General features: G+C 45.6%; 3 protein-coding genes across 4 annotated transcripts in view; 1 reads left to right on the top strand and 2 right to left on the bottom strand.

Annotated features, from left to right (window-relative positions):
• The window catches only part of DLEC1 (DLEC1 cilia and flagella associated protein), a 40,616-nt gene extending 19,771 nt beyond the window's left edge, over positions 1-20,845 (bottom strand). The window contains exons 1-21 of the mRNA XM_074574015.1: positions 20,732-20,845; positions 20,092-20,232; positions 18,380-18,536; positions 17,721-17,831; positions 16,268-16,461; positions 15,790-16,010; positions 15,468-15,549; positions 14,990-15,077; positions 13,985-14,158; positions 13,059-13,195; positions 11,556-11,648; positions 10,277-10,367; positions 9,185-9,347; positions 7,211-7,403; positions 5,826-5,884; positions 5,091-5,265; positions 3,184-3,277; positions 2,818-2,948; positions 2,344-2,502; positions 352-491; positions 1-93 (exon numbers count right to left, since the gene is read on the bottom strand). The exon at positions 1-93 is cut by the window's left edge and continues 61 nt beyond it. Coding sequence (XP_074430116.1) covers positions 1-93; positions 352-491; positions 2,344-2,502; positions 2,818-2,948; positions 3,184-3,277; positions 5,091-5,265; positions 5,826-5,884; positions 7,211-7,403; positions 9,185-9,347; positions 10,277-10,367; positions 11,556-11,648; positions 13,059-13,195; positions 13,985-14,158; positions 14,990-15,077; positions 15,468-15,549; positions 15,790-16,010; positions 16,268-16,461; positions 17,721-17,831; positions 18,380-18,536; positions 20,092-20,232; positions 20,732-20,764 — 2,729 coding nt within the window. The 5' untranslated portion in view covers positions 20,765-20,845. The remainder of the gene's footprint in view (positions 94-351; positions 492-2,343; positions 2,503-2,817; positions 2,949-3,183; positions 3,278-5,090; positions 5,266-5,825; positions 5,885-7,210; positions 7,404-9,184; positions 9,348-10,276; positions 10,368-11,555; positions 11,649-13,058; positions 13,196-13,984; positions 14,159-14,989; positions 15,078-15,467; positions 15,550-15,789; positions 16,011-16,267; positions 16,462-17,720; positions 17,832-18,379; positions 18,537-20,091; positions 20,233-20,731) is intronic.
• A 19,382-nt stretch (positions 20,846-40,227) lies between these two features.
• On the top strand, positions 40,228-98,292 carry PLCD1 (phospholipase C delta 1). Of its 2 annotated transcripts, none has more exons than XM_074574010.1 (15): positions 40,228-40,551; positions 54,075-54,239; positions 66,667-66,895; positions 71,785-71,914; positions 76,199-76,427; positions 77,535-77,736; positions 79,498-79,642; positions 80,705-80,854; positions 87,867-88,034; positions 89,885-90,041; positions 90,357-90,473; positions 92,359-92,537; positions 93,066-93,198; positions 96,220-96,369; positions 96,739-98,292. In XM_074574010.1, the coding sequence occupies exons 1-15, from the start codon at positions 40,518-40,520 to the stop codon at positions 96,828-96,830; spliced, it is 2,280 nt and encodes a 759-aa protein (XP_074430111.1). In that variant the 5' UTR covers positions 40,228-40,517; the 3' UTR covers positions 96,831-98,292. The 2 variants fall into 2 exon arrangements, with proteins under 2 accessions (XP_074430111.1, XP_074430110.1); XM_074574009.1 differs by lacking the exon at positions 40,228-40,551 and adding an exon at positions 49,387-49,636.
• Positions 98,293-100,040: 1,748 nt separating this feature from the next.
• On the bottom strand, positions 100,041-137,503 carry VILL (villin like). Its single transcript, XM_074574008.1, has 20 exons — positions 137,365-137,503; positions 124,519-124,600; positions 122,915-122,989; positions 120,618-120,814; positions 118,460-118,568; positions 118,016-118,126; positions 116,379-116,578; positions 116,213-116,291; positions 114,753-114,851; positions 112,319-112,472; positions 111,187-111,287; positions 110,351-110,488; positions 109,640-109,798; positions 108,385-108,564; positions 107,535-107,680; positions 106,792-106,936; positions 105,928-106,116; positions 103,576-103,644; positions 102,558-102,815; positions 100,041-101,308 (listed from the first exon to the last, which is right to left on the bottom strand). Exons 2-20 carry the CDS (start codon positions 124,585-124,587, stop codon positions 101,195-101,197), a joined length of 2,592 nt encoding a protein of 863 aa, XP_074430109.1. The 5' UTR covers positions 124,588-124,600; positions 137,365-137,503; the 3' UTR covers positions 100,041-101,194.
• Between the last annotated feature and the right edge of the window lie 5,026 nt (positions 137,504-142,529).

The following is a 142,529-nucleotide window of genomic DNA, read 5'->3' as shown; positions in this document are numbered from 1 at the left end:
GCAGGAACTCCAGTGTAAATTTCAGTGAATACTAGATGACTAGATATCAGGCACGCTTGGGGGGTCTGAACTTCAACAAAAACAGGAAGGTGACTGGAAATAAACACACAGATGGTCTATTGTTATGGTTAATGAAATGCGCTCGACATACAACAGCATGCTGGAAAGAATGATGATTATGTTTATTTAGCAATATTAGTGATCGGATAGTTCATTAATAGGTTACACAACCCCACTCTGAGTTCCTGATACATATTTTTGGTATAGGAGATAAAACTACCTAAAGTGAAAATCACATGTGAATCTCAGGAAAAAAAAAAACCAAAGCAGAATGCCACTTTTCCCCCTTACCTTCCTTCTCCATTTTCTACCTCTAGTTCTAATACTGTCTGGAGACGCTGGCACAGCAACGATGTGAACTGAACTGACACACTGCATATACCCAAAGGAGGTATTTCTCCAGCAGATGGTTGAATGGTAAAGGGAGATACCTAGAAGAGGAGAGAGGAAACAGAAATTTCTTGGACACCTACAAAGCAAGTGTAAAATGCTGCAGCCACACAATCTGATTAAGACTTGCATGTACCTAGTTCTTCCTCACACATGTCCTTTTTCTCTGCCCCTGGAGCCCCACCTGGATTGATTTCAGTAAGCGCAGTTTTCCTTCTATAGGGACAGCTAATAAAAAGGCAATGACTTAACGGAACAGTAGTCAGAGCCAAGGGCACAAGAGGGATGCCTGTGCTTGGAGTGAGGGGGAATGTGAAGGAGCACCAGTCAGCAGCAGTAGCAGTGTCTCCTCCCAAGTGGAGGGGCTGAGCAGCAGCAATGCAACGTGCCACACACTGGGGAGATTCTCGGACAGAAAGTCGAGAAAGGAGGGCTGGAGCAGTGGAATGAGAAAGAGCACCAGTGTGGGGTCGGGGCTGGAGAGGTTCAGGAAAGGAAAGGGGTAGCTCTTACGCAGGAGGAATGGAGCACTTGATCTAGGATCTTCACTGGGACATGAATGGGCTCCAGGATGACAAATTCAAGAGATTAAGTCTCAAATCTCTCTGGGGTTCTGGGAATTGTTGGGAATGGCAGGGGACAAAGGAATAACAGTGGGATGTAAGGGCTTGAGGACTCTGAAGACAGGGTCTCCTCCAGGGCACCCCTATCCCTAATCAGGCACTTAATTATAATTATTCTGAGGGAAAAGGTATAGACATACACACACAACTGTTTTGCAAGGCTGACATAACCACCACTCATAAATCTTTTCTTTTTGCCATCAACTTTCACCCAAAGTTGGTGAGATGTCTACATGATACACAGAAAAGAAAACAAAGCTCAAGAACTCACGAGGATACAGTACAACTTCTCTCAGGTTTCCATCTCCTGATGGTCAATGGAAAGCTCCTCCTTAACAACCCCTCTCTCCATTGCAAAACCGACAGTCTCTCCAGAAAAACAGAACATCTGAACAGCTTTTGGACCAATTTTGCCACGAAACAAGTGAACTCAATTCCTTGCATGGGCAATTATGTAAAGAGGCCTACAAGCAGAATTTGGCTTTTCATTACAACAAAAAAGCACTTACCCCAGAGTCTGGATTTCCTCACTTCCCTTTAATGCGTAACACCAAGGAGAAATCTAGGTACAAAGCCCATTGTGTGCCACAAATAATCGAAATAAGTATTTTGCCTTCTTTCTTTTTTTTTTTTTAATTTTAGGAATATGTGATGGTCCGCAGATAGCAGCTCCCACTCAATTCTTTGCCACCAGTATTACCTCCAAGCTGCTTTAGTTATTTCATATTAAACGCTGAAATGAGCTCTAAAGATATAAGATATAGATATATATCTTATCTGAAGATATAAGATATAAGACTAAACAACAGTTTCAGTATTCGTTGTGATAAGAAGTTATTTTGGGACACACCTCTGTGTTTCAAAGCTATTGTTTAAAGCAAAAGGGCCCAATTCAGTAGGTGCTGAGATTCTTGTCCGAGATGCTGGTGTGGGTGTGTGGGAGGAGTGTTTAGCAGCCTCAGTTCTGATAAAGTCTTTCCCTCTTATTTATATCAGCAGCAGCTGATATAAATTTCCCGTCATACAGGAAATACTCCGTGTCTCTTTGGATCAGGCTGGCAGGGGATTTGTAATAAATAGAAATGGAGAAAAGTTGCAAAGAAGCATTTAATCTCAAAAGAATTTAAGCACTTATGGAACTGTGCAGAACCAGTTTCATAACAAGTCAGAGAAACTGTAACTTTTGATATCTGGAATGAATATTACAACTCATAAGACTAAGGAAGAAATAGCTAAAGACGGAGCATAGCCAGCTATAGCAGTGACTTACCTCTTCATTCCTTTCAGCTAGACAAACCTGGCTTTCTTGCATTCTCCATTGTGCTGGCAGCTGACACAGATTTTTAATCTCAAAGGTTCTTAACACGCTCTCACCTTGCTTAGTCAAACCTAACTGGAGTGAAGGAACATCAATACAAAGAAGTGGACCCTAGGACACCAGGAAACAGACGTCAGAATGGACACTTCTGCCAAACCTGCCTAATTAAGAAGCATATATTATCTAAGATTAACATTCAATTTCACAGAGAATAGGAGAAAGCAAATGCATTGTGTGTAATGCAGAAAAATTCTTATTGTCATGGGAGTATCAACATTGCCTCAATAGTTACTACACAGCAAAACCACCTCCCTCCTATTTGTAATTGCTTTAGATTTGTCATGCCTTTGAGAGGCAAAAACCTTTATACGGACGATGGCCAGGCTGCACAGCTAGTCGTCCCCACAACACTGCACTGCTCTTTACCTTAAAAGCAGCCTCAACATGCAGCACAACAGGCTCTGGACAGTGTTCAATTTTACACCGCAGGTCACGGCTGATGCACCCAGGTTCGCTTCCAGTAATTGCCAGTTCAAATTCACAGCATTTATTCATATCTAGAAAAGAAAAAATCAGGGTCCTGTCTTAGCCGTTTGCAAAGAAACCACCTGCTGCAAGCCTGTGATTGAAGCTTCTGGAAGCAAACTAAGTCTCCTGCTGGCTGCAGTGGGCTGGGGATCAGGTCTTGTTTTGCAGCTTGCATTACAGTGCTCTGTGACTTTTCTCTTCCACTCATACCAATTTAAAATATTTCTGTCATTAATTGATGCTTGCAAGTCACAGAAAATTTACCTATGATGCCAGTATGAGGTTCAACTTCCATGATGTCACAGGGCATTATTTTCTCCCATGTGTACTGGATCAGTGATTTGCTGTTATTCCACATCTAAAACCATTAAAATCAATGAGACAATTAATGCACTTTAAGCTTTCATAGCAACAAGCCAATTTGCTGAGAGTACCGATGCACTGCAAACCAGGCATTGCAAGTCTTACAGCACATACTTTGCAATAGTGACTTTGCAACCATATCCTGATCACCACTAATGATTACAACCTACTAATATAGCTCGAATCTAGCTACAACATACTCTATGGTCACCTGAATCTTGAAATAAATAGAGCACGGTAAGAGTGGAAAGGCATAGAACTAACCTCTGACTTGAACAGTACTAACCCAATGCCATGCACTAACTACTGTTATTTTCATGATAATGCTGTGTCTTCCCTCTCCTTTCTCCTCTGTGATGCAAAACAAGGACAAGAAGAAGTAGGATTTACCTGACTGTATTTCAGGTATCTGCAAAACAGATAAGAGCTCTACATATGACCTCATCTCCTAGGAATTCTCCTTTCTGAATATACAGCCAGTTAGACAGTGCTGGGACCAATTTCTCTGACCTATTTTAGCCTGTGGGACGAGATGAATCCCCCTCTGGATGCTGCCAACCAGATCTCCAAGGACTCTAAGGGAAGTCTAGAGCAGGTAGCTCAGATGTGGAGATCTATGCTGAAAGCACTATATTTAGTCAGGTGAACTCAGTGGCTACCTTCACACTAGTGAAGGTGTTACGTGAAACCTAAAGAAAATCCATTAACCATTCTTTTCAAGAACTGTATCATATTTGAAGCATTTTATGCTTTTTCCCATATTTCAAAAAACATTACACAACTTCAAAGCTAAGCTTAAACTTCAAATCCTTTTTTGAAAGAAGCCTTTTTTTTTACCCAAGGATCTGTTTGTGAGGGAGATGGAAGCTCTTGAAATCTTTGGCCTGTTCTTCAGATCTATTCAAACATTATTTCTTAATTACAGCAAATAACTTTATTCTCTGAAGCACAGTTATCTCTAAGCACAGTTTAAACTCTTATCTTTTTAAGACTAATAAAAAGAATTGGAAACTGTGAGGAATGTCATTATATTATCAGTAAGTGACTTAATTACCTATACCACACATGTAGCCATACTGTGTTACTGGAAAGTAAGAAATGGCTGTCTTAAGCTGAAAAAGACCTTATAGGAAGAGAAAGCATAAAACTAAATGCTGATTTAGCAGTATGTTTAAGAAAAAAATGGAAAGACCATTAACTGGGAAATGTCTTCCTGCCTTGCTCTTGCTAACAGGCCTGTTTTTCCCAAGTAAGTCTAAGAACAAAAGGATCCTGATCCGTAGTGAAGAGGACGCTGCGTGAGCGGACAATTGCAGCAGCAGTCTGTCCCATAATGGTCAAACAGAAATTATCACAACTGCAGCAAAGAATAAGGTCTCGTAAGCTGCAGCATGACTTTTGTAGCTCTTCTGTGCTTGCTGTAGTTCTTTGCATGAACAGTGCCTCTGTTACGAAGTAATTTAATCATCCATTGGCTATTCCTCCCAACTGGAAAACTTTTACGCTACAGGAGTGACAAAGTGATAAGCAACAAGTTTCTGACTCTGACCCAGGAAAATATTTAGAAGGGTAAAACTCTCTGGTGTCAAACTTGAGAGATGAAAAAAGAACAAAAGCTGCTGCTTGGAGCGTAGGGCTAAAGAGGCTTGCTAGGGAAATTCAGTACAGACCCTCCTGGACTCATAGTCTCCTTTAAAAATATTTAAGAAAAACTAAAATACCATGGATTTTCTCATATCTTCTAGTAACACCTATGACATCTAGTGACACAAAGCACATGATAACAATGAAGCCAAAAGCAAACAAACCTTAAATGTTTTTCTGACGTTTACACCAATAAAGTTTTCTCCAGGAATGATAATGGCGTATGGTTCCAGGAGAAGGTGAAATGGTTCTGTTGATCCTTTAACTTCTATTTCTAGTGCTATTACATCCTCTGCTTTGTATGCTGGGATGTTTTGAAGCATCTCCTCTTTTACTAAACTTTGGGAGGAAATATGGTAGAATTATTAAGCATCTTAAAGTGGTGTTTAAACTGGATCCCATCTTCTAATTGCGAGATTAAAATTGAAAATCATCAAAAGTTTCTCAATTACAGACTGCCCATTTGCAGTTAGCCCAGGCTAGGGACAATTAAAAACTGGAAAAAATTATAGTTGTTCTTTAATGTATTCTAGTAGTCTCAGTCTGTTCATGAAGAAGTATGTAAGTCACAGACTGCTGTGACGAACTGTAATAACAGGAAAACCTGCTGGAAATCTCAGAAGAAAGCTGGGAAATAAATAGACAAAATGACAATATTATTTTTTCCAAGAGACACTCAGCCCTAGCTAGGGCTAAGGCATTAGGGGAGACATTAGGGTCCAGACATTAGGGGAGATCACAGCGATGCTCTTTGTACCACAATTAGTTGTGCAGATAAAGTCTTTTATATTTGTCAGTCCATCATGACCAGAAAGATGACGAATCGCAGTAACTTAATGTCATAGCATAGCTAAAATGTGGCTACACGTTCTACCAGGAAATACTGTTTCTCAGCTTACCAAGGTGATTCTGGGATGTCCCTCAGTACCATCTGAATCACACTGTGATAACTCTTCAGCTATACAGATGAAGGAGGAGAGAATTTTAATGTCAACTAATCAGTTATGTTGAGGCTTAAAAAGAGATGAAAAAGTAGTTCACATTTAAAGGATGAACAATCATCATCGGAGTTCTAAGCTCTGATAAACAATATTTAGTAACTCTAGAGTAACTAAAAGAAAACATGTTTGATTGCAAAATATTAAGCCAGATTCTGATCTCATGGTGCATGGTTCCAAGAAAAATACTCATTTTTGACATGTCTGTTATTATTTCCCTAGTATATTGCATACTGCACACAAGCATCTGCACAGGCTCCCCAAATTAAGATCAGTACTGCTGTAATAACTTAAAGTTTCCTATAACAGCTCCAGGGCATTCAGCTTAATTGACTATCAGTCTGATTTTGAGTAAGAAACACTACTTTTCTGTCACGGGAAAAGAGGATGCCTTCTATATTATAATGGGCAAAAAAAAGGAAACACAGACGCAGGCCTTAAATTTGAAGGGCTTTGCAAAAGATTCCTTTGTTTCTAGAGAGATATTAAGTGTATATGCTAATTCAATGTATTTTTCTATTAACTAATTGAAGTATTTTAAAAACACAGTTAGTTTCTCTTGCATACTTATTTGACGTGTTCCTATGTACGTCAATCACCACAGCACGGGATATTCCCACTCTTGGGCTTACTTTGGATTGAGTTTCTTTAAATACAGTGAGCTCATGCTCCTTATTTACACAGACAGCAAAGCAGAAACGAAGACAACAGTCACTGGTACAGCTGCGCTCAAACATCGTTGCACCCCTTTTTACCCACAGCTGCATCCTATAATTTCTCTGCCAAAGGCTACTACTACCCCCTTAATTTGCCACGCAGCTGTTCATAGGACCCATTTCAGCCCAAAAAAGCTACAGTTGGAAACAGTTTAAATAATCACTGTTTGCTAACCAAAATTATTTAGGCTGCAGCAGGTATGGGGCACACCCCCAGAGCAGCTGACTCAGCAGATGGGAAGGGTCAGGAGATTGTGGAGGAGCCGGTAATGGGAGAGTGGTAACTTTACCAGCCAGCACAGCTGCAGCTATGAGGATGCGTCTACAGTTTCAGTGTAAAATTAATTGTGTCCAATCAGTACCAAAAATGACATGAGATCAGAAACTGTCTCATATTTTGCAGTCAAAACATGTTTTCTTGTAGTAACTTTTTACATTTTGAACACTGTTTAACAGAGCATAGTACCAACTAATTAAATTTAATTCAGAAAGCTGCACAGCAAGAATTTTATGACTTGCATAAAAATACACAGCTGGAGTTTGCAGATAGGAAGGAATCACAAGCCATACCTCCTGTGGAGTGTAAGTGAGAATAAACTCATGATCAGCATGGGGAAGCAAAACTCCCTGCTCAAGATTTAGGGAGAAGGCTGACTCTGTATCTTGAGCGTATTTGAGCTTCATAAAGTCTGCAGTTTCTTCTGGTATTAATGGTTTCAGATTAGGCTTTATTATCTGCCAGTAGAAAGGAAGTTCTACGTGGCTGCAAAGAAATCAATAAACAACAAAAAGCTATAATTAAAAAAATTAGACATTTTTGAGTAAGATATTGGGAGAAGATTTGCAGTTCCTTTTTCCATGTAGGGAATTCCTCTCCTTAAAAATTACTAGGGTTAGAGTTACCAGTCTTTGTGAGCTACAAAGTTGATGAAGCAGCATAGAGTCAGAGTATATAAATTGTATAAAGAATATGCTAATATATGGAAGTAAATTATATAAATGAGCAAGATACGTTAACACTTTCTTGCCTTATTTAACGTCATGTAATGCAACTTCTAGGAAACTCTACGATTCTTTTTTCAAGAATCTGAGTTCAACAGGACAATTCCTGCTGATATCAGTCTGTTTGCATTGGATCACTGCTCATGATCTACATTAACATTCTGAATTTAATCCAAGTGCAAGCTGTGGTCTTTAGCGTATCAAGAAACACAGGGGCTCCAGCTAAGATCATAGCAATGGCTCTGCAACACTCTCTGTAATCCAGAAAAGGTTGCTTAACTGGGTTGCTTCAGCAGAATTGTATTCCATGGAATGCGTTCACGGGTTTTAAAACCTTGCTCCTACTGACCTCAAAAACTTTGCCTTACTAAGGGGAGGAAGGACACTGGAATTTGAAAGTGAGTGTCAACGACAGAAAACTGAACATGTACAATTTCTTGTTTCACTTTCTATAGCAGTAGAAAGTTTTCTCTTTCCTGCTTCTGTGGAGTTCAGTCCCAGGCTGTCCAACTTTGTTTCATACAAATGCTGATACCAGACGTGCAGGGACTGCTGTCATGATTATAACACAGAGAAAATGTAGAAATTGGCATAGTCACATCCTTCGTCAGTTTACAGTATCCAGTTCACTGAATCACTCTATACCCAAACAGCATTCTGTTCTGGCATTATGCATGTGTGGTTTCCAGGCCACAAAACAAACTTCCAGAAATTCAGTGTAGCAAGTAGCAATTTACATGAATGTATCTAAAACCATCACTGACCTCCTCTCTGCTTTGATGGTCTATAGCCTCTAACTACTGCAGTCATGCACATTAGTGTACTTCTATTATCATCCAGCTGCTTTTGATCAAAATCAGGATTCTACTATGTTCAGTACAATGTAATTGCACGTAGGGACATATTCCTTGTCTTCAAATAGAGTTTATATTTAGATCTATTAGGACTCAATAGTAGGAATCATTGGAAAATTTTAATACAAGCTAGTTACATTGGGCTCCCGCTTTAATCTATGGAGATGCAGGGGAGTCCAGGATGTGTTATGTCTTGTTCTGTGGGAGATGTCCACAGTCAGAACTGCATCCTTAAAAGCATCTATTTCCCTGCACTATGAAAGGAAAAGAGTATAGGGTTTTTAGTTCAGTTGCACAAGTATACATTGTAGACGTGTAAAGTTAGATAAATCCCATCTCAATTACCCTGTTAAATATTTCCTGCAACCATCCATATTTATGAATCTTTTGCAGTTGTAGATTTATCTATACCAAGGCAAATATATTGACCTTGGCAGTGTATGAACCAACTGGTATGGCTAATGGTTGCCATAATGTTTGATTTATATATAATGTTCCTGCTTTTACAAGCATATCCTTGAACCTTAATTATTAAACTATGTGGCAGAAAGAAGCAAGGCTTCTGCACAAAGTTTATCAACTAGTGCATGAAGGTTTCTCCAGCTTGAGAGAGGATGGTCTCACAGTTGAGGTCCCTACGAGTATGTTCAGACTGCAGAGCATTACTCTATTAATAGTAGTTACATACGTAGAGTTTCTTATAACCAGTTTCTTCTCCTGGGTGGTGTGTGAGTTTTGGGGGTCAAATCGTATGAGATGCTGTGCTGTTACATCAGTAACTTCACCAGGTTCAGGTTTGCTTTCTCCACCCGTGACGAACACAAGCTCCAGAGCTATCAGCTGTCCAACCCCTTGAAGAAATAAGTAGGTATTACTGTTTACCATCTGGCTATTAACATTGTTCGTATTACACATTAACAGCAAATGCCAGCAATGGCCATTACTGATTGTATCTGCTGTTTCCTCAAGTTTCAGAACTCCAATGTGTTAACTGTACAATATTTTCCTGATACTTATATATCAATTGAGATCTTTCTCTTCATGAACTTAACAGATTTGAATTTCAGGGCCACAATCTCAGCTCACTTACATCAGCACCGTTTCACTGAAATGAGCAGGATGTTTACAGTTGTTGATAATGTGGCTCCCAGATGTTTTGAGCAGTATCTTAAAATAAAAATAAGCAGAAAATGCACTATTCAAACATTTCCAAAGGAAATACCTATAATAAAGTGACAAAATAGACTACAAGTCAAGCCTAATGTTATAGCACTCACGATTACATCACAGGACAAGCACTAACATTTACGAGAATTTCAACTGGTTTCATTAGCTAATCCAAAGACTGCCTCTCTCTCCTGAATATCCTCAACCAAGACGTGCCCTAAATTTGCTTCACACCCAAATGTATTTCTGCCCTGTTAAAGCTGATGTTTTATACTTTGTCATGTCATCTTACTGATACAAAAGCCTAAGCAACGAATTGCACCCGACTACAGGTGTTCTTTTCTGCTACTTGGTGACATTTTACATTTGGATTTTTGGCTACAGTGGGTTAAGAGCTCATTGTTTTCTGAACGCCATGTATTTCATGCACTGAGATGGAACAGTAATAATAATAATAAAAAAGCTTACCATTTAACACCATTGGGGGACAAAGTATGTGCTTAATCCAGTGACATTAAATCTTATCATCGCTTCAAGCCATCAACCACCACTCACATTATTTGAATATCTACAGTGTTAGAAACACGATCTCTGAAAGGTGTTAGAAACAAACCTGTGACTGTAACATCATTGACTTGGCAACTGTCACAAACAATGGTGTATATTTGCTGTGAGACTTCTGGAAAAGAAGGGAAAAACACTACCTGAAAGAGAGAAGTGAAATAGCAATGCCTGTTACTTCTTTCCAGGAAGTAATAAACTTCGATTCGTAAATGTTCACTAAAGGACAGTTCTAATGATTCATAATTAAAGCTTACATTTGCAAGAAACAGAGTGTGTCATATTCCCTTAATAGAGACCAGAAAGAAATAGGTGTTTTCTGGGTCACTAAACTTACATGTGTGTATCTGGAAGGTCACCAGACTTTGTAGTCACTGGAGATGTGAGCACTCTGCTGGGTTGGTCAGTCACATGAATTAGACCCTCAGAATCTAATTTGCCCTCGGTCACTTATTGGAGCAATGCCCCCACTGCCTGTCAAGTTACAACAGTGTGAGCAGGGCAGCTGCTGTGTGCCTTCCCCGAGCTCCACTGCAACAAAAATTGTTCAGGGGCCAAAACCTTTGGCCGTGTAATGGTTATTCTACTTCTTGTCCGTTACGGCCTGCGAACCCAACCCATGCTAAATCCATCTCCTCTTTCTGTCCTACACATGCCTGGCCTTGCTGAAGCAATGCACCTGGGGAGGGAGAAAGGAGAAGAAACATTTCTCCTTTATCCACACCTGCCTGAACCATCCCTCTTACCAACAGCCAAGAGGCACTGGAGAAAGAAAGGGCTGGAGGACAGCCATGTTCTCCATATCGCTCTTCCTCTCCCCATAGTGATGCTGTAATAAAATGTGGCCCACATCAGAGAAAGCAGTGGTGACTACCAGTAATACACACCTACTGCAGGACCTTTTTCAGGAAAGAGCGCAGCGTAAGTGAAGGATTTGTACCTGCTGCTCTTCAATGAAAGGATTTCTTTTCTCCAGATGCCCTTTTTTTTCCCCAGGAAGCTCAGAAAGGAAAAGTTTCTTGGACTCGATGCCCCAGCTGGAGTGAAATAAGGACTCCTGTGTTCTCAGATTCCTGTTTTCTCTAACAAGATTCTTTGCATCGGGAAAATCTGGCTGGTCTCTGAGTGGCTAAGCAACACTTGGAAATTTCAGTGAAAGACGCTTCAATAAGACAATTGCAATTCTTCCAACATAATTGCACAGCAAGATTTGAGCATTTTGGCTCACACAAACACAAATTTGCAAGGTCCATCCAAGGTCTTCTAAAATAATCTTGATTGCTAACGTATTTGGTAAAGTACAAATACTTTCTGTAGCAGTCGGTACTAACCTCTACTGTCGTACTCTGCCCTGGAGCTAGCTCAAAAACAGCAGGATAGATCCCAAAAGGATCTTGTATCACAAAATCAACAGTGGCAACAGCCTAAAGTGTAAAAAAAAAGAAAAAAAAAAAGAAAGACTAATAAATTGAATTGATTAGGTGGTTGTTTTTAAAATACAGGTTTACCTAAAACAAGCAGTATACTACAACATCAATGTTCTACCTTTTACAGTAATTTTTTTCCACACATGTCAAAAGTATGTGGCTTATGTATGTAGCTCAATTAGAATAAATGCTCCATGCTTTTTAATGACCTTGGTGAAAGCAGGAGGGAAGACGTTGTCACCAAAGGCAAATGATCGTGTTAGGAGCCCTAATATTCATATTCACAGAAGAACAGCTATGCCTGAGCACAGGAGCTCTGGCTGTTTCGCCATGCTTATGACTCACTTTGAGTTAGAACTGTAAAGCATATCAGGGGGGACAATCTGGCACACCAGCTGTCCCATTAGCCTTTTCTCCAGCACATAAAATGCCAATCTACCAGTCACACCTTATCTTCTTTGTGCATTTCACTTAGACCCTGTTTTGTGATGGAAAGCTAAAGACAGAGCGGTACTGGAGTGGACTGCTAGGGTCTAGAGGTGCAGCAAGGTCAGTAAGCGATACCTTTGGTGGGAAGGGGGAGAAAATGAGCTCAAGCGATGCTAGAACTGATTGCATTTCTATTTGCTTTAAGGGTAAGATTAAAGTTCAAACCAGTTGTCCTTTCCCTGACCGATGCCTGAGTTTACCTCACCACTGAGCAAAACATCTTCTTCCAGAGGCAAGCTGGAGAACAAGCAGGAGGTACAGACATCCAGAGAGATTGGTCTCGAGGATAAATGGGAACCCCTCAGAGAATGGGACAATACAGATGTCCCCAGCAAGGTCTTATGACCTCTGTGCTAATATACATGACATGGACCAGCTGGAATGGGTCCAGAAGGCGGCCACAAAAATAATCAGAGGGCTGGAGCACTTCTCCTGTGAGGACAGGCTGGGAGAGTTGGGGTTGTTCAGCCCAGAGAAGAGAAGGCTCCGAGGAAACCTTCTTGTGGCCTTTTAATACTTAAAAGGGGCTTACAAGAAAGATGGGGACAGACTTTTTAGCAGGCCCTGCTGTGATAGGACAAGGGGGTAATGGTTTTAAACTAAAAGAGGGAAGATTTAGACTAGATTTAAGGAAGAAATTTTTTACAATGAGGGTGGTGACACATTGGCCCAGGTTGCCCAGAGAGGTGATAGATGCCCCATCCCTGGAAACATTCAAGGTCAGGTTGGACGGGGCTCTGAGCAACCTGGTCTAGTTGAAGGTGTCCCTGCTCATTGCAGGGCGGTTGGACTAGATGACTTTGAAAGTCCCTTCCAACCCAAACTATTCTATGATTCTATACCATGACTAGATCAAAGCCCTTCACGACAAGCCATTTATACCATACCTTGTCCAATATTTCCCTTCTAATAACTCACCTTGGAATTCGGAGGTGGCCAGGCTTTCTTTGGCATTATACAGAACTTCCCAGTGCTAAATCCCTCATTTCTGCATGAAATTATCGTTACTTTTGTTCCTCCAACAAGGCAGGAACCACAGTCTATAATGTGAGGCACTGCAATCAGTAACACAGAAAATCAGACTACATGGACATTGAAGGCTAGCAGCTGGCAACACCAGTTCTTGAATAACTCGTTAAAGACAACATTACTGCATATGAATATGCTGGGTGCTGCAATCCTAAAAAACCTTAAATTCTTTCAATTTGAAAGTTAAACAGTATGAGGTACATATTTCTACATTCATCTTACATTTTAATGGTGATTTTTACTTAAAGAGTGCATTGAATGATGACAAAGAGTAAGAGATGATTTTTAAAAAAGCTCAGTATAACAGAAAAAGTGAATTTACAAAGTATCAAAGCACGTTTCTGCAAAAGTAATCCTGGTTGTTACAGTTGAGGCTAGATATCTGAGAGGTGAATCCTGCAGATGTCATATCTGTATATAATTAATGTAAAATTTCATTAATATTAATATCATCAAACATTTATAACTAAATCGTAATTCCTTAATATTTAGGATTGGTAATTACAGTTAGTAGTTCAGGAATTGGCAAGACACAAACCTAGAAAAGTGGATCCTGCTCAATCCTCTAATACAGTGAAAAAAAATGAGCTTGATGTGGCAAGCAAAAATAATTGAGGAAAAATTTGACAGGATTATGTTTTAATAACTAATAAAGCTATTATGAGTGAAAATGGGATAGATATCAAAATGTAGAAACTGCACCGCCAAGTTTGTCAACATTTGGTTTGTGACATAAAATTGGAGACAGTCAAATAAAAAAAAGCCAAACAAGTCTGTTTAACTTTAGAGAAACCTAAGAATTGGACATTACTGACATGTTAACACTGGAGGTGGTCTTTTAGCTTGGATCGGGATCAGAAGAGGTTCTGATACTTGAGTCTCCACTAATATACGATCCTCATAATCTCCTAGATGTTCAGGAATAAACTGGACCGTATATTGGCATGTCATCCCAGGAGCAATCATTCCTCCCTTTCCTGGAAATTTTCCTTAGAAAAAAAAATATGCAGGGAATTAAAAAAATTAAAACCTCCCAAAGTTGGCATCTGTATTTATGATCACATCTCCCTCTGGAAAGGTGCCTGTAAACTCTCCCCATGTATTGCCTAAGTCAAACTGATAAAAATGAATGACCACAAAAGGCCTGCCAGCGTAATCTGTACATCCATATCTTCTACTGAACATAAAGAAGATTTTTTGTCTGAAAAATGCTTCTCATAACTGAGGAAACCGAGTGAGGAGAAACTTACAGTCGTTATCCAGTTTTCCTCTGCCACAAGACAACAAGGTTTACATGGGGGAACCTAACTTCTTCGCAATATTCCTCCAATGCTGTGACAGCGATACCACAACCTCCTTTGGCAATCTATGCCAGTTCCTGGCTACCCTACTGTAAGAAAGGTGTTTTTCTTACCTTTCCTCTCATCTAATCTTCCTTGTGCCAATTGAAGTATGCTATTTCTTGCCATCTCCTAGTACTGATTTCAATGGACACTATGTCTGTTCCTAGATAAATTTTGGATAAGGGTCAATCTAGGTACTCCATGGATATATTTCAATCTAACTTCAAACATGTTAATGTTAGTTAGTCTTCTTGAATTCCCAATTCGACCATTTGAATCTGCTTATGAGTTGCACGTGAATGGTCCTAGAAACATAAGACGGCCTTCAGTCTCTAAAGAACTGAGCAGAATATTGTCCTACACAGAGCACTAGGGACAGCAGAACCAAACATAATGTCTCTGAAAATTCTTTGTTCAAGCAGATAAATTAGATCTCTTATGTGTTAACATCTTAAAGGCAGAAAAAATAACCCTTACCTGGCCCAATGGCAAACGCTGAAGTAGAGGGGGGGATAAGTCTTACGTGATGACATGTTGAAGTGATGTTCTGCAGCTCTATAGTCATCTTCATTTAAAAAGAAAATAAAATACTCCTTTGTATTTATCAACACTCATTATAATGTTTGCAGTTCCATAGTACTCTGCTAGTAGTAGCTAATTTATCATCATAACTGGCCCCAAAATCTCAGTTTATTCAATAAAGGCTGAATCAGATACTACCAAACCCAAGCAAAGACTGGTAAGAGTCCCTTTCAGTTTTCACTGGTTAGTGTGTCAGTGGCATGTGTGAAAGAATATCTTGAGGAAGCTAAAGGGTCATTAATTGAATGTAAGAAGAAACTCAGACTTTTGTTGAACTGCAGAAAGCCAACATTGAGTGAAATGTGTAGATCATGGTAGGACATAATGCTTCTCAGTGGTCGAATGAACCCTCTCCAAAGCAGCAAGTTCTCACCTCATAAACCTGGCCAACTTCATAATCAGAAAACAAAACAGTAGGTGGATTGGCAAGAAACACAGGAACAAATGAGGTGTCTCTGAAAGACAAAAAAAAAGGAGACATTATCTTACTGCCTAGTTCTATAAATACTGATAAAATAAGAAATTGCAAAATGTACCCTTTGGCAAAAACAAAATGTCGCACAGACATACTTTGTTTCCTACGAGACCACACAGACATTTAGCTCAAAATATCTACATGTAAATCCACAGCAATTCTATAGTGGATCTCTCTGTGTCCTCCAGATCAGAATCAATAAATTGTATATACTGCATACCCTTTATTATCTTCTGCTTTTCTTCTGGCTATAGTTTGTTCCACCTTTTCTTGAGAAATGACAAGAGATTTGCCTCCATGAAGAGCATTTGGTGGGAAAAAGCGGGGGTTCTTCAAGTAATTCTGTCTTTTCTCAAGTTTGGCAAGGTAAGCACACTCTCTTTCTTCCTCTGCTTTGCACTTACTATCTTTCCAGGCTACCTTCTGTGAGGCATCAGTTTTCTTTGAAAAACAAAGACCATGGTGCAAAATTAAACACGACAATTTTGGGGAGAATGGCTGAGGTATCTTTACGTATCTAATTAAAGCTATACAGCATTGAAAATTCATATAGAAATATTGTATTTCTCTTTTCTTAACAGATCAAAAAAACCCAAGTACTGGAGTCAAATCTGCACTCATATTTACCCTTTGTTAGAGGAACAGCAATAGGCCCTACAGTTCTGACAGACTAAAACAAACAAATCTCTAAAATGTACCTTACGTGTCTTTTTAGTCTGGTAGCTAGACTCTGGAGTTGAAGGCCAAGTTAATGTGCATAAAGACACACTTGGCAGACTACCAGGTATTTTCTGTAGGTGTGCAATCCCTGCAGGCATCTGGTCCCGTGAGCCTGAAGAAACATGCTGTTTAAAACTAAACGTCTCTCTGATGTAGCCAGGTTCTGTTTTTCCTGCAATTCAAAGAAAAATTTAATTCTCTAAGAGAAAAACATGAATTATAAGCATCTATTCTAAGTGTAGGTATATGAATTTATTGTAGGTTTTTTTAATGGAAAAAATACATTTTAAATCATCTAGAATTTAATATATGTTTATAATTTATTTTGCACAAATGAAGCTTATTACTTTAATAAGAAAGTTTTCAGAAATATTAATTAAACAAGCTACACACAAAGAAAGTTATATTACTCTTAGAAAGCTCTGTTACTCTTCCAAGTGAGCAGAACTTAGAATGTTCTGTTCAGTTTACAAAAAGACCTGTAAGATGGACTTATGACAGTCAGAAAAGTGACATAAACAGGATGTACCATCTAGTCCCATCTTCCTATAGTTACACAACAAAATTGATACCTCAGAGAAAACCCTGAGATGTCAGATTTTTGGCTTTGTTTGGAATTACAATGGAAGAAAAACCCTGAATCTTGGAATTTGTGACTAAATTGACTGCTCTGAAACGTTTGTTTCCACTTGACTGAAAAATTTCATTTTAATGATACTGAAACCTTTCACCTTGGTTCGCACATGAGTAAAAGAAGTAAGAAGTCTTGACATTGCCCAAAAGATCTTAATTTGCAAATTAAACCAATATATCATAGAATCATAGAATTGTTAGGGTTGGAAGGGACCTTAAAGATCATTCTGTTCCAACCCCCCTGCCATGGGCAGGGACATCTCCCTCTAGATCAGGTCGCTCAGAGCCCCGTCCAGCCTGGCCTTAAAAACTTCCAGGGATGGGGCTTCCACCACCTCTCTGGGCAACCTGTTCCAGTGTCTCACCATTTCCAGAACTGGAAAATTTTAAACCCAAAATAAAGAATACAACTTTATTTCACTGAAAAGTTTTTACTTTACTGTAACCACTTCCCTTTTCTGTATACAAGATGTAGTTGCAGCTTTGTGCTAATGAAAATGAATACAGGCAGAGCAGTCACAATTAATATTGTTTTTGTGTCAGATGGAAAGAACTGTAAACAAATGTGCGACCACCATTAAATTTCATAATTAAGCACATTTAACGTCGATCATTTTTAAGTTATCAATTTTATTTTGACAATGTTCCTTTAGCGGAATTTTATGCTTGTAATACTAGAGTCCCTTCTGCTTTGGTACAAAACTATAAAAATATACTCAGATCTGCTACATCCTCCAATGCTTCAATTCTTAGAGAGTGTTCTAAAAAGTCTAAATTATTCTCTGCTTTAAAAGTTACCTTTTGGTGCTCTAGTAACAGGTAATTTATCAGTGATGTAATCATCAGGGCAGGTTAAATGATTTTTTCTGAGAAGTTCATTATCCACAATCCACCTAAAAGAGGATGCCACTGCAACAGTAAAACAAACAAACAAACAAAACAATAAAAAAAACCAATAAAAAAGCGCAAAAGCTTAGCCCCTTAACGATGCACTGTCTTGATCAATCCAAAGTAATGTTGTCCTTGTAACTCATCACTGTCAGGTAATATATTTGGATAGAGAAACAGTCTGGTATTTTAATCCCAGGACTTGGACATGCATCTCCACAATTCTAAATTCAGTTCAAACCCAGCTATGTAGCCACTGGAGAAACAACCTCTTTGTTGCTGCTATATATCAAGGTACGTATGCTTGTAATAAAAGTTAGGTGGTAAGTCATTAATTGCAAATTTACTTTGAAAATGACCTAGTTGTTTAGTTCCTTACAGTGTTACACAGATGTTACCTACCTGCATCTCTGCACAAAATCCTTCAAAGCTGCTCAACTGATGTAAAGCCAAACAAAAACCTCACTGAGTCTAGTGTCAGTCCTACCTTCCTACCAGAAGAAAGTTACATTCGTCTCCAGGTACCATAAACACGTACTGGGGAGAGACAGTATTTCCAGAATCCTCACCTGACGGCAATCCCATTTTGTGGAAATCTTCCCCCGCATCTGCCTTCATCACATTTAGGGCCCTTTCTTCTTCAGCTTTTGCTCGATCCTGGGCCTGTATGATGTTCTCTTCTACCATATCAGCTTCTGTCAATCGGCACTTATATTCAGCAAGAAGCTGTCATGGGCACAGGTGAACGTAGAGAAATTAGTCTGATTTGAGCTGTCACAAATTATTAAAGATCTCCTTGCAGATAAATGTTTTCTATTTGCCTTTGAAAGGTAAATGGATAGCTTGGTAAAAAACCATCATTACTCTACAAGCACAAACTGGCCTGCTAAAACACCGTCATTCCTATCATTTAACTTGTGCTGGGTAAGAAGCACTGCCCAAGAAAAATGTGTGAAAGACGAGAAAACTCTCTCAGGACAAGAGAAATGTCTGTCTTTTACCTTCTGTGGGACAGTAGCAACGGCACTGTATTTTGCCTAGAAATGTAGGATTAAATTTAAAGGGAATGTTCCCTCCTAGTTACTAGGAAGGTTTCTAAAACTCCAGAATATCCCAATAGTGATACTTCACTTCTCCTGACACATTTTGAATCACTCTGCCCACTGTGGTAAGTGCTTTACAAGCACAACTCAAAAAGAAAAATCCTGCCTGAAAGAGGTATCAATGTAAATTAAAGAGAGAAGATAGCAGAGGCGCAGAGACACACAAGACCAACCCCAAGAGAAACTGATAGACTGTTCTCAAGAACATCTGTAGCCTAATTGAGCTTTCTGTAGAACTTTTATGTAACAAGGTTTAATCTTTCGGCTCATTTAATAGAATTTAATAATTCATTTAATAGAATTAAATAATTCCATTTATTTTTTTTTTAAATACAAAGGGTAGGATGCATCTCAGCTAAAATGAGATGCTTCCTCCTGTCCTGCTCATTCTGGGATCCCTTCACTGTCACTGGAATCCAGGATACGATCCTGTTCCATGACAAAGTTGCTACCTAAAATAGATCAGATGGATCGTGCGTTAAAAGTGCCTGGTTTGATTTTTTTTTCCTTTTTCTGATGATATGGAGAGCCTTGGGTGACTAGTTCAGCTGTAACGTACATGTTACAGATATGTAGTGTTAATTGAAATGAACCTTATCCAAGCAGAAGTACTCCCATTTATTACTCAGAACATACTGTGTCCACTAATATATTCATAAATGACTCAAAAGAAATACAAAATCACGTCTGATAACCTTTGAAGTGGGTACGATGACACAAAATGGAAAAAATACCTGTTACATAACTCATCCAGCAATAGCCTACACTTTTATACACTGACAATAGCTATCAGAGCAATGATTAATACAAGCATTTTGCATTTCTACTGTTGATTTCATCCAAGATTCCCAAACAGCATCGCAAATGCTAATGGGTTATGTGTCATAGCGCACCACTACGGTTGTCAGCCAGTACAATAGGCATTTTAAAGGGCTACTGGTTTTACTCTGCATCTGAAAAGCGACCCAGAGCTGAAAGTATCATGAAGAAACATGTGGTGAATATTAATTTACATGAAAGGTTCTGTGGGAAACTGTGATCCTGCAAATTTCCATTAAAATGTCAGTTCTAGGATCCCACCCTGCCTTTTTATTTTATTTTACAGAAGATCTAGAAATTACAAAGTAGCAATGAAAGCTGAACAGGGCTCCAAACTCTGACTTGGTTTCCACTTGTACCTTCTGTAGCTCCTCTGTAAAACTCTCATGATAAGCATTGTCGCCTCCTCGGGACTTGATCCAGTTTCTCTCCATGTCCTCCCCGATAACATCTCCAGTGTACAGGTCCTCAAAGGTGCTCGCCAACAAGTGGGAGATGTCCTGAGGAAAGAAAAGAAGGATGTTAGCGCTTGGGGCCTAAGATCGGATTGGAAGACATGCGTGCAAATGGCTGGAATTAGCAAATGAAGGCAGAAAAGTGGGGAGAAAGGGCTGGGAACGGTAGTGGGAAGGACCCTGAAAAGGGAGACACATGAACACTGAGGTGTGTGGAGGTGTGTATGTAAGCGTGTGCGTGTGTACACAAGGCCGTGCATGCACACAGGTGAGGGTGGCAGACACGGTTCTCCATGCACACAGCATGTGCCATGGTTTATGCAGGGGGCGTGTGTGTTTGGGGCTATGAGGGGGGTGTGTGTGTGCGCGTGAGGGAGACACAAGCACTGCACAGGGTGTGTGTGGCAGTCTTTGTAGAGGGCGTGTGTCTGTGTGTCCCAGGGCGCATACAGGCGTCTGTCTGTGTGCCTCCATGGCTGCCCATCCTGTGAGGCTGTGTGCCGGGCTGCGTGTGGGCCCCTGCGGCCCAGCCCTGCTGCCTTACCTGCATGCCGGGCCAGAGGCTCCGCTCAGCCATGTCAAGCCCGGCGCTGGGGTGGCCGCGGCCGACCCGGTCCCCTCAGCCTCCCGCCGCCCCCTCAGCCTCCCGCCGCCGCTCGGCTGCGCCGCCGTTGCCGAGCGACCGTGAGGGCGGGAAGGGCCAGGCCGCCGGGCCGGGGGGAACCGGCCCAGGGAAGGGGCGGAGTGGAGCCACCCGGGGCCGAGCTCCGTCCGAGGCCATCGCGGAGCGGGATAACGGCGGCTGCCCCCGCTTCCTAATTCCCCTCCCTGGGCTTCCTCACACAGCTCCCCGCCTCCGTGCTCGCGCTGTTGTACCGGTAACGGGAGGGCTGAGGGCAGCAGCCTGTGAGCCCCATACCCGGTTTCTGCCCTACCTCTGTCAAAACAGGTACTTTTTGCACTCTTGTAAAGCAGCACAGCTGCAGGAATTAGTGAGAAACGCAATAAAATGTTGACTTGAAAGCCCTGAGGGGGTTTGGGCTTTGCAGGAGGCCTGGCTTGCTCCTCCGCTGCCGTCAGGCTGCGGTGCAGGCGGGGAGCTTGGCAGCTGAGGGAAGGAGACAAATCCTCTCCCTCTTCCCCAGCTGCCACACGCCGCCCGTGGAGGCAGGGCAGGAAAAGGGGGTAATTCATCATCGGCCCGAGGAACCATTCATCTTCCCCCTCTGCCTGCCTGGCTGTGTACGCCAGTTGCTAACAACAGCCGCCTGCTCCTGCTGAAGTTGGTGATATTTTCCTTAGAAACCATCCCGGCGTAGCATTTTTTGCTTTCCCTGCCTCCTATTTTTCCCTTTTTTTTTCACCTCCCCCTTGCATCTTGCTCAGTGAAAGAACCAGACTGTGGGCCTCAGGGCCTCTCCATCCCTACCAGGGTCATTGGGCTCCATCGGGGTTCCTGTGAAGCGGGTTTGCAGGGGTTGGAAGTGTATGTGGGCAATGGTACTGCCCTCCGATGGTAGTGCAAGGGAAATAGCCACTGCAAAAATAATTATAATATACCGAACCGTGTTGTTCCATGAGCAGACCAGCAAAAGGCCTGGGGTGTAAACCCCATGGCAGCCATGGTGGTGGTTGAGGAACTGGTGTTTGTAGGCACGTGGCATATGGGCTTGTGGCATATGGGCTTGTGGCTACAGGGCGTCACGAGCTTTAGTTCATCAGCTCATCAAAACCTGTGTTTGGAATAAGGCACCGAATTAGACTCGGAGGCACTGCTGTGTTTTTAGTTTCCCTGTGAAAAACGGAAACTTGCCCAAAGGAAAGCTTGGTAAATCTGCAATATCCTGTTCCAAAGGTTAAGGCAAGTCAGAGAGATCTGATATCTGACGAGGGTACGATCAGATACCTGTGTTTTCCCGTAGAAAATGTTCACAGCTTTGTTTCCATACAGGCATGTAAGTGGGTCCTTGCCTTTAAAAGTAGGTTAGAGCATCCACATTTTGACATGTTTCCATATCAGAATTCCAACTTCTCTCATCATGCACTATTACAATTGATTATAACATCTGTTTGCTAACTGGAATGTTAATAAAATCCAGCATTTTTTACAGAATTCTTTCCCAGCCTTTAAAAAAGCCTTAGAGTAGTGGCAGTAAAGCAGATGTTTTTGTTTAAAATAGTATATAGATGTACATGAAAACTGCCTGTGGAAAAAAATTTCTGTACTTTCATCTTTACTGTCTTTCAGTAACTTGCCAAGCAGATCATCTCAGTTTAGAAGCTGGATTTTTTTTCCAACTGCAGTCCAGAAACCCACCGTGAAATCTGGATTTGAAGGTGAGATCCATCTGTCTGGTAGTAAAAATGCAAGATCAGAAGGGAGGGCTTAAACACTGGTCCAGGACTATACACAATTTTTTCCCATATGACCCTGATATATATTTCATTAATCTCCATTTTTATGCCATCATCATTTACTTATATAAACTTAAAAAATAAATGCCACTGTTACAATTGTGAAGCTGTTTAATTTACATATGTATTCACATTTCCATATAAATACTATAAAAATTAAGAATAATTACATATATATCATCTTCTTTATCACCATTCTAAGATACTTAACTTCCAAAGGCTGAAGAGAGACTCATGCATGTGGGAAATGGTAAAGAAAAACCAAAACAAAACCAGAAACTTTAGCCTACATTAATAGGTATAAGTTGTCCAAATGTAGACACTTTCTCTAACTGCCATCTATGACTTCTACGAGACATTTTACCTTGTATTTCCTCTCGGTATCATGTAAGGTTGGATTTTATGCGGACATTTTGATTTGGATTGGGTGTGTGGACCTGAAGAGATTCCTGAGGGCCCCACTTTGTATGCTTGTGTGTGTAGTGTGGAGCACAATGGCATTTCTCTTGGAGGAAACTAATCTGAAGCTAAGGTCTCCAGGAGTTCATCTCATGTGCTCTGTCAGCTACTGGTCTCTCAGTCTACAGGACCAAACAAAAGCTAGTTTGAAATAAAACATCCCCAAATGCCTACAGAGTGAACATTGTCTCCTGAGCACTGACTTTTTTGCACTGCAGTTCTGCTCCTAGTGCACCAAGCTACTTGCTAAGGTAGATGTAACCTAAGTCACGGACCTAAGAGGAATCATAAATTCTGCTAAAATCCACATTATTCCACTCTTAAAAGTAGTCTCTGTGTCTTGTCAAGATTGTATTGCTTTTCTATATTTATTTTGTTCGTGCTCCCCAGGTGGTTCTCACACATCTCTTGTTATCCCATGTGAACTCTTAAAAGATCAACTCTTGTCCCAAACCATGTTTTCTTCTGGTCGTAACGTGTTCAGAAAAGGTCCTTCTCGTTGTAACCTAACAAAATCACCTTACAGTCATGGGGGTGGCTTGTTCAGGCATCCGAGTGCCAAATGACACTATGGATAAGGCAAGCCCAGCTCCTTCTTTCTGCTTGTTAGCTTTCTAAGACGGACAGTAACAGAACATATTTGTATATAAAACGGCCAGATGTGATTTGAATGCAATCAGGGAGCTCAAGGACTGAGTAAGAGACGATGTGTACATAGTTACATTGCAGAGTGGAACTGTGTCTTACGCTTTTTCCAAAAATAGCAGGCTCTATAGCGTTTTTATTTACCTTGTTCATATTTTATCAAAAGTATAGACGGGTGTTATGACCTGGGCCTGTAAGTCAGCCAATATATTTCTTTATATATTTTAAAGCAATGGGCAGCTGAGTTTGACTAACTATAATCCTAAATTATTGTCAGTATCTATTCCTTAAATGTGTAAATATTGAACTAACAATAGCATCCTTTCACTAAATCAAAACAGCTTGCAGAAAAGCTCAAAACATTTCTCTTCATGGTGAGCCCAAAATCTTCACTAATGTCAGTGGACTTCCTTACAGAGGGAGGACTCGCTAAAATGATTCCACTCACTTGATATTTGAAAGGTTTCTTTGAAATTTCTTAAAAATAAAAGTTAAAAATTCTGCTGAATGTGCTGCTCCCATTATATTAATGCAACAATATGGATTCATTTGGGAATATGTATCTATACATATCTCAAATGTACACATAATTCAAATTATATATATGTATATAAAAAGATATACAGAATAGTCTTGGGTTATATATTGATTTTTTAAAAACACAAATCCATAGGGTTTAGAATCTATGAAGACTCCAAACATTTTTTGGATGTTTTTAGTATTTTCTGAAAACAAGGCAAGTCATTCAGGCTTCAGGTGGCGTTCTTTAGTTGTGGGAAAGTAAGGGAAATGACATTGCAGTATCATCTTTTGCGCTAGAATAATTGCACTGTTCTTCCTATTTGCATCTGGGTAGCAGAAAATTATTTCTAATTTTTTCTAGATCTTTGCTAGTAGTCTTCGTGGATTTGGGTTTTCAGGAAACAATTCCCAAAACTATGCTGGTGGATGATTCACTTTGACATTGCTGCCCTCCAGTGGTCTTATTAAGGTTTCTATGTACTCAGGAAAGCCTTTAAAAACATACTAAATCTTTGTTCTGATCAGGCAACTGAGCAGGTAAAAATACTTCCATCTCAATCTAGCATATTTTCTTACCAGTGTATTAGGTAAAGGGTGTTTATTCACTACACTGGCAAAACTATATATTATCCTGTAATTATTGGAGATGCAGCCAAACAGGTATCGTCGGAATGCAGGTCTCCTTTGCATGTTACCATCTGTATCTTGAAGATGAACTAAAAACAGCCTCCACAGTCTGACTTTAAAACTCAAGTAAAATTTGCAGACACGGAAAGTGGAAAAGAAACATTTTCGTTTCAGGTGAAAAATGCCAAACAGCTTAGTTTCTGAAAGCTGTCTTCTCACATTGCACTGCTTCCTTGTCCTGCCAAAGTTGTTTTTTTTCTTCAGATGTCCTAATTCGTTTAAAGGCTATCCATTTCTTACAGATCTTGCCTTGCTGGCTGTACTTAGATCATCTCCAGTTCTCTTGGAGACAGTTTGAAACAACCTGCAACTGGCATTTCCACCTGAATATTCTTCATTATTTTCTCTCTTAACATCTTGTGTGGTGTTATTTTGTGGCTGTCTCCTGACGTGAGTCAACCCTTTCACTTGCTTCCAGTTTACACTTCATGACTTTAAGCTTTTCTTTGTTTCGCACACGTCTCTTCTGTATCTACAAGTCTGTCCCCTCACTAAAACACGTCAGTGAGTATTGCCGTACTTCTGCTGAAATACGCTGTAATTTCACTCAAGCTGCATGGGATCTTACAAACTAGACACACCCAATATGTAGGAGAAGCATGTGGAAAATGCATACACAAAGGACCCAGTCATTCGTTTCCAACAGTGTCTGGGCAGATACGTCACTCTCTAATTAATCTGGAAATGGGCTACACCTCCACAGAGAGATCCAGCCAGAGGGTGCAGTGCTGGTGTGACACTGGGACTCTCAAGCAGAGCAGAAAGAGGGGCTCATACTCCATGTTCACCATCATATTCACAGGTCCCTGGGTCAGAGAGGGTTATTGGACTTCGGAGTCTGACCTGCTTTTGTCAAAGGCTATTACATTTAGACCAGAACAGTTTACCCAGTAATGTGTTTTGTTAAAATTAGTGGTTTCCATTCTGTGTCCACTGATTATTTGTAAGTAAGTTGTCTATGATAGCTAATAAGGAAAGCAGCTTCTGGTTAGATTCACAACCCAATATTTGGCTTCTGCTTCTGGATATGCCTTTGTTCCCCATGTCAAAGAATAAGGGTAGCATTTTCACATTCCAGATTTATTTTTTCTGTGGTCATAAAGCGTCTTCTCGGTGCTATTTTTGGTAAATGAATTTGGTTTTTGGCACAGCACCTACACAGTGGTGGACCACAGCCTTCATTTCTCCAGATCTTAGAGACTTTGCAGTAACAAAGAGAATTAACTGATGCTTAATAGCGTTCTACCCTTCAGGGACATCACTGGGGAGATGTCTGTATCCCATACCTACCCTGCAGATTCCAGGTTTCCATAGATACATATACATGGACTAGCTTTGTGTGAACCTCTTCTGTCCTGGAAGTGATCTAGCATGGCATGGCAGAACTCCACAGTAGATAATTTGTGCTGCAGGGAATAAGCCACTGATTGACTCCTTTTAGTAGGAAATATGGTTCTCTCTTACCTTGATTCCCTTCTGGGCTTCAGTTTCTTTTGGAAGTTCTTCTCCTTACACAGCAGCCAGATTTTCTATAAATGCAAAGAAACCTTGGAAGAGCAGAAACTTGGGGCCTATTCTTTCTACTTTTCTCCCTACCCTTGGGAGCTGCTGTCGGAGATCACCCTACTACTTACTTTTTACCGCCTTGTGACTTCTCTGCCTGGGCTCATTCAGCCAAACCATGGCTGTCAGAAAACCATGGCTTGGGCCTGTCTCATGCTGTCCCAGCGCCTCAGTACTTTACCAGGCTTTCCCTCCTCATCTTGAAACCTTTTGCATACGAAATTAAACACCTTTTTTTCTTACCTTTATCTGGTAAGATTTTTCTCAGCCTCCTGTCAGCAAACTTTCAGACACAGTGTATTTGCAGATATCCCCCTGCTCTCCTGGTTTGTGCACTGGGTGAATTAAAGGGAAAAATGCAAATTATTCTTCCATGCCTGGCTGTGCTCTAGATGTTGGTAATGTGAAGATGTGCTGAGCAAGGCTGTCGCCTGGTAGAGGATGGGGCAAGGTCTGAATCTTTGGAGTAGAAGATGGAAAAGACCCACCATATGCCTCCTGTGTGGTGCAGTGCAATGAGGAACTGCCACCTAATTCTGAAGGAAAAGGAACACAAACACCCCTACATGTAGGATTTTTCACCTGGATTTCTCTCCAGCTTTTGGTTCTGCTTTAAAAAGAGCATGAGCAAAACCGCTTTTGAAGCAGGTGGTGATGCTGACAGGCCCAGATTCAGACAGCTTACATTTAGCGTAAACTGTTGAATTCAGTCTTCCCTTTCAGTCAGCACGCTGAAGGCTAGAAGCAGCCAATTGAGAAGACTGGAGGCGAAGCTCATAGGGACATCAGGCCAGGTGGGAAGGGAGTTTCTAAGATGAACATCAGCAGAAGTGCTTTGTAAATTTTACTTTAACATTAAGTTATTTTCACCTCCCTGAAAACTGTTAATTTAGGCAAAGCTCCAAGCGGTATTTTCACTGGATATGGTGTTTCAGCGTGATGAATGGGCTGAATTTAAGTGTATTTTTACCCCATTATCCTCAGGAACTTGGGCACAGACAAATGACCCAGAAGGCCAGCTAAGTTAGGGTTGCATAGCTGAAAAAGAACATCTTGCTTTAGTCTCAAAAGATCATCTCAAAGAGACTGTTCACTTTGGGAACACAAAAATATGGCATGCTAGAGCTACCTCCAAAGCCCTTGCAAGGGTAGGATGGGACATAAGAAAATTGATCACAGGCAAAACAATGTCACCTGTTGGAAAGAGTTGGAGTGCAAGGAGAGAACATAGTTGTGCTGTTGTAGAGGGGTCTGGGACTGCCATCTTCCAGAGAAACAGAGGGCTCACGGCTGCTGCAAGCTGGCCCTGGTGGCAGAAGTGCAAAGGAAGTAGCTTGGATTTCCTAAGGACATTTTCAATTCTTGCTGCCCACATTAGCTCCAAACTGTGCCCTAGATCCTGCAGATTGGGACAAATCTCACTGGAAATAGTATCTGTAGGAGTACGGTCAGGGGAACTCGGTATGAAAGAAAGAAAAACTGTCCCACTGGGATGGGAGAATGCGAGAGGTGGTGGTGTCCTGAGGACATGCAGAGTCTGTCATCAGAAAAATGTGCAGCTGTGTTATCACATCGCTTTCCCAGGGTATTATTTCATTTTGCTGGTAGGGAAAGATAAGGCTGGCTCAGCCAAACCAGCAGGCTTGCATATGCTTTTCCATGTGAGCCCTGCAGTGGATCAAAGAAAGCGAGGAGGCAGCTTGGTTTCACAAGCCAGATGAACTGGTACCTGCCTACAGAATCAGCATCTTCTTTTCTGCCCAGGCTAGCAGGACACCTTCAGTAGTACTGTTCACCATGCCCAGGAAATCATGAAGCAAGAGATATATGGTTTCCGTTTACCTTCCGTTACTGCTATCTAACTGACCTCGGGTACTGAAACAAGGGCAAGGAATTACCCTAGTGGGCAGGTCCCAGAATGACTGTTTTCCTCTCCATTATGCCCTGCTGTAAACTGCACTTAGTAATTCTTCTATTAAGCTTATTAGTTGTGTTTCTATTACATCTCTAGGCAGTCTATGGGCTAGTTACATGATCTTTTAACATTTCAGGGCTTATTTCCAACATAGGAGCTTCCTTAGGGTTCTGAGCAAGGAAGGGTCTCCCAAGGGAAGGTTTTGGTCTTAGGACAGCAGCTTTGCCTACAGTTGCCTACATTTAGGTGCCTGTCATGTAAGATGCCCAAGGATCCATGAAAAAAGGACTGGCAGACTTTGTTGCAGGATCTATTGGGGACTGACAGCCTTCTGGAGCAGCAGCAGAAGCAGAAGGTTAGCTGGGACATCCTGCAGCCCTTGAAACAACATAAAGAATTCTGTGTTTAGGCAGTTAAGTACTGTTTTTAAAGTCCTTATGTTCAAGGAGCTGCCCTTTTCCCCCACAGAAGCACCCAGAGACTATCAGTGACATTGATAACCAAAGTATAGCTTGACCCTCAGTTCTACAGTTTAACATGGTGTTAATTACAGCATTAATTTTGGCTTGAAAACAACCAGTTTCCTAATGCAAGAAGAAATGCTTTCATTCTGGGGACTTCACCATATGCACCCTCAGTAAGTTCGCAGATGACACTAAACTGGGCGGGCGTGTTGATCTGCTTGAGGGTAGGTTGGCTCTGCAGAGGGATCTGGACAGGCTGGACCAATGGGCTGAGACCAATGGTATGAGGTTCAACAAGGTCAAGTGCCGGGTCCTGCACTTGGGTCACAACAACCCCATGCAGCGCTACAGGATTGGGGCAGAGTGGCTCGAAAGCAGCCCGGCAGAAAAGGACCTGGAGGTGTTGGTTGACAGCCGGCTGAATATGAGCCAGCAGTGTGCCCAGGTGGCCAAGAAGGCCAACAGCCTAGCTTGTATCAGGAATAGTGTGGTGAGCCGGACTAGGGAAGTGATCATCCCCCTGTACTCGGCACTGGTGAGGCCCCACCTCGAGTACTGCGTTCAGTGTTGGGCCCCTCACTACAAGAGGGACATTGAGGTGTTGGAGCGTGTCCAGAGAAGGGCTACAAAGCTGGTGAGGGGTCTGGAGGACAAACCTTATGAAGAACGACTGAGGGAGCTGGGGTTGTTTAGCCTGGAGAAGAGGAGGCTGAGGGGAGACCTTATCACCCTCTACAACTACCTGAAAGGAGGTTGTAGAGAGATGGGGGCTGACCTCTTCTCCCTGGTGACAAGTGATAGGACGAGAGGAAACGGGTTCAAGTTACATCAGGGGAGGTTTAGATTGGATATTAGGAAACACTTTTTCACTGAAAGGGTTATTAAACACTGGAATAGGCTGCCCAGGGAGGTGGTGGATTCACCGTCCCTGGAGGTGTTTAAAAAAAGGGTAGATGGGGCACTTAGGGACATGGTTTAGAAGTGGCTTTTGTCAGGGTAGGCTAAAGGTTGGACTTGATGATCTTAAAGGTCCCTTCCAACCTCAGCGATTCTATGATTCTATGATTCTATATTTTTCATATTCAGCAGAAAAGGTGAATTCTTTTTTTAATTGCACTTGGCCTTAAAAATAAAACCCCCTACATCTCCAAAGTGCACTCTAGAATATCCTTGATGCATTAGAAAGTGAGCAAACCCCTCCAAAAGCTCATTTTAACCTGGTCTGCAGCTGGCACCTTGGAATTAAAAGCATCAGGTCTGCATCCTCATCGGGGTTGAAGAATATAAGGTATAAAGCAGTGAGAACATGTCCCATCATGTCCAACTGGCGTGTTCTTGTGCTGAGACACCACACGGTTCCAACACTTTTAAGTGAAACTGTTCAATAAGCAGCCAAAGCTGTTTTGTTGGGTTGTCTTCCGTTGTGGTAGAGCAGCTCTTTTTACCTTTCATCTAAAGGAGGTCCACCACTGATATAAGCAGGAGCGTGTCAGCTACAAGCGCAATTTCTGTGGAAAAATAAATGTTGGTGGGGATTCTCACCCACTGCAAGCAAGTGGCCAGAGAGAGTGGGGAGGGTGAAGTTTTCAGGATTAAAGGATCACGTGGTGGGCGCAGGGGTAGCTGATGGCATAATTTGGACTAGATGGATGAAGGAAGCCCTGGGGAGCTTAGGGAGGTGCCCGAGGTGCCACAAACTCAAAGGCAAGGCTTCAGGGCTTTCTTCTCTGGTTCTTGTATGGCCCACAAGCTTGTTGCTGGGATCCCGGTAGTATTTATTAATAGCAATCGGATAGCTCTGTATTTCCGGGTATTGTTCCCACAGGCATGTCTGCACAGTTGCACAAACCAGGTCTTCTACAATCGGAGGAGGTGCACGCCTGCGCGAAGGCTTTGCTGGTTTAGGTGCCCTGCAGCAGGAGCAGGAAGGAAATGAGTCATTTAACCTTTTTGCTTTGGCTGTACCAGGCTTGCAGAACTGATGAGGAGGCACCAAGAAATAATAAAATACTTCCTCAACGGGCAACGTTTATGGTTCTTTCTGCACCCTGATATCGCCTTAGTGTTTTCTTTTCAAAAATCCAAGTAACACCACCTACCAAAGATATGTGGCTGATTTGATTCAATCAGGAGTATAACTGCGTAATTTTGGAAGCAGCTGTTGCACTTTTATATATAAACTTAAGTTCTACTTTGCACTTAAAGCAAAGGTTCATTATTCCCTTTGCAATAAAGATATAGCCCGTGATCTCAGACTTACAACACTACCTCTCTGAAGGGTATTTACTCTGTCTATTTTGAGATACTTCAGCATCTTAATTTGGTCCTCTTCATTCTTTTCAAAGGCTTCCCTCTCTTCAGTGACAGTTTATTGAACTGTGGTAACTTTCATCTTATGCAGTGAAACTAGATAGTTAAAGAAGCTAAATTAGAGGTTATGAATACTCCTTTTGAATACATTTGCTGAGATTTTATGAGTTCATCCTTTTATTCATTTAGGAAACATGTTAATCTAAAAATTAATCTAGTAATAAATTGTCACCTTGTCTGATCTTTTCTTTTTTTTTGGTCCTAAACGATTTCATTATGTGGCTTTCTCTTCATCTCATGTCTGGCTTTTCAAAGAACATGGATGATTATAAATTAACACCAAAAATGCTGTCCATTCATTAGGACTCTGGGAGACACAGGAATTCCTTGCATACTTTCGGCACAAACATCTTCCGCGGAGACGTTAGCAATTCAAGAACATTTTTGTACTCTGCATGAATTGTTCAGATGGGGGTGGAGGGAAGCCTGATGTCACTGAGCTTGTGTGAATTGTAGTTTTAACTCTTTGGGATCAGAAATAAAAATGCCTCACTTGTAACATCACCGATTACCTGTGTTGTACACTCTGGAATCACAAGATCATCATGTGCGGTTTAAACTTGTGGGGCAATGTTATACGTAATAAGGTTTTCGAAAATGTAGGTGTAATTCAGACTTTCCATAGTTTCTGTGCATTTAAAATTCATGTGAATTGGCTACACTGAAAAAAGCTGCAATTAGGTAATGATATGAACAATTGCATCTAATTATTGTGATTATCCCAGTTATCGAGAATTAAGCTGACAGATGAAGCATATTAAAAGGACCCATTATGACATTAATCATCAGCCCTCCTCCATACTTAACTTGTATATCCCAGTGCTATTGGCTGTAAAGAGGCAACGGTGCAAGAAAGAAGAGATGGGTGTCAAGCATTCCTGATAGCAGATGACTTGGCCTAATGACTGTGGTCTCTTAAGGTTAGAAATGTGCTTGCTAACCTGGATGTTAGTGGTCGTGAGGGTCAGTATCTCAGTGCCGTTGTAATCTGGGATATATCAGAAGGAGCCATGAATGGATAAAAGTGGCAGGACCTTGGGACCAGTCTCCCACTGTTCTTCTTTCCTAACAGTGATAATCACTCCAAGTAATGTTTTCATAGCATAAAGTCTAGTACGTTACTATGTTCCCCAATTAGGTTATTGTTTCTCATTCATGCAACATTAACTTCGTATTAATGGTTAGATTTACTAAATCATTCACACAATTATAAACTGTATGAGGTTGTCCAGTACCGTGTGGCTGATCTGTGCTGTTCACTGATGCACCGAACTGGGAAGTTGATGAGAAGTATGCATGACATTTTCTTTGAGCTTCTCATTCACTGTTAGAAGATGAGCTTTTCACAGCTTTAAAAGAAGTCTCTGGGGTCATCCCTCCCCCCAAAAAATCTTGCCAATAAGTCTTTAAGACTAAATGTACTTTTCTGTATAGCTCTCCAGTAAAGACATTTTCATTATCCCAGAATCAGAATATGTAAAGTCAAGGAATTCAACATTAGAGGGCCCACTTAAACCTGAATTTGTTAAAGCATAGAAATGCACACAAATGACTCTCAAACACTCAGAAATCTATACTATAGTGACAGAAATTAGATAAACCAATATGAAATAAAACTTTCAACACAAATCAAAATTAGTCCAAAGACAAAATTAGTGAGATGTCTAAATCATACTGTTGGATGGGGGTCAAATTATTTAAGTATCTCCTTTATACTGAAATTCCCAGAGTTATAATGAGCTTTTTGGAATAACTAGAGAAATGTAGGTCTTTTATTGCCAAATCTTATGCATAATCGTGCTTTTTCCTCTATTTTCGTATAATTTTTCAGTCTGAAAACAATTTGGGACTTGTGCTGGTAACTCTTTAAGTCTTTATGTGCAACCAATACAGTAATAGATGACTCTTTTGATTGTTTTATTGCTTTATTTGGTGGCTAGAGCTGCTCTTGATTACTTACACTAAGTGGAGGGAAAACCCGTCCAAATACTTAATATGTACAGTCAGGTAGGCGTATTTCTGGCTTAGTAAGTCAAATTTATCTTCTGCTCAAGCAGAAATACCTCATTAATTTTAATGGGACTTCTACGGGATTATGCCAGCAGCAGGTTTAGCTTTACATATCCCAGCATCTGTTGCTTCTTTTTCCTGTGGCCATGTACTTCTCTCCTGAATGGGAGTAACTTGCGATAAATGGTTTAAATGCAGATGTATACATCAACATCATTCAGGCTGAAGATATTTTGGCACAGCTGTCTGTGGTGATAAACAAGGCATTTGGCTGCCCTACCCGTTCTCTGAACTTTATGATACTGTGTTGTGTTAATTCCATTCCAGCCTAGTTTATAAACTTCAGTGAGTTACTGTGTCCAGTGAGTCATCCACAAACACAATAATCTCACTGTTCTTGCAGAGTCATAAATCCCACTCCTCAGCTTTTTCCAATTTATATCCTAAGGGAACCCAACTTCCTGAGGTGCTGAGCTCTGCCAGCTCCTGACAAGCCGTGAAGCTGCTCTTCCCCACACTGCAACGTGTTTCTTGCACGTGAAGGACCAGCAGCTGCCAGAAAGCTGTCAGTGTTGGGAAAATGCACCAATAGATAAATGTTGGGTGGAGCACACTCAGTGGTAGGATCAGTCCTTTGAATCCCAGATCTTACACAGGCACGGAGTACAACCTGTTGTCAACAAGAACTATGTCCACCTAATGAAAGACAATAGGGATAACAAAAGAGTAATGATACCTTTACAAAAGGATTGTTCAGTCTGGAGAAGAGAAGGCTCCGGGGAGACCTTATAGTGGCCTTCCAGTACCTGAAGGGGGCCTACAAGAAAGCTGGGGAGGGGCTGTTTGCAAGGGCATGTAGCGATAGGATGAGGGGCAATGGTTTTAAACTAGAGGAGGGTAGGTTTACACTAGACATTAGGAAGAAGTTCTTTACAATGAGGGTGGTGAGACACTGGAACAGGTTGCCCAGAGAGGTGGTGGAGGCCCCATCCCTGGAGACATTCAAGGCCAGGCTTGATGGTGCTCTGAGCAACCTGATCTAGTTGAAGATGTCCCTGCTCACTGCAGGGGGTTGGACTAGATGAGCCTTAAAGGTCCCTTCCAACCCAACACATTCGATGATTCTATGATTCTATGAAAAGGTGAGTCATCAGGGTGACTGGATCTGGCCTTCCAAATTGATATATAGACTATTTAATAAGAGCGATGAGCAGATCCCAAAATGTAAAAGGCATTTACATTGTGAGAGACCAGATGATCTGAGGATGGTAAGACACCCTATCTAAAATAGTAAATGGACTGGGAAAAGACATGAAAAAGCAGATCAGTGAACAGCCAGACCATAGCAGAATTATCTGAAAAATTCCAGTCCCGCTTCTGCATTCACATGAAGTCTATTTAATACGACATTTTCTTTTGTGCTGGTTTCAGTAGTTCTCCTGCTGACAAAAAAACCCCAAACACGTGGCTACCAAAGCTCCCTGCTGGCCATGTAACCCCCAAATGCTACTTACACTCCTGCTGTGTCACAGTGGCAGAAATCCCGAGTCCTTTTCGCAAAGCAAACAAAGCACCTTGCTGTTATCTTTGGGAGAGGCGGTTGGGAACATTTCTGTGTGATGAGGAGGGTGTGTGTGAGAGTCTGAAGGGCAGAGGAAGCCAGGAGGCATCTTCTCCACAGAAAATACTTGGTGATCAGGTGGTGTAGCATTCCTCTGAGATGAAAAGTTACTCCTTCCACTGTGTACAATTAAACCAACACTTGAATCATGCTGGCGGAGTGGAGACAGGTAAACTGCTTTGCTTTGGGTTTGCTGTGATCTATGGTTCGCCGTTGAATTGCAACCTGTGAACGTTTTTGGCTTTGAACCCTGTGAAGGCTCTTTGCTGCCTGGGCTGGGCAGTGCATGCACAAACAAAGGAGGAGAATGCAAAGGGGTGTAGGTGTGCGAGAAAAGGGAGCTCTCCTTGACTTTGTGCAACTCCAGTTCAGCTGATGATTTTGGCAAGCTGTGTAGACATGTGTTGGAGGGTGGGCTGCAGAGAGAGGCAGGCTCCTCACCCAGCCTGGCCAACATTTGTCTCCTTTCAAGCTCACTTATATGGCTAGAGAGCAAGTGGGTTAATGAAGGTGTGTCCTGGCTTTAGGACTTGTCCTTTGGTAAAATACCACAGCGCTTACCTTACACTCTTTAGAAAGTGTCAGCTTTGCTTTGGGAAGGCCGTGCCCATCCTACAGCCTGTCTCCAGCCCTAGAAATGCCCTGACTCTGCTTCTTGATGGGCTCAGAAAATGATGGTATGAACAAGGAAAAAGCAGGGTGCCCAAAGCAGGTTTTGGAGTTTTCTGTTCATTTGAAATGGAATTACCTTTGTCCGATGGTGTGTGCTTTGGTGATTGAGTCTCTTTGTCTGGAAGGTGATTTGGTGCAACGAACAAGCCTGTCTTAAATAGCTGCAGCAAAGAGCTGAGTGTGGGTCAGTTCTTCCCATCTTTGCTGTGAGGTCTTTGAGCCCAAGTCTGGGCTGTGGCTGAGCCAAATTAAAGAGGTTGAGGAGCAAAATGGGCTTTGTGAGGTCTTTGTGCCTCCTTTAATCAGGATCTGGGGGTTCCAGCATTGTCACGCTGTCACTGGCATAAGCCTGAAGCTCTGGACTGAGAAAAGGCCTTTTGTGATAGTCCAGAAAGATGATGCATGTATTGCAATATGTCCTCTCCTCCCCTCTCCACCTCCCAGGAGCCTCATCTCCCCACCCCAAGAGCAACTCGGGAGCAGCAACTCCTTAGCTTCTGCTGCCGCAGGTGTGTTTGTGCAGCAAATCCATATGCTCATAATCCAGAGAGAATCCCCAAGGAGGATCTCACAGCACCTCTGTCTTCTTCCTGTTCAGAGACTCCTGCTCCTGCCTGCACCCCTCTCCAGTGTGAGTGAGAAATCAAGAGTCCTGGTCCCTCCTCCAGCCCTGACAACCCTCTCCTGTGGCTGAGGGGAGGGCTGGGAGCAGGATGGAGGAGCTGTGCTTTCCCTTCCTCCTGGGTGCCAGAGCCACAAGGGGCCCTTGGAGGGGAAAGACTGAGGAGAAAGGGACAAAAAAATAACAGGTTGCTTATTTCTTGGGTGATTGCCACGTCTAGGTTTCTTTCCACACCTGAGAAAATTTTGCGAAGTAGACTTTGGGTCTTTTCCTGTCCTTCCCCTCCTGCACTGGCATTTCTAAATATTCCCTTTAATGCATTATTCTGCATATGGGACCCATCCTGTAGCTCCTACCCATGCAAACAAGGAGAACAAACCCTGTGCATCAAACACTGCCTGCTTCTCTCTTTGATTTACGTGCCCTTATCCTATCATTTCTATTTCTATTGGTATTCTACTTTTTCACCCCAACCTTGCCTTTCTTTTGGGAAGGTAGTGAGGAGGAGCTTAGGTCCAGGTACAGCCATGGGAAGTCAGGATCCTGACTCCAAGGAACACCGGATAGGTGGAGAGACACATGTCTGAGACGCCACAGGGAATTCCTCACATTCCTCTTCAGCCTGCAGGATGATTTGGGGATTAAAATCCATGACAATAAAGGCAGGGAAATAAAGCGGCTTCCTAAGAGCCATTAAATATAATAACCGGCAGCGTGCGGAAAGCTGGGAGACACCAAGCTGGGCTCAGCGGTGAAGTCACTGCTTGTGGGTGGTGCCCACAGGAGTTGAGAGGGAATAAATACAGCCCTCCTTGTAATCTCTAATGTATTCGTGGAATTCAGGAGAGCAGGTTTTTCTGTTAGGTTTTGTCTTCATTGCTAAAAAGGTGTGTTCCTCCTGTGAAACAATCAGTGCATGTTAACTTGCCTGCTATAAAATCCTGGAGGAGGCAATTTTATCAAGGAATAAATAGAGCTAAGTCAGCATGGGCAGAGAGTATGCAATCATCTTGCTCAGTTACCTTGCAATAAAATGAAAGATTTTACCATTCTGTTGTTATCTCACTATAAAAGTTAGTTTTTAAAGCAGAGAAGACAAACCTGGGGTCCTTAAAAAAGGTATTGAAATGCCATCTTACGTATGCCAGGACTGATGTGCCCAGAATAAATTGTATGTATTTAACTTTGACCCTTAGCAACAGTATTGTTGCTGTAAGTACAGGCAACATGCACAAAGAAGTGCTGTTTAATTTTAATCATACTGAACTCTCCCCTTCAAATCCTGGTTTGATCTCAAAGATCAAGAACCACAAAACTGGTTGTGAGCAAGTTGGTGGATAGAGCTTAGCAGCTGTATTCAGGACAGGGAAGAAGCAGTCAGAAATTCAGACAGCTTTTAAAAAATAAGCAAAGATACAGCAGCAGTCAGCTGCAGCCTATCTTAGCTACACGTTTTGTTATAGAATTAATTGCTCTCTTAAGGCTTCCAGATGAACGCCGACTTTTTGCAGTTCTGTCACCCGTTTTAAACTTGCCACTCAGCTGTGCTGCTGGTTTAACCAGGCAGAGGGCAATCCCACTTTGCACCTTGCACCTTCTAGATCTGCCAAAATCCAAACCAGAGAAGGAATAAAATAGATGCTGTGATCCAAAATGGGGATCAGAGATTTGATTTGTATGACATTCTTAAACTTCTATATTATTTTCAGGATATCATTTGTTAGTAGGATTTCTGCAGCTCACAGGAGCCCAGTAGCTCCTCACATCACTTTGGTTTCATTGTTATTCTGGACATATATTGGTTTCAGCAATGCAAAGGGAAGGAATTCAAGTGCGTATGGTATGCATGTAGAAATATAGCGAAAAGGACGGTTGCCTTCCGAAAGAGGGCTCTGATGAGACCTGTGCTGTGTGATCTCGGCTTCTGGATGTTTGCTGCAGGGTATTAATGGCTCTGATAGTGACTGTACTTTCTGATGACTGCAAGGAATGCAAGGCTGTCTGGAAATGCCGGGCTTGCTCTGAGCACACGTACAACGTGAAGCCCATCAGGGATTTAGGAATGGTGATGACTTAGCTTAAGGTGGCAGAAAAGTGCCACAGTGCTCAGAGCAGCCCAAATGGTGATGCTTCTGGACACATACAGAAGCAGAGAGACTAAGCGTAATGGGGAAAAGTGAAAATTTGGGCAAGGTTTTGTTAATTGGGAATGGTGACAGGCACCATTACTGCTACCACTTCTTCTACCATCATGGAGAAGGCAGCATGGCAAGAAGGAAGCACAAGAAGATACAGTGGGCTGTCGTGAAGGGGAAATGCTGGGGATCATCTTCAGATCTCAAGGGATGATGGCAGAGAAACTGAGTCTCGCTCGGTGACGGTGCTCTGTCCACCAGCCAGTGCAATCACAGTGGTGTTCGCTGCGGTGCAGGGGAGTGACGGTCATGTCTTGGTGCTCTGTGAAGCGGTTGTTTCCAGAATATGGTCCTCATTGTTTCTGGGATGAACGTAGCTCTCTTAGATCTCCCCCCTTTGCCACAGAGGGCGTAGGGATACCGGCTGGTTCGTCCCTAAGTGAGGGGCTTGTGTTAGGCAATGTGAGGACGCAATGGGGTGTGATATACACAAGAGCAAAGGAGTTACTATCATGCTGTTTCCCGTCACCACTTTCAAGCTGCCCTTCTCTACTTTTCCTCCCTTGTGAAAACCACAATGTTCTCATCACCTCAGCTTTACTGGAGTTTCCAGTCTGCCTGACTCATCTGCCAGCCTCTTGTACACTCCCTCCAGTGCTCTTCCCTGTCAGTTGAAAGGGCGACAGGTTTTGGGGATGTCCTCCAGAAATGCCCCCGCCTTGAGGTTTTAAGGCTGTACAAGGAACCTCTTGGGTGCCTCCAGCTGCTGTCGTGCCAGCAACTGACCTTGCTGCCAAACAGTCTGCCCCTGTCTGCGTCAATGTCTCATTGCCTGCGGGTTTGCAGAAGGGGCGCTTCTTCCTGGGTCCTTCAGAAAGCGCGAGCCCCCCGCCATGCCATGCTGGTGGCCGTGAGGTAGAAGGGTGGGATTTTGAGAAATGATGAGATGAAATCTCTGCTCTTTATTTTCTCCACTTGTTTGGTTTTGTTAGTTTTGTACTTGCACAGAGGAGTTTTGCTATATTAGGGCAGTTCTTCTTGGGTGGTGACAGCAGCCTGGTATTTGTGGACTGTAAAACTGAGAGCAACATCTGGGCTCTAAAAGGAGCAGCCCAGTTCTTGGCGGGGAGGGACAAACAGTCCTAGCCCTGAGGTATTTTTCATGATGTGCCTCCCAGATCTGTCACCATCAGAGAGGGACTTTTCGCTTCTGTTGGTGAAGCTGCTGGGTTTACAGCTGCTGAGGAGCGAGAGCTTTGAATCTGCCAACAGTTCCATCAATTGTTTGCATCAAGATAACCTAAATAACCAGAAACAGAAATAAATAACAGCAAAACCGTAACTGAAAACCTCCCACAAACATTCAAGTAGAGGGAAACTTTACCTTCTCACATCGGATTCCCTTTCTTTCCCACTCCCTATTTGCCAGCATTGTCTTTCTACCCTTAAAAAATATCTAATTCAAGAGTAGGGGACAGAGTGGAAGAAATAAGTTCCACTCAGGAAAAGCCTCAGGACAGTGCATTTTTTTCTGCTTTCTGTCTCGCTGTCTCAAAAGCAAAGCTTGTAACTTTTCTCCTGCTTTCAGCTCATGCCTCTGTGAGCGTTTGTGGTTACAGCTTCTATTTCTACATTGGCAATTTCTGACCTGTTGTTTGTTTTTTTTCCCTGTGAAAAGAAATATGCCCCTCCCAGTATCTAAAAGCCCTTGAGACCTACACTCCGATCCCTGGCTACTGTTTAAGGCCCTTTCCTTGATTTGAGGACCACGGAGGACAGATTTGCAGCACTCGATGTCTTCTGGAAGCCTTGCCGGAAAGGAGAGGAGCGTGAAAATGTGCCAGCAACAGGAAAAGAGGCATCGTTGTCAAGCTGCAGCGGTAGCAAAAGCAGGAGGCTGGGCCAGCGGTGAAGACGCCAGATTTCAGCGGGGAGGAGCCAGGGCCAGCGCGGCGCTGGAGCTCGGGCGCTTGGCCTCAGTCGACGCGCTGGGCAGGCACTGGCGTGCGGATGCGGGAGAGAAATAAATGAGGAGTCATAGCGAAGAGGCATTTCTAGCCAAGGGGAAGGAGCAGGCCTCGCCGAAGGGAGCTGACGTTGGGGATTACTGGAGCAGAAAGCAGGGGGAGCCTCACGGGTCTGGCTTCCACGCCGGGGCCAGCGCTAACATCTGGGCACAGCTGTTTCCCGGAGCCCTTTCTGCTGCTGCGCGTCGGCTTGTTTTGCAGCAATGGAATCGAATGGCACTTTCCTCGCTTGCAACAGTAAGTCAGTAGAAATGTCCTTGCATTTCAGCTCTTATCTTGTCCAAAAGCTTTATTTTTCTTCCTCTCTTCTCCCTCCTCCTTTGCCTGCCCATTCTGTCATTTGGAAGTAATGCAGCATTTACTCCGTGTTACAGAGATGACAGATTTTTCTCTGTTGATAGGTTTAGCTGTGTTGGTAGGAAGGGTGTGTTGGCTGGATAGATTTCTGCAAGTCCAGAAAAGTTGATCCAAATCTCCTCCCCTTTATGGTGAAACTGAGAGTGGGACGGATGCTCAACTGAGTAAACTCTCTGGGCTCTGGTGAAGACAGCAGGGCTAGGATAAATCACCTCAGCTCAGGGTCTGTCCCCAAGATGCTATAAATGTTAAGTGCAAATTAAGTAATGTTTCTAAAAAAGAAGAAATCCTCTCTGCCATTCCAGCAAGTGAGATTTAAGAAAATTCAATTGGTACTGAGGCTGGGAGGCTTGTCTGATAGACAGGGTAATGAAGTAGCCCTTATTCTCTGGTCTGACTTTAATATATTGATTTGTTACCTCTTCATTGTATTTTACTTACTCTGATGAGCAGAAACAACTCAGGACTGTGATAGCTACAGACTGAAATGGGATATTGTGATCCCAGAGAAATGGGAAAAGTTGTTTTTTTTTCATGAGACAGATGCTTTCTTACTGTAGATGAGCTATTAAAAAAAACCCAACTAATAAAGCAATAAGTTATTGACCATAAACATAATCAGTTTAGCATTACCAGCAGAAATGTGAAAAGATTCCCCCAGGCTCAAGAAATCTTCCCTCTTTTTTTTTCCCCAGATGCTAGAAATCTGACAGGAAGGTGAAACAGAGGTTAATGTTACACTTTTTGTAGCTATCCCATTCATTGTACAACCACTGGGGAAAGAAAGCTAAGGAATACATCTGGAACTATTAAAATATTTCCTATTCTGGGCTGTGGGTCATTTTTCAGTGTATATTATTTAGTCCTCTGGGGTTAGGAATCAAGAAGAATTCAGTGGCTGCTTGTTAATCTATTTTCTTCTTGCAGGCAGAAAAATACACAAGTGTTGAATGAGCCCAGCTTTTAAAAAAGTATTTACTGAAATTCCTTAACACATAACACACAGAAGTGCCAAAGTCATTCTGAATGCCAGACTACTTACGACAAGCAAAGTTGCTCACATGTTGGTTTGTTAGCAGGATCAGACATGTGATATGTAGTTTGTCAGAAATTTCTCAGATACTATGGTTTAGAGATATGTTTTGTCTATGGCTGTATGTTGAAACTCAGTTTCTTTCTTTGGTTTACACTCGTTTTTTCCAACATAGATAGAACAGCTGTATTTACTGTCAGAATTAACCACAGGCACATGGTTTAGTCTCAGTAAAATATCTGACTATGGGTAGGAGACACCTGAGATAGATACCTTCTGGTAGCAGAAGCTGGTATTAGTATAGATGAGAGTTTCTGAAAAGTTTGTAGAGTTTTGTTTACTCTGCATTTGGATGGAGATCTGAGTTCGGGGAAGAAAACGGAGCATGCTCCCTTGTTTGCAGAGACAGAGTAGCTGCTGTGATTTAGTGATCTGTGCCTTTTATTTTGAATGTCTTTGATTCAGCTGGATGAGCTTCTTGTTGCTTATTTTGTAAAGAATCATCTACATTTAGTACGTAATGAATGTGCTAGACTTGGTGGGCTATTAATAATCTTTCTCTTGCCTCATTAAGTTGGTTTGTTTCTGAACTGGGAGCCCTTGTGCTTGCACACATTATAGAATAGCTAATTTGTACTATGCCTTATTCTTACGCACTGACTTTTTCATCCAAGACACTGTGTACATTGTGTAGGGAATGCCACAGCCCCGCTACGGGAATGCCCTCTGCCACAGCCCAGCGTGAGAATCCACAGGGAAGGGTTAGTAAAATCATACAAAACAGGACATTTCCCTGTTTATTCTGTCAGTCACTCCCAAGAATTTACTTCTTCTAGATTTAAATTTCCAAATGAATCATCTCCACCTGCCCTTCTCAGCTGGTAGGACTGAGGAGGCTCCTTCTGGGCTCCAGCCTCCAAGGGTGGAGATAATATTACCTGGGATCAGCTTGGATCTGCTCTGAAGCAGCCGGTGACTTTGATCTCCTTTCCTACAAACAAAATATTCCCAGCACATCCCACTTAATGCAGGTTGTGTCTCATGCGTTACATGAGCGTTTTTTGAGCCATAGCATTTCTAGTAGTGCAGGAGAATTTGCAATTCTGGCACTTTGCAGTGCGTTAAGCATGCAACTTGTCCCTTTTTCAGACAGCACAAGTAAAATTCATTTGGAGTCTTTTTTTATTTTGACACAAAAGCTGCCAAACTTCCAATTTGAGCAATGTCTTTAGTAAAACTAAAGCCTGCGGTTGGTTTTGAGATTGTTGCTGGTGTGCAAAGCCCCAACATCACACCCAAAAGCACGTTGAGTCAGGGCAAGAGGATCCTCGGGGAAAAATAGAATTTAAGGAGGAAATGAAAGAGGAGGAAGAAGGAAATGTAGCCGCTTGGAAAACTGCTGTAGGTAGCAGAAATGAAAGGATACAGCCAACTAGAGGGGAAAAGCAAGAGAGAGAAATATGTGAGGAAGAGATGATTTGTGCAAGATCCGGAAGCTCAGCTGACTGGATGGGCAGCTCTGGGAGCCAAAGATACCGATGATTTGGGAGCAAAGTATAATTTCCCTTACAGGGAAATCAAAAAAATATAAACAGGTATTTATGAAGGAAAGCTGCAGACAAGTAATGGTTGACTTGATAAGGCTGGCTAAATGTAGGTGTCTGCAAGAAATTTTAAGCTTATAGGGATCTAGACAGGTGAATTGTACCCTGTCTTCTCCCGGTCCCTTGTCTACAGTGCGCTGTAGGTATCTAAATACTGCGAGACTAACCCCCAGCCCATGCGTCTCCTGGGTCCTTACCGTGGGTGGAGGGTCTCAGTCCTTACTCAGTCAAGCCCACCAGAATGGAAGGCTGCAGACCCTGCTCAAACACAGAGGTTTCTCTTTTTCTTTATGCAGGTAGAGAAGATTTTGCCACAGTTTCTTCTAAACCAAGATACTTCCACACCTTAAATGACCCAGTTTAGACAATGTGTGTGGGGGAATTCTCACACCTCGGGCTGCCCCTCTCGTGGGTACCTTTTAAAGCCCTGTGTTGAGATACCACACAAGTCTCGTTGTCTGTTTTTGGCTAAAGTTACAGAGTGCTGAAATTCCAGATAAATCACTGAGGGGAAAAAAAAGGATTTTCCCCCTAGTTTTGCATAATTGAATTGTGCAATTTAATTATTGCACAAATTTTGCCCTGCTACAGAATGATCAGAGTGATCAGCATTTCGTCTGTGGAAGAAATTTCAGCTCCTGAAGAAAATGTGAGAAAAGCTGTTAAGTGGCCTTAAAAAAAACGAAGCTGTGACCCACCTACAATTGACTTTGGTTTTATGAGAAGAACATTTTCACCAGCATGTGCCCAGAAACCCAAATCAGGACAATGACTTAGGAGTTAAGCAGCTAAGCTGCAAGAGTGCTGTCGGTGCTGGTCCTATCCATCAAATTGATATCCTTCTTTTCAATTACTTTCTTACCGCCCTTTTCACACCGGCCAGTGGAAAAGCTGTAATTTACTGCAAGCCAGCATTTGTTTCAGTGCCTCTCGCTCTGCAGCCAAATCTCTGTGTGCACCGTGATGGAGGGACCAGTGGAAGGCCCGAACCAAACCTTCGTTCTGGTTTTGAGTTCCCGAGTGCAATGAACTTCAGTTAGGCATTTTACCTGGATTTCATCAAGAGTGCAGGGAGACAGCAGTAGCTTTTGATGGGTCACAGCCAGTGCTGTGCATGGATCTGCATGCCCTTTGAGTGACCCAGGCTGGCAGAAAGATTTATGAAGATATTCACAAATAAAGGTCACAATTTATACCATCTGTGAAATGTCTAAGCAGGCAGCCTGGCTTGTCTATACAAACCAGGGCCAGGGCTTTGCACCTTTTAACTGCCAGTACACTCTCTGGCATGGTTCTGATCCATAGCAAGCTAGCACATAGCATGATCTGGGTGATGGCATGGGTCTGCAGTCCTTCCCAGTAGGCAGTCTGGATATAGCCAGCCTGTTTTGGGGAAAGATGGCTAGGCTGCATGGACTAGTCAGAGCAGAGCTGGAGAAAGGACTGTTTTCCTCCCAGAGACCTTGCGGACAAGGCGAGATATCCAAAGGATACACAGAAGAAGTGAGGCAGAGAAATATTGGGCAGGGTGACAGCGCTGATCTCGGTATACCAGAAACCTGTCCATCATGCAGCTTCTTGCTAACATGCCGATGGAGGAAGGTTTTAGGCAATGATTTGAAGAACAGCCGCAACAGAATGCTTGGGGAGAATTCCTTCTATATGAAACACCCTGCTCCGGCTTAGCAGGACCTCTCAAGCACCCTGGAAGGGAACTAAAGGGGGCAAGAAAAGCCAATGTAAGGAAGAGAAGGAAGTTTGCTGGTGCTGCCACGGGCTTTGCGGAGAAGCCCATTCTCAGTGTCACCACAAGGTGGAACTTGGTACATACCACATGCACTGAAGATGCGCCCACTGTCAACAAGCAGCAGCATCTTTGGCCAGAGATGCACTGATGCGTATGGTCTCAGCACCCACTCCTTGGTCCCTGCTCCACCGGAGGGAGCGAGAGGGGGAGTGCTGGTGTAGAGGAGCTATTTGTTGGTGGTAAGAAACTGGCTGTTCTCAAGCTCTGCTGTGCCAACAGCAAGGCCTGGTCCTCGGAGGATGTGAGGTGTGACTGGTGACTGGGGAGAATAAAGCTGAAAGCAGCGAGTGCTGTCCTGGAGGTAGCAAGGAAGGAGGAAAGAGCAGGGGTGTCTACGGGTGGGATGTTAGAGGGCATGAATGAAGTGAAGAATGGACTCCAGAGGGAAAGGCAGGGCAGGTGGGAGCCTGCAGATGTGGAAGGAGCCTTGCTGTCCTGTCCTCTGGCAGGGTCTCAGCTGGAAGACAACTTGCCATTGCTGGGACCACACCGATCCCAGGCACAGGGCTGCTAAAGAGCTGATATAAAAGCCAGGTTGGATGGGGTGATGGTAGATGACAAAAGGGGACTCTGCAGAGGCACTTCACAAGTAACATCAGCGATTTGCAAAAGCACAGGGGAAACCAACAAAACCATTGTCACTTGACAGGTTCTCTGCTTTCCCAAACAGCAGCCACTGCCCGGTGCTGCAGCTGGTTGTACTCATTTCCAAACAGCTGCTGCACTGACAATGGTCCTTGTACCAGGTGTGCAAAAGTAATCATGAAAGTTTATTTACCATCAGCAACCTCAGTGTTTGAGTGTTCCGTCAACCTAATAAGTGACGGAAGGTTGTCGTGTTACTACAGACCAGCTGAACTACAGCTTTTCCAAACTCTCACTGATTCTGCGTTCACTTGGGTTCCATGTTCTCATGATTGCTGAGGCCTAGCAATATGTAGGGACAGACATTGTAGTTCGTTAACAAGCAGTGATACTTGGATTGTGGTGTTACTCTTATTAAAATAATTCTATTGAATTTCCCTGGGAGGGAAGGTGAAATCACAGTGTTTCTTCAAAGAATGACATCATATAAAATAAACCTATTTTTTCTTCTTGGTAACAAATGCAGAGCAAGGCACAACCTGTAGCCTCTTTAGTGGGAAAATCTCCTCTTAAAATGACATGTGTTGTGTAACTGTTGTGTAACGTGTTGTGTAACTGCCATAGGCATTACTTGTCATAACAGAGTAATTTACATCATGTGCATGATGCAATGGGGAAGTGGTGAGGTCATCACCAGCACAGGTATTTTCATTCCAGTCCCAAATTATCACAAGACTGGGCAAATCAGCAACTGACTTCTGTCATGTCGTTTGTGTCAGTGTGGTGTAAAGAGGCTATGATTGGTATTAGGGTTACACCACTTTTGGTTTTGCCCAAACGTGGCGGTGATGGGAGAACAGGTCTGTCTAGCCCCAAAGAGCTCAAAACCAACCTGCTTCTTCCTCTGTGAAGTGGCAATAGCTCCTTTGTATAAGGATGTGATGGAGATTAATTCGTTTTGGAAAATTGTCTGAAGAGCAGCCTGTGCATTAATAGTTTTCTCACATAGCCCGTTTCCTACCAGACTCTAGAGTCTTTCTGTCTCAAGTGCCTGTTTCCTGGCTATTAAAGCACTTTGCTGACTTTGGGACCATGTTCTGACATCCTCATTCACATCGATTACCATTTACTCCATGACTAATCCGGCTGGAATCAATAGGATGATCAGCACAGCCCCGATCCTGGGCACGGGGACGTGAATAACTTCACTCATGTGACTAGTGCCATTGATTTCAGTGAGGTTGGTCATACGGGTAAAATTGCATGCTTGAGTGTTTGCAGGCTTCAGACCCAGTCAGGTGTTACCTGCAGTGAATAAGGGTTGGAGAATTTGTCCCTAAGCCATTTGCAGGAATCACTTCCTCCAGCGCCGCAGAGTGCTGCAGCATCATGTAACATCAATAAGCAATGCTGTGTAACCCACAGTGTCACATTTATCCGTCAGGCTTCGTCTATGAGATGTGACATTGTCTCTAAATGACCTCAAGACCGGAATACATCCAGATCTGTTGTTTCCCAAAGCAGGACATTTCTGGCCCGACGATCTCATCTTTGTTTTAAAACCAAACTGATTTTAACTGCCTCACACCTCTGAAGGCCTCACAACAGCAAAACTCGCACATTGCTGTTCTGGAGAAATATCTAAACTCGGTGAATGCTGATCCCATGCTTTGTGTGTATGCAATCTTCAGGGATAAGTACAGTAAAATGTTCTCTGAGGGCCTGGAAAGCTCCAAGCAGTGCTGTCACCGGCACTGCCTATTAGGAATTAATGAGAAAATGAAGCAGAGGGGCTCTGTGTGCTCTCAGATCGATCCCTATGGGACTCTGGCTGCTGCTGGACGGGAGAGCTGGTGCACAGAAGCAAATTGTTTTGCTAAGGCAAGTACAGGAGACCACTGTGTTTCCCACTCCTTTAATTTGATCAATCCTCTCTAGTACAATGTGAAATATGGGAAGTGCTCTGAGTCTGGTAGCTAATAAATATCCCCTAGCCATTACATCATGGTGTCTACCTCCTAGCCCAGGCAAAAGCAAAGCTCCCAGCTCCCAGGGGAGCACTACAGAGATTACGGCTCCGACATCCATCCCCTAGATGTGCAGGGGCTCAGAAAAGGCTGGAGGTGTTTCCTCAAACACCTCTTGACTGCCTGGCTAATGTGTTCAGCAATGCCTCATCCAGAAAATGCCTTTATTCGCCTTCGCTGTCTGTGATTTGTAGTTGCTATAGGTAAATAAGGCGTTATTAGTTGCACTGCTGTTCAAGGCCAAGCAATGGCTCTGCCTTATCCCCAGAGAGTTTCTTACATGTGGCATATGGCAGCGATTAATGACTCTGATCCTGTCCTTGTGCTGGTCAAATAACCCAGTCCTTTGTGCTTATCTGTGAGTGTTGGTAGGGCTTCCTTCAAAACGCGGAGAAAGAAAGGGAAGACGGCTGGATTGCTGGATACCAGAAATAGAGAATATGTTTCTAAAACCTGTGTTGAATATGATGGGGGGCTGGTGATGGAGAGCCTTAGATTATGTCTCTATCAGAAACGGTGACATACGGTTCGCTGTCAAGTTTCTCGGGCATGTACTGGTTCTGCAGCTTGACTCCACCTCCCTGCACTATCTTCACCCTTGGCTTGCCTGGCAGGGCAGCAGCTAGCAAAGGCAAGGACAAAAAAACTAATCCATAACAAGGTCTGTAAACTCACCTAGAATGGAACAGGTTAATACGTATAGCTGCGATATCTCACTGCAGGAGGGGTCATGGCTAGGGAAGAGATGGATTTCAGCTCCAGGCATTGCCAGGACAATGGGCAATGGTCGTGAGTTTCAGCAAAGGAAATTTATACTGGTCATAGGGAACGTATTCTTCACTGAGAACATCTAAGCTCTTGAACAGGGCTCTAGGTTAGCTGGGGAGTCTCTATACTTAGAGATGTCCAAAACTCACATGGGCAGTGCTGTGACGAAGCTGGTCTACCTGTGAGGGTGACCCAGCTTTGAGTGGGTAGTTGAACTGGACATCTCCAGAGGTCCATTCCAACCTGAATTATTCTCTGATTCTGTGTAATCAGTGACTTGTTTAACCACTGGTGGGGCTTATCCCTGTACTAGACTGCAGGATAAATTTGAATTACAAGAATAAACCCAGAGCTATGCAGAAACACAGGGTAAGTGACTCACCCAAGTCATACAGGAAATCAGTGGCAGAGAAGGCAGTCTCCAGAGTCTTAGGAAAATGCTCTTCTCTAGGTGGAAAAAAAAGAGCATTATAACACAGTTTCCGAGCTGCTTTTGGGCTATGTTTGCCCTGGCAAAAAGGTGTTTTAACTTCCTTTTCACTGCATGTCAGTGGGAACAGCTCGGAGCAGCTCCGCACGGAAGAGAAAGGGTGGAGCCAAGCTCTCTCGGATCCTGGCATTAGTGGGCAGGCTGAGCTGACAAAGCCCTAGGCACTGATTAGGAGCCACAAACAATATTTGAGAGTCCTCCAGCCTGGAAATGATGCATAAAACCCCACTGGCATATGAGTATAGGAAAACTTGTTCCTTCTACCTGGGCAGTTGCCGGCAGGCGCCTCGGTGTAATTTTGCCTCCAGTGTTGTGAAGCTGGTGAGCAAAGCAGGAGGAGAGACTTCCCACCGTCCCCACCCCCAGCTGGACTTTGCCCTCCCCTGCCTTCCTCTGCCTGCACTCTCTCGCTGTCTCCGCTCCCTCCTTGGAGCCCCGTTTGACACCGCGCACGCCGGAGGCTCCTGGATGAGCAGGGATCCCCTCAGGGGTGGCGTGGCCCCCCATCCTTCCCGACGCTCGACACCTCTCCCTGAGCCCCGCGCTGGATCATGCAGTGCATCCGAAGGCAGCCCAAGCGCAGCGTGTCCGAGGAAAACATCCTACGGGAGCAGAGCCGTAGAGTGGCCGAGTTGAACGGCACCAGGCTGGGTAAGGGACAAGTTGACCAAACCCTCGGCACTTCGACACTCTGGCAGCTGCTTGATTTCTGCCTCTTTTCCCTGCGCAGAGGCAGTGCTCCACCCTAAAGGCAACTCTTACGGTTATTTTTAAACTCCTGATGTTTCTTTTCCTTTCCTTTGCCTGTAACCACCCGCCAGATATGTAAACCGCTTCATTTGAGGCATCAAAGAAAGTGGGACCTCTTTGGCAAAGGGTCGGTTTTCAAATCTCTTGCTGGTCTTTCCGAACTGTTGCTGGTTGAGGATGTTTGGGGAAGGCAGTGCCCTTTTCCTGCCTGATTTTAGGACTTCTCAGTGGTGTAATGCCAGTTGCTATAAGAGCCCAAGGACCCACTCAGAGGTCTGCGTTAACCATATGAAAAGAAACAGGAAACCCAGGGAGTTTCATAACTTCTGTGTGTGGCTCATTGCTGGTTCCTGCTCTCTGGAGACACAGCCCAAAGTGGATGTGAGTCCCTTGATTTCTGTGGCTACAGAGGGCAGGTGGAAATAGAAAATGGCCATTTACCCACATGAGTTCTTTGAATTTTAGCAGAAAAGCTTTCTGTCCTTTAAACTGGTGAACGTGAGTTATGTCAGGTCTTAAACCAGGTGGGAGAGGGATACCAGGCAGGAGGAGGCTTGTTTTATAGCAGTTGTAATTAACGTGTTTATATCAGATCAGCAGATTTGCGAGTGAGCAATGCAGAAATATGGATTATCACTGTCTTCCATAGACATCATCCTAACTATTTCCTTAGTGAACTCAGAGCCTGGCTTCTACCGTGACAGCTATTGTTTTATTGTGGTTCCTGCTTGCTAAAAGCCTGAGATGGATAATACAAAGGTTAACATTTTTGATGCCTTAGTGTGCAAAGCTTCATAGTGCAGTATATTAACTTCATGGTTATTGCAGTGCTGTGTGTGCTTGAGGCGCTCCTACCTTTGCCAAACGTGATTTTCAATCTGAACATTACTGCACACTAAATATATTCTGTTTAGAAAGTGTGTGATTGATAATTTGCGAGGAGGGGGGGCCTGACCCTTGAAACACACCCTGCGATTTTGCATGCCAAGTACGTGTTTGGTATTTCACAGAAGATGCTAAGCAAGACACAGTCTTGCCACGTGTTTTAGGCAGTGATTTTAGGCATGTTTCAGTATGGTGATTGTGCTTCTCACGTCCACTGTTGTTATAGAGTTGAAAACCAATATCCTTGTCCTGCTGCAGAGTGGTTTTGATTTTTTCAATTATATATGTGTATGATGACTGCTTTCTTTCATACAAATTTCCATTGCTGTGAGGTGGAGCTCTGGACAGCAAATCTCCTCATCTCCATGGGGTTGTTAGGCAGAAATCCTCAGGAGCTGGTTCAGGCATAAAACCTGAACTGAGGTTTCTGCTGGGAAATGGTGTTTTTTCCTGGAAAGCAGTTCAAGTGACCAACGGAAAGTAATGTCCCACTGGCACATCACGGGTGCAGTTGCGGTTCCTGTATCAGCAGATCAGAGCATCTTCTGCTCCGTCTCTGGCGTAATGGAATGCTGGTGCTTTGTAGATAGGAATAGAGACACCAAGTGACTCACCCAAGGTCATTTAAAGAGTCTGTGGCAGTGATTGGACTGGGCATAGGAGGCAGGGACCAAAACACTGGCCCTCTTTCCCGGCCAGTTTAGCTGTCTGAGCTTGAACTGCTGCTAGACAGACACAGAGCAGGCCTGAAATAGGCTGTGTCCACCTGGTTAAGGGGATGGCCCTCCTTCCTCCAGACCCACGATGGGGTGGTTCAGTGAGTGCTTGGGGTCACCACTGGCCGAAGTCAGCTCTAGGTGACCGCTCTCTATCTCAAAGGCCTCCCACATCAAAGGAATGATGGAGCCGTTAGACACCTATGATCAGCCCTCTCACCCTTTCCTGGCCAAACTTGTCTGGAGGCAAGCTTGTCTCCATCCCTTCCCTGGCTTCTTTCACTGCCCTCTGACTCACGCTCCCTGCCATCTTTGATCTTTGCCTTGCTTTCACCATGCACTGCCCCTCTTTATCTTTCCCTTCTGCTCTTGCAAAGCGCAGTGGCCACTTTTGCTGGGTCACTTAACCTGGCATGATCCTTGGGCACAGTGGCGAAGGATGGGTGGGAGGCCTGCTCCTAACACATAGGTGGGTCCTCTGAAGAGGAAAGGGAGTTTTTACTCACACTAATGCACTGACCAGGCTGTGCTGGAGCAGGATGAAGCTCCAGCTTGTGTCTGAACCGGGTGAGTCAAGCCTAGAGGTGACAAATCTGCCCTTGGCCACTGCCTGCGCCCATCCAGATTTGCTTTTATTGCATTGGTGCAGCTCTTTGGGATGTCCAGGTAGCACGACATGTTATGCATGCTGCATGCAGTGTCTGTGTAATGAAACATGCCAGTTAACAGGGATTTCTCATTACACATTTATGCACATAGGCATCCAAAGGAATTGATGGTTTTCTTGCTTTCCTCCTCATGTCACCCTAGGATGGCATGTTCTCCTCCTAGTCTCGTAACGATGCCTCTCATGGTCGGGATCTGAAGATGCAGAGGGTTTCCAGAGGAGGAAGCATTCAGATTCTCCTCTTGGGAACCTCCAGACCAGACATGAGCCAAGAGGCCCAGGGGATGCTGTAGCATGGGAAGACACTTAATTAATGAGATAGCTAATGGAATGTAGAGGAAAGAGAGAGGCCACAGGCACCTTTTCAGAATCCCAGCTCCCACTCTGGCACTTTCAACTCTGTCTGCCTCAGCCAGGCTCAGCTCTGGTCATGCTCCTTGGCATCTGCAAAACTGGTAAGGTTGTGTGAGTGGCTCACTGAGTGGATGCTGGACACCCCTAATATTTATCTCTGATGGAGATGTCAAGCTTTCTTGGCAACCTAAAATGCTCTCTTTAGGCCATTGTATCCCAATTACAAACTTGTGGTGCTGCTTTTTGCTGCTGACACCATGATCCACCTTGGTGATGCGCAGCACCTGGCACTTCAGTTTCCTGTACAAATTATCAGAAATGAGGGGATTTGGCCACTTGGGTCTCATGCTGGTTTTGTTTTTCAAGCAGGCCTGAAGTGATGCTTGGTAGTTTATTGCCTTGTTCAAAAAACAACAGTTCAAGGCAGCTGTATCTTCCAGAGAAGGACAAGCCCAATGTCACAGGAGAATGCCACACTGCGATATAGATGTTATTGCATAAATCAATTAACTTGGATTTCTGCTTTGTGCGACCCCGCGTTATGTTTACTTAGCATTGGGAAATTGCCCATTATGTGAGTGTCAAGTGGCTGCAAGTGGCCAAGTGGTTATCAGTGACAATCTCATCTGTATTGTCAAGATGAGGTTAGCAAAAATCCCATTGAGTTGGGATGTGCTTGGTCAGTACTGCAGAGTTACGTGCTGTTTCACCAGCTTTGAACCAGCCTCTCATGCAATGTCAGAGAGATGCAAGGTACTTATTACAGAAAGCCCAGGATGTGTTCCTCATGTTTCATGCTCTCACCCTTCCCAGCCCACACGCTCCAGATCTGTAATTAATGGTTGGTTTGAGGGACAGAGTCTCCAAGGTATTTAGGTATGTGTAAGTAATACATTGCTGAGACATTCAAAACCATGTAGAATGCCAAATCTATGTTTTCAAAGTCTGCCTGTTGCCTCTCTAGATGTCTGAGTGTCTTCCTGAATCTAGCCTAAGATCTGAAATCTGAAGTTCCTGGAACCAGAAGGTCTGGTTATTATTACTTGACATTGTGGTGGCCTAGTAGGGTAAGAAGGATAAAGGTCCTCTCGGATACTAGCTGGGCAATGAGGAGAACATGGTTGCTACCTTATTGCTATCTTATTGATGTGATGCTGCCTGTCACCAGACTTATCTGCGTAAGTCCTAAGCTTCATGACACTGATTTTCAAAATTCCCATGTGGATAGGAGGGGACTGCTTGCCAGAGAAGGAAGAGAGATATTGTTGTGTATTCCTGTTTCCACAAAGGAAATTTATCACAGAATAGATTTGAAATCACTTAAAAGTTCCTGACAGTACTCCAATTACAAGTTATACAACTTTCTGTCCTCTGCTTTTACTGTTATGTTGTTGTTTTTGTTGATGTTTTTTGCGTCCTAACATTAAACTGTATTTGCTGGGAAGAAGATATGTTATGTTTATAAACCACCTGAGAATTATAGTACAAAAGTCTTTAGACTCAATCTCAGAAATCTACAAGGCTCCAGTCTCTTTTGTGAGTGTAAAGTGTGGCATGGCAGATTTCTGGGTCCCTCTGCTCTGCTGTCCCCCCCAGACCTGGCTGCACTGCAGTGGTCTGTCTGTATCTGTGATTAGTGTCCCGTGGAAGGGAAGACCCTGTGTGCAGCATTTCTTGAGCTGACTCTTACAACATCACCAATACTGTTTCTCTGCAGGCCTGAAAGATGACAAGGATCTGAAGTTCCTCCTGAAAGGCAGCCAGCTGCTAAAAGTGAAGTCAGGCTCTTGGAGAAAGGAGCGGTTTTATAAGCTCCAGGAGGACTGCAAAACCATATGGCAGGAATCAAAGAAGATGCTGAGGTCTCCAGAGTCACAGATCTGTAAGTAAAATTTGCTTCATCACAGGCACGGGACACTGTGGGCAGAGATGCTTGGGGTGAACCATCATGTTTGCGGTGTGGAGGTAGGGCTTGGAGCAATGAGACCAGACCTTCACATCTCCCGTAACACACAGAGTAATGCTGTCAGCTCTAGAGACAGCTGGGAGGAATCTGCCGAGTCAGGAACGGTTGCATTTCCCAAGCTCATGAGCTACCACTTAAAATTGCTGTGGGGTGGGCCACGCTGGACTCAGCAGCCCTGCCTGCCTCGTTTCTTCCCCAGAGCAAGAGTTTGGGTTACTCAGGTGCCCAAGACCTAATGCTCGGTGTGAGACATGGCTTGAGCATCTGCGGTGTGGTATGGTGCGCTTGGGCTGTTGGTCTGAGCTCTGCCGGGACACCTCTTTTCCGCCTGCAGCCCCTAGGAAAGCTGGCATTTAAACCTCACAAGGGAACTACAGAGATGTGGAGGTCCAAGGGCTGGCAGAACATCTCTCTGTGAAGGAAAGCTTGTTCTCATCCTTATCTTGGAAACTCAGAATCTGCCCCACTGTAAAACATCCAGATATGACATTCTTTGTTGTATGGACAAAGGGTAAACCATTCTGTGCCAGCAACGCCCAGGAGCCCAATTGTGCAGTCAAAATGGGATCAGACAGAGTGTGTATCTGTTTATAGCTGTTTATAGCTGTTTTTTCTTCTCATTTGGTATTTTTCTGACATATTTCTCTGTCACTAATCATCACAGTCTTGTAAAGCCAGGAGATAAATGAATAATGTGGAATATGTTTTACGGCATGTTGAAATGTAGAACACGCCGCCTGTGTTATTTACACAATTTTTTTGGTAACAATCCCAATTAATGAAATGAAGGGTGGGTCTTCCAAATTACGCCCCCCCGCCCCCGCTCCCATAAGAAGTGATATGATCTTCTGTCGGAGGAGTAAGGTAGGAGGGCAAAATAGGTTTGGTTTGTAACCCTGACAGCCACGCTCTTCTCACGTGACCTTGGGCACCTTATTCATTTTCTTTGTGCATCCTTCCCCACACATTTCATTTCTCCTTCTCTATCTAGCTATGAAAGGCTTTGGATTAGAGGCTGTCCCTTACTGTGCGTCTGCATGCCCAGCGTGGCAGGGTCCTGAGCTCAGCTGAGTTGTTTAGGTACCAATGCAATAACCCATGATAACAACAACAAATGCAGAGGCCTTAGTGAACGTTTGCTCCCTAAGAATGCCTGCTCTGTTGAGCTCTGTCCCATTTAAAAGCTAAGTCCTAGATAATGTCTTGCTATAAAACAAACAAGGGTGTGAGTTGAGAAGACTGACTTTCAGAGCTTGCTTTCCTGTGCTCTGAGCCAGCAGTTTCCAAATTATGGGGTCTGAGAGCGACTCCCGTAACAGTCCTGACCCCACCTGGTCCTCTGAAATAAACGGGAGGGGGTCCTTGTGCTGTGGCTCCAGGGACTTTGAGGTCTGCTTGGAGAGGCAGTGGTGGAACCATTTCCTCCATGGCTGGGGCAGTGGCATGGAGACCTGGCGCAACTGGAACTTTTTTTATATATACTGAGCTGCAATAAGAGCCCTGCAGCAAGATCAGATCCTTTGAGCTGGGTGTTGGGCACAGGCTGGGAGTGTATCTGTGTGGGTGGGGATTTACAACACTGAAGATACACTTTGCTAACTGGGCACAACCAACATTTCCACACTGCTGGCGACAGAGGCAGTGCCACTGCAGGAAGAAGAGCTTGCTGTGCCATGGGAGTGTCCTCAGTGCAAAGTAAAGATGGAGTAATATTGCCTACCAACTCACACCCATACGTACGCTCCATAATGCCTCAACGTATGCACGCCTTTCCACAGAGAAAGATTCCTTGTTTTGTCATTGGGTTAGCAGGAAGGGAGACAAAGAAGTTGAGAAGCTTATCCTTGCTGCTCTGAAAAAGCAAGCTCTGGCAGGGCTCTAGCTGGGCTGGCTTTGCACCCGTACACCCAGATGGCTGTGGGAACATGCCTGGTGCCAGATGCCTGGTGCCAGGTTGACCTACCAAGCGTGCTTGGGCGGGCCATGTCCCACACACTCCTGGGAGGATGTGAAGCTATGCCAGCAGTTGTGGCGCAAGCTTTTGGGAGGGTTGGAGGACCACCTCAGGGCTGCTTTGAACAGGTACCCTGGATGCATATGAACGTGGAAGTCAACAAGAGACATGAGTACAGGACTGACACCTGCCCAGTCCCAAGCCATAGCCCCAAGGACATCAATTTTCCCATGCTTTTCTCCTCTGTTGGTCCTCTGAGACCTTCCATTCCCAAGTTTTTGGAGCGATCGGTTGGTTTGAGTTTCTTTCTTGAGCTTTTAATTTCACCAGGCTGCTTTGGATTTAGGTATAGAGAGGATTACCCCTGGTTAGTGTTCTGTCCTCTGGCGAGCTCTGTCACTACAGCTGCCTTCTCATTTGGTCTGGTGTGTGTAGGCGGTCAAAAAGCAGAGGAAGAGTGCAGGGTCATGATTTGATACTCAAAATCAGGGACTTCAAGGCGAGTCTTTCCAGAGGGTCACCCTTCCTTGTTAACAGACAGTAACTTTGCCCTCCAGTACAAAGCCTTTCTAAAACTGCCGATAAGCTGCCTTTTTTAGGAAGGAAAAAGAATGAGCAGAATGGAAACTGGGAGGTTTTAGCAGCAAGTCTAATCTTATCTGGAGCATTGCTGAGAGCAAGCAGATGAAGGCACCTCAGAGGAGCAAAGTCTGGGTTGGGTAAGGGTTATGTTTTTGTTCGGACAGTTTCCTGTTATTCCTGTTACTGTTCTTATAATCATGCAGAAAAGTTGTTTGTAAACCATTGTGTGGTGGTGTCTAGTAGATAAAACTGGGGGCTGCCAAGGTTAGACAGAAGAATCTCAGATGCTTGAAGTTAAAAAACCCAACATACCAGGGTTGTCACAGGCACAGATGTTGTCTGGATCAGATGCATGGGGTACAACCAGTACCTTCCTTTGTTGTCTTTATTTTAAACAACCGGAAATTTAGATTGGATGCTGTCTTGATAGCTGATTTACCCACAGGGCTTTGTGGGGGATAGGCTGCCATTTCACTATGGTTTCCCTGCAGGTAGAACCTAATCCATTTTTTCCTTATTATCCAAAATCCATTATTTTTCAGTATGTTCCATTTAGACCCAAGGGAACAGGTTTTTTTCCAAAAACCCTTGAAGCATCTTAAATGGCCAGTTTTCCAACAAACATGCTATGCCCTGTGCGTACTCTCTGTTCGGCTCCAGCAGAAACGTAGCAGTGCTGGGCAAGAAGGGCTTCACAAAAACACCTTTAAAAATCCACGTTTCACCATAACTTGCTACATCGTGTGTCTGAGCTGCATACTGGGCCCATAACTGCTGCTCTCTGTTATCTTAAATGTTGTATAGAGCCATGGTCAGGTTGGATGCTTCTTTGGCCCGTGAGGGTTTTACACATGGGACAGCTTTCTCCCTGGGGCAGAAACAACACAATTCAAGTGGCAGGATTAACAATTTTGGGGCAAAGAAAAGGTCTGTGCAAGGGGTCTGGTAAACAGCCAGTTCAGTCAGAGCCCGTTCACTTCTGAGCATCACTACGGTGGGGAGGAGGGGAGCCAAAGGAGGTAGAGGGACTTGTGTTCAAAGAGCAAGAACCTGTCAGTAACACTGTCTTGTTTAGCTGTGCTCAAATATCAGGTCTCATCTACATGAAAAAAAGAACAAAAAGGCATGTGCTGCTTTCAGTGAAATCGATTTTTGAAAGTCTTTCCTTAAACCAGCTGAAATCCCTATCGTGAGCTCACTTAAGCTACACTCAATTCCTTTAAAAACTCTCTGAACTGGGGGATTTGTAAGGGTGGTTGAAAACTTTCCAGTGAAACATCCTTTTGAGCATTTGATGGAGAAGCAGAATACTCAAAGCCAGAAGGAATAGACCGAATGAGTCATTTATATTTAGGGGTGCTACAATGGAGCCTCGGAGAAGCTGGTGCTTTGCTGCCTCCTGCACTCCTTCTCTGCTGGAGGCTCAGGGAGATGACGTTTTCCATGACAGCCTTGAGTGAGCTTCACACACTGCACCAAGGATGACTCACTGGGGGTGCGTCGTTGAGTCACAAGCAGTGTAGTCAAGAAAGAAGTTTGGGAGTTTTGGCTGAAATATTTCCATTTCTGGCCAAAAGCTTTACTTAAAAACTACTATTGTTGGGTGGTTTTTTCTGTATTTTGTTTAAAAGGATCAGTTTGGGGAGCAATTTACAGAAGTGAGATAAATTCATTTGCACAAGTGAATGTTGCAAGTGGTGTTTGTATTATTATTTAAAGAGATTGATATTTTGATCTAATGATTAATTATGCTTACTATTAAAAATGCACAGAATTTGTTACAGTTCCTATGACTTCCAGCCCAATTACAGGATATTTGTGCATGGTTCAAAAATAGTACAAAAGCTTTATATTTATAGCCTACCAACAGTGTTCAGCAGAAACCTTTTTCCTTCATTTTTGGGTTCCTGTGAAAATTAAGAATGCCCTTTAAATGCCATGCAAAGAACATACCATACCATTTTTGTGGAAGAATGAATGATTGTCTCCATTGAATTAATGCCCTGAACTTGCTTGCAGAAAAACAGAAAGGACGTGGTAGTGCTCTGTGCTTGCTCAAGTCAAGAAATGAAAACTTGAAATTAGTCCTGATAATTGCCTAAAGTCAACAGAAACTCTCAGCAACCCGTATACACACAGCAGGCAGTTGACTGCACCTACACCTTCCTTCTGGAACTGGTCAGGCGGTTTCTTTAGGAATCATTGCTTCATGGTCAGACATGTAATTGTCCCTGGAAGAATATTTGCTGATGTGAATGTGTTATGCAAGGCAGCCATCAGCTGTGAAAACAAAACCGTCTGTGGGTCTCATTAGTTTTTATCAAAATCACTCAATCCATAAAACAAATCATTTCAAATGCAGAGCTGCCTGGTTTTTCGATTTAATTTTGAATCAGGCCACCGCATGTGTTGCTGGGACAGTTTTCATCACAGGCAGTGTGCTGACAAATACTGACCTTATTCTCCATAGCATATGTTAAATGCAAAGACAGAAGTGTTGAGAGCCTTAGATCCAAATTTAGTAGCACTGTAATGGCAGGAGAAGTAGGAACTAGTTACAGAAATAGTTTGCAGGGCCCTGGTTGTGATGTGTGAAAGGAATGTAAATAGAAATCACTCTATTTACATCAACGCCCCAAACTGTGATGGGTGGGCAGAAAGATTGGGTAAAGGTCTTATATTAAAAGGCATTTCCAAACAACCTGTAAAATTACATGTGCGTTATATCACTGGTTGTCAGATGGTGACACACACCAGCAATGAGGGCAGACTGCTGTGCAGCAGATCTCAAGTTAAAGCAATGATGTGCTGAGCAAGTCAGTGGAGGGGGAGAGGAGAAGAGAAGTGATGAGGAATCAGCAGCTGGGACCTGCAGTAATTCACACACAGGGAGGTGAGAGCGCAACGCGGTCAGGGGTAAGAAGGCACAGCACAGTGGGGCTTGTGCTAAACCCACCCTTGAAGCATTATGTTAAAGCATCCCTCAGCGATGAGGGTGATGGATAGCCTTTGGTGTTCCCGGACCAGGGAGCTGACAGTGTTCCAGCTCCTGCTGATAACAAAGGTCCTGATCACAACTGCGTTTGGCCATTAGCATCAGCTACCTATGGTGAAACTGAAATCAACTAAACTGCTTTTTCTGGGGTGAAACCAAAGAGAGAAGCAGCACGCAGTGCTCGTTTGCCCCACACGCTCTGTATCTTGTGAAATCCGTGTAGTACCACTGGAGCCATCCTGGCTGGCAGGGTGGTCCTGGGGTCAGGTAGCGGCTTTCATCTGTTCTTGACAAAGATGCTAAGCCAGCCTGGCTGAGCTGCAGCTGGTGAAGGTCTGATCCCTCTGCAGTATTGTGTGCAAATATGGTACAAGCCATTAAACAGCTGACTACATTTCTCATCTGCATTTCCTGACAGTAAACAGAAGTGGCTTATTGAGACAATTAGAGTGGGATGTAATTCAACGTGACTGAATGCCACATTGCAGAGATCGCTTGCTAATGACAGGGAGGCCGGATAAGGAAAGGGAAGGATCTGAGGAGTATTTCTCCCAGAGTGAAAAAACTGCCCCCCTCCCCTCATGGGTAACTCAAGGCCAGCTCAAAGCCAGCAGTGCCTCTAAATCGCTATACATTGACTCTCCTCTCCCTCTTTATCAGCAAAGGCACAAGGAAGGAGAAGCACCTTTTGGTCCTTGTCCTTCACATGCTCAGTGGTTTGCAGGAGATGTAGGTTCAGTTCCTTGTTTTCTCTCTTTTCTGTAAGACACTTGAAAAAATATCTCCTCTCAAAGCGCTGTCTGTCACACGGGAGGAAGGCAAAGTGTGGTTGCTTTATGCCTCAGTTCCTCCTTTCCCTGTATTCTTTAGGATTACCAAAGTGTTTTACTGTCCACGCCCCCAGCACAGTCTGGATGTTTCACTTTAGGAGCAGCGACTGAAGAAGAGACGGAGAGACCAGTGGCCAGGGCTCATCTCCCGGACAAGTGCTCTAATCATTAGGCACCTTGTCAGGCTTGTCCTTCTGGCTCCTCAACACTTGTATTTTTGGCTTACAGTAGGTACATGTGACTCGGATGCACTCCCAAAGCCTGAAAGCTGTGGGGTTACAGCCTTTAGGGTGATGGGGAGATGGAATTTGTGTCCCTCTCCCTACTGCAGGAATGGTTCTCACACAAATGGCCATCCCCTCTGCACATGCAGAGGGATGCCAGAAATCCTGGCACTGGGGTGTCTCTGAGGACACCTCGTGGAGGGTGGTCAGGCCAGCCCGGGTCTTGCTGGAGGGAGGTGGGAATCCTGTTGCGCAGGGGCCACTTGAAGGAAGAAACTAACTTCTGGGGCACAGGAAAGCTTTTTGGTCATGCAGAGGCACAGGTGAGGCTCTGCACCTGCTCAGCAAGATTTTGTGGGTCACTGTTTTGGACTTGGGTACTTGCAGACCTGCTGAGTCTGGTTACCGGCACATCCGTGGGAATCACAGCTTTTGTTTTCCTTTGAGGGGTGTTCCTCGTCCTTCTGCATGAGGAGATGAGCTTGCAAGTGTAACAGCAAGCTCCTTGAAAGCCATGCAGAGAGAAACCCAGATCAAAAGAGACACCCAAAAGATACATGTTGTTTGCTTGAACACATCATGGCTGTCAAACCTGGCCTCTTGCATTCTGCAGGCCTGACTCATACCTGCCTGCTAATGCCATGGGTGAAACAAAAGGGCACTGGGTCGAGAATTAGCAAGGGAGGAGCACAAGGGCAGTATCCAGTGATGAAAATTTAGAGGAGGATTAAAAAGAAAGTTCTCAGCATCTCCCTGATACTGTAAAAGCGGCAAATAAAACTCTCTAAGACTTTATTTGAAAATCTTAGAAAGCAGGCATTCTTTACTGGCAAAGCTGCAGTGTTGGAGACACACGGGGATCGCTCCTCCAAAGTGTGTCTGTCTGGCAACACAGAGCAGACATATTTATGGTCATAATATTTACATATTCGCTACATTTCTCAAAAAAAAGTACATATCTTAATTAGTTCCCTGAATTCATTTACATATTCTCCTCCCAGTCATGCATGCTTAATGAATTGAGTCGATGGTCTCTGGTGGTCCCTGGTGGTCGTTTTGGCACTTCCAACCCTATCTGCTGTTTAACCTTGGACCAGCTTTTGAGGTTGTTTTTCCTGAAAAGGAGTTGTTTGCTGATGTGCAAATTTCAGTTGAGCAGGGTTCCATTCCTCATCTTAACTTCCTTCTTACCTTCAAGGTTGGTTTATCTCATGTTTATCTTGCTCAACTGCATGTTGACCTGGACGAGCTAGAGAGGTGGGCCCAAGTAAACATCATGAAGTTCAACAAGGCCAAGTGCAAGGTCCTGCCTTTGGGTCAGGACAATCTTCATTATCAATACAGGCTGGGGAATGACATGGTAGAGAGCAGCCCTGCGGAAAAGGACTTGGGGGTACTCGTGGATGAAAAGCTAGACATGAGCCAACAATGTGTGCTTCCAGCTCAGAAGGCCAACAGCATCCTGGGCTGCATAAAAAGAACTGTGGCCAGCAGATCCAGAGAGGTGATTCTGCCCCTCTGCTCTGCTCTGGTGAGACCCCACCTGGAGTACTGTGTCCAGCTCTGGAGCTCTCAGCACAAGAAGGACATGGACCTGTCAGAGCGGGTCCAGAGGAGGGCCACGAAGATGATCAAAGGGCTGGAGCCACCTCTGCTATGAAGACAGGCTGAGAGAGTTGGGGTTATTCAGCCTGGAGAAGAGAAGGCTCTGGGGAGACATAACAGCAGCCTTCCAGTACCTGAAGGGGGCCTACAAGAAAGCTGGGGAGGGGCAGTTTGCAAGGGCATGTAGCGATAGGATGAGGGGCGATGGTTTTAAACTAGAGCAGGGCAGGTTTAGATTAGACATTAGGAAGAAGTTCTTAACACTGAGGGTGGTGAGACACTGGAACACGTTGCCCAGAGAGGTGGTGGAGGCCCCTTGCCTGGAGACATTCAAGGCCAGGCTTGATGAGGCTCTGAGCAACCTGATCTAGTTGAAGATGTCCCTGCTCACTGCAGAGGGGTTGGACTAGATGACTTTTAGAGGTCCCTTCCAACCCAACATGTTCTATGATTCTATGTTGCCAGACTTTTGTCTCTCCTTTGTCTCTCAGACTTCCTTTGCTCTACTGATATTTACGCAAGCAGAACATAGAGTACAAAGTTCACCACACCTTCATTTCTAAACTTACATACTTTATTCTAAAGCCCTTAAAACCTACAGTGTTATACAAACTGTAGTATGTTGGTATCATCCCTGAGACTAGTTCAGACAGAGTAATTTCACCGTCTCCAGGGAATGCTGCTGTATGTCCATGTCAGTGGGGAGCCTTTGGCTGTGACACTGGCCAAGCGGCATCCGCAGCAGCCAGGAAGGCTGACCAGGATGTAACCTGTTTGACTCAATGTTTGGAGGCCAGAAAGGACACAAGCTTCCTTGTGTTGTGCTTCATGTTTTGGGCTTTACACAAACCACCTCTTCAGCAGACGTAAACACTCAAGAGAAGTAGATGCAAACTTTCCAGATTCTCTTCTGCTTGTGGTTACCTCCCCACTGTGGCGTGATGGAGAGGAACAGGGAGGTTGCAGGGATATGTGATTGATGGGTATTTGCTGTAAGTGTTCCTCTGCTGTGAAATGTCTGTCCCCCAGTTATTTCTGATTTCTTCTTGCAGATAGCTCAGCTGAGCACACAGTTAGCTTGGGACTGCTAATACAGAACGTTCACTGTCTGGGAGCAGCTGATAATGTACTCATGCTGGGTTAAGATTTTCCAGAAAAGAGATAACATTTGCAGATGGCTTGGGTCGACTCCTTTGGCTTCAGCTTTTTTAATGATAGATGAAAGCAGTACACATGACCAAGCTATGGAAAGCTTTAAAAAGTACCCTCCCTTACCCTGCTTTTTTAACAGTTCCTGCATTGATAGTTTCTGTCCTTGTCACTTGCATGACTATGGTAGACATCAATCCTGTTCTTCAGCCTTCCTTGTACCTTTTCTGCATTGAGGAGCTCTGTGCCCTCTATCATCCTCTTCTCAGAATACCACAAAGAGATCAAGGCAGCCCTTCCAGACACAGGTTTTCAATCTTTTTTTCCTCCCACACAGCTCTCTTTTCCAGTGGATACATTTTGCCAGGTAATGGTTTCCAAAGAATCCATTCTAAATTTCCAATATTTAACATCAGATTTTCTAGTCTTGGAAACACTAGATCTTTGCCAACCCAAAGTTTAGCAATTGATTGCACAAGCAGACTAGCTAGCCATTCTGAAGGGACAATAACTCCTATGAGCCAAGGAGTGCTGAGCAGTTGGCAGGTGATGAGGAGGAACAGGATGATCCTTCCTTGCACAGCCATAACAAGAAGAGACTGGTATTGGAGGAGAGTCGCCTACTTATGGACCATCTGAATGGCACATGTCTGCATCTGAGATGCTCAGCCTGGACTTCCTTTCTGATCAAGGGTCCGCTATAGCCATAGATTAAAGGTATGATTTATACTACCCTAAAGATTTTGTCTAAATAGGACAGAGGATTTGTGTTCCAAAAGCTTTTTTTTCCCATTGGCTATAAAAGGGAGTTAACTAAAATTTAGACTTTTTGACTGAACTGAATCCGTCCAAACATGATAGCGTCCTTTACTTTAAGGGTGTAGTTCTACCTAGGGCACGATCACTGTCATTTGCCCAATGTCCTAGTTAACAGGCAAAATCACCATCAGGGCAGCCCAGCTGCAAGGGAATTGCAACACTTTTCTTTCAAGGGTGGTTTTAGTACTCAAGACCATAAACTTTCACTCTACAGTAAATTGGTCAGATAATGTAATTCCACAGCAGCCCAGCCCAGCCCATCCCATCCCATCCCATCCCAACCCAACCATCCTCCACTCCCCTCTGACTGATCAACTCTTGGCCTTTACAAAGTGATCATAAAAGACCACACGAAGATAATTGCTCATAATTGTCAGGGAGGAGCTTTGCCAGCTCAAGGAAGGTCCTCACGGTTTGCTCTTGTATAGGAACCAAACCAGCAAGTGCTGTGGAAGATGTTTGACCACCCCAACATGTGTTGGGAATTTAAAGCAAATGTCAAGTGTTGGTTTTGGGAAGTCACTGATTTTTGAAGAGTGAAGTTTGGGGTTGTTGGTTGTTTGTTTTTTTTTTTTCCCCCCAGCAGCTGAGTATTATCATGACTGTCTTGGGGAAAAAAGGAATGTTTTCAAACTCTAATGAGCATCTGATGAATTTTGGATTATCCCAGGGCAGCCATGCTAAAAACGTGCAGGGTGGGTGCCGAGTTGTGTTTTTTAGCAGTGTTGACTTTGGATGAACTGGGCACTTTATATGGTGAAATTGCACAAGTTTAAATGAAGGAGCAGATAAAATGGATGTTTAAAGGCAAACTTCTCCTATTCAGATAAACAGTGGGGATATTTTACACTCACATACTGCTTTTCAATGAAGCTCCTTCACAATAAGCAGAAATAAAATTGATCTCACACAGCTGTGACACAGGAAAGAGTTTTTACGTGTAATTTACATTTTCAGGTAAGGAGAAGTTAATATTTTTTTTCAAATTATTGTGTTGTTTATACCTATTTTTTGGCATGCTTGTTATAGAAGATGGCTGAATATCCCTCAGCTGTGTTGCCTTTTCTATGTGTGCCCTGAGACGGTGTTGGTAGATGTTTACAAAACGTTAACTAGTCTGTCTCCCACCCAAGAAAATGCAATGAGACTTTCTCGGTTATGGATTCCAATACTGTTTGCAAGCATTTTGCCATCTATTGTGTGTATTTAACCTTTCTCAGCAGTCAAGTGTGATGAAGAAGTTCCTGCCTTTTCCTCTCAGTCCTCTGTAGATGTATTAAGTGGCCCAAAGACTCCGTGAAAGGCGGTGCATGCTGCGGGGAGCTTGCCTGATTTCAGCAGAGTTTGAGGGCATCTGCATGCTCTCAGGGACAATGTCGGCGTGTCTCCGTTACTTACATTTGTTTAATAATGTAGTCTCTTGAGTGCACTGCTCTTTCTGGATTGCCTTGTGTGTGCATTTTGCAAACTTCGTGCGAACTCAGGGCTCATTGCCACTAGCTGAAGGGTAGAGATGGAAATGGGGAAGGATGGTCCTGAAAGCAACGTTTTGCTTTCTAACAGCAGAGAGGATCAATTCTACCCTTGACGGGGGTGAGGATGGAGTATGGGTGACACCAACTGCTCTGAAGCTTTGGTTTTTGCCTCCCTATTTGCACTAGTGTGGCTGAGAAAAATATATGGGATTTTAGATTTTACCTTCTCACTTTTTTTTAAACTAAAGAATGAGTATTTTGGTCCCTGTCCTGCTCTTACTGAAGTCGCCTCTCATTTTCCTGTGAGATGGTGTTCACAGGGAGGCACAGCTCTGCTCTCCCTGCTCTCAGATGGGGGCAGAGATCAAATCAGGGTTGCTCCGAGGACTGGAACCAAATTCTTGGCAGTGATTTGTATCTCATAAACATGATATCACAGTATGGCATCTAGTGCATATTTGGCTTCTTTGTTAAATAAAGGACATGGGGAAAGAAGTTGGTTGGTTTTTTTAAAAGAAAATTCTTGCTCTTTCTGCTCCTTTTGATTTGAGCTTTCTTTAGTACTAAAGTTTGGGGAAGGGGGGAAAGGGAAGGGAATCCTCCAGAGGATGCAGGAACAGGAGAAAGAGTAATTTCTTAATATCCCTCACCAAGTAGAGATAAGGCTGACTGAACCCCTGCTGACAGCAGGCTCTGCTTTCTTTCCACAGTCTCCATTGAAGATATTCGGGATGTGAGGTCAGGCCATAAAACAGAAGGTATGGAAAAATACGCCAAGGATGTCCCAGAGTATCGCTGCTTTTCCATCGTTTTCAAAGACCAGCGGAAAAACCTGGACCTCATTGCGAGTTCGGAGGACGATGCCAACCACTGGATCTCCGGCCTTGGGAAAATCATAGCCCACAGCAACTCCATGAACCAGAAACAGAAACTCCAACAGTATCCTTTGCCTTATGAAGTGATTAATCACACACAAAGATGCACTTGTCTTTCTCTGTGGGTGGAGATAGGAGACTAACCCCCTTTTTTCCTATTGACCCTGGGCACTGGGTTTTCTCTCGCACTGATTTTGCACCCGGGCAAACTCCCTGGTGCTTTTTTCCCCTGTTTTACAGTGATAGAAGCAAGAGTGGATTCAGGCTTCACATAGCTCCTTAAGCGAAGAATTGCCTCTTTCAGTGATCTCCAGATAAAACAATCATTATTTTTTGTATTCTTCAGGGGTCTGTTTCACTTGCGTTGCAGTAAACTCTAGGTCAGGCCCTTCTTGGCAAGGCATGAAAAGCCTGTACTGTTTACCATGTTTCTCAGTAATACAAGGCGAGGGAATTGATTCTCCTCTTCCGACTGCCAAATTTACTCTGGGGTAGCTCCACTGACTTTAGTGAAACTACTTCTTATTTGCCTCAGCACGGATGGAAGTTTTGCCCTAAAAGAATTTGCAATTGCTCTGATGACAATGCAGACATCTGAAGGGAAAAGTAGCAGAGCAGGAAAAGAGAGTGAATTAGTTGTGAAATGGAGAGTGAGTTAGTTATTGGGTGAAATCCTGGCTCTGCTGAATTCACAGGGAATTTTCCCCGGGGCTGTATTTCACTCAGTAAGTTGCTTTGTGACCACAGGTCTCATGTTCATATAAAAAGACAGAATATCTGTGGGTGCAGTGTTTGATGGGTTTTCTGCAGTCCCTGTGTATCTGAAGCTCTAACCATGACATATGAACCTGTTGGCTGATTTCACCCTGATTTGACAGGGCCACGGCAGTCATAAAATATTAAAATCTTTTAAGCTTCACAAAGATAGGCATCCAGCTATCGGAGAGGAAACCAGAGAGTGCTCTCAGTGAGATAAGGCTGCGTGAGCTTCATGCCTTGTTCAACATCAAAGCATCCGTGGGGAGCAGGGGAGATGCAAAATCCTCAGCTGGGGAAAATCACAAATCTGGAGCCTGAGCCTGAGCAGGCACCAGGGAGTCTTGCCCTCAGTCAAGGCTTCACTCCATGTGGGTTCCCTGCTGGGTAATAACGTACTGATGATGAAGGAGATGTCACATAAATGCTGAGCTTTCATCGGGCTTTACTCTTCTCTGGATTCTCTGAAGTCTAATAAGCACTTGCACAGCCATAGTGCTGTTCGTTTAAAGGAATCAGGCTCCGTTAGTTCTGGTGTGCGCGGGATGCTGTGTTTGTCTCCTGCACTGTGAGTGTCTTTTGGATGGTTTTTCAAGCTCTAGGCTGTAAGGTCATTTCTCAGCAGCGTTATCAGTTGTGTGTCTGTGGTGGTGGGGAGCAGTCCCTAGACAAGTTGAAATCTTGAAACTTTGATGCTGTTGGAACTGTTGCACCCTGGCAGTTTTCCTTTTAAATGCAAAGGTTTCCCCCACCCCACAGTGTGTGTGGAAGATCTGGGCTACAGAAGGTTGTCCCTGGAGCGTGTCAGATTGAATATGTTGCTGAAATACTTCTCCATAAGAAGAGACAAGATTGCTAAGGGGGGAAAAATAACAATGACAGTTGCAAGGGAAGAAGGCTGTAAATTTCCAGCGTGGAAAAGTGCCTCTCTCTTTGGAAAGCTGAATTGAAGCTAAATAGTGTGGGTAGGCAAGCCATATTTCTGGAATAGTAATTACCGTGCAGTGCTGGCTTCCAATCTGCGATTGTCTCAGGCCATTTAATGTAACCTGGAATTACAGAACAGCATGATTTCTCATTTGAAATTTGATGATGTTTAATTAAAGCCTGGGATTTTAAATTTAGTCTGTCTTCACTGAGTTTGCTTGGCAGCGTGGGCTTACTCAGATCTGCCTTAAACCTCAGAAGTGTTCTCCGCATCTGTGAGCACAGAAGGGGAAGAGTCGGTAGACAAGGAGAAGTGTTGGGTCCCCTCCTGTCCCCCATGACTTGAGAATTGCCTTGCAGTGTATCATTTCCAGCCTCCGAAACCTTGCAAAGCAAGTAAGGAATGAGCAAGATTTTGAAAACAAGTATTGAAAGCAAAAACCTTGCTGGTTTCAGATGGGATTTGTTCAGTTTATAAGATGATGGAGTTGCTGGTGGTAGCAAGGGACTTGATTTAGTGTCTTACGTGTCTTTTCCAGTTCTGTATTCCTACAAAGATAAAACTCCTACATGCTTGATGAATACTTCTGATGTCCTTATGCCTACAGTACTGTTTCATTAAGCCTCAGATTCAACCCTGCAACAAGCTGGCATAGGTTATTTAGCAAATACAGCAGGTATGTGTGCGGGGAAGACTTTAGGCCAGAAAATACAGGGGACTTTTCATTTGAGTAGCGTGGCACCATCTGCTTCGATTCTGGGATTTATGTATGAGCTTTTCTTCTGGTTGGAAATCACTTACCAGAAGTTTTGCAGCATTTCTGTTCTGAGCACATTCATGGGATATCTGCCAGATAGTTTCAGTCATCCCTCTCTGGTTTCAAAGAGAAAGCTGGTAGCCCTGAAGCTGGCAGATCCTTCAAAAACAAGAGGCAGGAAGAACGCTCTCTCTGGATGTATACAGGAATGGGACCAGCTTTTTCCTAGTCCACCCAGGCCCAAGTAGGCATGTAAGGTGAAAAGAAGACCCACAACCAGGGCTGCAAAATGGTGTTTGTATCGGATGAGAAGAATTTAAGCTGGCGTTCATCCATCTCCTTTAAGCTTTCTCAAACCTGAGGATGTCCAGATGCATGGGGAGCTTGGGTGTTTTCGGGAATGAACACTGCTGTTTGCTGAAACAACAGGCTGAGGCCCCAGTTGTCTGTAGTCTCCTTTTTCTCTCTTTGCTGCTTGTTCTTGCAGCGAGAGGGTCCACTGTGTGCCTACGCTCTTTCTGAGCTCTCTGATTCCACTCCTACATTGATCAGCTGCCCTGGGAGGGATATAACAGGAAAGTATCTTCCATTTGCAGGCAGGACCTGGGCATACTCTTTTGCAGATGCATTTACTGCCCACATAGTGCCTTCCAGAGTCAGCTTTGGATATGTGCATGACCTCTGGGTGCTCCTGATCAGTGGAAATGACTGCAGACTTTTAAAAAAGGTGGTTTTTTGCAGTGGTTAGAGCAGAAAGAGTAGTTTCTACGCACGGCTAGTGTTATCCAACCCTGCCGCTTACCTCTGGCTGTGACAGTCTGGATTTCCTCTTGGCTCACTAGAGTTGCATGTTACTCCTGCCTGTATTTTAAGGGAAGGCTGTGAAGGGGAGCTGAGGTGCGGGGGTCAGGTATGAATGGGTGGCACCACCACTGGCACCATGTTGACATGCTCAGCAGGCACTCTTTGGAGCACAGCTGCTGGTGGACGGTGTTGTGCTTCCAGCATAGCATCCTCTGGGAGCTTCATGACTTGATCTTGGTTTTCTGGGAAGAATCAGTCCAAGACAGACCCTGGTTCAGTGCCCTGGACTGTCCTTGGGAGCTGGGGAAATGTAGCTTCTCTTTATTTTGGTTTCCATGTCTAAAGAAGGGGAATATTAATATTACCAGGCTAAGACGGATGCAGTGTGAGGTCATTGTTTAGCACCTGCCAAGATTTTTAAAGACAGAAAGTTCAACTTTCCATGAGACAAACAATACTTACAAACAGTTTACGCATGTTTCCATAGTTCGGAAATATTTGAATGTAGTGGTAGCTGTGGTGAATACTGTGTTTCAGGGTTATGTCTATAGCCCCAAAGGCTGTCAGTTAATGCCCTTTTTGGGGGTTATTTTGAAAGATCTAGTTAACATGTTAAGGTACTAAATGTCTCAGCTGGAATTTGCTGATCCTGACATTTACTCTGCTTAACATCCAGATTGGGCATTTTTAAAAGATTTTTTTTAGAATGAGTTTGAAGCAATGCTACGTATGCAAGACGTGGAAGGTTACATTTGTGGAGATCAAATTGTTATTTCAAATGTTTTTCTATTGAAAAATAGGAGATTTTTCTGGATGACCTTTCTTATTTGACAGTAAAGCAAATTAGAGAGAGTCAGTTCCATGATGCAAAAAGCACATTTTTAGTTTAAAACTGCAAGGTATTTCAACTGTCTAACATTATTTTCCCAAGAGACTGAAAGAACATGGGAGACCCAGTTCAAATTATCCCGCATCACATTAAACATCTCATTTTTTATAGTAATTAGTCCAGATTCATAGATATACTGAAGTTATTATAAGCCAAGCTCTTACAAACTATTATCACAGTACGATACAGTAATGTACCCTGTGCATTTCATGAGGGGAAGCAGAGACCTATAAAGTTCGGTTTCATTCTGCTCGCAACAAAGTTATTAAGACATATAGGCAGAAATCGGTAAAGAAATACAGATGCTGAAGGTGAGTCCAAAAATTAATATTAATGTTTCTTTTGGAGAATCTCTGTTCAGTGTTCACCTTGATATACTGCATATTGATCAAATCCATAATAAGGAGTTTACCAAATTCCACTTGGGAGCTCTTTTCATCCGTCCTTTATCCGCTTTTAGCAGTCTGTAGCAGAATGCACTTTCTGTCATAAAAGAGAAATCGGACTGTTTCTGGCTGTGGCGAGAAACTCCTACAGGGTAAAGAGAGCTGATCCAGCCTTGGCCAGATGGTGAAAAGCTTCTCCCGGGTCATGATCGCTTTTATTACAGAACATTTTGCTTCTGCCAAAGCCCCATTTTGCTCTTTCAGAGCAGAAGGTGAGATGATGTAAGCTGTTCAGTGGTAGCATGCTGATTTACAGCAGCTGGAGAGGTGGTTCAGAGTCTTTAGAAGATATTTCCCCCCCGCCATGGGCAGCAGAAGGGTGGTATTTAGGCTAGGCACTGACCTGGAAAGATTTCCTTACATCATCCTGCAGCTGGATTCATACCTGCCTGAGGAAAGCTGATAAAAACAAAGACAACAAGATGAGCTTGAAAGAGCTTAAGAACTTCCTGAAAGAAGTGAACATTGAAGTCGATGACTATCATGCCAAGAAGATTTTCCAGGTAATGAGAGCAAGCAGATAAAGTATTTGCTGTTGGCTGAGGTCAAGGTCTCCCACAGCTTTCAGCTTTGTTTGGAGATCTAAGCTAAGAGAACTCCTAGCATTTTCTAAAGAGAACTCCTAGCATTTTTTCTCATACCAAGGAAGGGCTCTCAGTTTTTGGTGCTCAGCAGATTCCCACCAACAACTAAGTTAGGCCAGCACAGTGCTTGTGATGAAGGTGTGTTAAGGTCTGTCTTTACCATTGATGCCCACTTTTGTTAGGATTCAGAGAACATGAGATGCAAACATGGATAATGCAAGAAAAAGGGAAAAGCAAAGTTCAAGTGCACTTTGAGTCCCAGGTGTTTCGGCAGTTCTGTGTGCCACAACCACGTGTCAGTGCCTGAGTCTGGCTGAAATTGGTTTGGTTACAATTATGAACCCATATCCTCACCTTCTCAGAGGAGGAGGGTACAAGTGACAGGTAAACAAAATGAAAGTGCAAATTAGGGAAAAAATGCCAGATTCATGATAGATACGTAACATTGCACCCAAGCCTGGACCAGCCTGGTTGATTTAATAGCCCAAGGCTTTCTGGTCAGAGACATACGCTTCTAAATTCTCAGGACTGAGCTTGCTGGCTGAGCCTATAAGGGATGAAAATTTCTCAGTTGTTAAGCTTTTGAGTTCTCTCTGAAGAAACCTTCCTGGTGAAGTGAGATAAAACATATGGATAATTTCCAAGCTTTCATCTGTCTGAAGCAGGATTTGAATTCATGGGTGTGCAGTTTCAGAAACACTTTTACTCATCAGCAGTAACACGTGGGTGGTTTTGGGCACCGGGCAGTAGTTCTCCTGCTTCTTCCTCTAAGCACATAAGAGGGAAAGTTGGCAAGATTTTATTAGGACCTTCCCCCAGAGGAGATACAAGTTTCCTAATCCTTGCTTTATGAAGGTCTCTCTCTCTTTGGTAACTCTGCAAGAATTGGGGGAGGTCATCAGCAGTTCTTAAAGAATTTCAACTTGCAGAATCTTCCAGATGTACTGTCTGCTCTGTCTGGCACATCCCATGCTTTATTCCTTGCTCAGGAAGACCCTGGAAGAAGAGCAATAGGGCTAGGATTGCTCTGATTGGGTTGGATGTCTCCAGTGCAGACATCTACATCGGAACTAGTCACCAACATTTATGCTTCCTTTGCAGTCTGTGTAGGTCAAGCCAATAATGGAGACTGGGGTGCGATTCACCTCATCCTAAAGGATACATCTCACATCTGCCAGATGAATCACTACCTATATCTTCAAACGTCAAAAATCTGAAAAGATGCACTTTTTTTAAAAGGCGCAGTCTCTTTGTTCAATGAACCTCTTCAGCTATTGCAGTAGTTACAAGGGAGCTCCAGGAGTGGAAACCTGATGAAGTTCAATTCTCTTTTTTCTTAAGGTCTCCAAGTAATTGCTAAACCTTGATTCAACCCATCTAAATGCAGGCATCTAGCTGAAGTACCCTCATTAGGCATGTAATTGTTTTAAGTTTCCTGTATAGCCACTGGAAAGAGAGGCTCTTCCGAGGTTAATTCAGATCTCTTGTGGGCTGAATTGCCTCCAGGAAAATTCTGTCTTGCTCCTAAAGCAATTACATTTTCAGTTTACATAATGCCTAAACTGAGATGGACTGAGAGACATTACAGGATATTAAAAGGGTGATCTTTTCTGTCTTAGTGAGTTTTTCTTCATTTAGTCACAGGAAGGAAGGATGATCAAGGATTCAAGAGAGACCTACAGGGCATGTTCTCACATCATTCTTGCTTTTCATCACGTAACTCTGTGTCCACATCTAGGTTTTAGGCACACCTGAGTAAGGCATATGCAACGCAACCAGAAACTGTGCAGAGCTCCTCTAATTGCTCGCTTCGTTTCAACCTGAATATTCATTCTGGTGCATCAGAAAGGTTCATACTCCATGCAAGTGAGGCAAAACACAGTACTTTAGGTTGAGATTCTTTTTATAATTTGAAGCTCTTGTAGCCAAAGCAGAAGGAGCACACTTTCATATTGTGCATCTGATCTGTCCTGGAATACGACTATAATGCCAGTGCTATTGTCCTATTTCCATCACAACGTTTAATGGCCACTAATGAACAAACTTCCCAAGGCACATCACTTATGATACCAGTTTTCTAGAAGTAATATCATGTCGTTTTCCCTGCTGTGTCTTAAACAGAAGAACGCCTGTCATTCACAGCATCCCTGCAGCCCCAACAGTTGGTTTCCCTCTTTATATTCCTGTTTCAGTTGCTAAGCATCATGCTCATCTTAGCTTGTGAGATCTGCCAAAGCCACAGCACAGAATCATAGACATGGAAGACAGCAAGGAAAAGACAGTCCCTGGACTGCTCAAACCTAATGTGAAGGTGTCTGTAGGACTGAGCATTTCACAGGTTGTCCCATCCCTGAGTTGAGCCCGTAGCTTCTACCCAGCAGATTCTGAAGTCAGGACAAGTTGAACTTTTTGCTGTCGGTTCAGTTTGTGAAATGCTGTGCATCATGGTAATTTTGTTTGGTTTTACATGTGCACCATTAACAGATAGTGAAGGACTCCAGTGGAGGATTTGCAAGGGATGTAAGTCCCTCATTGTCATCTTTCTTGGGGCACTGCCAAAGCCACCATGGCCATCACTGAGCTCATTATTTGAGTTAGGTTGAGATTAGTATGATGACTGCTTAAACTGAGACATGCATTTTGGTCATAAACCCCAGAAAAATATCTCTATCTGTCATAAGAGATCAAAGACAGAAAGCAATTTAATTCTTCTGGTTTGAAAAGTTACCATCTGTCAGCTAAGTCCTTGTAACTGATACCAATTTGTCCATAGCAAGGGTGAAATGAAATGCACCGCAACCTCCCCTGCGTGGCCTGGAGCACACTTTCCGTTCCAAGTTCAGGCCTGAAGAAGAGAAGTTCTTAGGCCAAAGACTAAGAAAGGCAAGCCATGTCCTGCAGGGGTTTGTGTGTCCATGCCAAAAATGACATTTTTCAGACCTACGTGAAATCTAAGATGTGAGCGGGCTGTATAAGATGAGGACACCACTGTTAAGGCTCTGTGTGCTTGCTTTAGATATTGAGGAAGAGGGAATCATCACAATAACAAGACATTCACTAAAAGGGGGGTGATTGCTGAAATTTGCAGGGGAATACACTTGGAAGCGGTATAACGCTCCCTGCCCATAAGTGATGCCTCTGAGAAAGGCTCTTGGCTTCCATTGCGGCTTGTTTTGCTCAGCAGAGGTTTACATCCTAGAGATAACTGAAAAATAGTTATTCACCTCTGCGTGAAGTATTCTGTTAGGAACAAACAACAAAATTCATATCAAGATTTGCCACAGAAAAAAATTTAATTTCTAATGGAAAATTGAATCTGGGACATTTTAAATAAACTGGAAATATTTGTTGTTGGAAAAGGTGCTGTCCTTCATGGGGACACTGACATGTGTGCCTTAAACTCCTGATCTTTCGTGTTCAGCGAAGCTCTTGACTGTGGTTCTCTGTCAGAGCTGTTGTCTAGAGGAGAGGTTCAAACCACAGAGGAGCACATGGGCATGAAGATTTTGAATTATAGATCCTCGAGAATCTGATATTTGATCTGAAATTTTGTGGAGATTTTGTTACTTGGTAGGTTTTGGATGAGAATGGAAAATTTCCAAGGAAAAAGGGATTTTTTTTTTCATATCTAAACATGCACATGTTTAGCAGGATTTTTTTAAAGTTTGTTTTGATGCCATCTGTGCAAGCAGCACTACTGCTAGCCTTGACGGACTCTTGCAGCCTGAGTTCAGACTCACTAAGGTCAAAGGGAAGGCCCTTTTCACTTACTGGATTTTAGGCCACGGTCTCTCTCAATAGTTTAAGATGTACTGAGTTAGTTGTTTCTTTATATTCCTCCACCTCTTGAGATCAAGAGTTACATTTCTCTTGAGCCTTGACTTGTACTTAGATTGTCTTGAGTTGTCTTAGAGTTGTCTACCTTACAGTTCGCGCAATACACAGTGTGCTGGAGCTCAAGGCCATGCCTGGTGCTTTTCAGCACACTGATAATATGAATAAATAATAATAATTGTAACTGCTATATGACTGTTGGCCTTGTCAATGAGAACCATTGTAATTGACCAAGTGCTTCTCATTCACTGGCCAGTAACTGTTTCCATATATTTTGTGTTCTGCGTTGTGTAGCCCTGGTGCAGATTACGGCTGGCATATGCCAGAAGGAAAGAAGGTTTTCACTCCTTCTCCCCTCTACGTTTACAGCACTGTGACAAGTCCAAAACAGAGGCTCTGGAGGATGATGAGATAGAGGAATTTTACAAGATACTGACAGAGAGGAAGGAAATAGACAAGATCTTCCAAAAGTACTCAGATGCAGAAGGTTTCATGTCCTGCCAGAACCTCGTGAGGTTCCTCTATGAGACGCAGCAAGAAGAAGATGCTGTTGTTGCTGCCCCTGCCTTAATTCAGAAATATGAGCCCAATGAAAGAGGTAGGTCAGAAACACTGGCTGGTTTGGTTCAAAATCTTGCTTTCTTGATGAACTATGAATTGGTTTTCTGCTACTTTCTTCTGCAGCCAAGTGTGTCATTTTCTCCTCACAGCTGCTTCTGAAACACCAGTCTTCTAGGGAACATTAGCAGCTCTAGGAGAGGAGAGCACAGGAGAGCATGGGAAATATTTCTTATCAATTTTATCTTGGGTACACTGAGCAGCTGGAGAGGGGTTGATATAGAGTTGACTAGAGGGTGGTGGAATTCCTGAGGGAAAGGCTCTGATGGCTTATTCACATGCCAAGACCTGACATGGCTTTGCAAGGTTAAGAATGTACCAATATTTCTGTTCTCCAAAAGCAGAAATGGGGGCAGATATTTTTGAATGGGGGCATCTGAAAAGTGATGAGATGTCTGAGTGGAGGGCGAAGAAGGTGACAGCTGTTTAGGAGAGCAATCACAGAACTATCTGCTCAGAAATTAAGCAAATTGCCAGTCTAGAGCACCTTGGAGGACATGTTCAAGAAATGAACACAGGCTCATAGGTTGTTTTTGTCCTATCCTTGTATACCTTCAGGAGAGGGACATTCTTTGCAGATGTCAGACTTCGGGATTAGACTGAGGTCTATCTCAGACCTTCAAGATGGGGAATTCTCAGTTTCTCCCCAAAGTTGAGTAGTTTTGCATTTAGTCTTTGCAAATCATGTATTCATTGGATAGTACAGATAGGATTTATCTGGCTATGTTTAGACATCTGACAACTTCTCTATGTTGGCATGAAGAAAGCTTGAAGTGCTCAAATGGAGATTTTTATACTGTAGCTCTCTAGAGACAGGTGAGGTAAGTGCTGTCTTTGACACTTTTAAGGTCTTATCAAGGACAGTAAGTGTTGTAAAAAGCTGTGCTTGGTGAAGGGGTTTTAAAAGCATTTTCAGGCAGATGAAGCTGTCATCATCGTCTGAACAGCACCAATATCTTTACTATTAGCTGAATGCCTAGGGAGCATGTTTTGCCTTTGAGGTCCTCTGGAGAGCAGCAGGCATTATGGTGAAGATGATGGTGGTGTCAGATTTTCAATATGGGATTTCTGTCTATTTATGTGGCAGCCAAGAGGGGTAATGCCATGACCAAAGATGGTTTCCTGATGTACCTGCTGTCTGATGATGGGAATATATTCAACTCCTCTCACCGTAAAGTTTACCAGGACATGACTCAACCTCTCAGTCACTACTTGGTGTCATCCTCACACAATACCTATCTTATGGAAGACCAGCTGACAGGTCCAAGCAGCACAGAAGCCTATATCAGGTAATGTATGTGTGTGTGTGTGTTTATGTGTGTGTGAGAGGTTGGCCTCTTTCTTATAGAAGACATACGGTGCATATGTACTGCCAGTTGCAAGAGGACCAAGAAGTGACTCCCACCCTGACACCAGGTAATGTGGACTGGCCCATGTTCACATCAGGGTGAGCTGTTTCTAAACCAGGTTGGCCATGCGCCCCTTTTCATAGCACTTCGACCTGGGTCTCTGCTGGGCCCCATGTGGTGTCCACCTGACTGTAAGATGTATAATTAGTACATTTGGGACTAGTTTAAAATATCTGCAGTCATGCGGAGGCTGGATTGCAGCCCTCTAGCAGGGTGTTTTCAAATCATGATGCTGAGGGGGATGTTGCATTCCCCAGAATATGGCATGAGAGAGTGCAAGGAGCTTACAAGTTGCAAAGATTTCTGGGATAGAGCTGCAAGACTGTGTAGGGACTGGAAGGAGCCAAAATGATGCATACTGTCATGATATTTATGATCTGTACTGCCTTTTGGGAGTAGCCCCTGGTGTGGACTATCCCTAGAACCATGCTGGGGTTTATTTTGGAGGCTAGTTTGAGTGCTCCCAAAAAAGAGGTAGGAGGTGAGCTAATGAAGCAGCGTGGGTGATCAGGAAACTTACGCCTGGTCCCTCTTTAGCAGCTCAGATGCTCCCACAGTGTCCCTGGACAGAATATTAGATACTGCCTACTTCTGCCTTTAACAACAACTGCTGTCTGATGTCTCATGGCCAGATGTTTGCAGTGGCCTTTACTAATGTGCACAGCCACCTTACGTTACTTCTGCTATGACCTGTACTTTCGTCAAATGAGACAGTGTTTCCTTATAAGCAAGCCAATGACTGCAGTTCTGTCTTTGTTTATTATTTATCTGATTCTCAGGGAACAATGGGTATCTTGAGTGACAAGCTCAAAAGAGTGGAGAGTGAAATCTGGCACAAGTTGCTTTTCAGTAGCTGTTTGAATTCCTCTTACGGTATCTTAAAATTGCAAAATTATGTTTTGGTTGTAAAAAAAAATTCCATGATTCTTATTGCAATGAGTTAAAGGAGTTGTGTTATCTGAAACGTATGGGGTTATTGTAAAAGAGACAAGATCACCTCCCAGATCTGTGTAGGGGAAACCTACATTTGAAAGTAAATTAAAATGAAAGTATGGATATGTAGAGGCGGGAGTTTCAAGCGAAAATTCAGTTTGGAAAACTGGCCCTTAGCAGTCTCCTCAGCTATGGTGCAGTTCTCACAGCTCCCTCCCTGACAGGTCTGAGGAGTCATCTCTCATGTCTTATCAGATCTAGATGAAGAAGTCACATGATTCAGTCTTTATGACCTGGCTTCTAAGGCTGACTGTCTTACTGTCTTTCTTCCAATGCAGCCATTCTTGATTTTCTCTTCTTTTCACCATCTTTGGGAAAAGACTTGGGGCACAGTCATGAGTGTCCATTCTCATCTGGCACTGACTGTGTCATCTTCTTTGGATAATTCTTACCTTGGACTTTCACTACCTCCTTTCTCAGATCCCATTGTGCTTTCCTTGCTCTACCTTGAGCTCTCTTTGCTGACTCTGAGCTCTCCTGATCCCATCCTTTCTCCATCTGCTTTCCTGTTTTTCCAGGCTCCTCTTTTTTCCCTTGATCCCTAAACTTCCTGTCAGCCTTCCCAGGCAATACCTGTGCCTGATGCACCCTTGTTTTGAGATGGAGCAGAAGGTTTAGAACCCAACCAGGTCCCTTCTTTGTTTCCAGAGCCCTCACCAAAGGCTGCCGCTGTGTGGAACTGGATTGCTGGGACGGCCCTAACTCGGAGCCTGTCATTTATCATGGCTACACTCTCACCTCCAAGATCCTCTTCAGCGATGTCATTAAGGCCATCAAGAACTATGCTTTCAAAGTAAGGACGAGGGACCCACTAAGAGTTGACATATTGCACAATCCAAGACTGATAGTAGGTCTCTGCCCTCCCAGCAGACAGCATAAGCAACGAAGACTTCACCTTAACCTTTCTCATGGGTACAAGATGTGTCCTTCCATCTGGGCATCCATGTTCTGCTTTCTGTAGAGATCCTTTCCTGGGGGTTGCTGGACAGGCAGAGCACTACCTGGGGACAAGTTTGAATCTATCCCAGCATAGCTGCATCCTGGACCCCACTGCAATGAAAATAATGCCCAACATCTTGAGCGTAACTGGTGGGAAACACAAACAAGACCATGATTTGCGTGGCTTTGATGTCTCGGGGTCCATTCCTAGTTTAGAGGAATTCATGTGCATGTGTTTTGGAGGGACTGATGCAAAGGACTGCTTTTACTCTGCTTTAAAAGGAATGAGCAGGTCTGGGGTCTTCCATGGCAGTGCTGGGCCAGCAGCCTTTAAAAAACCTTGGGTCTGTCCAGACTCACTGGGCTTTCCACTGTTTTCAGTGCACTTGAGAGCTAGTATCAAGTTTCCTGTGGGGCTACAAAGCAGTGACAATGACAATGCCTTCAGCACACAAAATGACTAGGGGGTGCCACAGGGAACCAGATCAGGCCTATGCACGAATGGAGGAAGGATTCACATCACCTAAGGATTTGAGCAAACCCAGTGATTTCAGAGCCTTCCTTCGCAGTCTCCTTCCCCTGAGGTAGGAAGGTGCTCTGGCCCACAGTGCAAATGGAGAATAGAGGTACAGGGAGCCTCATCAAAGTGCCCCAGCAAGTCTGAGGGAGGCATCCCGACCCAGCCTAGTGCCCTGTCCATTGGATCGTCATCTCTGGAAGGCATCAGCAGAGATCTGAGTAGGTACTGCACAGTTGAATTTGTCCGTTTTTAACAGATGCTCATTTTAGCAGAATACTAGACCTTGCTGTTGATACACTCATTTCCACAGAAAACAGTGCTGGGTTTTATATCAATTGCTATAGACAGGTGAAATTGCAGAGTTCACTGATGATGTATGTTGCTGTCTTCTTCTAGACCTCGCCATATCCTGTCATCATCTCCCTGGAGAATCACTGCAGTGTCGACCAGCAGAAGGTCATGGCTCAGCACATGACGACAATCCTGCAGGACATGCTCTTGGTTGCCCCAGTTGATGGAAACAGATCCCAGTTCCCCTCCCCAGAGGTAAGCAAGGCACTTTCTGCCTTCTGAGGGTGGGACAAGAGAGAAGTCTGTCTTCTTGCTGAGTGCCAAGTAGTGGACAATATGCATGGGGAGTGGTGAGAACTGGTCTTGCTGAGGAACAGTGGTTATCTGTGGGCAGTGGTCGAATAAGAAATAAGAGTATCTAGAAGTAGCTTGTGCACATCAAACACAAAATGCCCTGTTGCTCCTTGTTTCTTGTCTAAGGTCTCAGAGGAGACATCCCTGCAGGACTGAAGACATTCCTGATCCATTTACCAAGGCCAGGGAATGTCCTTCATCCCATGAGGTGGTTGCTTTTCTGGCTTGTCCCAGAGGAGATGAATCCTGAGAGTCTCTCTTGTGTCAGCTCCCCAGGCCCCAAAGCTGAATATGACCTTCTTTAGGCTAATCCTCTGAAGCATTGTTAGGTTGCTGCACGTACAGGGAAGATGAGCACCACAAGGAGTGACTACAAGGTGTCCCTGTGTTTTTAATCCAATAAGACTAGACAGTGCCTGATTTCAATGTAGGTGAGATGTTTTGCCCTTTGCTGAGGGATGTAGCTTGTGCTCCCTTCCCCCTTTAATGCCTCGGCTGCTCTACTGTGGATGAGGAAGCAATGAGGGCTGGAAGGACAGCTGTGATTTTTTGCCCCTCAAAACTCAAGGGGAAAACCAGTACAGGTAGCCTAAAACTGTATCAAGCACAAAGTGTCATCCCACTGAGAATGGCCTGGGGTGATAGGGAAGGAGATGTCCATGGAGGACAAGGGGACGCAGGAGGCTGCATAGAGATCCCCTCTGATCCCCATGAATGAGGGCAGCCGTGAAACTGGGAGCTGACCTCAGACCCTGTGGGGGGAAGGAGATACAGCCCTCAACAGCGGACCACCACTATAAAATCATTAGCTGACAATTAGAAAAAATTGGAACTGGAATCTTGATATGAAATAACACGGTTTCCAAAACAGAAGCCAGAAAGGAAACATTCATTTGTTTCCGCCCTTTGGGTTTGTGGTTTCTTTCTTTCTTTTCTCCTAAGCACGTTGCAGAAACAGACTTGTGTGTGAATAGCTGCAGTCCCCTTTAAATTGCATTTCTTTGCTAAAGAAATCATTTGCCAAAAATTGGATCAGCATGCCTAGCCGGAGCTGGAAGCAGTTTGTGGGTGGGATAAAGCTGGCAGTCAGCAGGGGAGAGAGAAAAATGATCCACCCAAAATATCTTCTATAATTTTGAATGCTGCTGCTTCAGCAGGACCTTTGCACTGGCACAGACAAGGTGCCTCCATTTAAGAAGTGACTCTCCCAGGGTGAGGATACACGAAACACGGAGACAGGTCTCTGCAGGCTGTTAGTGAGTTGGAAAAATCAGTCTTCAGTGTCACCTCCTGGCTTGCTATTTGTCCCTGGTGTGGTATCAGGAAAGCCGCTGATAGCTTTTCAGAACGCTGCCTTGTGACCAGAGGAATGATACGAAGAAAGAAAAGAGAAACACCAAAGAAAGAAATGCGTGATGCGAGTGCAAGGGAATGACCCCACCTTCCCAAAGACGTTTTTCCCATTCCTGTGCTTGTCTAATCTCCTGCTCTGATTGCCCAGATGGACACGTGGCCCCAGCTAGAACAAAGATCTAGCCAAGATCTACCTTAGTGAATGGATTTGGGCTGATATGCTCCATTGGAGGGACCGATCCATTTAGTTTAAAGGGAGAAAAATTGCCAATGTAGCAAAATCTATCCTTCTCCCTCTGGTACTTTTCCTCTGCCTTCCTGCTATGTGAACTAGGAGAGTGCAAATGGCTGAACTGCTGATTTTTTTGGTGGAAAATACATCGAAGCTAAAACATTAAGGGGGAAAAAAAAAAACCCAAACCAAAAACCTCTTGGATTTTCCACTTCCTTGTGAAGCTGGCATGGGGAAGCCCGGGATGACGTACTATTTATTATATTAGACAAAGGGTGGGATCTGTCACTGGAAAGAGGGTTGAAAGTCTGTAAATAGAACCAGGTGAAGAATTGCTGCGGATTGTGTTAGGGGGGCAGTGTCAGTAATTAAAGGAAGATCAGCACAGTTTGGATTCATGCTAATGATTCATACCACAGCCCAGGGCAGGCATCTGATTTATTAGGCTCCATTCAGGAACAGCGTTGGACTACACAGAGCATCTAAGTATCTCTCTCAAGCTGCTCTCTTTAGGTTCCAGTAGTAAATTAAAGGTCTATAGGATGAAAGGCCAAAAGTCACACAAAATCTCCAGGCAGTGCCAGGGTTGTAGGGAAGAGCTACTCCAATTTCTGCTGCTGGTTGCTTGTTGCAGGTCCTTCTGCCCTATCTCTGGTCTGCACAGCGATCTGTCAGGGCCCCTTCTCCCTCTGCCTGCATCCCAGCTAGAAATACTGCAAAACCCTGTCCCTGGAACGAGATTAAAACAGCTGCCAACAGCGCATGCAACTATTCAGTGTATCAGCCATATCCAAAACCCCTCCAACTCTTTGTTACTAGATTTCCTTGTTTATAACAACAGTGGATTTGGGTTTAACAGACTTGTCTTGGTAGGTGACCCTCAGGACCGTGAGCGCCCTACTTGGGAGCCCCAGTGCAGTGGCAGGGGCCTCTTCCATCCCACACCTCCACTGTCCCACCAGCCGTCCCTTCAGTCACATCCATTGCTGTGTCCAGTTTCCCCATCTGACATCACTTTGAGCCATGCAGCTCAGGAACCACTGCCATTATAGCCATGGCAGTGCAGGGCTCGGCACAACTGATCTGCATAGCAGCGGGGGTGCCATGCTCTGCCATGTGCTCGCAGCAAGGCAGTAAATGCCTCTAGATTTGTCTCGGCTAAGTCCAGACTGGGTTCAGTCACAGGTCTCTCAATCAGCAGTGGATGTCGAGAGCCGTCTGCCTGGGCGGGTTACTTTTGCATCATATACTCAGCATGAATGTGGCTTCAAGTCCCTCTGCCTTATGGCTAACTCCACACCTATGCCTTTCTCCAAGGTTAGCCCAGCTTGTGTCAACCTTATCTGCAGGGCATTTTCTTGGCTGAAGTTCTTGAGATGAGTTTCCCTCAAATCTCTCAAAACCTCCTTTGATAATGTGTTTCTTCCCCTTTTCTGGAGACTCCCTTCATCCTCCGGTGCCACTCATTGCTAAACCCTGCAACGCTTCAGTTTACAACTAGGCTGAACGACATAGACAGGTGGAGATGTGATATCGATTAGTGCATGTGGCCTGCACATCTTCTTATGAATGTGAACACGTTAATCCTCACAGCTTCTCAGAAATCTGGGGAGATGGAGATCTTCATCCAAAGAGTGGGACGTAAAGTGGCAGCGCTCAGACCCTGTATATCCATATATGTGAGCACTTCACTTTGGGCTCCTTTTGAGAACTAGTTAATACAACTGGGGGAGTTGGAGGTGTGGTCCACCTCCTCGTAAGTGTTTGTCGAAATAGAGAAGAAGAATCACACCCTGGGAGTGTGTAGTTTTCTCTGTTGACTCTAAAGGAGGTGTTGAAGGCAAAGAAAATTTGATGAGGTGGATCACTTTATAAATCTTCCACTCCCACTGAGATGAAAACTGGAAATCAGACCTTGCCATGGCTTTCAGGTTGATAATAGGGGCAAGAAACTTTCAGGTGGGATAAATGTATATGCAGACCTTTGGAAATCCTCTGCTCTTTACAGCTTTGCTCCTTCTGATAAAATCAGTGCTGCTTTCATTTAAGATGGTTGCCGTGTCCTGATTCACAGACTCCTAAAGGAAGCAAAGCCATGCGTCAGAACCATTTCATTGGCAGAGCTGAGCTTGTTCAGCATGCAGTAGAAAAGGTGGGAGAGCCGGGGAGCTCCATTTATGGAGAACTAAGGCAATGCCATTTACAGGGCACGTGAGGAAGGGAAAGAGTTGCATCTATTCCAGCAGCCGCTCTGCTGTATGCTTTCAGTAGAGTCTATGTCCTTGTAGCCTTTCCCATTTTCTTAGGTTGTATTCAACCTTGGGCTTGCCACTGGCAGTTAGAATAGCTTTATGGTCTACTTGGAGAATATTTTATTGAGTATTTCAGCTAATGCTTCTTCCTAAGACAAGAGATCTGCTCAACAGAGCTGAACTGATAAGCTGAGTGTCTTTCGCCTCAGGCTAGAAATACTTAATATCACATGAAGCAGAACCAAAAGAGATGAAACATGTGCATGTGTGTGTTTGTGTCTGTGTGTATCAACTTATTTAAAACTTTGTTAAAGAAGATAAACACTCCAATATTGGACTTTGCTTCCTAAATGAAAGAAGACAATGAGACAATGTCTGAAACTGGCAGCTTCTGCAGGGTGGATTCACTGCAATGCAGCATCTTCTGCAGGAAATGGAGATGAAAATGCTCTGTTTTGGGGTGAATCTCACCCCTCATTGTGGACCAATGAGCTAATGCATCTCTTCTGGAGTTAGGTGGTACATGGACTTCTCTCCCATGTAGGCACAGTGGAAGTCAACTGCACAGGGGGATGCTCAACCTCTGCAGTGCAACAGGACTCCAGAATGGAGCCAACGTCTTAGATTTCAAGGCCAAAAGGGGACCACCACAATCGCCCTATGGAGAATCTTGTGTAGCACAGTTTGGGCTGACCAGTGTGCCTGTGCCCATGGGGAGCATCTGCAGCATGTCCAAGGTTTCCCAGAGTAACCACAGTCTAGACAGGATAACAGCAGCACCAAGGACCGACTGCTGGCAGCCCTGGTATGTGGTATGGGGAGGAGACAAGGCAGAGGCTGTGTCGCTGTGCCTTCACTGCTGATGTTATTCAGCCATGTCAGTCTGTGCCAGAAATTACACCTCCCACTTGGTGGACAGGCTGTCCTGAACTGGAGAAGCTTAAAAGGGGCTGGTAGTCCTACTGGTAATCATGAATCAAGCAACCTGCCCCAAATACCTTATCCCTAGTTCTCTACTGTTGAGCTGTTCTTAACATTTCTTATGGGACATTAGAAAGCAGAGGCAGGTAATATCTTATACAGCATTACGCTGTCTGCAGCCTACAAAGGACAAGAAAGGCTTCTCTGAGCCCCTCCTCACTGTCCCCAGTGCAATCCCTCCAGGCTTGTCCATACAAAGTGTTGACTGGAGCCTAAAAACTCTCACAGAACTGGATTTCGTCCGCTGCCAGTGCGTGTTGTGGAAGAACAGTGAAAAGCTGGATGTTGAGGGCAGGAGGGTGGAAAGAGACATGCGACTGAAGAGAGACTCTGAAGATGAGCCAACTTATCTCCCAGCCATGGATGTGAAAAAGCAGGTCACAGCTCTGCCTGGAAGAGGGCTGAGGGGCTGGGAAGATGGAGGGCGGTCTGGGGATGATGAGGAGGATACTGCTATGCTCTCACTGCTCCTTTGGGCCTTTTATTCCTGGTAACTGGTACATTCCTTCCAGCTGCCTATGTGTAGCTTTTGAGTGACAGGGAAAGTGCCCCACTGTAAACAGATAATTTGTGGTAGCTGAAGAAAAATGCTCTTGGCTGCTGCCTCGGGTGCCAGTGTCAAATTTCAGCTCCAACCAAGCTCCATCCACAGCTTAGCCGAGTGGTGAGGAGTCGGGCTGGTCTCTGAAAAGATGTGATGCAATTTGCTTGCACCCACAAAACGGGAATAACGTTCTTTGAAAATGGCTGTGTTGAAAGATCCTTGATTTTCCACAGTCCTGTCATTTGAGAACGTTGCTTTTGCTGTTGTGGAAAGGGCAAATACAGGGTGTCACTGGGTGGAGGGGGGAGGGGGGAGGCATGCTATGCAGAGTGAGGTGTTGGCTAATTCTGAGATTGCATTTTTCTGGAATAACTAGCACCCTCCAAAGCCAGGACTACCAAACACATCCATGTGGCAGCAAATCTCCCACTGATTTCACTGGAAACTGCAGGATCTAGGGATGCTTCTGGGCTGAATTAACTAATTTGGTAGCATAATCCGCTCACTTAGAGATTGCACCCAGGCAGTCACCCTTCTCAGTACTGCTCCCTGCTGCCAGCATCGCTGCTGCCTTGTCTGGACTCAGTCAGCCCTCTACGAGCTTCAGCCTTCCTCCCACAGTCAGATCTTGCACCACAAGAGATACATCGGTGGTATGGGGGTCTGCGAGCAACCATGCGCTGATGGCCTGTTCCTTCACCTGAGGTTTTATGTGGACTTTGAAAGAGGCTGGAGAGAGTTGATTCAGCACAAGAAATGTGCTCCTTGGATTAGCTCAGCAGCCAGCTGTGTTATCTTGGCACGTGCTGCTGGTTATGATTAGTGTTGTATCATGCTAGCAGTCGCAGGAGAAGCTCTTTTCAGAAGAGGAGATATCTTTGAGAAGGGTCTGGGAACTTGTCCTTAGGTTGTCAGCTCCCTAAGGTTTCACCTGCAAAATCCCTTTACGTATTAAAATCCCATGTCTGCTATCCACAAGGCACCCGTCCAGAACTTAATGGACCTCTCTCACCATTAAAATGTCTAGTGGAGCAGAAGGCTGCAGTGATTCAGTCCCTGCATGGTTCTCATGCCGTTTCCCAAGTTGTGCATGTGTTTATAACCACATGTTGCAGAGACTGGGGTAGACTAAATAACAGAGGGGCAGAAACAGTGCCACGAATACTTTCCATGAGCCCTGACCTCCAGGCTTGGCCTTGTTTGCTGGGCCCCATTCAGTTTTGGAAAAAAAAGTATATTTTTATTGCCTCTAAGAGCATGAGTGTTTAAGTCGTCTAGTTGAGGGGATGGTCAGCTCTGTATTAGAGGGGAATCAGCAGGCTATCTGGGGTATTCGAACTCATGGCTTGTGGTCTCAGAGGCTGGCCAGAGGCAGGGCAAGGCCTTAGTGGAAAAACAGACTTATTTTTACCTGTATCTATGGATAATACCCAGTGACCAATGCAACTCTGAAAGGCCCTGTTGCAGCTGAGGAGCTGTTACATCCTTTCTCCTTAAGAGCGGGCAGAACCTTTTCTTAATCACCATCTATTTTGTCTTTTCCTTGTGCAGCAATTGAAAGGGAAGATCCTTGTGAAAGGCAAGAAGCTGAGCAGGCAGGAGGACCCCACCGGAACAAATGGGAACAACAATCTGGAGGCTGAGGATGTCTCTGATGAAGACGAAGCAGCTGAAATCGAAGATGAATCAGTGAAGACCGAGATACAGCAGAAGGGGAAGGTAAATAAAAGAAGTAACTGAGTCCTGAAAAGGGGCAGACCTGGAGAGGCAGAAAAGCTATAAACAAGATCTTTGCCTATTACAGAGGCTCTGAAATCCTGCATCAGGAAATCCCATCTTGTTAGCCTATCCCATGACTCATGCTGGAATTGAAATATACTTTTAACATGTTCCCAGCTAAGACAGTTTTCAGTGTGTTTTCAGCTACTCAGCTGGGAACACGTAAGGGTGAATTGTTGAAATTGCTGAAGCTAATGACCCTGGTCCTTGCTCAGCTTAGTGATTTCTGTCCCGAGCACAAACAGGGATCTTGCAGAGCCAGCCAAGCGTGAAGGTTGGCTTCTTTCCTTAAAATGAGGCTGCAGGACCCTGCAGCTGGGACAGGCCATATAGCTTTTGTGGAAGCAGTGGAAGGACACATGTTCAGTCTTTCTCAGTCTGATTTCCAGAAATGTATTTGTCATGGGACTATCATGACTTTGTTTATTACCAGAGACTGATGCTTTTCTAGTCACATTTTGGGACATACCCGCACCCTCACCAGCCAAGTTTTTCTGACCTGGAGGAGGGAGGGAAGATCTACAGATGTATGGCGAAAGGGTGGCCAGTTACTAAAGCAGTTAAGATCACTATTTCTGGGTGGAAAAGGCTGGCCTTTACACCAGTGTTTTGCGCCCTTGTGTGAGGACATTCATTTTTCCAGACTGCAGGTCATTGTGAAGGCCACATCCCTTAAGGACCAGGTTCATAGGTGATATAAATACATTCAGTCCCACTGATGGCAAAGCTAATTGGTATTGCCTCTGGATCTGGTCTGATCTGTGCTTCCCCTTGCTGATTTGCTCACTCTTTGAGGGTCTTATTTCTTTCTCTGAACTGTAGTCAATAATGCGTATAATTTTGAAGTCTGACATTTTCTTTCCTTGCATCTGATGGGAGCTGGTGGCTCTCACTTCACCCCTGCACCAATGAATGTGGCCGTGGAGTAGGATGTACCTACATTATGAGAACTTCCTAGTTCAAGGGGAAAAAGTCCAAGTTCTGTAGAGGCCAAAACATCCTTCCTTTCCCCTTATTTCCTGGTTTCCGTGCTTGGGACCAGGACACTATGGAAAACTCATTGCTAAGGCTCTGTTGTAAAGTTTAGCAACTGGAGACAGCCATTGATGCTGAAATACAAATGCAGAGAGCAGCAGAAAGGGTATCCCACCAACAAAGATAGAATCCCTCTGTCGAACATCATGCAACAAGGGTCCTGGGACAGCAAAGCATCTCTTGTGTGAAATCCTCTCTTAGTTCACCAATACAGGCCGATCGGGCTGGTTGCTACTGTGTTTGTAGCACTAATCACTTGCGAGTTGTGATAGCCAACCTGAAATACTCATTCACATAATAACATGCAAATAAATGTAGAAGGAGGAATGGCCCAGATGAAATTAAATCTTGGTAGTAACACTTGGGAAGTCAGTGATATCATGGGACAGACCAGGATGGACCTGAGAGGGCAGTGATGCCCTGAGAGGAGGGATTAGCACTCTCCATGCAGGGCAAGAGACATGGCAAGAGACAAGGACCAGGTTCATAGGTGATATAAATACATTCAGTCCCACTGATGGCAAAGCTAATTGGTATTGCCTCTGGATCTGGTCTGATCTGTGCTTCCCCTTGCAGTCTGCCCCTTTTCCACCCTCTCTCTGCATAGCGGTGCCACTGAGTGTTGATAGCATACATCCTTTTCATGTGAAGATGGTGGAGAAGAGAAGCCCTAGGGGTCCTAGACAAAGCGTGATTATGACTTTTGAGTGTGGCTGCAGAAACTCCCCACAAACCTCTTGCTCTCCTGCTTTTAGAGTGACACCTTGAAGCTGGCCAAGGAGCTGTCAGACACAGTTGTCTACTGCAAGAGTGTCCATTTCAATGGCTTTGAGGACCCCAGCCATCCCCGGGCATTCTACGAGATGTCATCGTTCACGGAGAGCAAAGCTCTGAAACTAGCCCAGGAGTCTGGTATGTATGTTCTGCCCTGGCAAAAGGCCATCCTCTGTCCCAGTCCCCCGTAAAGGGACAGCTAGTGGTGGTTAAGCATGAGGAAAAAACACCCTGAAAGATGTCGGTTATGATCTCTTTGGCCATGCGTGTCACTGAGAAACAGTAGGAGTAACATAACATCACAGAGGCTGTTACCAAGAAGGGCATTTTATACAGGTAGTTCACATTTAGCCAGACTCACTAGGCAGAGGAGCAATATATCCAGCAGCATCAAGAAGAGATAAAAGTGGCTCCCATCACTGAAAGGGACATTTTCTTCTTTTTTGTCTGTAGGAACCAGTTTTGTTCATCACAACATCAGGCACCTGAGCCGGATCTACCCTGCAGGCTGGAGGACAGATTCTTCCAACTACAACCCCGTTGATTTGTGGAACGTCGGCTGCCAGATTGGTGGGTGCAACTGGGAGGCTGGAGAGGGTCAACATGGGTGGGTCACCCATGGCCTAGCTATGAAGGGGCTTCAGCGGAGGTAGATGTGCGATCTCAAGTCATTTGCAGGCAGAGAGGCTCAGTGGACACTGGGAGAGATCAGCGCTTCAGACAATGCTCAGTGACTTTTCATAGACTATTTTCTGGCCCACCTCAAAACCGTGAAGAGAGTCTTTCCTGCACATGAATGTGCACATCCCTGCAATTTCACGGGAAGATGTGTTGTTGCCATTTAACAAAGCAGGAGGGAGCCAGGAGTTACAGTGTCTTACTGTAAAGTGCTGAAATCTCTGGCAGAGACATAAATCAAACTCAGCTCTCTTGAGCCCTAGAGCAAGGCCATAACCGTAAGGGCCAAGCTGTGGCCTGAGCTGTTCCCTGTAGTCAAAGCAGCTCATCATACCTACTCCCAGGGCATGGAGGCCCCTGGTAGTATATTGATGTCTCAGAGATTTGATGAAAACAAGGGACCCAGAGCCTGTTAAGTGAATTATGTTGTAGCTTTCATCCAGGAAACCTGGTGCAGTGTTAAGTGGGCAGGCTGGTGATGACGTGGCTCTCTTGGTGATGCTGGATGGTGGAAGTGTCCCAGTTATGCCTACATGGACCAGCCAGACAAGAGAATCTGCAGATGCAGGGCTCCCTGGCCCCCAGCTGTGTAGACCTACCTACATGGGCTGGATGTGGCTGTCAGCATATGAACTCGCTGGGTGCTGCCGCCCCTGTAGGGGATGGATGTACCATCCATTGGCCTGTCTCTCCAGTATTGAGTCTGGCCTCAGGAGAGTCTCTGGGAGGAAACATCAGGTCCCTCGGGGTACACTAAAGCCAGACCTGCATGCCTTATCTGACCTGAATTCAGTATTTGGGCACCCAAAATAAGTTTTTTTTCAGAAGCTCCAAGTACTTGCAGCTCCCAGTATATAGTAGCTCCCAGCTATACTGCAATTATTAAAGTCTTGTTTGCAGGTGGAAAAACAGGAGAGTGCCTTAAAATGCTTTTGGGCATAAAGTATTACAGGTTATGTAGGACCCAGGACCAGGATAAGTTGCCATCTGTCCTAGAGCTGTCTTAGAAGTTGCTAAAGAGGTTGGCATCACCCTTGAGAAATCAGTGGAGTACTGAGGAGGTGCTGGGGTCCATGTGCACTCCCTGTGTGATACTAGTGAGACCGTTCACTGAGACTGCTTCCAGACTTGACATCAATGCTTTTAAAAGGATGGTGGCAAATTGGAAAGAATACAAGAAATCTGCCTGGCATTAGGACACCAGTGAGGCTTGATCTATTTTGGGCAGGGGACAATAAAGAGATGATTTGATCACAACTTCTGTACTCCAGCATGAGGAGTTCAGATAGCAAAGAGCTCTCTAGGCTAACCAACAAAGGCATCAATGGCCCTTGGGATGCCAATTGGAAATAGGCATATCTGGGCTGGAAAGGAAGTTTTATAATGAGGCTAAGTAGTCAGAATAACAATCTGAGAAGGATTTTCTGTCTTCACTGCGGGAGATAACTCCTTCAGCATAAAAATGAATGGGTTTATCTAAAAGATGCAGTTGTCCAACCGGGTGACAGAAATTCAGTGCGGGACTCTTTTTGACCCGGTGGCAGTCAGGAGAACAACTGAGGTGACTGTAATGTCGTTTCCTATCTCTAACGTCTATGAATGCAAGAAATCTTCAGGAGTAGCAGACTACGAGGATCAGAGTTCATCACTGCTCTTTAAAGCATGGAAAAGCCAATGTTTATGTCCATAAAGCGCAATTTCATGTGAACAGAATTAGTATTAAAAAAGTCCCATTGATTTATCTGAAAGTGACTGAATTTATTTATTTATGTTGCAGTTGCCCTAAATTTCCAGACAGCAGGCACAGAAATGGATGTCTACCAGGGTCGGTTCCAGGACAATGGGTTTTCTGGGTATGTCTTAAAGCCGGAATTCCTCCGGGATGAGCAAACCAAATTCAATCCAAAATCCATCACAGAAGGAACATGGGGGACAAAGAAGAAGCTTCTGCTTAAAGTAAGAATAGAAGTCAGAAAATGTAGCATCCACCTTTGGGGGGGCAGGGAGGTGTAGGTCATACCTTTTCCTTCTCCTGGTCCCACCTGGGCAATGTTGTCCTAACCCTATGCATTTCCAACCACTGGGGTCTCTGCTTCAGTCCTGCATGGGCGCTCATCCTCCAGGGACTTATCACATGTTTAATGTTCAGCAATAGGAGAGCTAATGACAGTATTCTCTGTCATTACAGAAACATACAGGCAGACAGTCAAGAGTCACCACTGTTGTTTCCAAGTATCATCTGATCCCTGTGGCAACAGTTAGCAAAGTTGCCTGCCCCCTAGCTAGCTTGCTGGGCTGGAGGAATGTTCATTAGGTGCTTTGGCTTGTGACAACTTAAACTGAAGGATGTCACAACGCTGGCTCTGAAAGACCAGCACCAGCTTGTCACAACAGGTCCTGCGCTCCTGGAGAAGGAGAGGGACATTTGCCAGGGAGCCCTCTCTCCTAATGATGTCCTGACCTCTTCCTCTGTTTCCTCCACAGATCATCTCTGGTCAGCAGCTGCCCAAGGTGAACAAAAGCAAAAACTCCATTGTTGATCCTAAGGTGACAGTAGAGATCCACGGTGTCCAACAGGATAACAACAAGAAGCAGACCAAAGTCATTGAAAACAATGGTAAGGGGTTTTCTTCCATGCCGTGCTCCCATGGGGCAGTAACCCAGTTGTTTCATGTAGTGGTGTCCCTTGTCAAGACTGCTGCCCTGTGGCTGGATCTGCCCAGGTGCTGTTGGCCTAATTCAGTGCAGGGACCCTGGTTATAGACTGCTGGTGGCATGAACTAGCCCCACAGACTGATGTCCCTATGGAGAATTACTTTTCAGGCGTTCTTCCCTCTCTTTTCTCTCTAAGATGTTTGGAAACAGAAATTCCCTCCAAAACAACATCAGCCATATGATTCGTTTTGAGGCTCGCTGCCAAATTTGTAGAGCTAGAACTTTGGAAGTGCTCTTTACCTCCGTGCAGTTGGACTTGACCTGGGATGCATGGGTCACCACTAAGATCTTCCCAGAGAATGCTTCTTGTGAGGCTGATTTTATCCTAAAAGTGTCGCAAGCTCACAAAAGGTTGAGGTTACAAGGGACTTTGGAAATGTCTGTTCCAGCCTGTGCCCAAAGCAGGACCAACCTCAAAGTTAACTCAAGTTGCTCAGGTTATTGCCTGGATGAATTTTGAATATCTCAAAAGGTGGAGATTCCCCAGTCTCTCTGGGCTCTCTCAAGTGATCCAGTCTTTGAGTGACCTCATGATAAAATAAGATATCCATATCCTTAACGAGAAATTCCCCTGTTGCAGTTTGTGCCCATTGTGCATCATGCTTTTGCTGTGCACGTGTAAGAAGAGCCTGGCTTTATCTTCTCTATAAGGAGGTAGTGGAGGATGGCAATAATAACCCCCATATCCTTCTCCAGGTTGAATAACTTGACCTCTGTCAGTCTCTTCTCATATGTAACATAGCCTGTGCAAAAGGAAAATATTTCCTGCAGCTCAGAGCCTCCTCACCAGGCAGGGACATTGCATCTGCTTGTCCTCTCCGCCAAAGTGGCGCTGCTGCTAAATCAATGCATATCACAGCAATGGTACAGGTTGAGGGGTAAAAGCTGTAAGACCCGATCTCCAAAGAGCCGGGCTCAAGCCTTACCCAGCTCCAACCTCAGAGATCTCACGGACATTTCACCTCCCGGTGTACTACTTCCCAACGGTCAAACATGGATGTGATTTCCCTCCACGCAGTGAAAGTCTGAATATTGTGGCCGCCTGAGTTTGCAAAGGGCAAGTTCAGCCCTCTGTCCCGTGGGAGTAACAAGGCAGTAGGAGTCTGAAAAATTAGTCCTTGCCCTCCTGCTGACAAACACACAGGTACACACACACACACGCTGCTTTTCTGCATGGAGTAAGAGCCAAATGCTAGAAAGCCAATGCATATTTTCCTCCCTGCTAACAATGTTTCGCTTTTCCTCTTTCCTGTTTTGAGTAAATCTGGCGTGGCTCCTAAAGCTCATGGCCATTTCCGTCACCTACAATAATTTTTATAATGAGTGAAAACTGTGTAGGGAATGTTTCAGACCTGCCAGACCTGTTCGTCAGGTCTGCTCAGCACACCCAGCCCCACAGCTGGCCCTTGGCTAGCTGGAGCGATACTGGAGCAGTGCTGGAATGGTGCTGGAGGGAGCGTTGCCCAATGGAAAAAGAATCAAACCATGAAAACATCAGTGTTGGAAAGGGGCCACTGCAGAGAGGGGGTTACATTTCATGGGCTGAGGTTTCATATATGTGACCACGCTTCAGCAGCTCACCTGGTTTGACATTTTACAGTTGGAGTCGATGATCTTAAGGGTCTTTTCCAACGTAAATGATTCTATGATTCTGTGTTGGTGGGACGGAAGCAGGTGCTGTGGGCACAGATCAGGTCCCAGCAGTGCAGCTGTGGAGTGTGAGAGGCTGTGGGAACCTGCTGGCTCAGAAGCTCTGAGCATCTCATATGGCTCTGAGACGGGTTGAAAATCCCCCACAGATGTCAGTACAGTGAAACCTACGGTCCTAGGGCTGATGACTTTCCCTCGTGATTCCCTTCATGATTTCTGCTCCCATGGCATCAGCAACACTGTTTTTTTTCCCCAAGGATGAAGGAGGTGAGGAGCAGATGTGCGTTATCTGAACAGTCCAGTTGATTTAATCCTACTAAAGTCCAAATAAAGTTCACCAACCCAGCACAGGTATTTTGTGATGGCACTGTCCACAGGCCCATCTCAGCCCCTTCAGGGCCAGCTGAAAGATCAGGGCTTCAGCTGACCTTCTGCTGTCTTTGGGCTCCTGCTCTGCACAGGCTGGGCCAATGGCAGCAGAGTTTCAAACAGGATGTCCACTCCTCCCGTTTGTTTCTGGGGAGTGGTTTACTGAAATTGCAGAGAGCACCCGCTGTGACCAACAGAGAGAGCACTGGGCTTGCTTTTCATTCCTCGTCTGATGTGACGGTCTGGGTCTTGTTTGCTTTGTGAGTCCGGATCACGAGATCCTTATCCGTAACAGAAGTGGGGCTATTCTGGCTGTCTCAGACACTGCCCTTATATAGGGAGACAGAAACCATTTTTTTCTCCAGACTTGATGATGCTTTTTGTAATCAGGTACCTTTCTTGCAGACAGGGAAAGTGAGGCACAGAGTGGTGACAGATGGTTCCAGAAGGCTGTCACAACACAAAGGCACAGCCCTCCTCTCTGCTCCCCCCTGGTTTAGGGCTGTAAAAATTTGCAGCTGCTCCAATGGCAACCAAAGACATCTGTGTATCAGCCAACAAGAGCCTGTGGAGCAGAGCCGAGTTCACCTCCCTCCTCCTCCTTGCTGCCTTCTGGGAGTGTGGTGCTGGTCTGCAATGAGCAGCGTAAGCTGAAGGATTTATTAGTAGCAGGTAGCAAATCAGTGTCAGAGCTGGGAACAGTGGTCTTGGCACCTCGTGAGACCGTTGGCCTGGCTCAGATTAGTTTGGCAGTCAGGCAAAGTCTCCATCCATTTGCAAGCATCTCCGACCTCCGTCCTTATCTGCCAGCATTTCTGACCTCCATCCTTGCTTGTGAGCGTCTCTCACTTTTTTTCCTGGTTTGTGAGCAGCTCTGATCTCCGTCCTTCTCTGTGTTGCCCAGGCTTTAACCCAAAATGGGATGAAGAGTTTACATTTGACATAGAGATCCCTGCACTTGCCCTGGTCCGGTTTGTGGTGGAAGACTTTGACATGTCGACCAAGAACGACTTCATTGGGCAGTACACCCTTCCCTTCACTAGTCTGAAGCAAGGTAAGGCCCTGCTCCCTGTTCCTCACAATCACTGAGCCCTCTGGGAAGCTTCCGTGATGAGCGGTCCAGACCCATCATACCTCGGGTCAGAACAGGTCCTCTCTTGGGGCAATGATTAAGATGATAAACGGTTTATTGTGCAGCTGTTAACACTGTCTCTGGGGAAGGGGTCCCCTTGTCACCAGTTGCCTTGGGCACAACACGTTGCCAGCGCTCAAAGCCGTGCATTTCAGACCTACCTGTTCTGTGGGGTACTGGGAGGAAAACGCTCTGAGAGAGGGAGATGTGTTTGCAGGCTCTTGGCAAATGTTAGCAAGTGTTTTCCCAATCAGACTAAAGGCCACTTTCCATCTGTGTCTCTGCTTCCAGGTTACCGCCACATCCATCTTCTGACCAAGAACGGAGACCCGTACTCCTCCTCCACCCTCTTTGTGTACATCGATATCCAGGACTGGGATTAGCAGCTCAGCTCTTTCAGGGCACAGTGAACCTCGTTACAGACCTAGAAGGAATTCAGCCTGCGAAGTCTGACAATGTCAGGGTCCCAACAAATCCCCAGTGCCTTCTCTGGAGCAGGACATGGTGCTCCATAGGACCCCTGATGTGAAATAGCCATCAACCTTCTCCATTCTGCATGCTGGGAACACCCTAATGCTGCCGTTGAGATTAATCCTTTTGTACCTGTTTGACCAATCCGCCTGTGGTTTTGGTTCACTTTATTTAGTGTGGTTTTTTTTTAAATTCTGCTTTTAGCGAGAGGATAGGGACTCCTTTTTAGCAAAGTACAGCTCTTGGGTTGGGTTCGGTCAGATATCTGGACAAAACACCCAACAACTGCGCAAGAAAAAAATCCACCCCACCACTGAAATCAGTGGCCAGATGCCAGGTGGTTTCTTGCGACTTCAGATGTCAGCCATCTTTCACCGTATGAAGTCTTAAACGGGGACGCAATTCTCCTCTTTCCTGTTACAGATTGAAAAAGAAAGCAGCACGACAAAGGCCCGTGTTATGTAACTCGACTTTCCTTTTGTATTATAATAAAAAATACATGAACACTACTCCGCCTGCGTGCCTGGCGCTCAGCCAGCTCGCTTTGCAGTCAAAGCCCGGCTCTCACCCTGTGAAGGAGAAAGAAGCTGCCAAACGGCAGGTTTCCCTCTAACCCAAAGTGAAACCCCCTCAAAGGGACCTCAGAGAATGTCTTTTGCCGATGACGGTGGAAAGGCGCTCAACTGACAGTAGGGCTCTTCTTCTTTTTTTTTTTTTTTTTATGCGGTAAAACTTTCTTTGTTTGTGTTTTTATAGAAAAACGTCATTTTTTAACGCAGAGGAAGTGGTAGAGGTAGCCTAGCACAAACAGACAAGAGCGGTTTGAACAGCGACAGTATTTATGGCAAAAGGTGATCTATCTTCAAGTACAACCACAGAGTTAAGGGAATATTGTTGAAATAGAATAATATATATTTTGAAGTGCCAACTATGTTACTAACAATATGTTAGACTGTTAAAAGTAAAAAAAAAAATATCTGGAAAAGTCCAATTACTTGTCACTATTTGCCTCTTTGTCTTACTTGAATGCAACACACATGAAGTTGGAGCTAGACGTGCTTAATTTCTTAAAGCTCTCAGTCTTTCTGGGGTTTTTCATGCCTGGTGGTGTAGGGGACGGGCTGCTACCAACGAGGTTAATGTCCTTTTAAGCAAATTCCGATCCACTCACTCCCCCACCTATTTTTGATTCCAAAATAACCTGGATTTAGTGATTTTTTGGTCCACTGCAAAACTGGATTTCATTTAGTCCTGCCTGGAGTTTGTCACGCTGCAGCAGTAATTGCTGGACACATTGATTTTTTCCTCTTCACTACAATATCGTGTGATGTTGTAAACCATTGCCAATTAAATGTGAATTATATCCACAACTCAAAGGCTCGTATTGAATTAACTTGAAAGAGTTCAAGTGTGGCAGAGGCCACCGAGGCAGAACAGGGTGTCCTGCAGTGACAGGGGCTGTCTCTCAACTCACCTCTGGGATGGGGCATGTTGTATCGGGAGACACCTTTGAAGGCCGAAGCTGGAACATCCTTGATTCCAACTTGGGGACAGCCTGAGTTCGGTCCCAGCTCCCAGGATGCTCTGAGCATTTTGTTTTGAGGAGCCATGAGATAAAATGCATGAACGATGGATACCCAGGACTGCCCTGTGCCACGCAGGTACCAGCCCTCACCTGCCTCCTGTGGCCAGCACTAGAGAAGTGATGGACAGGGAGTGGGAAGCGATGTGGGGGCAGGACCACACTATCCAGGGCCAGGATGGGCTTAGATGGGCTACACAGAAAAGCCAGGGTTTCCTCTCCCTGTTGTACACTTAAATAAAGGTAGGAAAGATCCATGGGAAGAGAGAACATCCCTCATCAGGTAGGAGAGTTGGGCAAAAACTACTGGAGCCAGGCGGGAAAGTAGCTGAGACGGAGATGGGATGGACCAGAGCATGATGGACAATGCTGCAAGATGTGTTCTCTCCCCACAGGAAGGGACATGGTCCATGCCATTATCAAGGGACCTCATCTCTGAGCAGATTGGGAAGTTCTGGAGCCCCACTCTGGGGAAGAGCTCCTGTAAAAAGAGCAGCAGAAAGAGGACATGGCTCACCGTGAAAGGGGCAACTGACACAAAAGGGAGGATGTGGGTGAGCAGCTTTCCTTTAGAAATCAGAGGCTGAGAGTAAAACCAGCTCTGCCCAGGAGGAGAGGAGAGCAGCAGCAGTTTCCAACGGGCCCAAATATCAGTGGAATTTATTATCTGCAAAATCCCATGCCCCATGCTCTGATAGTGTGTGTTGGTGAGTCTCGTGGCAACAGGAATTAAAACAATTTGTAGCAAACTGGCCTAATCTCCCTAATCCAATGGTATTTCCGCTGGTCGCCATTTGATCGCACGATGCTCGTTAGGCCCACGCTCAGGGCTGATAGGTGGCATTGCTGCATTTTGTTGAGGAGCACATACGCTTCGTTAATCCGGGAGCTGGCAGGAGCACGCCGCAGCGGGGCGACGCAAATATTGTTGCTTCCAGCAGTGGCAATAGAGGCTGAAACAGGGATAATGTGCACTGATTGTATCCAGCGTGAGCACAACAGGAGCAATCACGCAGGTAATTTGGCTGATTACTGTCGCTGCTTGACTCTTACCTTATTCTGGGTTCAATGGGTTTTGGGCTGGACCCTCAAGCAGAAGTGGGATGAAAGGGTGGCAGGAGCATGGAGATAATGACAGGGTGGTGGTTTACGTGAAGTAACTACCAGTTCTTAAACACAAAGATCTGTCCAGAAGAACCCCATCTCCTGGAGGTCCCTGCCTCCAGCCCACCACCTGCAGCTCCTCAGCTTCATCCCCGCATCCCTGCTGCAGCAGTGGGCAGTCAGGCCAACTGCTGACTGGCCGAGTACCCGCCATGGGCAATGGAGGGGCTTCAGGAGCAGGGTACGTGGGCGTGGGGAGACAAATGGTCCTGGCTATGTGGTGTTTGGGAACAGAGGGGGCCCCACCTTCTCAGTTTATTCTTTTCAAAAAATCCCAAATCCCTTTAAAGACCAGACGTTTGAAGGAGCTGTGGCCCTGCAGAGCTTTCTCTCCACTGCCGTCCTACCCCACACGCTGACCAAGGACACTTACAGTGCTGCTGCTGGCTGTTTATTTGGAATCACTGATCAGGCTGGAAATGGAGTAAAGCTGCAAAACCACGTCTTCTGAGTTTTTAAATGAATGTCTTCCCTCCTTTAGTTTACAGTTGTCTCCCTCCCTGATGGCTTACATTTCCCCCTGCCCCCCCGATCGGACTGAGCTCTCAGTGAGGAACGAGAGCTCTCAGCCCCATGGACATCATAGGGATGGAGCCCTGATGAAACCTTCAGCGGGACCCACTCTGCCTCAGGTCATACCCCAAACCATTCTGGCTTCCCCAAGCCTCTGGTCTGCAGGGCGGTGGACTCTTACGTTCACTTGCCCCCAGTTGTGCTCAGGGAGGCCGGGTGAGATTGGAGATGCTGTCTGAACGAGAGAAAAATAGACGACGTCTTGTCTGGCAGTCAAAATCAACAGCTGTGTGTAGCCCCAGATCTCATCATCCTCTTGAAATAGATCAGCTAATAAATATGTTCCAAATAAGCTGGTTTTTTTTCCAAGCCAGATTCTCATTTGTTCTCTGTACTGGGCTATGCGTGTTGGTCTACAACAGATTCTTGCTGTTCTTTGGCGAGATGACATTTGCAAGGTGAGAAGGGACTGAACTGGCTGGTCTCACCCCATGGGCTACCCCGTCACACATCTGGCTACTTCATTACCTTTTTCCTGAACTCAAGGCTCCCCCTCTGTCCTCCTAAGGCTTCCCTCTCCTCTCCCCACCCAGAAATTACATAGCAGCTGCAAGTGGCCTTTCTCTGGCTTAATGTTAAACTTCTACAAATGAAGGAAGACCGTGACCTTGTGCGCGTGGCGATTTGCAAAAGGGAGAGGAAAGAAGAGGCTACAATATGGTTGTGTGACACACACTCGTCTTCATGGCTATCAATCAGCAATAAAGTGTCAAAAAGAGACAAAAACATCCTGCAAAGCCGTTGCTGCAAAAGATTTTGTCTCCTTGGGTTCAGGGTCTGCAGGGAGAAAGGAGCCATCCCCTGAACAGTGGCTGCTGGAACAACTGCATCGGAGCTTGGCCTGGTTGAGATGTTGGGTTGGGTTTGTTGAGCAAATGTCTGTGCTGCTTCCCTGACGCTCCTAAGAGAGCGAGGGTTGGTCCCAGAGTCACGGGATGCCGGGTGGCCCCTGCGGTCTCAGAAGAGTCCACATTGCTTCTTCTCATTCTGCTGCTTCCATTTGGGCATCTGGTAGAACTCATCCTTGGACTTCCCGAAGATATCGTGGAAATCGGCATCGGAGAGATAGTACTGCAGCGGGAGGAGAGAGCAAGGAGAGGTCAGCTTTGGCTTTTGCAGGGGCTGGGACACCTCCATCAGCTGTGTCCCTTTCTCACTGTGCCAGTGCTGACCCCTAACTCCAGGCCAACAGCTCCTGTCCTGCTGCCTGTCCTGCCTGCGGAATGTTCCAGCAACTGTTCCTCATCCTCCTTCCTAAAGCACCAGGGGAATAAAAGCCCACCAGCCCAAAGGGATGCTCTGGTTCCGCAGGGTTAGCATGCTCTGGCTGGAATTCGGTCCCCACTAATCAACCATTCTAAGGCCAGGACCATTAATGGTGCATGGGAAAAATTCTGCTGGCCAAAGTTTTGGGTGGTTTCTTAGGTAGTGATTCAGAGGGAAAGCATCTCCCCTTCACTCGGTTCCCCCTGGACTGGAAAGACAGAAAGTTTTGTAGATAGCAGGCTCGTCAGTGATAGTGAGAAAGACCCTGTGAGCAACTGAGGTTGAGTTTTCCCTGGCATTTTGGGGAGAAGAAAGCACTCCTGTACAGCTGAAATACAACCATGGGCATTGCCGTGGGGCAGAGCTGCTGGCCCGGCTGTGGATCAGCTCTCTGTCTGTGGGTCTCGGCCTCTGCCAGGAGATCTCTTGGGGCAAGAAACTGGTCAAACTTGGGTTGTAGAGAGCAGAGGCAATTGCCCTCCCCTTTCTTCCCCTCCATTGGCTTGCTTGGACTCAGCTACGGACATTGACAAAATCCTTGGGCTCATCAGAAATCTGAAATGTGACATTCCTCCCTGTCCCTGGATGGTGAAATGAAAGCTTTCTGACAAACAACAAAAAAAAGGAAAAGATGCCTTCTGGAAGGAGTTTCAAATGAAAACAAGCACCCACAGCCCAAGCGAAATGCAAATCCTGGCTTCGTTCTCAGCTGTGTCACCTTGTCTCGCAGGAGCTGTGCTTTTGATGCTCTGTCCCTCCAAGGACAGAGGTTGGGTGGCAGAGTACAACAACTCTACCAGAAGAAAAAACATTTAAAAAAATGACTATTTTAAATTCATTTTTCTGCCATAAAAAAATAGAAATACTTCCACTCGGGTAAAACTACGACAATTCCCTCTCACGTGAAGATCCCTCTTTTTCATGAGACCTATGTGTCCAGCTACTGTCTCCTTGAGCCTGAAGCAGGATTTAATAGTCTAAAGTACTAGTGCCCTTAGGCAATGACCAAGTTCCAGGTTAAGCTACAAAGGCATCAAGCCAGCAATGCTGTCACCTCTTTTTTAGTGGGATCCACGCCTTCTGGAAGTTCATCCACTGTCTTATTCATCAGCACCTCTCGGGAGTAGAATCCTTCACCGTTGTGCACCAGGGAAGAGCTGCTGTTGCTGTTGTAGTTGCTGCTGTTGCTGTAGCTGTTGCTGTTGCTGTGGTTGAAGTGTGATTTGTAGTCTGGGGAAGCACTGGCCGTACTTGAACCACCCAAGTTGGTCATGCTGAGGGTTCTCTTGTTCAGGCTGATGTTGTTAAGGTCCTGCCAAACGGCGGAAAACATGTCAAGCTCTGGCAGAGCAACCTGGGGGTTATCCCAGGATCTTTCTCTCTGTTGGGGTTGGGGGGGGTCTGTTTCTGACACAAGCTATCTGTTGGGCTGCTGCTCCAAAGCAGCAAGGAGAAAGTCCAAACTAAAACATTAGTCCAGCACCTCCATCAATGTTATGTCTTGATGGTAGGACTGCTAAAAGCACAGCACTGATGTAACTGAAGACACTTACAGTTTTCACATTTTTCTCAAGATAACAGCAGGGGGAGGTGTGGGAGGGAGGACAGGAGGTGAGATTAGGTATCTGCCATGTCTAAAACATCTAAATTACCTAGGTACCCTTCCCTGATGTGCCATCTCTCCTGGTTCAAAGCCCATGCCACTTTCTTCCAGCCTTCCTCCTGCCCCTGTCCAGGGCAGAACTGAGCCTGTGTGACCATCACGTTTGGGACTGTTGGGACCTTGTTTCCTCCATGTTTCGTAGGATCCCCATTGGGCTGTGCTCTTCCTGACCAGGGGCCCCTTGTCTCGGTTCTCAGGGGCCACAGCACTGCAGACTACTCATACCATAGGGGTTATTAATCGTGTCTCCCTCTGCCTTCCACAGGAGAGCGCAGCTCTGACCCTGGCAGCCTGAGGTCCCCACGCCTGCTCTGACCATTGTGTCCTCTCCTTCATGCAAACAGGCTGGATGACACGGTGGTGTCTAAACCCAGGTGTTTCCCACCCACATGGTCGAGAAGCAACTTACCACTTTGATCTCGGAAAGAGCCGACACGTCTCCTAAGCTGTTCTTCATGTCCTCATAGGACTTGCCATCCTAAAGGTAAAGAGGGTTGTAAGAAGCGCAGCCAGCCTTTAATTAGCACGTGGTCCTGGTCTCTAACAGGGTCAGGAGACCACAGAAATTTTAAAGGCCGGCGATGCCCATTGAGGTGGCAGCTGCTGCCTCCCATGATCCCCAGCTCCTGGAGTCAGGAGACTGTGCCAGAATCAGAGCTTTCACTCAAAAGCAAAGAAACAAATGGACTTTAGCCTTTGCAGTTGTACAATAACAGGTGAAAAAAGGAAATTTAAAGACTTCAGTGAGCAGAAGGCAAATAAAGAGAAATCATATTTACCACTGGATCAAAATCTTTTAAATCTTAAAAGAATCTTTCAGAGCATGAAAATTTGGGATAAACTTATATTCCTTTCTTTTTCCCCCCTTCCCTGATTCATTTAGCTAAAGCAACAGATTTCTCAAAGCCTCAATCCCTGACTTCTTGTAGTTTGGTACCACGTATCACCAGCTACCTCTTATTTCCTAAAAAAAAGGAATACACTAGATGTATTAGCAAAGCTGATGACTGTGTTTTCCTGAGCAGCCAGGAGATGTCAGTTCTTAACAGAATCATCCAACAAAGTTCCCCAACAAGAACAAACAACGTAAACACATGGACTGCAGAGCAAACAGATTTAGACCCAAAACTGAGCAATGAACACACACACACACCCCAGATGTTTCTGGGATGTCAACAGTTTGGATTGTCTGCAGTTGCTGAAGCTGCCTGCAGGGGATATTTGGAGAGGCACATATTTTATGAGCTGCATCCTTGTTTTTCAGCAGTTCCTCAGGAAAAAAAAAAAACCAAACAAGTTTTGACCTTTGTTCTAAGCATCAACATTGTTTTAAGGGTCAGTGCTCTGGGAATTGCTGTCTTATCCGTCCAAATCCGGCTGTCAAGGCAGGCTTTCTACCACCACACCGGTTGCAAAGAAAGACGATGCAAACCCAGCTACAGGAAAAAAAATATCTCTGTATGACATTTCCTGCAGTGTGAAGTCTCCTGGGGACCGTCACGCCCCTTCCCCAGCTGTCCCACCTCCAGCACGGGACTTCGCTCACAGCCCTATGGGCAACCAGAAGACAGGATTTCTTGTGAACTGGCCGAACACTGATGTTCATGGAAGGGGTGATCTCACCGGGGAAGGGTCTGGTAGAACACCACCTGGGAGCTGAGCTTTTTCCCAGCTGCACATCATCTTTTTTTTATTATTATTATTTTTTTTATTGGTTTTATTTTTTTTTAAACCGTTCCCACCAGTGCCATCGGGTGGCAGGAATTTAGGTGCACAGCCTGGCAGCATTGCTTCCACCTGTCTGTTTGCTATGAACCAATACACTGTCTCCATTAACCACCAAAGCCCCCCCAGGATTGTCCTTTACTCCTAATACACTCTGTGCTGCGGCACCCAGCCCCGAGGCCGGCTGGACCAGCTGGTCCATGGTCTGCCTAGAGTTAAGTGCATTGCTCCTTCCTCCGCCCAACCACGCTGTGCACAACCAGAGTTGGAGATGCCGGCCTGACAACATGTGGTGAGCCCCTACTCATTGGCCACACAAGCAAATCTCTGCTCCACATTATACTCCTGAAATGATTTGAAGCCTGTGTCTTCAAAAGAGGAAAGAAAGGGCTTCTTCCTTTCCCAGGCATCTCCTCAGGAAAGTTTCCATTTCTAAAAAGTGAAGACCTGGTATTTGTAAATCAGCTTTTGAGAAGAAGGCTTGTACGTAAGGACCAAGGGTGACATTGCTCAGGAGCTCCTGGGCTCTGATGGGCATTTTGCAAACCTGGAGATGAGACCTGTCTGCTCGCACCTTTCTTTTCACTGGAGTTTGCCCTTAAAGCTGGGTCATGAATTTTTCTCTGTGGCTGTGTTTTGAAAAATTAACCTTTTTTTCTTTTTTTTTTAATGATGTGGGGTGATTTTGTTGCCACTCTGAACTACTACTAATGCTACTACTAGCAGCCCCAACCCATTTTTGGCTGAAATAATAAACCTGATGTGGAACCTTATCTTTTGTAAAATAAAACTGTGAATATGGTGAATTAAAGCACATTTACTTATATATGCAAAAGCCTCAGTTTCACCAAACAGGTACTTTCTGCTGGCAAAGGAGCAGAAGCTGCTCAGGTAGCACCAGGAAGCCGTGAAGCTCAGGACATGTCATAGCAAGGTTTTGCTCCGTGCACCACAGAGGCTATGGCTTGCTGCCAATCACACCCCTGAAGCATCACTGAGCGCGTGTGCACACCACGGGGCTTTTCCAGCAACTTACGCTCCATTTGTAGGGGTCCCAAGCGTTGAACCATCCTGTGAAGTTGAGGGGTTCATAGCCCTGCTTCACCAGTATTATCGGAGTTGCCAAGTCTCTCCCTGCTGGATGGGTCTTGAGATACTCCTTAGCCGAGGCAATTGCCTCGTTCCTCTCGTAGGTGTTGGAGGCTTTGCCAACCCAAAGGAAAATCTGCAAGGAGAGATGGTGTTGAAGACCGGTGAGTACTTAGGACCTGTACAGGCACGGCTGTTTGTTCAGCCTTGCCAACTGAAGCAGAGATAAGACAGGAATTGTTGTTTCCCAATAGTCCCCTGGGATTTTGATTGCAGACTTCCTCCCAGGCAAGAAGGATTTTGCTTTTGAGACAGGCCCAAAGCATAAATATTTCAGAAAACAGCTCTCCCATGCTTCAAGGTAGCTAAACCCAATCCTCACAGGGCCAAAAAATCAAATGGCCTCAGAAAGCAAACCCCTCGGAGTCAGTTTCTGATAGTCTAAAGCAAGTCCTCACCATCTGCATTGGGAAATGAGGGGGAGGGTTTCTGGGTGCCACCCCCTTGTATGAGCTGGCAAAGACTGGAGCAGGTCCAGCTCATCTTGCCTTGGAGCAAGGCATGGACCAGGTGTCTCTGTTCCCTCCTTTGTGAAACAGGGCTAGCAATACCACCTCACTCGTGTTTTGTACCTGGGTGAGCAGGATTGGACATACACATGCTTGTCTGACCGAGCATCATGAAGGATTTTGAGGTGGGACAGAGAGTTTATTGCCCTTGATTTCATGCTGAATGATGGATTAAAATGAATTAAGCCACAACCTGTTTGAAAATACGTCTGAGGGGAAGAGGAGGGGTAGTCAGTGCTGACCTCTTCCCACGTGTCTAGCAGCATGACATCATCTTCGTCCAAGTCTTCCTGGCAGAAGCCCACCACCTCTGTCATGATGAATCGCCCCGTCTGGTTGGAGCACTCGAAGAGGCGAGGCTGGTAGTGTGTGACTTGCTCTTGAAACCTTCCTCATGCATGGCAGGGAAAGAAAAAGCAAGAGAGATGGAAACCTTTCCCTCGTGGTTTATTCAGGGCCCTGGTGCTACTTGCCATGACCTTGATGGAAGAGGTGGGAACATGGCAATTGTCCTTTGAGGGCCTGAAAGTCAGGCAATGTTAGGTCTCAGGGGATTCTCGGATCATTTTAAGAATTTTTAAAGGTAACTTTTTCTCCACCCAAAGACAGCAAAGGCAGAACCCTTCTGTCCTTGTGCTGTCAGGTGAAAGCCACACGGTGGTTGCAAAGGAACACATCGCTGGCCCAGAGGACTGGAGAAAACCAGGTTGTTCAAAATCAGGCTTAGTTTCATAAATCTTCCGGGGCTGCCCATAAAGCTAATAATGGCTGGAAATGGAGCATGTGGTTCATGTAGCCCCTACGACAAGATATGGAATGGATTTACTGTGGGGAAAAGAGGGTGTAGCACATCCTTGTCTGCAGATTTTCGGATCTACAGCTCCTACTTCAGAAGGCCTGACCCAAAACCTATGAAAGAGACATCTCAGTGTGGTTGCTTAGTGTTGCCTGGCCAAGGCCAGAGGAGCAAGCAGGTTACTATTACCTCTTTTCACTGGCGTAAGGTGCTTTGCCTCCCAAGGCTTCCCAGAACTCTGCTGGCTCTTGTCCCTCCAAAATGGTGTGCTTGTCCCGTTTGGAGACGATGTCAGCCACCATTTTTGCCATCTCCCTCTCATCTCCGCTGCATCCCTGCATTCGGGACATAAGATTGAGGTGGAGTTAGGGGCAGAGTGGCAAAACTTACCGGTGGGGAAAAGCTGGCCATGCCCTCCTCTGGAAAGTTTTAGACCTGCTGGAATGCCTTTGAGGGTCCCACATGAGCTGATCTCTCAGAATCCATTTCTAGTCCTTGAAGGGACATTCAGTGCAGCCAATGGCATTTAAGGCACAACTGATAGAATCATGGAATGGTTTGGGTTAGAAGGGACCTTTAAAGAGCATCTAGTCCAACCCCCCTGCCGTGGGCAGGGACATCTTTCACTAGATCAGGCTGCTCAAAGCCCTGTCCAACCTGACTTTGGACACTTACAACGATGGGGCATCCACCACTTCTCCGGGCGACCCTTCTGTTTTGGTTTTATCTACCATCTCATCCTGAAGCAGATGACTAAAAGAGGATAAATGAATATGTTCTAATGCTGGCAAATTTCTTACAGGTGGAGAACCTGGGGTACTTTATTTGTCTGAAAGTCATACGAACATCTGAAATGAGGTGAGGTGAAGCCCCAGATGGGTTACTTCTATATAGAGAGGGCTGTGTTACTGCTAATCCTCCACAGAGAGAACCTTTTCCGGGGTGCTCCTTCCTCCATTGGAATTAATGGTCTACATGCCCAAGGTTACACAGCTCAGTGGAGGTAGGAGACTGAAGCCTCACATCAGCAATTTCTCACCTTCCCGCACCACAGGTAGCAAACTTGGCTGGTCGTCAGCAGGAAAACGTCATTGGAGTTGAGTGAGGAGGCCCGGGCTGGCACTTCTGTGGCCTTTGTGTTCATCTCATCCGTGCCTCTCACCTGGAAGAGGCGGATCGCTGGCTCGGGCATGCTTTTCTGAGTCCGGCTTGTGCCACCCTGCAGGGAAACAGAGGGAAGGTTGGTTTTGGGAGGCAAGTAGGGTGTGCAAATCCAGGGTTCAACTGGTTTTAGAATCATAGAATCATAGAATCGCTGAGGTTGGAAGGGACCTTTAAGATCATCAAGTCCAACTTTTAACCTACCCTGACAAAAGCCACTTCTAAACCATGTCCCTAAGTGCCCCATCTACCCTTTTTTTAAACACCTCCAGGGACGGTGAATCCACCACCTCCCTGGGCAGCCTATTCCTTTTGAGGAAGAAGGCTCTTGGGGTCACAACCTTCCATGCTGCTGCAACGATGGACCATGGTCCTGCACAGAGCAGGGAAAGAAATCCAAATACCTTCTGGTTCCAGGTCCGAATAAAACCCACATGGCATAACTTCCACATTTCTCCCTGATTACTCTGAGTCTTGACCAGCTCCCATCAAGATGCTCATATTCAATGTGAGAAGATCTTAGTGTCTGCAAAGCATTTGCCATGTAAACTGGGCAAGGCAGCTGGACTCTGATTTCCAGCTGCTCTCGGCTTAGCTGAACATCTGCCATGGAAGCCCTATGGTGGGACCAATACTGAGAGCTGAGGGTAATTCCCCTCTCCCCCAGCCATTTGCAATGTCTCCACCGCAGATGGTGACAGCCAAAGCAGCTGGTGAAGTGGGTTAGTAATTAACGTGATAAAATTCAGGCAGGGACAATTCGAGTTGTGTGTTTGTAGGATATTTTGGACGACTGTCTCTGGATAGTGGTATCTGTAATTCATAGGATGATTGTCTTACTGTAACTCTGCAAAATATTTTGGGGTAGAGCTGGAAAGAACATCACACATTAACGCTGGAGCTCAGGGGTGGACAGCTGAGTCTGGGTCAGTCCAGGACTGTGTTTACACATATGGTGTTCATACAACTTGGGAAGTAGAAATGTTCCACCACTTCCATCTGCCAGCCCATGCAGACCTGGCAGGCTCCTTTCCTGAATATCAGCCGATTTTTCTGGACTGTTTCCATTGCAACTGCTGAGCCATGGTTGGTGCTTGCACCTTCCATTGCCCACGCACCCAAAGCCGTGTTACCTCGTAGATGATCAGCTTGCCCTTGAAGATCGCCAGGAAGTGTGTGGGCTCCTTGCCCATCGTCACGCGCACCTGCACTGCCTCGTCCCCATGCTTCTTGTCCAGCTCGACGGCATTGAGGGCACAGGCGGTGATTTCATCCACAGAGGCATGGCGACCCTGGGGAAGAGACAGATGCCACACGCTATGCGATGAGATGAAGGGCATAAAGCTCTGCACGATGTAACATCTTGCCAATCCCAAGCCCTTCATACAACATCGTGAGATCAGCGTTAAAACTACCAGCTGTTTAAATTTCACTTCAATCTGGTTTTGGCAACTTTAACATCCCATTTTCAAAGATTTTCTCTGCTTTCCAGGGGAGGTAAATTTACTTTAACAAGGAAAGCAGAGATATTTGTATACTCACGTGACTCCAGGAGCTGAGGCTTTAAGGGAAGATCTGACAGACTGCAAAGTTTGACCTCAGCACTCTAAGCCCCGTAATCCTTCACTATTTCTGGATGAAATTGTTAGCTCTCAGTCTGATGCCAGATTGGGCTCGGAGAGTCCGTGCTGCCTACAAAGCACAGCTTGGGATATTCAACTGATGAGCAAAAGGCATGTGAGTTCTTCTGAAGGCTTGGGTTGGGATTTTTGCATCTAATTGCTTCCTTCAGTTTCAGGCTTCCAGCAGATACAGCACAGTCCTCTCTGTTTGGTTTGACCTACCTGCCACATGTAGAGGATGTAGTGAGGCCTGCCTGATCTCAGGTAGGTGTACAGGACCAGGTAGCAATCACCCCCGTAGAACTGCCCATATGTCTTGGGATTTACTGGCTGCATTTGCAAGTCCTCAATCCTCCACACCTAGCGAAAGAAACATTTTCGTGAGCAGCAGTGGAGTCAGAAGTCAGACACCAGGAGTCAGAACGTGAAGACAGAGCACAGCCCCTTTGCCAGCAGACCACTGAAGTTCAGGTCTTCAGTTGGAAGGAGAACCCTTCCTTTCTCCCCTGGATGCCAGTCTATGTTCCTCCAGCTTGATTAAGTGCTTGCTGTCCAAGTCAGGTCTCTCCAGTGACTGCCACACTACGTGTGCCATTCAGAGCCTTTCTGCAGCTGGTGGCCCTCAAGGAGGAGCAGCCTCCTGGTCCCTCAGTCCCACAACCCCTCTATCAGCCAGCTATGGGAGGCCACCAGAATGGGAGAGGAGCCTCTGCTCTGCGCAAGTTTGGTTGATATGGACCTAACTGGGAGACAGCGTGAGAAGGGAGTTGACTGTATCTGTCTCATGACCCACACACATGGCAGGAGAGGAGTCAGCTTGGTGACTGCTTTGCTCCACTGGTCATGGGTTGGAGGAGAAACACCCCCGAGCTACTGTAACTGCTGCATTAGTTGGAGTTCACAAGCAGTGTGGTCTGGCTGCAGCCATGCTTCCTTGGGGAAGGTAGGTGGGTGGGCACACCTTCACAGCTCCATACAGCTGGTGTGTGTGGAAACACAGGGACGTTTGGAAACACGCTGGTTATTGCATCCTCTATCAGCAAAAGGAGCTCTCTCACCTCTATCTCTCCAGATGCATCATCTACCATTCTCTGCTCAGCAGCTAGCTCCGGTCTGGCGTGGAGCTGAGTGGTGTCAAACTTCACCTGCTCCACCTTGGCTGCACGCACCAGCAGAATAAAAACAAGAACCCAGTGAATGCACAATAACATACCAACCGTCTGCATCACCCTCATGCACTCACAATCTTTATACACATGAGAAAAACCTGGTCCATGGCTGCATGAAGCCACGTCTTGCCACCAGCAAGCCAATGTTGATTTTGGAATATTCAAGAGCTCATACCACCCCAGTGTTGATCTGTTACAGGCTGGCAATGGGCCATATAGAACGTTCCAGTGATGGCTGGCTGGTAAAAATATTAGTTGTCTCCTGACTGAAAAGTCATAATTGGTTTCCAAATCCATACATATTCCCTTCCTTTTAAAATGTTGCTTTCAGAAATAAAATGGTTACATTTCTGCAGCTCATGGTAAAGAGAGAGTGCATTTATGGGCAGGATGGAGAGAGACAGAAGTGGAGAGAAAGAGACAACTTGCAAGGGAAAGAGATTTGCAGCCCTGAAGCTATTATTGAGGGAGACATTCAGCATCTCTGTTACCATCCCATCGTTCATCCCCAAGTTCTCTCTCTTCAGTATTGTTTACTCTTTGGGGTTAATGCATTGCAATATTCACTTCAGCAGCGTGGTAAATCGAGGCACCGCTTACACTGGTGTAAATACAGAATAATTCCATTGACGTCAGGAGGACCTTGGGTGGATGCCAGTGTAAATGAAAGCAGAGTATTGTTCAACACTCCCTTACCAGGTTCATCATTAGCCCTTTATAAAGAAAATTAGGAAGTTCGGCAAGTGTGAATTTTTGTACACAATTTTTCAGGCAAGAGTGATCTTCTCCCATTTGGAATAAGTGGAAGTTTGTTTTGTAAAAGAAGCCTCAGCAGTTTTGAACACTGCTCGGTTCCTGAATCCTTTGCATCTACTGAAGAAGGTGGAAAATACAAGGCATGAGAAGAACGTGCACTAGATTTTCAAGACACTGAAGGCAAGAGACAGTTAATGTGAATGATGTTCCCTCAGCTGTTGCCTAGCACAGGTAGGAAATCCAAATCCAGGAGAAACATGCTCACCAATTTTGCCAGTAGTGTAGACTTTGCCCAACCCTTGTGTCTCGTTCTTTTCTGTCCATCTCTGGAAGAGCTGTTTAAACATGGCTGACTCTGCTCCATCATTGATCACTTCAACATTGGTGGATGAAGGATAGCCTTTGGCTTGGATAAAACCCTAGTGGTGTTGGAAAAGGACATTAGGGGGGACACACGGAGCTTTTTACAGATATGAGAAGAGGGATGTGGACCTGAGCCAGCCCAAAGAGTGAACATGCCCCACTGAACACAGTGGCATGACCAAAGGCAGGATTCACCCCAAGACTTACATTCAGACTTATAAACAGAGGTGTCTACAAGCTCTTACTGTAGTGACCATGTTTATTTCTGTGTTTAGGAGACTGAACCCTGCCCCTAGAGGCTGGTCGTCTGGATCAAATCCTAAACTTAATGTGTACATGGCACCTTAGTCTTGAAGAAAATCTCACTCAGTGGGTCAATGAAAGGCCTCCTGCTCTATCTCATACAGGTCCATAGATGGCTTCTGGTGATGGATCAAGGCGTGGAGAGAGGGAGCAGTGATGATTGCCCATGACCTGAGAACCTAGTGCAGTTCTTTGCTTCTCTCCAAACTTTTTGTCCCTCTCTAAAACAGGGAGACTGTCCTCCCTGTAGCATGCTAGAGAGCATGCATGCCAAGGCAGTGAAGGGGTGGAGGCAGCTAAGTACCCCAGAGCATGAGCTGTGTTCTGAACGGACTAAATTCTCAGAAATGTCTATTTTTCTTTCCTGTATTTTTTCCTAAAACCAAATTATTTCTTTGCAATAGAGCCACTGTCGAGTTAGAAGGCTACTTCAACAGAGGTGCTTGATACAATATGAGAGGGAAGAAAATTATCTGTGCTCTGCTACAATGCCAAAGTCCTTGCGCGGTTTTTGGGAAGTGCTCTGTGTTTATCTCAGCAGGCTCCAGGATGACCTGGAGGTACAGCCGTGGTTCAGGGAAAGAGCTTGATTGTGGGCTTCTGAGCATTCATCTTCTGCTGTACATACTGCAGCCACACACTCCCCCCAGGGAAAAGCAGAGCAGATGGTCTTCCCATCCCTCCCACCTGCCACACTGAAAGAAAGAGATATCTTTTGTTCCACACGTGTAGCTCAGGGCCAGAATTTGCAGAGCTGATTGCCTATTAAAAAGCATCTGAGTTAAGCTTTTGAAAAGAGCATTGAGGACTGCGAGAGGAGTTGTAAGGCAAAGTTTGTCTAAGCTTTTCTTCTCCGAGACAATAGCTGCAAACAATAGCTGCAATCAGCATTGGAGCTGGGTGTCTCCAGGCATGACCTTATTGAAGGTGGGGCCACTGAAGTTCACTATTTCCTAGTAAGATCTCACTGAAGATGAGGACATTTATGGTTTTCACATAAGTAAACGGATTAAAAGCTACGTTCCCTTGTAGCCTTCACTTCAACTTGCCAACCTGTAAAAAACCTACCAAACGCTTTACTCACACGGGCTCCCTTGGGGCTAATTGTTTCTGAAAGGAAGCGTTGAGGCATGCTCTGCCAAAAAATAACTGCATGGCAGCTCATCTGGAGGTGCCAGGGCGCTACGGTGACATGCTCTACCTTAACGTGAGCCCTGGTCTTGCCTCAGGTTGGCCATCTGAATTAGTAGCAGTTACTAACACATCCTTTTCTACCCAGTGGAAGAGCCCTGTATCATCTTCAAATTCACATGCAGAACCTGGCTCAGGCCCATTGGCATTGTGAAAAAGACTTGCTGCCCCTAATGGACTTGGGGTTGGGGCCTGTAGCACCTGCATACGAAGTCTGGCTTTTCCAGACAGCCCAAGTAATTGAGTTCCCCACTTGGTTTGGAAGACAAGAGGTGCTTCTCAGGGTCAGAGCAGTGGTCTGCACTGCCTGGAACAGTGCCGTTACGAGGTGCTGTCTAACGAGCACATGTGAGCCTGGTGGCTGTCTGCAGTGTGATCCCTCCCCTCTCCCCAGCATCCTCAATATTGGATGTTAGAGAGGATATGAGAGCTCCTTTAATTTACAGATTCTGTAAATACCAGGTTTACAGACCTGGTGACGGCAAATTTGTCTAATTCCATCTGGACCCTACAGATACTCTCTCTGCCTCCACCATGCCCTGAATCAACAAATTCCAGAATTCCACCACTTACTGTGTAACAAAGAATTTTCTGTCATATTTTCTTTTCTTTAATGAATTTCTTCCTAGTTTTAGTGGCAGGTCTTAGTTCTAGTGCAATTTGGTGACTAACAATTTTGTATTTACGTCATCACACCTCCCTTCCTTAGACGTTTAACTTCTCTCTCTATTATTACACGGGCCAGCTCCTCAAGACCTACACTTAATTGTAATTAGTGGTCAGATCTAGATTAGCACTTAGTTAACCTCCCACAACATTGTTTGCACTGCATTACAACTCACCACAGCTCGAGTGAAGGCTGCTTTTTTCTCTTCCAGGCTGGAGGCTTTTCCTCTCCAGACATAAATCTTAAAACCACCTTGGTCTAAAATGTAGCAGTCCTGAGAGGAAACAAAAAAGCGTACGTAAAAAACTCTGTGCAGGCAAATGTCCTCATTTGTAGCCTACCCAGGTTGGACCCTTGTGGAAGATTTAGACTAGATGTAGACCTAGCTCAGTTCCTTGCCTTGCAGAGCTCTAACCCTGGTGCAACCATTAGAAGAGGCAGCAGAGGATGGATTTACTGCGGTTCATAGATGGACTACAACTACCATCAGCCCTACAGTGAGGGGGTTCATGGGCATGCTGGCTTTGCAAGCACACCTGACCCAGGCAGCTGCCCTTTAATTGTAGTGAGTTAAAATATGCATTTTTCCTAGGCATTGCTCAAAACTGGCCATTACTGTTTCATGGGGGATGTTCCCAAATCAACAGAGACACCAGCCCTGAAAGGTTCAAGGGGACATCTACGCTGAAATATCACCCTCAGCACTGCTGGTGGTGGTGCTCATTTATGCCAAATCTGCTACTAAAGGAGCAGGAAAAATTCAAGTTAGACATCTTCCGTATGACTCTTTTGTGTCCCCAGTCTGGAGCTAAAAGCATTGCATCCTTGTGAACGCGGTAGGATCCCAAACCCAAGCGGGATGAGATGGCTGCCAGGCAGCCTGTCTCTGCCGCAGAGAGCTGGTGCTCCAAACTCACAACCCGCTGGGTGACCAAAGGCTTCTCGTTTTTCACAGTGAGCTTTGACAAGAAAAGCAAAAGCTTCCCATGCCTGTAAAAGGAGACTGAGCTTTAACGAGGCTGACACCAGCGTGAATAAGGGAGCTGGAGCCTTCCAGTGCAACGCTGGTTTGGAATAAGCTGGTTTGCACTGCAGAAAATTAAGGATGAGCAATTCTCCACCAGTATTAGGAAAGCCTCTGTTTTTTGAAAGCCTTTGGACAGAGGGTCTGTAAGGAATGTCCTTCCAGGGTGGGTCACAGAGCAGTCACTTGCTACAGCAGAAAAACATATCTATCTTCATGATTTTGTGAGCAGAGCATTTATTTGCTCTGAATTCGGCAGATGGAGGGCTGTCCCAGAACATCAGGTATTAAGAAGACTTATTTCCATCTGGAATTTATTCCTGGCCCACAGCTCTCCTTGAATCTGATTGCCAAGCTAATATCACCCTTGGTTGAGAAGGTTGATTTGCCATCTCTCGTTAGAGCAGCTTCAATGCACCACCTACCTCCAGCCACTGAGGCTGTAGCAGGGCCAAGCTGTCCTGTTTTCAGAGGACACCTGACAAAATGAAGGATGGGAGGGCTGATAGTTTTCAGGAAATAGGGTGCCCCATTAAAACAGGTGCTCGGATGAAAATAAAGCAAGCCACAGCATCCTTTTCTCACTGTAAGGGCTGAAGGCTTTCTCTCACCTCATGCTGGAGCAGATCCTGTGTCAGGGGCCGGGTGGCTATCTCCTGTACCACCAGGTCGTTGTCCTTCTCATAGACACTGAAAGACAGAGTCACGGATTGGAGTCAGGCTATACAGTGCCCGCTGTGAGAAAGGACGGGGCTTGGCGCCCATCCCCAGACTTACTGGTAGAGCCGGACATTCGCCTTCTGCAGCTCATCTGCTTTCGCATCTGGGATGGCGTCTCGGAGCTCCCCGCGCCTCTCACCCAGCACCATCTTCATGATCTGCATGAGGTCTGGGGAGTCCTTCTCGTTGTCAATGATGCCGATTTGAGCGCGGCCGCCTCTTTCGCTGTCCCTGATGCTGCGAGCCAGCGCGAGACCCTGCAACAAGGATCACCAGGGGGTAAGTCCTGATCCAGACAGTGACTTCCACAAGCCTCAGACCTAGAGCAATGACTGAGCACCAATAGTCCAAGCCAGACGACCACAAGTCTCTGAAGTTTCTAGTGTCCTCCAAATTTAGCTATTAAAAAAAGGGATGTGCCTATAATGCCTACTTATTAACTAACTCTCAGGAAAATACTGCTTATTACAGTTGCTCCTGGTGCTTGCTCCCGCAGGGCACAGGCGCACGGTAGCCACAACAGGTGTTGCCTATGTGCGACTGCACATAAGCAGGTCCAATGATCTTCTGAGGTGGTCTGGGAGAGGGACGCACGCATGCTGAGGACAACGGGGATGGACGCTGAGGAGCTGCAGGACCCTGGGCGCCCCGTGGTGACATTTTACATTTAAATGTTTCAAGTATTCAAAAACAGGGGATGTTTTCTGCGAAAAAAGCAGCTAAGATGCCAAGCAACTAATTAGGCTGAAATCTCCATTTTCCATTGAATTCTTTCTTTCCATGACTCTTACTGCAATGATTTAAAAGGGTCCCCTCTTTGTTAGACCTAGGAAATGACCTGCTCGATCTCCAGGCCTGAGAACTATGGCCTGTTCCTCAGAGCAGGCTTCCCTCTACCTGCTCCCCCTCCTTTGTGTCCTGAGGGTTTCTTTGTCTTTTCTTCACCCTCCATTTGATTTTCTCCCCTCACCATCGTGTCCTGGAAAACTGCATTCCCTGTGAAGCTTCCCCCTCTCCTGGCTCATCAGGTGCCACCACATGAAGAGCAGACCCACCTGCCTTTTAATGTGTACAATGACTGGCTATGAGGTTGGCCATCAACTTTGCTGATGACACCTTGATAATATCTTGCTTTATTACATCTCTGTGTCTCGGTTCCTCTGTAAGGAAAATAAAGATAATGACACCTTTTCAAAAAGTGCCTTAAGAGCTATAGATCTGACCTAGCAGCTCCTGGGTTTCATGTTCCTGCTTGTCTCATACTGACCAAGCTGGAATTCCCTCTGATACTGCAAAAAAAAAATAAAAATTCATCTACCAATGGGGTAGCTACTGCAGCTAAAACTACTGGTGCTGCTGCTGCCTTTTAGTCCCATGTCATGCATACGGGGCACAGAGGGATGCAGATGGACCTCTCCAGAGGGAGCTGGATGCCTTTCTGGAGATGCAGCTATTGATGTGCCCACAGCTGCTCGTGAAACCCGAGCTGAGGCCAGCTCTGAATTTCCCTGGGCCTCTGATATCAGCAGATGGAGAAGTAGATGATTTGTCATGATTTCCTCTGTTCATCTGCGTGTTGGTCATTTTACTGACATTTTCACTGTGCAAACACTGAGCGCTGTTTCTCTGTTTTTCCCCCCTCCCAGCATCAAAAAATACCATTGGTAAACTGAGGGGTTTTTTCCTGTACTCACCCTGGATTTCTCAGCAATGCTGCAGTTGGGTCCGTTCCACTGAATCAGCACTTTCCCAAGGTCCAGCAAGAAAACATCACCCTTATTGAAACTGTCCCAGGAAAGCGCTACCTGTCACGAGGAAATGAAAGCATTTGGCAGATGGCGGGGGACAACAAGAGCTGCAGGAGACAAGGCACAGCCATTGCGAACTTGCCCCTGGGGATGTAAGAACTGGTCTGCAATGACACGCTCGTTTTTCTAGCACTCAGCTATTCACTGAGCCCAATGGCTTCTCTCATGGTAATACCAAACCCCTGAGCCAGGTCTTGAAACTGATGCTGTAGTGGAGCAGCATCTCTTGAGCAGAGATGAGCTATCTAGCAGGCAAAGCTGGTCGAAAAAAGGTGTAGGAGGAGAGGCAAGGAGATATGATTCGTAAGGAGAAAGGGCTCTTCTTCTTACCTCTGTGGCTGACACGTGCTTCTTCCCCTTGACATGAAGAAGACGCTTGATGTTGTACATATTAGTCTCCACATGCTTAAATCCTGAAGCCACTCCTCCCTTCTTGTAGCTGTTGTGTAGCAGGGAGTAAAGAGTTAGAGCTGGTTGGAAGATACCTTCCCCTTTATCTTCTGAGAACATCTCAAGCTTTTGGTGACAACTGAAAAATCTAGACCCAATATAATCTCAAAGTCCTAAAAATGGAATGTCAAATGCTGTGTTGCCTCACTCTACTGTTCATGGTCCCTGGTCAAACCATGACTCCTCACAGTGTCCATCTGCCTGTTATGGGTGTTGTGTTGCTGTTGTGATCTTGGGAGAAGGTGTGTAGATCAACAGGCAGGTGAGGGATGGCAATGGAAACATAACACAATCAAACAGAAAATCCTATTAACCATGTCAGTGGCATCTCAGAATTGAAATATTCCATAAACACTCAATTAAAAAATGAAACATATTTTGCAGAAAATGGACTTTTTGCTAAAATTTGGTTTTGTTCAAAATAGTTATTCTATTAAAAGTAGCTTAGATAGGAAATTGTTGCCATAAGCAGAACAAAATGCTATCGTAAACAGGTACAGGACATTGCTTTTCTCTCAGATTTAATCTATCAGTTTTGTTGTCCTTCCATCTTTGAACACAGACTTTGCAATAGCTGCTGTTAGCACTGCTGTGGCCTCACCGCATGATGCCATCCTCTCCTTTCCCTGCAACTTTGCAAGGAAGACACAATCACATCCTCAGAGGACACAGTCCCCAAAGGAATTCCCGGAGCCTTTTTAATGGCTTTTGAACAAGTCTAACACACTTCCAAGTATCCTAGACCATATTAGAAGACAGATCCAATGTTCATTCTTCAGGCCTTACGGTAATAATTGACATGATGTAATTGCCATTTGTGGGAAACAGATAATTGCTGAAATTTGTATAGTTTTTGCCATATGGGTAATATGTGTATTTTATCATAGCTTGTAAGAAGATTGACAAACATGGTCAGCTGTGTGAGTGATTCACAGTAATACAGACTTGTTTGGCCTAGTTGAATATATCCAAGAAGGACGCTCTGGTTACTAGTCCACCTGCCAAGTTGTGGAAAGAGCCTGCTTTAATTTCTCATTCTGCCTCAGACTTCCTGTTTGACCTTAGGCACGTGGTTTAGACCAAGATGATGTCTAACTCATACTGAGTTCACAGGCAGATCGGTTTCCAAATAGATTTCCAGACCTACACACTTTTGGAGGTCTGAATTCTAGTCCGTCATTGGCCCTTACTTACCTTTAAGATGAGGATAAAAGCACTTTTTTGTCTTGCAAAAGTCCTGAGGAAACTCATGAGAGGTTATAGAGATGCACAATACAGAGGTATCAAAAAACCAGGCTGGGATAGAGGGTATTAACCAAGGATGGGTTTTCATCTGAGTTTTCTTCAGCGGTTTAAAAGAAAGGCACTTAGGCTGTTTATTGCCAGTGAAGGTCCTCCTGGAAGACAGCCATTGGAGTCACCTTTGAAAGACCCAAAAGGGAACCACGACCACAGGGTTGTATTCAACCCAATTTTAGATGGCCAAAGTTTAGAGTCAAACTTTGCTTCCACTGCAGGAATATTTCTCCCAGTGTGAGCCAAATCGGCACTTCTTTTCAAGGTGGATATTAGTCTGAAGTGCTCTGAATGGGCATATTAATCTAAAGCATGTGGAGGAGAGGAAGGAAGACCTTAGGGTGAACAAAAGGGAGGTTAAGATGCATTTATAGCAAATATCTGGGAAAGCGACCAGTAGAACAGAATGACTCGGTTCCAGTCCCAATGCTTGTAACTAATTTTTTTCAAAAAGGGAAATTTTCCTTCTGAATGTTGACCAAATTCAGTGCTGATCCATGTTTTTCAGATATTTGAAAAGTTGATGGCTCTGAGAAGCACCATCCCTAGGGGTGTTTAAGAAACGTCTAGATGTGGCACTTCAGGGCATGCTCTAGTGGCAGAGATTGTAGGTTGTTTCGTTGGACTCGATGATCTCAAAGGTCCTTTCCAACCATGAAGATTCTATGATTCTATGGAGAGAAGCAGAGGGAACCCCAGGGGCCATGACCCAGCTCGTTGCGGGGTATTTTACGCTACTCACATAATGCCATTGCGGAAATAGCTTTGGAAGGTCTCAGACTCATGTCCCTGCACTTCCCGGTGCTGCACGGGGCTCCCCCTGAGCACATTGTCCATCTGGGTGACGTACATGGCCGCAGCACCTTGCTCATCCTGAGATGAGTCCTTGCCAATCCAGTAATGCAAATCCACAGTGGAGCCGCGAGAGGTTCTTTTGGTCTGGAAGAGGCAGGAAAGACAAGTCAGGATGAAGACATAGCCCATATGTGTGTTTCAAATAATATGACTGTCCAGGGAGACCTGGCAAAAACAAGTGACCATGGAGACCTTTCCCAGTTCTGCCTTTCTCCTGGGCATGGGGAGACAAGATGGAGCCTTAGGATACTCCCTGGGAGCTCAGCCCGGAGCCAGGGACCTGATTTGGGAGAACATTGCACTGAAGGATGTTTGTGTCTTCTGTGTTTTTATAACTCTTGCTATCAAGGAAAACTGAACACCCACGCGGTTACAAAAATTAATGCGCTCAACCTGTCCTACCTTTGTAGACTTTGATATTAAAACTTAAAGGAGACTCTTCTCATAGATCTCCTTTCTAAATGTAATGTACACTGCTATTTATTTGCCTGGATATACGATCCTTTCTTTCCCTTTCTCTTCCTCACATCACACTACGTAGTAACACAAACTGCCTCTGAATTCCTGCTGACTTGCAAAACAGACTTAACTCCAAATGAAGCCGAGCCTGTGTGTGCATGCTGTGATTCATCTTATTACAGAAAAACCCAATAGCCTAGAAAGAGGAGGCGAGCGATCTGAGAACAGGTGTGCTTATCGTTATGTGAGCTGTGCCAGTTATTTTTCAGCACCTACTGTGTTAAACCCTATCATGGACACCTGGGAAAGGTAATAAAAGCTCATTTTATAAACTGGATTTGACACTAAGCTCTGTTTATTTGCTTTGTGCAGCGATACCACAGCGAAACACGCTAGAAAAACTTGAATAAAATACAGCTCCGTTCCTCCAGGCACAGCTAATTAATTTGTTGCAAAAAACGCTCAATTTAATACGCTGTTATTGAAGATGATCAAAGTCCCATTGTTCTGTGGACTGCCTTTGTTTGGAGAGCCTCCAGTCAAGATGCAGAATGCAAAGATTGGTATTTTTACCCTCCCATCTGCAGGGCGGGGGGGAGGAGAGTAGTGGGCTGATTAAATGCTTTTCTACTTGGGGAAGCTACTGCAACATAAGCCGAGCGTCAAAATCTATAGTGGTATCTGGAGTCAACTGCTTGCAAGGACACCCATATTCTCCTCTAAGCATGTCTTTGGGTGGCCGCTACCAAACTGATTCGCCAAAAGCACTCAAAAAGTAGCTTAAAGGCATATGGATGGGGAATTAGAGCAGGAGACTCATTCTGTGTCGCTATCCCAGCCTGCTTTCCTGGATTCACGTACAGAGGATGTGCATTTGTTTATCATGGAATAATGGAGGCTCTGGTGTCTCTTGACTGATGAAGATGTTTGCAGGAGGGACGCTTAGACCCAGGAAGTGGGAAATGCTTCTGGTTTCCGCTGTATGGATGTTGTTTGATGCAATGGGGCTTGGGTTGCTCTATGCAGATGAAGAGATTTGGAACGAAGTCTGGGAGCTGAGTGCAATCATCCTCCCACAGAGCTTTGGGAACACAAGGCACTTTGTACAGCCCATATAGTAGAGTTGGTTCGCAGAAGTTCCTCATGCTTCTAGCTAGCTCGGGTTCAGCCTGTTGCAAGTAAGCCTAGACCAAATTGCATGGAGGTCTAGACAGATGAAGCGTCTTAATGGGGACATGAGAAGGGCTGCAGAGCCTCTGTGACACTGAATAAGTGGTACACCTTAACCCACGCCACCTGCTGTAAACAAGACCCTCCAGTCAACCACCCCTCACGCCCCCAGAAGACTCCCTTAAGTCATGCAAAGGTAGACCTTGATTTAGTTTCTCAGGAATGTACTGGTCATTTTGCCAAGTCTGGACATGATTCAGTTGATTAGAAAACAAATAATTTTAATGAATTACTAAGTTAACAGTTCCTCTGGAGTTCTAATTTACTAAACACAGTCTTATTGCAACAGCCACGTTAAATTCAGGTGCGTGATTAGATGGTGAATGCATACGCCCAACCACTTTTACCCACAGTGCTGCTCTCAGCAGTGAGGATACCCAGCGTCCAAGTCAGAGCTAAACAAAAAGGTTTGTTTTTGTTGCCTCCCAGGCAACAAGAGGGTTGCCTCCCCTCTCTTGCCTACCCCAGAGACCGATGCCTGCTATCCTTACTTACGTGCAGAACTATATAACAGTCCCCTTCAAAGAACGTCCCATAAGCCTTTTCAGGTACAGGAACCATCTTCATATTCTGTAAGGAAATGAGCGTTTGGGTCATTGCTCGAACTTCAGAGCCAGAAGCTGATGTGTGCGAAACAGGACGGCTGGGGTGCATGAAACACTAAGGTGACAAGCAGGGTTTGGAGGAGGAAGAACCAGGGCTGTGCTTCTATGCTAGGAAAAGCCACTTCTGGGGGAAATCCCGAAAGTACTAAGGGGTGAGAAGGGGCAAATGATAAATGATAATGCTCCTTGGACAGATTGACCAGTGTTTTTTAGTCTCCTTGCCCTTCTGCAATCGGGTAGCTCTACAGCAAGACGACCTGGAGGTCAGGCTGAAGTGCTCCAGAACTTGCTTTTGTAGGGAATTTCCCAGGGAGTGAGCACATCTCATCCTAGGTTCAGTTTTGGGGCACGGTTTTTACTCAGTACCTGCAAGTTCAAGGATAACTTTTGGAGCTTTGTTAGGATAACCACTTTGCCAGGGCTTCGTAGCAACTAGCAGTGCTGAGAAGAGACAGACTTGAGGAAACTGATATGTCCCTCCACCTCTCCAGACCCTAATTGCACACATCATCTGGTACAAATGCACAATTAACCAACCATGCCTGCCCAGCACAGGTGCCTGGATGCGCCACCCACCAGTACGCACACAGCTCCTGAGCTTGAATTGGCTCTGTGGTTCCCTGGAATTAGAGACACACATTCTTCTGGTGGCCTAACTTGTTTCCCAGCATACCAGCTTGACCCTTGTGAACCCGACACGTCTCTAATTACAGATCCTCTGGAAAGAAGCTTAGTACAGTGCTTTGGAGAGAAATGGAAAGGCAACAAACCTGTGATGTTTGGAACATAGCTGGGACTTGCAGAGGGCCACCACCACTTGGAGATGTGTTGGAGCCCCTTCCCACTGCTCCCCTGAGCAGACTCTGCACCTCAGGCTATGCCCCCTCTCATTGCAGGTTAATGTTCTTGGAGAATTGGGCCAGAAAAAGGCAGAATTGAGCACAGCCTGGCTCCAGTACAAAATCAAATACCACCACAAGCAGAAGGTGACCTTGCAGGTGGCAGTATCTCTCTTTGCAGTGATCCATTGATCAGAGTGGGAAAGACAAGGATGAAGTGCAAACAGACTCCATGGGATGCCTTTGCTGCAAAAATGGATGCTTCCCCATGGCAGCTGCTGGTATAGACTAAGGTTACCTATACATAAGCCCTCTTCTCGGTGAAACAGGGAACTAATTTCTGGTGTGCTAAAGCTGCCTTGCATTGGTTCCCAAAGTGGGTAAGAAAGCCTCCAGTGCTGGAGGAACAGGTTCTGTCCCACCACATTCATGTTTCCTTACTCAATATTATCCCTGTTTTACAGAGCAGGAAAACAAAGCAACAACACATTGAAAGTTGCATTGCCAGAGATTGGGTCTCCTGTTTCCCACTGCATCTTATCCGTAAGACCTTCTTTTCCCACCCAGACTACTTCAAGAATATCTCTTTCTTGAAACATACACACACACATAAACATTTGCAAAGGCCATATGCCATCATTGCCTCTTGTCATACCTCTATGCCCCATATCTGCAGTCCCAGCTTTCTCTCGATAGTTGGGAGATTTGTGTCACCGTCTGTCATCCTGCAGTCTGAGCTAGAAGGGAAAGGAAGAAGAAAAAACAAAATTACTATATAATTGGATACAACAGTAAGTGTGCTAGTCAGGTTGGTTCCTGTTGCCATCAGTCGAGGTTTAATACAGACAATCCACACCTTGAAGTGTCTCTCTCTGCTGACTACAAAGAGCACAGCTGTAGTTACCCACAGTTAGGTGGGATGAACTCCCCTTCGCAGGCTGTCCATGCTCATGGGGGGCCAAGCAAAGTGTGGGATCACAGCCCAGCAAAGACTGGATAGGATACCGTCGTTCTGGTGTGGGATTAGTTTTCCCCCATTTGAATAGGTGGAAAGGATTCACCAGGGTGCTGGCCCTGACATCAGTACTGCTTTGTTCCCACCATGGCACGAGGGGTGGCAGAGACAACAGTGGACCTCCAGGAGACCCATGCCCTCCTGGAGCAGCTGCTGCAGGTCAGGTCAGGTCAGGTCAGGCACCCTTGAGCACTAGGAGCCCAAGGAATGAAGCCCTTCCACTTCAGGGTGAGTTTCAGCTCTAAATTAAGACACCTGCCGGTATCTCAGGGCAGGGCACCAGGCTCTCAGCTCTGTAAAGGTCAATGGAGACATAACCAGTGCAGTGAGGAGGGCATATGGAGTGATCCACGGAGTGATCTTGGATGACCCAGATGTCTACTTTACACACAGAGCTCCCTAGGCTCTGTTGCCTGTATGGGGAAGAGGTAGGTTTCAGTTGCCCACACAAAGGTGTCTGGGGACATTTGAGATGGTTTTGGTATCTCCAGCTACCCCTCTGGTGAGTGAAGGTCTCCTATTTATCATACCTACCATCTGTGAAAAGGAAAAAGGACTACCCTTAGCTATGCTCCCTCTTCCTACTGCTTGGATAGCTGAGGTTTTGCTCAAGAAGCAACTTCTGAACCCAGCTTGTTTACAGGGCAACTCTCTGAAGCAAATCAAACCCAAAAACAACGTATGTGAAAACACTGGGTTATATCCTAGCAGAGCTGGCTGGCCCGTGGTGCATGGCAGGTGCCTCCTGAGCAGCTCGGCTCCGATGGAGTGGCCACGGGACAGATTGTGTTTGTGCAGGGGCAAGACCCATATCAGCCGTTCCCATATGAGTCAGTCTTGCTCACGAATCAAAGCCCAGCTCCGACAGAAAACACAGCTCACTGATTTCTGCGTTTTGCATTGATTTGCTCCACCAGTGTGCTCCCCTGATTTGCATTTGCTCATGACAGGCTGAACGATTGTACTACGTTAAAAAAACCAACAACAACAACTTGATTGACTGCATTTTCTTCTCTGTCTCTGGATGAAAAGGCTGCACTGATCGTAGGCCAGGGCCTGTCCTACACTCCTCTGCTCAGCTGTAGGAAACCGCCTACGAGAAGGAACGGTGCCATGGCTGCCTGAACTCGGCACAACAACTGAGCCACGACAAGATGAAAAATAAAAGAAGCTATCGCACAAAGCCATGGAAGAAGCTTCTTCTCAAGGAGGAAAAGAACACAGACAGGTGATCCCCTGCCAGAAGGCGTGTTTGTTGCTCATGTTAAGAGAGCATGGAGTCTTGTGCTGCACTTGGCATCACAAAGTCACAAGAAGCCATGGTCCTTCTCCTGAAGAGTTTGCACACTAAGTAAGAGTACAAAAATTGCTGTTCTAGGCAAGAACATTGTTCCATCCAGGTCTTCCACAGCCCAGAGCTGCCAGACTCTGTCTCCCTGCACAGGTGGTAGAGGTGCAAGTACCTCCAGGGGGTATTTTGGCTGTAGCCCCAACACCTCTGTGCTAACTGAGCAGGCGCCCACAGTCTGGCACCACTCAGTAGCAGGAGTCAGACATGCTCACTCCTTTCCGAACACAGATATATCAGAAGGACTGTGGAAGACTGAGTCCATGTGGCCTCATGTACCTATCAGGGGCACATTCATCAACCTTCATCTCCCTTTCGGTTCCTCCAGGTAACTTCCAGGCAAGGAAAGAAACAGCAAGGAGAAAAAAACCCCCAAATTTCATCTCAATTCCCAGAAAGGTAATTGAGACCCACACAGATTAACAGACAGATCCAGGAAGATATTTCAGTGCCTACAGAGGAGCTAGATGCTTTTCTGAATGGGGTCCTGACTCACCTACTGTGAAGTCCATGGCTATCAGAAACTGAAGCCAGAAAAAGATCCCAGTTCAGATCTTTAACCAAAAGACCTTTCCTTTATTTTTAATATGGCATTTGGAAAGTCCCTATCAAATTAAAAAAAAAAAAACACAAATGAAGCTGCCTTCCTTCAGCTATCTTTTTAATTTATTTACGGTTTTTCCTTCCAGCGTCAAAACAGGAACAACCTGAAAACAAAGCCAATTAAAGATGTTTGTATGCGAGGGAGAATTCGGGGTGGGGGGGGATGAAGCTTTTTAGCACAAGTGACACTGCTCCCCGTGGAAGCCAGCAGGCGTCTTGCTCTGCTGCTAACAGCGCAGGAAACCGGCAGCTGGCCAGCTGTGAGACACAGCTGGCTCCTGCGTCTCCCAGCATCCCAACCTCTGCAGTCGGGAAAGTTAACCCAAAGGATGCTGAGATTCCTCCACATGCAGACAGCTGTGTTGGACAAAACCCTCTGAAAGCCAGCAACGCTCTACCGATTCCCACCCAAACCTCTTTGACTCGAATCGGGGATCTTGGATCTCCTGGGGGTCCTTTCTCCATCTCAAACTCGCCTGTTTGCACCGGTCCCCGCTTTTCTGGGAAATGCTGTCCCTCCCTTCCTCATTAGTCATTAAAATGGGGGAAGTCTGAAGCACAGACAAGGTTGGCTGTTTCTTTGGACTCCAGCTTCTTTCGGCTGGTGGCCAAGTTAGAAATAATAGGAATATGACTTATATAATCAGACAGCTCATTTCATTAATGATTTAATGTGGGTTTTTAATCAGATGATCCCATAATTCAACTCCTGCCCAGACACAAAATCCAGTATTTATGGAGTGAAAACTTCCCATCTGTGCTGAAATTAGGAAAGGCAGAAACTTTTCTAATTTAAAAAGAAGAAAAAAAGGGATCTTAAGAGGCTTTGGGTTCACTGTGGGGTTTAAACAGCAGTGTCTGGGTCAGTTCCTATCTAAATCAAACCAGTTTTGCCCAGCGCCAGGTGAAAGACAAATTGGCAAGAAGCATGAGTCAACTGCCTCTGGGACAGGGATTCATCGGATAAAAAAACCTGGTTATGGGGATGGATGTTTGCTTCCTTGTACAGACACAGCTTTACCTGTGAAGGGGGAAGAGAGGCACTAAAGCAGCTGTAGCTCCCCTCTTTACCCCCACATTAATAACTTACAACTACCCATTTTCCACCTCCAAGGCCAACTAACCCATTTTCCACCATTTCCAGGGACTCTTACAACCATGGAAAGAGGAGACAAGTTCACACCAAGAGTGCAGGCTGAGGTGGCCACTGCATAGCAAAGACAACTGCCGGCTTGGAGCTGCTCTGCTGGGACATCACCACTCGGTTGAGACACTATAAATTAAACTGCAACGAGCAAATGCTGCTGTTGAGTGAGGGCAGAGGACCTGAAAACCCAACGTTGGTGGCTGGTCTCTTGGCTGAATGTCACAGCCAGGGCAACCTGGAGCCTCCAGAGGTAAAAGCAAAGCCTTCCCTAACGCGACCTCAGTAACAAAGCTGGTAGGTGAGGGCAGATGGGTCTCTGGCCCCGTCACGCGCTGCCAGAATCACAGCAACACTCCTCCTTGCTAAATATGATCCCCATCCCCTCTCCAACCAGCACAGTGTGGGGAAAAGCTTTGCCTTCAGGAAGGACTAGATGACTAATCAAGTGTCAAGGTCACTCCCAAGATTGGTTAATGAGTAACAGTTGGGGTGGAAGTGCCAGCAATCACTACTTCGTTTTGATCAACCTGGTACGTGTTGAGAAAGCAGACCTCGCAGGACGTTTCTTCAGGCAGACTCGGGCTGTTTGGGTGGGGAGGGAAAATAAGGACTCAGAAGGGGGATAGGAGAGAATTTCAAACTCACGGGGTTTGTTCTGAATTGAGCCTGATTTGGCTTGTCTGGGGTTTGGCGGCACGCTTACTCGGCTGTAGTCACGGTAATAAAAAAAAAAAACCCAGTGAAATGACTAATGCTCTGTACAGCTTCGGGAAAATAGGAAGCAGCTGTGGCTCCAGCCTTTCCAGGCTGAAAGGCCTAATTATTGGGAATACTTGGACTGGCATTAGATGAGGTAAACCAGGGCTGTTGAATTGCTTTCATTGTCTCCATCATAGCCGGGCATCTGGGCCCAAGTAGGTGCCATTTTCTGTTTGCACAGAGGACAGCAGTTAACTCTTGTTTTGCCCGGAGGAATGAAATTCAGCGTTGAGTTGCCCTGGGGCCTGGGACCGCTGCTTTGAACAATGCCTGTCCCTGGCGAGTGACTGCCCAGAAGTACAGCACTCAACCGATATAAGTTGTCTTCTATTTTCCTGTTGCAGGAGGAGAAGAAGAGGCTTTTATCAACATTAGAACAGGCTGCCCAGGGAAGTGGTGAAATCACCATCCCTGGAGGTATTTAAAAGGCAATTAGATGCGATGCTGATGGACATGGTTTAGCAGTGGTTTTGGCAGTGTTAGGTTGATGGTTGGACTGGATGCTCTGAAAGGTCCCTTCCAACCTAGACAATTCTATAATTCTATGATGCTATCTCACATGGAAACGACGGGTAGAGAGGTCCAGGACGGGGGCTTGTCTTCTCTCTTATGTCACACGCTCAGGCACATAATATCCTCCTCCAATTTTCTGGCAGGTAGGCAAAGTTTGCATAAGTGAGAGCACCTGTGACATACATCTCCATATGTGTATGAGTGTGTTGGTGACAGCTCCTGTCCTCTTGCACGATCACAGGAAGGGTTGCAATCAGAGAAGCTGAATCACATTACCCATGTAGGATGTGCTGGGATGCAGTCATGAAGTAGGGAATGGGATATGGGCTTTTGGGGAGTGGCAAAGGAGGAAGAAGTACAGCTCGGCTCACCTCCTCCTCCCCAGGTCCCGTGAGGTTCAGGTTCAGGAGCTCGGTGTGGCCAGCGTGCTGAGGAGAGGGCTCTGCACAGACACGCACGGCTGACCACAGAGAGCACTTCAGCCTTCTTGGAAAGAGCTGTTGCCTGGCAGCTAAAATTACATAAAACAGGCCTTGAAATAAGATGCTATTTCTGATCACGGTGGGCAATTAAATATTGGAACGGCTTATTAGGGAAGCTGGCAGGCTCGCCTTTACTTAATGTCTTTGAAATGAGATGGCTAAATGGCCAGGGTGTGCTCTCTGGGCTTGGCTCCCTGGGGGTCCACGACCGTGAGACCCTGCTCAGGTGCTGTGCTTTCAGCAAGCTGTGCCTTCCCATCGGTTTGGCATTAAGGCAATAACAGGGATTGATCCTCCTGCTTCAGGGCTGCACTGAGCCATCTCCATAGGTCAGAAAAGATGCCCTATCCATGCTACCAAATCATCTGTGTGGATCATGAAAGGAGTTGAAGGGCTTTTTTAGTCTTCTCTTAAGTGGAGATGGATCAAAACTTGAGATGGGGCATTAGACAAGACGAACGAAGATTGTGCAGAAGCTTCTTGCTCACTTTCTCAGGGTCAATGGCTCTGGAGCTAGGAAGGGACTTCGCTGGGTTCAGATGGTCAGGTTTTCCCTTTCTCCACGAATGGCTGCCAGGGGTCATCAGATCATGTCTCGTCCAAACAGCTACCTGCCATCACAAGAAGCTGGTCGTTTCTGTTCTTTGTTCATGGGGCAAGGGCTGGGATGCTGAGGACTGAGATGCTGAAGTCTGTTCAGTGTCATTGTGAGTGAAGACTTAAGGGCCTGGGGTGAAGAGAATCATTGAGATGACTTTATGTTCTTGATAGCCTCTCAAACTGGACGTGCTCTATACCCCAGGGGAGGTTTGAATTCCCTGTTCAGTAAATTTGAAGGACGCACAAACCTGGCTCCACCTAGTCAAGTCATTTCTCAGGTTCTGCATGAGCAATAACCAGTTTGCCCTGCCTGACAAAAGCCGACCAGTCTCCCCAGGACCCCGTTGCTGTCTCTCCCTTGAATCCTGCAAATTTACCCCATCTCCAACCACCATCCCAGGCATTGTCAAGAGGAGAACTTCAGCTTAGTGTGTCTTCCTGCAACCTGTGTCTTCACCCTCTGTCCATTTCTAGCATTTCTGACTTAGTAGCGTATACAGAGTCTTTCCGAGAAACCCATGGGTGCTGAGAGCCTTTACCTTTCAGCCCCTTGTGGGACATGCAGAAGGGCTTTAATTCTCCAAACCTACCATTGCTTCTTACTTAAAAAGGAAGGAGCACAAGGAAATACCAGGTTACTGGGAAATAACCACCCTCCCAGTCGCAACAGCCCTCATTCTGTACCTCCTCTGTCTCTTCAAATTCCTCAGAGAACATCTGATTTAGAAGGGCAGGCAGCTCATGATTTATCTCCTCTGATTTAGACTAGTCCCTGCAGCTGCCTCATTTCCACCTGCCATAAATTCTAGCTCAACACCTCGCTCCATCCAGAAAATCTTGCTCATCTCTCTACACCTCTCTTTATGACCTCCTATGTCCTTCCTATTTATCTCACTGCTGGTAGCTTTCCAGCAGTCTGATCTTCAAGCAGATGGTCTTGGGAAACTGATTTGTAGGAGCAGATTTTCCCCAAACTGCTGCTATTTCTGAATCCTCCCTCTAAAATTTTCACAACTGACTGTTTTTCCTGGGAACGGTCGAGCTGTATTGTCCCAGCAAAGTTCTCAACAACCTCAGAACAATGTACTGACAATTAATTCGGAACGCCTGAATGCCAACCCCAACGCCCAAGCCGCGCAGTCTGAGTTTCCACATCCGTCAGGCTGGATGCAGAGCCCGGTGCTCAGCGGTGACTGGCGCTGGGGAAGGGAGAGAAAGCTGGCTGAACGCGGAGGCTGGCAGTCCTTGCCTGGGTGTCCTACAGAGAAGGTCAGAGCACCCACGCAGCTCCCGACTGACTCTTTTCCCGGGAAGTCCTTCTTCCCCGGGATGTCTTTGAAAGCAGCAGGCTCTCCCAGGCAGGTAGCATCTCTGCGGGGTGAGGGCAGCCCTATTAGACTCACAGCTTTCAGAAGCAGCAGAGGAGTCTGAGCTGCAGTAACTTCCCCCTGAGATCAGTCCCAGTGACCGATAACAAGCTCTGTTGACGCAAACTCACCTCTCTCATAGGCTCCGTGAGAGAAAAAACAGCGGCACAAGAAGCTGCTAAAACCCTTGCAGCAGCGTTGCCCCTGGGGTGGTGCCAGCTGCATTATTTTCAAATAATAAAATGCAGCTTGGCGCACACCAACTTCAGAGGTATCCATTCCACCTCCGGCTCCTCGTCGGGAGGTTATTGAGTCAGGAACGGCACAGAGCCGTCCCAAGGGAAAGGCGAGCATCTAGTTTGCCAATTCATTACGAACAAATCTCTCCTTTCTTTCAGCTCTTTCTGCCCTGGTGAAAGGGAGAGATCGCTGGCTCGGGACCAGCACTGTGTCCGAAGGCAGGGCTGCGTGCCACCGTGATGGCAGGAGATGGACGTAGAAGGAAAACAAAGCTGAAGCCATTTTAATTCCTCGTCCTCATTTCCAGTGAACTGGTTCAGGTTAGAAACATTCTCAGAAACTAACTTGTAATTACTCACCACCTCCAGGAAAAGATCCAGGAAAAAAACGTTACGATCCTCTCCCACATCAGCATTTTAACAGACCACTATTTAACTTCATGACTGCAGGTAAGTAAAACCAGAGCTGAGACATCAGAGTGGAGAGCCTGCGTGCCTGGTCACGGGTACAAGAGCTGTCTGAGCCCTGGGGAGCACCTGCCCTTCAGAAGCTTACAGGAAGGATGCGACAGCTGGAGGTTGAGGAGAGACCCTCGAAAGAAGGCATTTTCCCACCTGAAACCGGGGAAAGCCCACTGCTTCCTATGGAGGGTTAAAAGAGCCTGGAGCAAGGCTAGGAGAGGGGGGTCAGAGGCTGGGATTCAACGACCCTCACTCAGGCGTCTTAGTTTTAGGTGGTTAAGTCTGAGGAGGACTCTCCCTGGGTGGATCCCCTCATCCTGATGATGGGTCTATGGGTGACTCTTGGTCAGGAAGGACTTCCTCTCCCCGTGGCCTATGGGGTAACCCACTGGGTGGAGAGCCCAGCTTGCCACGCTGCCCTTCACCTCTCAGACCGTGGGAGCTCAGTCTCATCCACCGTGCCCCGAGACCCTGCTTGCCAGATCCGTCGCCATGAAACAAGGCAAATACCACAAATAAACCACAGCGAAACCCAAACACCAGTGCCCACCTGGCCCATCCTTCTCAAAAAACAAGTCTAAGATTTATGATTTTTGCTACTGCATATAACAGCTTTATATTTATTGTAAGAACGTGTGCATGCATATATATGCACACATGTATAAGATAAAGAGGATGTTTTCCCTGGTCCTCTGTTTCACCAGTGCAGCTGAGTAAGCCCTTGCTAATTCAACTTTTTCTCGTGGTGATGGAGCAGGGGTGTTGGTCTGGGTCCACTCAGACCACTGGAGAACCAGTTCCCACGGCATTGGCTTCCCAATGGAAAGCATTGAGGTTAATATTGGCTATCAAAAGGAAGGGACCGTTCCAGTTTTGCTCCAATTCAGACTTGTACCACATCAAACTTGGGAAGAGAAACCCAAGACTTCTGGAAAAAAACAGGTTTGCATTTCGGATTCCAAATGAAACGACCTGGACCTAAGGATGGTGATCCACAGGGGACTCCGCATTTCCACCGCTGGGCCAGTGAAATGCAACAGATTTATTCAGGGGGAACGTTTGTTTCTCGAGCTGCAAAGGAAAGCTCGCTTTTTGTGTATGTTGGCTGACACACTTCTGCTGAAAGACACCTAAATTGTGTCAAAACAAGTAAGTACCAACCAACCCAACCCAGGCTTCCACTGGGACAGGGTGCTGAGCCAAGGTATGAGTTGCCTTATATGAGCTTTAAGGTCTTTGAAACAGAACTAGACCTTCATGGGGTCTTCTCTCAAGGGAACAGCAGCAACACACGTCTTTTTGGTAGCAGTCACCCATACTAGTGTTATCCTCTAGGCTTGCGTTCAGCACGACATACGTGGTGTGTTTGTCACCGATTCATCCAGCCCTTCCGACCCAGGGTGGGCTGCGAGGTCACTCTTGGTTCTCCTGTGACTTTGTGGGTGCTGCTCAGTCTCCACCTGCCTCCCTTCACTTTAAGTGATGGCTCCTTGAGGAGCACCATCCCACCCTCAAGAGACACCCGTGGTTGTGTCTCCTTCCTGAGACGGCTTTCGGTGGCTATTCTCTGTTGTGGTAGGAAAGGGATCCGGGGAGACAACGGAGGCAGATGGAGATGGGGTGGATTACTGGGAATGAAGGGCAGAGGGACATGGGGCAATGAGGAGGTGTAACTTCACCCCTGTGGTGTCACGTGCTATATGATGGATGGTGTCGGTGCACCACGACTTTGTGAGCTAAACCCTGTGCTGCCCAGCTCTGGGGCTTCTGAGCACAGCTCCCCGCTGACACGGCACAGCACAGAGCAAAGCCCTAGCCCACGGGGCCGTGCGTCTGGCACCCGCCTGGCATAAAAACTGAAACCCAGCCCACGCAGGACCACGGCATGCAAACGCGAGGAGAACGTGCAATCCCCTCTTGGCAGAAACGAAGGCCAGCTTTGAGAGAGAAGCACGTCAGCTGCGCAAAGCCAAATGAATAAAACATCCCAGCAAATACTGCAAACAGCTTTAGAAAGAGTCATTCATCCGGGACCGCCTTTTGCACCCGGAGCTGCCAATGGGACTTTTGTCTGAGCACAGGGAAAGGATTCAGGCGTCTGAAAGACTGGGATGGGTGGGATTTGCTCAGACCCAGACAGCTATTTCATAGAAAGCAACAAGTACAACAATTTAGGCTCTAGCACCCTCCCAAAGGGAAGGTGGGTATCTAGATAGTCTCCATCACCCAAAAAAAAAGAAGATAATTTCTAGCGCTGCCTGTTTCTTACCCTTTTCAGCTGTTTTTGTAAGAATGGTTTTAAATAAAGGCCCATCCAGAAACCTATTCTTTCATCCCCGGGCATGGCAACAGGACATTTTTAGGTGGGAGAGGTCGGTGGCTCTGAATAGCTCATTGCACGGGAACTGCCCAGGATGGAGGTCAACCATGCAATTTAGCATCCCCTATGTCTCCTGTCTTTGACGTGGATATAAGGTAATAACAAGTTTCAGTGTTGCTCTAACCAGCACTGCCTCAGATAAGCACGAATAGGCTCAGATAGAGACAGACAACAAGAGGTAGGATTCCTTTTACAAGCAGAGGTCCCTGGAATCCAAGACAACTGAAGAAAATGCACAACATCTGATGTTGGAAAATAACTTTACATCTCTGAGGACTTTTTGGACTGACGGATGCCAAAGGCTTAGCGACAATATTGACCCTTTCCTGCATTCCTTTTACACCGAGAATGGGTGGAAATGTATAAACGTCCAGGATAAATTATAATTAGGCCCATTTCCAGGGTTGTATTATGTGGAAAGGGAGAGCATGAGAAGAGAGGTTTTAATGAGTCATAGGAGCATGTATCTCCTTGTGACTGTACTATCTGTTTCTCTGAGGGGCCAACAGAAGTTGCAGAATGTGTGTGAATAAACAAAGAGCTGCAGCAGAGACATTTTGGGTGTGGTGTGTCCACATTGGAGCCCTTCCTTGTGCAGTTGGACGTTTCATGCACAGAGAGCCCGACCCGTGGATTCGTGTCAGTCCCAGAGCAAATTTCAGAAGGCTGCAAAAGAGCCCATTCCCTGTGATGAAGGATGAGCCTTGAGGAGGGGTGGTGGTGGCACGTATATTCCTCAGGAGCAGCTAAAATGGAGCTGGGCCGCTAGCACAAAGGTATCACCGAGGCTTTTTCTGTGCCCCGAGCCCCCCTTCGCTGCACAGGGCATTTCAGGGTTCTGCTTCCAAGTGGGCTACCATATATTTAGCTCTATTAAAATTGATGGAAGACTTTTGGTCCAGTAAGACGTGCCCGGCACAGAACAAAGCCCCCGCATCTTCCAAGCATGGGGCAGGTGACTGAGCTGGTCTCCTGCTCGCCTGGGGAGGAATGACAGCAGCGTGGGTGTTGCTGGAGGAGCAGCCTGCATGACAGATCTAGCCTGAAGTCAGAGTTCATGGTGCATCTCCTCCATGTCACATGTCCCACACATCCCCGGGGGGTCCAGAGCAGGAAAGGTACTTTTAAAGTCCAGGAAAGCTTGTGCAGCTCCATGGAAAAGATCAGGAGACAGCATGAGGATCTTCAGCATATTTGGCTATGCAAGAGCAGGGATTTATTGTCTCAGCATAACCACAGCCCGAGGACACAGGGGAAGGCAGGAAACCAGGGTGACACCGCTTGTGGCCATGGCATGAAACCTTTGCTCCCTGCTGGGAGACCTTGGCAACCATTGCCACAAAGTCATAATGGTTGGACTCCATGACCTGAAGGGTCCCTTCCAACCTAGACAATTCTATGACTCTAAAGTCCTGCCTAGGAAATAACGTCATGAGACCTACATGTCCGCCGGTGGGAAGGGAGCTGGAGGAGGAAAAGGTCAGCCTGTCCATGCAGGGAGGAGGAGGGGAGGCTCACCTGGCTCTGCTAGGAGGAAGGTGAGGGAAGAAGGTAAGGGCTTTCCCGATCTGCATGACGCTGGCTGAAGCCCATCCTTGCCTTTCCTTCCACCCGGCATCTGAGCCCACGCAGCAGGGAATGGTAATACTCCACCGAAAAGGAAGGCCGATGCTCTCTGATTGTCTAATCTCTATTTTGCAGGCTCTAATCTGCCCGTTTAGCAGCGGTGTGTAAAGAGCACCTGGGTGATTCACCCTCCAAGCGCTGCTCTTGTGGGGCCAGTTTGCTTCAGCTGCTCTAACCTTTGTTTACATCTGTGCCGGGGTAGCCTTGAATAAGCGCAAACCTCCCACAGGCACTAATTCATATCAGTTCTCCTTTGTGTTAAATATTTATGTTGTTAAAAGGCACGCCTAAGAAAAATACTGGCAAGTACGCCTGCAGCTCAACTCCATTACAACTCAATTTTATCTCAGTGCAATTTGCATCTCAAACGAAGGGGATGAGAAAACACGCTGTGCTTACAGAGCAAAACAGCCCAGGAGTTCATCCATGAGCAGATCGATCGATTAGATGACAACCAGACCTATCGATGAGAACTTGCAACGACTTTTCATTGCTGCCTGGACCCATAACAGCACTGCAAAGACAGGCGAGCTTTAAGCAAATCCCCACAGCAGCAAAGGGTAAAACAAACCAGGCCCAACCAAAGTGCCGTTAATTGCTTGTTGTGCGAAATCAAAGCCAGTCTCTGTGGAGAGCTAAACGAAAAGCATGTGTCCTCCAAACTGAATCGCAAACCGGCCGGGTTCTTGGGGAGCTGAGACAGCTGCTGGTTCCAACCCTGAATGGTGCTCATCAAGAGGGGTTAATAACACCCAAATGGTGCTAATTGGGATGGGCTCATTGCTTTCAGTAAAGACATCCCGGCTTACACCAGGTGAGCGATTTAAAAAAAAAACAAACATGAAATCTATTAATTTTTTTGTTGTTTTTTTTTTTTTTTGCTATCCCACAGAACAAAAGTCATCAAAGAGTTCTGGCCTTTAGAAATAAAACCCAGCGGGGTGCAGGGGAGCTGCTTACCTTGCTGGGAAGTGTCCTCGCAGGTCTCCCTTCGCCGCCGAACCCGGCACTTTCTCTCCTCTTGGGTGAGCTGGTTTCAAGGCACTTTTGTTTGCTGTTCTGCTACCTTGTCAGCCCGGGAACAGCAGCGTTCGGTAATTCAATCCTCTACTTAACCGCAGAGACACTCCTACTCGGAGATCACACCCATTCCCAGGCTCACGGAGGGACAAAGAAGGAGCCGGTGTGAGAGAGTTTCAACCAACTCGCTGTTTGCATCAAATACCCACCAGCCCTGCATTCACCGAGCAATAATGATTAAGTGCTGCTTTAATTAGAAACCTGTTCAGTCCTGATTTAAAAGGGCAGGGGAGGGTGGTTTTATTCCCCCACGACTTTTCTCTATCTATCTCCACTGGACAAAGCGAGGTGTGGTGCTGCTCAGTGCCACGCTCACGCTTGGGCCCGAGGGTCCCACCTCCAGTCGCTGGCTCCAGCTGTCCCGAATTTTGGCGCAGTCGGTCTGAGGGGAGCGATGCTTGGGGCAGACAGCCTGCTCCCGTGCTCCCCGTGACGCCGAGCCAGGTCTCCCCGTGCAGCCCAGGGCAATGGGGAGCCGGGCTGACGGTTGCCGTCAGGATTTCTGGCTGAAACAAGGACGTAACGGAGCACTGGGGCGTGCAACCGAGCTGCCCTCCCAGGAGATAAGTAATGATAAACCAGAAAAGCCCAGCGAAGCTGGCAGTGTTTGCTGTAGCCACCTTCTGCAGCGCAAAGCTGTGTCTGGGGATACGTTTGTTAAGAAAAAAGTGTATGCAAAGGGCGGCTGTAATATGCAGCTACCCCCTCTGGAAGCTGCCCCGATGCCATTGGCAGTGGGTGACCTAAGACAAACCATCTCCGCTCAGTCCCAGCTGCTCCTGCCTGGCATCTGCATGGTGCTGCTGGTGGAGGGAACGTCCCTGGCTGGAGAGTGGCGGAGGCAACATGTCTTACACTGTTGTCACCGGTCACCTCTGCCTTTGGGGGATCCAGGACTGCGTCCAGCTGTGTTTTGAATATCTCCAAGGATGGACACTACACGACCTCTCTGGACTGCGAACCGTCCAAGTCCTTCCCTTCCTACGCATCAAGCTTCTCTTGCCATTTCCTTGGTTCTTTACATTAACCCACACAAACTGAAAATAGATATGGATCAGCTCATCAGTTAAACCAGGTGTCAGAACAGGTTTGAACCAACAGTCTCCACAGACCTAGTCATTGACCCCAAGGGACATCTAATGGGAAGAGTGCCCAAAAAACTCATGATGTTAGCTACAGCCCGGTATACCACTAATCACAGATAGCTGCAAATCAGGGCATGGGTTGAACCTGCTCATTCAGCCTGGGCGTGCCCATATCTGAGAGGAACACTTCAGAGATCTTAGTTTCATGGTTGAAGATGCAAAACTGACCCCTAGCAAGCAATTTATCTCTTAATGTCAGCAGGTCACAGTTCATAAAACCCATAACCGCCTTCACCTTTCATTTTTCATTCTTCTCATTCCATCATGCTGAGCGTCTTCCTTTGTTGCAGAGACACCATGCTTTGTGTCTCCATCCAGCCCACAGGAGATGGGGACCTGTGGCAGGACCTGCTTTTATTTCTGGCGTATTGGCCCCCCAAGCCCAGTGCTGGCCCAGCAGCGAGGGTCATACACCAGCAGCTCTGGTGGGAAGCGTTAGATAGAAGCTGGGGCGAGGACACCTGGAGACCTCAGAGGACCAGCACCAAACCCCATCGTGCTCCAGTTCCCCTTTTGCCACATGAAGTCATTAACCCCAGCACCAAGGGTTTAATTAATAGCTGCTGTGTGTCTGGGTCCTTTCAGAGCATATATCTATGCTGATGTAAATCAACCCGTTTCCATGGCTGCGGCAACACGAATTTGATCTCTGGAATGAAGCATGTCATTCCTATGCCCACAACTTTGGTAATGCACGTCAGGCTGGTGCACAGGTGATGTCTGAGTTGCCTGTCCCTACTCCTTTCCATCACCACAGTGAGAAAGTTGTGTATAATCCTTGTGAGCTTTTAAGGAGCCCAAATCTGTAGAAATATATGTAAAGCAGTTTAGAATAGTCAACGCCGAGGGAAAAGAATATGTTTGTCATAAACCATGGGCTCATTTAGTGCTGAGCTGTAGGCACTTTTGCTTCCTGCTAATTCTGGTCATGCCATGGGTTATAGAGCAGAAAACATTATTTCCGAGCAGTTTAACTCAGTACTGGTGGAAAAGAGAATAGCCCGACTTTCATAACTGAAACATGATCTGAGAAGTTCCTGTTCCAGCTATTTTCTCCCATGCGCACGACCTGATGCACTCACACTCTGGTCCTAAAGCCTTGACTTGGAATTCCCAGAGCTTAAAGACCTTGTGATTTAAAGGTTGTTGTTTTTTCATGTGTACAAATGGCAGATGAGGCTGTTTTCAGTGTCCCAGTGCAAGCCTGAAGACACTGAAGACATTGTCACAGGTTAATGCTGGGGTAAATCAGAAGCTGCTGGGAGGAAGACTCTGCTGAAGTTTGGCAGCGTAATGGCCCACATCTGCCTCAGCCTTGACCACCCCACATGCCTGTGGACAAGGTTAACATTGTGCACGGGGAAACAGGCTCTGCCAAGGACGTATTTGCAAAATGACACGTTGCAAAGGTATTTCCACCCTGCTTTCGGGTATGGAGCTCTGGGAGGAAGAGGGAAGGGCCAAGCCCTGCAGATGAGATAACAGGGCAGGGGCCTCACGCTTTGGAAAAGCAGGGGAAGGAGGCAAAAAAACCCCACAAGCTGCTCAAGACACCAGTGCAAAGACTCATCACTGCTTAGGTGAGGTTAAATGTCCTGACCTGTAGCAGGCAAAGCATTGCATGTATTTCTGAGAATGTTTAAGGAGAGCTTTTCTTGACCCATGACCAAAGCACGTGGCATTTTACTACACATGACTCACGTAGCCTTGCTCAGGGTCTACAAACTCATCGCTCTGCCCTACAAAATCATCATGTCCAAATGAAAATCTAGGTAGTGCCCTTTACAGGCAGATCCCCTACGGATCTGATAGAGATGATTGGGCTTTAATTCACTGCTCCCTCATCTGCTGTGCTCCTGGCTATGGGGAAAAAGATGAGAAAGCAATACGTGTGTGTATATCAGCCATAGTACATGCAGGAACCTCACTTGGCTTATAACTTGCTGAAGCAAAAGACCCCGTGAGAATCTCACAGAATCACAGAATGGCAGGGGTTGGAAGGCACCTCTGGAGATCATCTAGTCCAACCCCCTACAGAGCAGGTGGCACAGGAACAGGTCCAGGTGGGTTTGGAATGTCTCCAGAGAAGGAGACTCCACCACCTCTCTGGGCAGCCTGTGCCAGTGCTCTGCCACCCTCGAAGTAAAAAAGTTTTTCCTCACGTTGAGATGGAATTTCCCGTGTTCCAGTTTGTGCCGGTTACCTCTTGTCCTGTCGCCGGGCGCCACTGAAAAGAGCCTGGCCCCATCCTCTTGACAGCTGCCCCTTAGATATTGATAAACATTGATGAGATCCCTCTCAGTCTTCCCTTCTCCAGGCTAAACAGCCCCGGGTCCCTCAGCCTTTCCTCATAACAGTACATCTCAGCCACCCGCAGCATCTAACCAGTGAGCAAGGCGGGATGTCTGATATCCGTGAGGGACTGAGCACCAGCCTCAGGATTTGGCCCAGCTGCCCACAAGGGGAGTTCTGATGCGGGGAAGGGAACACGGCTTTGCTCTGTGGCGCTGGTGGGCTCGGACCGGTGGAGGTCGGGGCTCTGTGGGGAAACGCTTTTGTAGGGCATTGCTCTGGGAGCACCATCTGGGCTGGCAGCACAGAGCTGCCTCTGACGGGTAGCAGCATGCTGGTTAATGGTTAACGGCAGCAAATGGAAATGTCTTGGGACAGGGGAATGTGACGGGCCCCGTGGTGAGGAGTGCTCCTGCACGGCAGTGCCACGGTGCACAGCTGTGCTGCACCGATGGAGACACAACCATCCCGAGTCGTTGCATCCTCCTCCGGTGGGTGGCTCATGTCAGTCGGTGGCTCTCAGCACACAGAGACACCTCGATCCTGCAAACCAGCCCTTTCAGTGCAGCTCCTGGGCAACGCTGCGCACGGAGCTGTGCGAATGGCGGATCCCGTGGAGGCAGGGGCAGGACGGGGCCAAATCCTCTTCTCCCCATTCAGAAGAAAGGATTGGCCTCGGCAAGCCAAGGGCACAAGGGTAAATGCTGATTTGGGGCAGGAACAGTTTTGGCGAGAGCTCTAGAGATGCAGTTTGCCTTCCCGGAGCCAACAGCTTGCAGCAGGTTAAGACAGGAGCAGTTCCTCTGGCACAGGGGTTACAACATTGAGGCAGAAGAAACCTGTACCTGTTGCTCCAATTTATTGCTTGGCAATCTTAGTGCAAAACCCATTTTGAGCCAGCTATGCTGGGCTGTGAACTGGGGATATGAGGCTGATGTTTCCTCAGGCTTTTGGGAAAATACTCCCCTGCAAAAGAAAAGGAGAGAGGAGTCAGAGATGATGACACCTTGTAGCATCACAGCAAGGTCTGCCAGGGCTTCTGGCCAGTCTTGAACCCCTCTTCGACATCCTAAAATGTCTATGTCCTGTCCTTGAAGGTGGGAGATACAACTCTTAAGTCTCTGTTAGCAAGGAGAAATACCTCAGTGACTATAACTGCACTGACTACGATGATGGGATATAACAACACTGATGGAAATGGCCATACCATGCCAGACCTCTCTTGGTCTTTCTGCATGCGCTCTGGCTGCTACCAAAGGCTTTGCAGAGTGATATACTGCAACGTATTTTCTTTTCAAAAATTAAATTCGGGGCGAATGTGGAGGAGAATCCTCAGGGAGGGTGTTTCTTCCAGCCTCCCGCTGGTGAAGGACTCCTGCCTTGGAGCAAAAAGAGTTGCCGTCACCTTTCGGAGGTTAATCTGCAACTGGCCGAGGCGCAGGGTGAGCCGGGGAGGTGGCAGCCTGCGGGGGCGGCTGTGTGCACTGCGGGCGTGGGTTCCTCGGCACCCTCTCCGTTTGCTCCCCCGCCCCGCCGCCAAGGATTAGCAGGTGCACTGAGAAAACAGGATAGCCGAGGTGGGACCGTGACGTGGCACGGGCAAACAGC

This window comes from Larus michahellis, chromosome 2, assembly GCF_964199755.1.
Source record: "Larus michahellis chromosome 2, bLarMic1.1, whole genome shotgun sequence".
Taxonomy (NCBI): domain Eukaryota; kingdom Metazoa; phylum Chordata; class Aves; order Charadriiformes; family Laridae; genus Larus; species Larus michahellis.
The sequence above is the reverse complement of the archived record's forward strand: the minus strand, read 5'-3'. Positions and strand labels throughout refer to the sequence as shown.

Coding starts and splice junctions, on each gene's coding strand:
- PLCD1 (XM_074574009.1), top strand. CDS start 49,537: ATGCAGTGCATCCGAAGGCAGCCCAAGCGCAGCGTGTCCGAGGAAAAC. Junction 54,240..66,666: donor GTCTCCAGAGTCACAGATCT/GTAAGTAAAATT, acceptor TTCTTTCCACAG/TCTCCATTGAAGATATTCGG. Junction 79,643..80,704: donor TCAAGAACTATGCTTTCAAA/GTAAGGACGAGG, acceptor GTCTTCTTCTAG/ACCTCGCCATATCCTGTCAT.
- VILL (XM_074574008.1), bottom strand. CDS start 124,587: ATGACAGACGGTGACACAAATCTCCCAACTATCGAGAGAAAGCTGGGA. Junction 120,815..122,914: donor ACTGTTATATAGTTCTGCAC/GTAAGTAAGGAT, acceptor TGCCTCTTCCAG/ACCAAAAGAACCTCTCGCGG. Junction 116,579..118,015: donor GCATTGCTGAGAAATCCAGG/GTGAGTACAGGA, acceptor TCCTTGTTGCAG/GGTCTCGCGCTGGCTCGCAG.